This window comes from Cryptomeria japonica, chromosome 9 (genome assembly GCF_030272615.1).
Source record: "Cryptomeria japonica chromosome 9, Sugi_1.0, whole genome shotgun sequence".
NCBI classification, from domain to species: domain Eukaryota; kingdom Viridiplantae; phylum Streptophyta; class Pinopsida; order Cupressales; family Cupressaceae; genus Cryptomeria; species Cryptomeria japonica.
Window position 1 is genome coordinate 86,494,835 of NC_081413.1, and position 144,179 is coordinate 86,639,013.

General features: G+C 35.8%; 1 protein-coding gene across 1 annotated transcript; it reads right to left on the reverse strand.

Moving 5' to 3' along the window:
• Nucleotides 1-23,840: 23,840 nt before the first annotated feature.
• Nucleotides 23,841-118,546, reverse strand: LOC131053061 (lysophospholipid acyltransferase LPEAT2). Its single transcript, XM_057987663.2, has 14 exons — nt 117,695-118,546; nt 101,727-101,907; nt 101,559-101,618; nt 92,976-93,139; nt 92,803-92,866; nt 92,277-92,345; nt 86,424-86,519; nt 69,628-69,672; nt 63,397-63,467; nt 59,930-59,996; nt 59,281-59,331; nt 26,794-26,904; nt 26,548-26,595; nt 23,841-24,212 (listed from the first exon to the last, which is right to left on the reverse strand). Exons 1-14 carry the CDS (start codon nt 118,213-118,215, stop codon nt 24,066-24,068), a joined length of 1,695 nt encoding a protein of 564 aa, XP_057843646.1. The 5' UTR covers nt 118,216-118,546; the 3' UTR covers nt 23,841-24,065.
• Nucleotides 118,547-144,179: the final 25,633 nt, after the last annotated feature.

A 144,179-nucleotide genomic window follows, 5' to 3' on the forward strand; every position in this document is an offset into this window, starting at 1 on the left:
TAAATAATAATAAAGTGAAATAATATAATCACTTTATATTAATAAAGTGGCCCCTTGGTACATTTTCCTAGAAATTATAACTTATAGGTTATAACTTAATAATATGGCCACTTTTAATGGGGAATTAGACCCTCAATGGGTCAAACCACTTAGGGGAAGTATTTTTTTAAATAAAATTAAACATTTTAACATAATTTAAGATGTCAAAAGTCCAACCCTGACCCCAAATTCGAATTAGGGTTTGAGGAATGTTAAAAGAGCATTTGGAAGTTCATTTGTGCATTATGTTTGATGAATTTTTGGAGAATCATTTACTTTCAACAGGTTTGCAACAATTTGGCAAAATTCTAGAGCATATTTGAAGATAAAAACCTTCAAATTGCAGGTGTGGGAGGAAAACCCTTCCACTTATCAGCATATTGATCTTCATTGGAGGCTCTTTTCAGGTCATTAGGGCCAAATTTCAAAGCAAATCAGAGAAATTCAACTTCATAGGGGAATAAATTTCAGATTTGAGGAGAGAGGTCACAATTCACCCCAATCAACAGATTGTACCTTCCCCAGGCTAGCCGTACCACCAAATATTGTGTGGATTTTCAATACAATAATTTAAGGGGTTTTGCATCAGTGTTTTCATACAAATTTCATTGTCAGCAACAAATAAGAGGAAATCCATTGATTATTTGGTGGATTTGGCTCATACTGGAGCTACAAGAGCAAAACAGTGGGTAGAAGACACCAAATTGAGGTTTCTCCTGGGGACAGTTCAGGAAGTGCATTGGAATAAGGATTTCTTCACCAGATTGTTTTAGATAATTATCCAATAGGTGAATAAAGCTCTCAGGAGCCATTGGTTGAAGCTGAAGGTGCTTCATTCAGTCATTTCACCTATCGAGGCCAATAAGTCATCCTCTATTCCCAACCTTGGACTCCCAGTAGGCCATTGTTAGCTTGGATTGTTGAAGAAAATCATTTACATTCAATTGCTTATTGTTGATAAATAAAATAAATAAATTTGATATTAGTTTCCAATCACTTATTTTATGTGTTATCATTGTTATTCATTTTGCAATGTCAATTCTTAAAGCTTAAATCATAAAAAACTACAAAAAAAACGCATTTAAAACCCAAAATTTCAACCGCTCGTCAAAGAAATTAGACTTGGAAAAATTTACTAGATTGCTCAAACTAGCACTCGACATCTTCTAGTGGTATCAGAGCCTAATTTCTTTAATCAATGATTGGAATTTTGGTTTTTAAATGCGTTTTTTGAGGTTTTATGCTTTTTTGAGTTTTTTGAAATGTTAAGCTTTGGGAATTGACAATACAACATGAATAAAAAATGCAACATATAAAATAATTGACTAAAAATGAATTTCAGACTTCTGATTTTATTTATCAACAAAGAGCAAATGGAAATAAATGATTATTTTTAACAACCCAAGCCAATAATGGCCTACCAAGAGTCCAATGTTGGGAATTGAACGTGATTTATTGGCCTAGACAGGTGGAAAGATTGAATGAAACACCTCCAAATCCAACTGATGGCTCCAACGAGCTTTATTCACCTACTGAATAATTATCTAAAACAAATTTATAAAGAAATCCTTATTCCAATGCAATTCCTGAACTTCTCCTAGGAGAGACTCCAATTTGGTGCGCTTTTTACCCACTGATTTGCTCCTATAGGTATGAATCAATTTCACCAAATAATTATTGAGATTCTTCTTATTTGCTGTTAACAATGATTTTTGGACCAAAAACCCTAATTAAAACCCTTCTATTTATTTTATTGAAAACCCCAGGAAAGTTGAAATGGTAAAGTCGGGCTAGAAAATGCTCAACCAGCTTGGGGAATGAATTATCTTGCTGGAAATGGTAATATTTTTGCTCTGATATGAAATTCAAACCCATGTGTTGTTGTAATACTCATATTTGCTCTTGAATTTGGTCCAAATGACCTAAAAAGAGCCTCCAATGAAGTCCAATATGTTGTTAGGTGAGAGGGTTTTCATCCTACACCTATAATTTGAAGGTTTTTGTCCCCAAATCTACTTTAGAACTCTGCCAATATGCCGCAGACCTGCTAGAGGTAGAAAATTCTCCAATATTCATCAAAACATATGCACAAATGAACTCCCAAATGCTCTTTTAACATTAATCAAACCCTAATTTGAATTTGGGGTTGTGGTTGGACTTTTGACATCATAAAACATGTTAAAATGCTTATTTTTATTAAAAAATACTTCCCCTAAGTGGTTTGACCTATTGAGAGTCTAATTCCTTATTAAAAGTGGTCATATATTTAATTTATAACCATTAAGTTATAACTTCTAGGGAAATGTCCCAAGGGGCCATTTCATAATTCATAATTAACTTTTATTAATCTCCTTTTTAATAAAAATACTTTATAATTTTTTTTCTAATTATAGAAAAAGTAACTTTATAATGAATTATTATAAAGTCTATGTAACTTAAGCTGACCAAGGCCAAAATTGACTAATTATAGACTCCTCTTGATAAAGCCAATCATCCCCTAGCCTCTGTAATTGCCTGCGGAGACGACTAACAGGCAAAACTATGCAAGTCAGTGATCACAAGAAAAATGGGGACATTACAGTCCTCCCTTCCTGAGGATTGCTTGTCCTCAAGCAATCCACACTTGCATAGTGACAAATAATTCCTAGATCCCATATCAATTTGATAAACGTTAGTTCACCCAACTGTTGCGCTACTCTAATATAAACATCAGTATACCCCAAGTAAAGCAACTCATCATAGATCCACTTAAGAAGTGTACCACACATGTCAATACCAGGATCCCAAATCTTTGCACTGTCATATCCATCCATCATGTCAATACTCATTATGTTGTTGCTATGAACCTGAACATCATCTAACCAGCTGAGAACTTCACTCCAATTGAATCCACAAGTACCACCAACTTGTGATCAATGATTGCAACTTGCCCAATTTCTCCACAAGTTAGTATGTCTCATTGGAGGGTGCCAAGTAAATATTTTGTTTAGCCATGCACCAAAAGAAGTTCCTTACATGTTGATCTTCATAGACCACTGTCAAATCTAAGAAAACCGAGTCACCAATCAATAAGTACATCGCTACCCTATCATATTAAAAAGGTGACAAGTCCATGGATGAATAGTAGATGTTTTCATTTTGCAACATAGACAAACCTTTAGTGGCTGGTCCACTATGAGTCTCACAATCAATTTCATCAACACCAAGTAGAGAATGACCAACATAAACTAAAAAATCAGAATTAGACAATTCCAGTTTCCCCTTACCAACATTGTGGTGAATATCATGAATGTGCTGAATTCGAAGCTTAGCCTGATAAGCTATCAATTTGGCCTACCTAGCTCTTGCTACCCATCCTTCATTCATCTTCTGGGATTTCTCTATATCAGTTGTTCCAAAATGCACAAATCTGATTTATGATGGCTTGTATTATTCACATTATCATAAAACATGTTTGCACCATGTGTACCCTCAAATCTAGAATGCAAATCATTATTCTCTTCTTGACCAAAGACTACCATATCTTAAAGAAGAGAAGTTATGTCACTGTTGTTATGAACTTCAGAATTATGGTCATACCCTGGTGGCAAATCTTCAATAGATACAAGCATCTTTTTCTTGTAATATTTGTCAAAAGATTCAGTAGCCTTGACCTCCTCCGGTTCACTTAAATATTCATCAAAGATTATGATAACTGTAACGCATGCTAGAATTCATTCTTCAAATAAACAAAGCTATCAATTAGAAGCACAAGGGAAATCACGAATCCCTATCTAATCAATAAATCTAACAAACTAGACAATGAAATGATACAATCAAAGCAATAGGAATTATGAATGAAATTAATTAAAGCTCCCTATCCCAAGATTGCATATTGCTTCCATTGCTCCCTCTCCTCTTCATGGTATGATGGCTCTCAGATATTGCGTTGGTAACCTGCAAGTGATACAAAGATTCGAAGTTCGTGATTCCAAGAAATTGTTCAAGATTGAGGAGTATTGAAAATGGAGATTGGATGCTTAATTTATAGAAAATTGGAAAAGATTGATTGAAAGGTGGAACAGAATGATCAAGAGGTGTAGACTCAGGTGAGCTCAAATGCAATTTAATAGTTGAATTGTTGATTGTAGGAGTGAAACTCAATAGATTGAATAGATTAATTGAGTCAACTGATTGAGAAAAAACTGACTGAAGGAAGAAAAAGAATGATTGGAGGAAATAAAGAAGATGACACAGAGAGCTAAATTTAGAAAAAGCTAACTGAAAGATGGAAATAGAAGTTGAAGAGATAAATAATTTAATTAATTAATTTAGCATGTGCTTGCATTTAGATTTAGATTATCAATTTAATCTTTGCATGAGATATTATTCAAATAATTGAATTTATTAATTCAATTTAGCCTTTGAATATATTTAGAACTTGACTTTGATTTTCAATTTGATTTTTGAAATCATGCACATGTATTTAAATTTGGAAGAAATTAGAAGAATATGAATTTAAATGAAATTAGAGTTTGGGGATTTGGAAATGGAAGAATTAATTAGTTAATTAAATAATTTAAAGAAACCATTTAATTATTTAGAAATAGAATTTAATTAAATAATAAAGATTATTTAATTTAAAGGATTAAATCACAATTAATTATATAATAAATATTTAATTAATATTTAGAAGAGAGTTGAATGATTAGATGATTAGAGATAGAAATTGAGAAATTAGTAATTTATTTAAATAATGAAGATTATTTAAATTGGGGAATTAATCATAATTAATTAAATAATAAATATTATTTAATATTTAGGAAATGATTAAATGATGATAGAATAGGAAATAGAAATTGAGAATTAATTTATTTAAATAATAAAGATTATTTAAATTAGGGAATTAACCATAATTAATTAAATAATAAATATTTAATTAATATTAGAAAATGATTAAAATGATTAAATGATGATAGAAATAGAAATAGAATAATTAGAAAGATTATGAGGAAATATGAAATTAGAAGAAATAGATTAATTAACTTAATTAAATAATTAAATAATTATTTAACTAATTAGACGAATAATTAGTACATGATCAATGAGACATTTTTAGGTGTCTACATTTGCCTCTCTTTGAGACAATGTCAGAATGACGTTGTTTCAAAGAAAATGAAAATTTTTGCCCCAGTATGCCTCGGTGATACTTAGGGTGTAATGCCCCCTCGAGAGATTGTTTATGCATTAAAGATATGAATGATCTCTCGAAAAAAGAAGAATGTGAGATGAAAGATAGAAGAATGGTTAGTTGATTTGAGATAGAGATAGGTGATGTGAAAATGATATTAAGATAGAATATGAGAAAATAGATTGATGAAATAGAATAATGTTAGATGATATAAAATGATTAAGAAAGAGATGATGAGAAAATAATGTTTAGAAAGAATACGATTTAGAGAGAAGATGAGAAATCAATAAACTATCAATAAGCAAATGAGATGAGAATGAGAATGAAATTGAATGAATCACAAACCTGTGTCACATATTTTATTGCGTCAATATATATTCATCACTAAGCCTTATTATTGAACAATGGAGCTTAGCACATCAGGGTATAAGGAACCAAGATGTAAAGATATCTCATTGAAGAAACAAACACGTAGCAGACAAGCAACAAACAAAGAAAAAGATAATGCCCATCATGGCTCCTCTAGTCACTTGTGGACATCCTTGAGTAGCATAGGAACATAATCTATCGCCAAATGATAAAAAGATAAAGACTGACCCGGACAAAATTCAGCAGCTATACTGACCTTATGCCTTCGTTCGCAGTTGTTTGATGTGATGGTTGATAATGTCTGATCTCAGAAAGTTGCGGACCCCGTTTAAGATTGACCTGTCTGATTTCGAGTGTATCCTCTTCTGTTTAAGACAAGATAATGATCATGTTGATATGGATATGATACAATTGATAAGACAGTTTGATCAGTTGATTGCAGATGTTTGATTGGATAGTCGTATCTTTTGTTAACTTCGTGCGAAGCGTTTGCTGGATATCTACTAGGGTATTTGTTTCTCACAAGACATTTTATTGTAATTTTTTCTAATTGATTGATTTTCGATTTTTAGTTCTTTTCCAAGAGCTTTTTCGATGTTTTTGGATTATGTAGGTAGATTTTTGAATGTTTTTGTTTGATTTTCAGGATCGTATATGGATGTTTTTGGTTGATCTTTTCAGAATTGTATACGGATGTTTTTGGTATTTCATGATTTTCAATGTTTTTGGGTTTTGAGTTTTTTCAATTGTTTTTGAATTTTGAGTTTTTCACTGTTTTTGGTTTTTTGAGTTTTTCATTGTTTTTGATTTTTTCAGGACTTTATCTGATTTTTAGGATTTTTTCAGGACTTTATTTGATTTTTAGGATTTTTTGCAATTATGCCCCCAGTGTGCAGACCTATATGACATAATGATCTGCAGAATGTATGTGGAGACAAATGAATTTTTGACATGACCTACGTGAATGCAACATGCAGGATGAAGATGCACTTCCTATTCGAACAAGGTTGACTGTGTTTGTTTTTGCATTTGTAATACACCAATAGAAACAAAGGTGCAAAACATTTCATAGATAAGCGGTCAATCGATCTTTAAAGTCCTTCGGAATATTTATCTCAACACACTTAGTGACTAAGATTTACAAATGGAGATGCGGAAAACTTCCCCACTGGTTCTTGAAACTTTGATCTTCTTTTGTCCATGTGTGTGCAAATGAGTTAATTCCTACTCTTGTGTTCACTAAAGATCCTTAGCATCCTATATGACTAGCTACGTGGTTTTTCTAACTTCAAAAGCATCCCAAATAGAGCCTTGCTGCCAGCAAACCTTGAGAGCTCCGACGAGGTTATAGACTGTAATTTCTCAAATATTGCTCCATTGCCAATAGGCGTTCATAGCCTTGATGGAGTTACTAGCATGTTCCCATAGTCAAGCTTTTTATCGTATTTGTATACATGATATTTCAGTTATATATCATTGCTCTTTTTGCCTTTAGATGGATATTTGGCATAGCTCTTTTTATTTTTATTTTCTTGCCTTGACTTGTAAGTAATGAAACCTACTTGGGTGTGACAATTACAGCGGCATTGAAGTAGAATTTCAGATTTTTCTTTAGTAATATGATCAACTAGGTGTCTAGAATGAATTTAGAGATTTATTGTGTTTGAGATATAGCAATTGATAGATTGTAGGTTAACAAGTCTCAAAGAGTGAAGCCACTACCCAACCATAAGTAAAGCGTCATCACAGGGTAATGCTGAAAATGAATGATTTTAGGACCTCAAAGACTTCATGTCCGAATATCTAAGAAAGGAGATGACCCTTGCTTCTCTTGAATGCAAACGAATGATAAACTTGAACAATTGCCTTGTTTTATTGATGCTGCTATATGAAAATTTAGAATTTTTGAGAATGCGATGCATTTGAGAAGAAACTATTTGTAATGCAATGTTTTGAATGATATGATATGCAATGCGGAAAGTAAAACCTAAACTACACAACCCTTTAGGTACAATATTTGTGTAGGTAGTTCATTGGTCTTTGTTTGAAGAGTCGGATAAAGATGTCTTTTCCAATAGGATATAAGGACTCAACTAAGTGTATATGCTCAACATCTCCAATGTTGATTTTCTTATTTTTTGGATTTTGTGGATCATCGTAAGGAAATCTAGCTCTAGAACCCATGAATTCAGCTATAGCCTTATGCTTTTCCATGAAATCCAATCGTGGTAGGTTCTCTTGACCCCGGTCTTTCAAGTGTGAGTGTATGAGACAAATTGTTTTTGGTTTCAAAGTTGTGACATGAGCAGGTGTTATGCTTGTTTTTATTGATGCACTTGAAGAGGATGATGAAGTCAACCAGACGTTGATCTCATTAGTTGGTGTTATGCTTGTTTTTGTTACCACTTTGGCATGTGATGATGGCTCACATACAATTGTTGACAAGATGCTCTGTGTAGTATAATCTGGATTGGTGATTTCATTGATAAGGGGTTCATGAACAACTTGTGTAGAGGGATTGGGATCACGAGGAGAAATGGTAAGTTCGTTTGAGAGAGAATCTTGTGAGGAACATGGAGGATTATGACATGGAGATGAAGGGATGGAGGGACCTTGATCAGGATTTGGAGAAATAATAGGATCGTGTTTAGGACATGAAGGTAAAGGTATGATTTGATCTTGGTTTGTAAAGGGATTATTAGGGAGGATGGAAGAGATGTCTTGATCTTGTTTAGGAGGTGGATGTTGGATGGGACTTGAAAGGACACTTTGTTCTTGAGATGGAAGGGTGTCATTATGAATGGAATAGAAAAGAGCAAGGGGATCATCATAAGATTCTTGGTCAGTGGGATCTTGATCAAAAATTGGGTTAGATGGAAGTGGTTGTTCTTGATCTTGATTTGTTTCAGGGTCCATTTCTTCTGATTTTGGATCATCATCTTGACACGAGGAAGGAGTTTGGATATTCATGGGAAATTCTTGGAATGTTTCAACCTTTTGATTTGATGAGAAAGGATTTTGAATGAGACTCTCTAAATCATGACTTGGATTGGATTGGTTTTGTACGATGGATAGCCCTTGGGAGGTTGTGTTATTAGATAGAGATGGCATGGATTGGTTTTGTGTGACTTCAGGGGATAATGAAATGGTGGATAGATGTGGTTGATTTGGGCTTTGGTTGAAAGGGATTTGATTTTGGGTGAAAGATGTTTGATTTTGGGTGAAAGTTGTTTGATTTTGGTTAAATGAATTTTGATTTGGACTTTGGTTGAAAGGGGTTTGATTTTGGTTGAACGAGGTTTGATTTTGGTTGAATGAATTTTGATTTGGACATTGGTTGAAAAGGGTGTGATTTTGGTTGAAATGGGTTTGATTTTGGTTGAACGAGGTTTGAATACTGGGTTGATATGAATTTTGATTTGGAATTTGGTTGAAAAGGGTGTGATTTTGGTTGAATGAGGTTTGAATGTTGGGTTGATATGAATTTTGATTTGGAATTTGGTTGAAAAGGGTGTGATTTTGGTTGAATGAGGTTTGAATGTTGGGTTGATGTGATTGGTATGATTGATGTAGTGGGTTGAAAGAAAAAGAAGGTTTACATGACTCTAATGTTGGTTGAACTGAGGTAGGAATGCTTTTGTTGAAGAACGAAGGTTGGCATGTTTGAATGGTCTCACAAGAACTAGAAGGTTGGTCTGATATTGATCCCCTCGTGGCTATCACTTCTCTCATCATGTTTTCTAACGAGCCCCTATGGTTGTCAGGACTAGCCATGTCCGTCACTTGTTGTTGCAAAGTTTTGATTTGCTGAGCTAATATTTCTATGGATGGCGATGGAATAGGAATGGAAGGGATGAATCCTCCACCTTCCCTACGAAATGTATAATTCCAATCCATGATGTTTGCTTGTTTGGTTTGGACCTAGGATCACAACATGTAAGATATTTTCTCTGTTTCTCTGGATGCGATAATGTTTGATTTAACTCGGCCAACTTGTTTGAGTTGAGGTTGAGTTTGATTGATCCTCTGATTGTGTTTTGGACATTTGGGGTATGATTTTATAGGATGATTGTGCAAATGATGATGAACTAAGACAGACGTATATGAGGTCTAGATGAAGACGTAGATAATAATGTAGGACTATGTAACTAATATGGATGATAATGCAAAAGACTTAGGATGATAATGAGGACGTAAGTGATACTTATGCAAAAGATGTAGGACGATAATGAGGACGTAAGTGGGACTATGCAAAAGGCGTAGGACGATAATAAGGACGTAAGTGGGACTATGCAACGACTATGGATGATAATGAAGACGTGAATGAGAACTATGCAAGGACTTTAAGATGATAATGAGGACGTAAATGAGGACTCTGCAAGGACTTAGGACGATAATGAGGACATAAGTGGGGACTATGCAAAAGATGATGTAAGGGATTGTCTGTGGTCACAAGTATGTAAGGACTTTTGAGAATCGGTTTCAAAATGGACTTTGTTTTTGGTAACCTTGTGTGTAGGACAATGTTTTGCAGTTTTCCAAATCTGAGAACAATGGTAGGTATGTATAGCTAAGTGACTCAAATTTCATACAATCTTGGAAAATTCAGAGATACGTGTGATAGGGCCTGAAATAGCCCAAGGGACTGACTCAATACTGGTCTAGTACAACGATACATAAAAAAGCACGGAATACAATCTTAGGCTGGATATTGGACACCATTCAATGAGGCCCTTACAATAAAATACCGAAACAGAATGAACAGATAGAGAGTCTGGCAGCACTGGCTCCACTCCACGACACACACTTCTCGGGCATGCCAGTCTCTCTTACCTCGAAGATCCGAAGATCTTTTAGCCGAGGGATTCCTGTATCATAGTGTAAGGTACATGAAGGGTATCTATGGGGTACGATCCGCACTCCTGGAACCACTGAATGTAGGATTTTTGGCAACTAATTTGGTTCTTAGTATTAGGTTTCGAGGGGTCCCGATCCAACGATGGATTCTCAGAGCAAGCCACTTAAGACTTTAATTGAGCTTATCGGTGTAGGGAAGGCCCCCACATACGTCGAATTCACTCAACACTCTAGTCGCCTGACCAGTATATTTATATAGCGGCTTGAAAAACCCGCTCGAGAGTACGCTGGGAGAGATGATATTCCCAACGCATCCCAATTCGAAGTACCTCTGTGGGGTGATGAAATCCCTAGTCAAAGATACCCCTCACTACGTAGAACAAAAAGAAAATTTGGATGTCGTTGTCACCTTCCTTTTTTCTCCCATAGGCCCGATGGCGGGTAGAAAGGCAGTTAGTGCAACAGTAGGTCCACCCCAGACACAATGAAAAGTTCTTTTCCCTTAAGAAAATGAAAAAATGATTTAATCTAATGCAGCCTGATTCACGTTCTTTTTATAGCCCAAATTTAGGTGTTAGATCTGCATGTGCATGTCAATTTTAAACACCAAATCCAAGAATGAAGGCATACATGTCAATTTTAACCATTTGTTTGATTTTTAAGCACCAAAAACCAAGTGTGAGACACACGCATGTCAATTTTAGCCCATGTTCATTTTAAGCACCAACAACGAAGTGTGAGATTATCCATGCATGTCAATTTTAACTGTTGTTGATTTTATGCACCAAAAATTGAGGTGTGAGATTTATCCATGCATGTCAATTTTAACTGTTGTTGATTTTATGCACCAAAAATTGAAGTGTGAGATTTATCCATGCATGTCAATTTTAACTGTTGTGAGATGTGCATGCAAAATTACTAATCTAATCTTCTCTGCGAATCCACCACAGGCTGTAATCAGAAGATTAGTAGTAAAATAAACCAACAGAAAACAAAAACTAAAAACTTGATAGAGGCGATTGCGTAATACTACCTGAGCGATTGCGTGATCCTTACTAAGCGAACGAGTGAATCTGACAGAGCGAATGCGTAAATCTGACAGAGTGAATGCGTGACTTTATCTGCTTGATTGCGTATCACTAACAGGTTGATTGCGTGACAGAATACAGACAACAACAAAAATTAGAAAAAGAAAAACAAGAAAACTAAACCCGATCAGGAACTTGCGAAACCAATTGTGAAGCCCTAGCCAAATCCCTCATCATCTATTCAGTATTGATTAGATCATATTTAACTGTATAAGAAAGAACTAGGCTATTATATCTGTCTAAGGCCAGTTGTTCTTCTGAATCATGTATCAATTTTTCTGCTTGGAGAAATTTTTGATATCATTTAGCTTCCCTCCTTTGTTGTTTCATCCTTCTCGCACCTGAAATTTTGAACTGAACTTTTCTTGCCATAAACTTTGTTAATCAAATCTTGAAATAAAAGAGTAATTTTGATTCTTGATTAACCAAATCTAAGACATAATTATACAGAATTAATAACAGACAGAAGAAAAATAAAACAACAATTAACCCTGCGGATGCGTGACCTAGAAAGGGCGATTGCGTGATTAAGACAGGGCGATTGTGAGACCCTGTCTAGACGAATGCGTGACCCCGAAGGGTCGAATGCGTGATTCTGCCTATGCGATTGCGTGACGAAAAATCCTTTCTCAAAATTCGTGCAACCAGAAAAAAAATCAAAAAAAATCCACACAATCTACAAAAATCAAACAGAACATAGAAAAAAGGTTAAATTGTTGTTAGTTCACGTCGGGTTCACCAAAATGTAACGCATGCTAGAATTCATTCTTAAATAAACAAAGCTATCAATTAGAAGCACAAGAGAAATCACGAATCCCTATCTAATCAATAAATCTAACAAACTAGACAATGAAATGATACAATCAAAGCAATAGGAATTATGAATGAAATTAATTAAAGCTCCCTATCCCAAGATTGCATATTGCTTCCATTGCTCCTCTCCTCTTCATGGTATGATGGCTCTCAGATATTGCGCTGGTAACCTGCAAGTGACACAAATATTCGAAGTTCGTGATTCCAAAAAATTGTTCAAGATTGAGGAGTATTGAAAATGGAGATTGGATGCTCAATTTATAGAAAATTGGAGAGAATTGATTGAAAGGTGGAACATAATGATCAAGAGGTGTAAACTCAGGTGAGCTCAAATGCAATTTGATAGTTGAACTATTGATTGTAGGAGTGAAACTCAATAGATTGAATAGATTAATTGAGTCAACTGATTGAGAAAAAGCTGACTGAAGGAAGAAAAAGAATGATTGGAGGAAATAAAGAAGATGACACAAAGAGCTAAATTTAGAAAAAGCTAACTGAAAGATAGAAATAGAAGTTGAAGAGATAAATGATTTAATTAATTAATTGATTGAGTTAATTAATTTAGCATGTGCTTGCATTTAGATTTAGATTATCAATTTAATCTTTGCATGAGATATTATTCAAATAATTGAATTTATTAATTCAATTTAGCCTTTGAATATATTTAGAACTTGACTTTGATTTTCAATTTGATTTTTGAAATCATGCGCATGTATTTAAATTTGGAAGAAATTAGAAGAATATGAATTTAAATGAAATTAGAATTTGGGGATTTGGAAATGGAAGAATTAATTAGTTAATTAAATAATTTAAAGAAACTATTTAATTATTTAGAAATAGAATTTAATTAAATAATAAAGATTATTTAATTTAAAGGATTAAATCACAATTAATTATATAATAAATATTTAATTAATATTTAGAACAGAGTTGAATGATTAGATGATTAGAGATAGAAATTGAGAAATTAGTAATTTATTTAAACAATGAAGATTATTTAAATTGGGGAATTAATCATAATTAATTAAATAATAAATATTTAATTAATATTTAGGAAATGATTAAATGATGATAGAATAGGAAATAGAAATTGAGAATTAATTTATTTAAATAATAAAGATTATTTAAATTAGGAAATTAACCATAATTAATTAAATAATAAATATTTAATTAATATTAGAAAATGATTAAAATGATTAATTGATGATAGAAATAGAAATAGAATAATTAGAAAGATTATGAGGAAATATGAAATTAGAAGAAATAGATTAATTAACTTAATTAAATAATTAAATAATTATTTAACTAATTAGACGAATAATTAGTACATGATCAATGAGACATTTTTAGGTGTCTACAATAACCTCTTCATTCCCAAAAATAGTCAACCTTGACGAATTTTGATATTCATGAAATGTTAGAAGATTCTTCCTTTTCTGATATCCGTTATACCACTTAGCAATTTTCATGGCTGCTAATTCATTTTCCCACTCTTCCATTTCTGTAAGCATCCCTTAGCATACCACATGTTGGCAGGGTCTTGGCTCTAATACCACTGAAAGATGTTGAGTGTTGGTTGGAGAAATTTGATATAATTTTTTGAGCCTAATTTCTTTGACCAGCGGTTGGAATTTTGGTTTTTAGATGCGTTTTTTGAGGTTTTATGCTTTTTTTGAGTTTTTTGAAATTTTAAGCTTTGGGAATTGACAATGCAACATGAATATCAAAATCAACACATAAAATCATTGACTGAAAATGAATTTCAAACTTCTGATTTTATTTATCAGGAAAGAACAAATATAAATAAATGATTATTTTTAACAAACCAAGCCAATAATGGCCTACCAAGAGTCCAGTGTTGGGAATTGAAGGTGATTTATTGAACCGAACAAGTGGAAAAATTGAATGAAGCACTTCTAGTTGCAACTAATAGCTCCAATGAGATTTATTCACCTACTGAATAATGATCTAAAACAGATTTGTGAAGAAATCCTTATTCCAATGCAATTCCTGAACGTCTCCCAGGGGAGACTCCAATTTGGTGTTCTTTCTATCCACAGATTTTCTCCTGTAGCCTCCATTATGAATCAATTTCATCGAAAAATTATTGGGATTCTTCTTATTTGCTACTAACAATGATTTTTGGATCAAAGACCCTAATTAGAACCCTTGTATAGTCTGGAAAATGTACAACCAACTTGGGGAAAGAATTATCTTTCTGGAAAGGGTAACCTTTTTGCTCTGATTTGAAATTTGAAGCCCTGTGCTGCTATAATAGTCAGATTTTCTCTTGAATTTGGTCCAAATGACCTGGAAAGAACTTCCAATGAAGTCCAATATGTTGTTAGGTGAGAGGATTTTCGTCCTACACCTGCAATTTGAAGGTTTTCGTCCCCAAATCTGCTCTAAAACTCTGCCAATATGTTGCAGACCCGTTGAAGGTGGAAAATTCTCCAATATTCATCAATGCATAATGCACAAATGAACTCCCAAATGCTCTTTTAACATTCCTCAAACCCTAATTCGAATTTGGGGTTAGGGTTGGACTTTTGGCATCATAAAACATGTTAAAATGTTTATTTTTATTAAAAAAATACTTCCCCTAAGTGGTTTGACCCATTGAGTGTCTAATTCGTCATTAAAAGTGGTCATATATTTAAGTTATAACCTTTAAGTTATAAATTCTAGGGAAATGTGCCAAGGGACCATTTTATATTTCATCATTACCTTTTATTAATCTTCTTTTTAATAAAATTACTTCATAATTTTTTTAATTAAAAAAAAAGTAACTTTATAATGAATTATTATAAAGTCTATGTAACTTAAGCTGACCAAGGCCAAAAGTGACTAAGTATAGAATCCTCTTGGTAAAGCCAATCATCCCCTAGCCTTTGTAATTGCTGTGGAGATGGCTAACATGCAAAACTATGCAACTGAGTGATCACAGGAAAAATGGGGACATTACAGTCCTCCCTTCCTGAGGATTGCTTGTCCTCAAGCAATTTACACCTACACAATGACAACTAATTCATGGATCCCATATCAATCTAATAAACGTTTCTTCACCCAACCATTGTGATACTCTGATATAAACATTTGTATACCCCAAGTAAAGCAACTCATCATATATCCACTTAAAAAGTGTACCACAAGTGTCAATACTAGGATCCCAAATCTTTGCACTGTCATATCCATCCATCATGTCAATACTCATTATGTTGTTGCTATGAACCTGGACATCATCTAACCAGCTGAGAACTTCACTCCAATTGAATCCACAAGTACCACCAACCATTAATGCTGGTATGAACCCATCAATGAGCCAATTTCCAACAAGGAAAGTGTGATGGAAACCTCTCCAAAACTTGTGATCAACGACTGCAACTTGCCCAATTTCTCGACAAGTTAGTATGTCTTCATTGGAGGATGCCAAGTAAATATTTTGTTTAGTCATGCACCAAAAGAAGTCCCTTACATGTTGATCTTCATAGCCCACTGTCAAATCTAAGAAAACCGAGTCACCAATCAATAAGTACATCTCTGCCCTATCATATGGAAGAGGTGACAAGTACATGGATGAATAGTAGATGTTTTCACTTTGCAACATAGATAAACCTTTAGTGGTTGGTCCACTATGAGTCACCATCAAGTTCATGAAGACCATGTTGAGAATGACCAACATCAACTAAAAAATCAGAATTAGACAATTCCAGTTTCCCCTTACCAACATTGTGGTGAATATCATGAATGTGCTGAATTTGAAGCTTAGCCTAATAAGCTATCAATTTGGCTTGCCTAGCTCTTGCTAACCATCCTTCATTCATCCTCTTGGATTTCTATATATCAGCCGTCCCAAAATGCACAAAATCTAATTTATGATAGGTTGTATTATTCACATTATCATAAACCATGTTTGCACCATGTGTACCCTCAAATCTAGAATGCAAATCATTATTCTCTTCTTGACCAAAGGCTGCCATATCTTGAGGAAGAGAAGTTATGTCACTGTTGTTATGAACTTCAGAATTATGGTCATACCCTAGTGGCAAATCTTCAATTGATATAGCATCTTTTTCTTGTAATATGTGTCAAAAGATTCAATAGCCTTGACCTCCTCACGTTCACTTAAATATTCATCAAAGATTATAATAACCTCCTCATTCACATGTATCATCAACCTTGATGAATTTTGATATTCATGAAATGTTAGAAGATTCTTCCTCTTCTAATATCCATTATACCACTTAGCAATTTTGATGGTTGTTAATTCATTTTCCCATTCTTCTATTTATGTAACCATCCCCTAGCATACCACAGGTTGGCAGGGTCTTGGCTCTGATACCACAGAAAGATGTCGAATGTTGGTTGGAGAAATCTAATATAATTTTCTTAGCTCGATTTCTTTGACCAGCGGTTGGAATTTTGGTTTTTAGATGCATTTTTTGAGATTTTATGCTCTTTTGAGTTGTTTGAAATTTTAAGCTTTAGGAATTGACAATGCAACAATAATAACAAATGCAACACATAAAATAATTGACTGAAAATGAATTTCGGACTTCTGATTTTATTTATCAGTAAAGAACAAATGGAAATAAATGATTATTTTTAACAACCCAAACCAATAATGGCCTACCAATTGTCTAGTGCTGGGAATTGAAGGTGATTAATTGAATTGAACAGGTGGAAAGATTGAATGAAGCACCTCGAGCTACAACTAATGGCTCCAATGAGCTTTATTCACCTATTGAATAATTATATAAAACAAATTTGTGAAGAAATCTTTATTCCAATGCAATTCCTGAACTTCTTCCAGAAGAGAATCCAATTGGTGTGCTTTCTACCCACTGATTTGCTCCTGTAGCTCCAGTATGAATCAATTTCACCAAATAATTATTATGATTCTTCTTATTTGTTGCTAACAAAGATTTTTGAATCAAAGACCCTAATTAAAACCCATGTATTTATTTTATTGAAAAACCCCAGGCGAGCTGAAATGGTACGATCAAGCTGGAAAATGTACGGCGAGCTTGGGGAATGAATTATCTTGTTGGAAATGGTAACCTTTTTGCTCTGATATGTAATTCAAACCCCTGTGCTGTTGTAATACTCGGATTTGCTCTTGAATTTAGTCCAAATGACTTGAAAAGAGCTTCTAGTGAACTCCAATATGTTGTTAAGTGAGAGGGTTTTCGTCCTACGCCTGCAATTTGAAGGTTTTCGTCCCCAAATCTGCTCTAAAACTCTGCCAATATGCTACAAACCCATTGAAGGTAGAAAATTCTCGAATATTCATCAAAGTATAATGCACAAATGAACTCCCAAATGCTCTTTTAACATTCGTCAAACCCTAATTCGAATTTGGGGTTACTATTGGATTCTTCTTATTTGCTGCTAACAATGATTTTTGAACCAAAGATCCTAATTAAAACCCTTGTATTTATTTGATTGAAAACCCCAGGCAAGCTGAAATGAAATAGTTAGGCTGGAAAATGTATGACCAACTTGGGGAATGAATTATCTTGTTGGAAATGGTAACCTTTTTGCTCTGATTTGAAATTCGAACCCCTATGCTGCTGTAATACTCAGATTTGCTCTTGAATTCTAGTCCAAATGACTTGAAAAGAGCTTCCAGTGAACTCCAATATGTTGTTAAGTGAGAGGGTTTTCGTCCTACACCTGCAACTTGAAGGTTTTCATCCCCAAATCTGCTCTAAAACTCTGCCAATATGCTGCAGACTTGCTGAAGGTAGAAAATTCTCCAATATTCATCAAAGCATAATGCACAAATGAACTCCCAAATGCTCTTTTAACATTCTTCAAACCCTAATTCGAATTTGGGGTTAGGGTTGGACATTTGGCATCATAAAACATGTTAAAAAATTTTTTATTAAAAAGATACTTCCCCTAAATGGTTTGACCCATTGAGGGTCTAATTCCTCATTAAAAGTGGTCATATATTTAAGTTATAACCTTTAAGTTATAACTTCTAGGGAAATGCGGAAAGGGGCCATTTTATAATTCATCATTAACTTTATAATGAATTATTATAAAGTCTATGTAACTTAAGTTGACCAAGGCCAAAAGCGACAAAGTATAGACTTCTCTTGGTAAAGCCAATCATCCCCTAGCCTCTGTAATTGCCTGCGGAGATGGCTAACAGGCAAAACTATGCAACTGAGTGATCACAGGGAGAATGGGGACATTACATTGGTGCTTATAGATTGAGGGGATTAACGTCCCCTATAGGTTGGCACCTACGAAGTTGTAAGAAAAAGGTATTTATATAAGTAATATTATGTCATGGTTTTCTCTAGTAAGGGTTCCCATGTAAAGCATGTGGTATACTTGTCTTCTGTAAATGTTGCATTTTATATGTATGTTATTGTGTAATTGACAAGCTTATGATATTAAATTTGAAAAAGTGATGAATTGTATTATACTGATTCACACCCCCTCCTCTCTCAGCATAATTATGTACTCTTCATTCCCCACTTGGACACCCAATCCCCTTTCAAATTTTTGGCAATGCCTAGACTTTAAGCAACAAATAATTCACTAGTAAATTGAATAGTAATCCTACCTAACTCTTCAGGAGGAAACATTCTAGCCTTTGGTTCTTACCATTTGTGGGATTTCAACCAAACACAAGCATATAAAGTGGGATATCCATAACCTTCCATCGCTAGATCACAATGGGCTTACTATGTTGCTCATTTAATATCAAATTCAGGCCATTATCACAAATTGCTTGCATCATCTACTCGAGCATACTATCAAATGTATCATAAATCTATCCAAGACTATGAGTCTATATCAACATATCTAATGAGGTCTACAACATATGTGATAAAGGAGCTAACATATCTACAAACACAAATTTCAAAAAAGAATAATACTTAAACAACAAAGAAAAAATCTTAACACAAAAATATATAAAAAGTCCTACAAACATTACTAAATTAATCACAAACCACTTTCAATGGTAGGGCAAAGTCTCTTGCTAGTTGTAGGGGCTTTGCTAATGTTGTAAGTGCTAATCTTGGTGCTACTCGCCCTTTGAAGGAGAAAATTGTGCCAAATTCTCCTTGATGGTGGTTTGTGGCCAAGATGTTGTGGAAAACGAGAACTTCTATCAATCAACATAAGGGATTGACGTGTAGATTGTACAACTTTTGGCCTCCTTTGCTGGACCTTCACAATTGAGTGTTGGATTCTTAAAGGCCTCTCATGGCGAGTAAAATTGAGTTCTTCCCCTATGCTATAGGGTTTTTCATTGATTCTTTAACTTCTTTTGAGGATAGAGATTTGGTATTGCATAATAAGTTGTGGTCTTGGGGAGAGCACTCTCTCTCCTAAAAGACTTGGTCAACTTCCTTTTACCCTTTTACCAAACCTCTAATTGTGTTTGATGTGGGTTAGATTTTTGAATCACCCCTTCAAGTTTTGGAAGGCTTCCTATTATGAAGCCATACACAACTCTATTGCTCGCTTATTGACAGTTGATGATAGTACTTCCTACATGGGTCACTTATCCAAGCCTCTTCACCAGGATGTGGTTTGGGTGGTTGGGTAAAGGCCTTGGACAAAAACTCTTGATTATGAGTGTTTCCCTTGTAGATGCAATTGCCGCTTCTCTATAGATCACCTCGCTATAGATTGTTCTCTCATAACATAAGAGCACTACTATGCTTTGGATGAATGCTAACAAAGATTGGTTGACTATTCATGCCCTTGATTCTTCATTGGATGGCTCTCTCTTCAGATGATGATGCTTCCCTAAATGTTGATGTGGCTTTGGCGTGCTCTAGACCCTATCAGGGAACATCCCATCTCACAACTTGCATTGCCTCCAACTTAAAATCAATTCCAAATTACTCGTGGTGGAAAGTCACCTTTCACCTCACTATTTCATTGCTCCTTCCCCTTGTTCTAAGAATTTGGAAAATATTATTTCTTGAATTGTTGTTAAGAGGAGGAAGAAAAGTCTCTGTAAATTATTATCCCAAACTTGACTACAACTTTGGAGAGATGTTATTATATTGTTTCTAACGGGGTTTATTTTTCCTTGCCTTATGGTGGCTTTTGACCATTGTTTCCCACTTATTCTAATAAAAACATTAATAAATCAATAATTTTATTAGCACTTTTAAAATTATATTGCCTCACAATAAACCACCACTCATTATGGATATTATTTGACATGTTTTCATTTCCTTCAACAATGTTTGCAATAAGTTCCACTCTAAATTAACCATCGTCAATTGTAGAGCCTCTTGCATAATAAACATAGTCTCTAACAAAATGAAATAACAAACAAATTTAAACTCGACATGTTTGAGGAATTCCTTCTCTAAATGTCTTAAAAAGAGCAAGTGAGGTGGTGGTTACAAATAAAAATCTAAATATCTCTAGTTTTTATCACCACTTTCATTCAATCTATCTTCTTTGTCTTTCAATGCATTATTCAACAAATGAGCATAATATGAGGTCCACTAAATATCCTTGTAAACACCACCATTGTGCCAACCAATGTGTGCCCACGTGTTGAATTGGTTACCACCTATACAACATTTGAGGCCCCAACTTCATTTATGACCTCTCTCTAATGTGAAATTGAAAATTTACATCCTTGCACTACTTGAACAATCAGCTTCTCTAAGAAAATAAGAGCCAACTACACCTATGACTATGATGTTGAATGGTTGACATCTAATATTGATTCACCCATCCATGACAATAGAACAACCTATCATAAGCCAAGTCTACCTCGTGCCTCCATCACCAAATTCAACTTACAATATTTTTTATAAGGAGGGTAGTGCATAATTTATATTTTCCAATTAAGGTAAATGAAAGAGCAATGGAAGTTGCAACCTTGAACATTTGTTTGAAATAAGAAGAATTCGCCACATGAAATGGAATGACATGAGCATATACTTTGAAAAATAGAATACTATCACATCCCATGATTGCATATTCATTATACTTGCAACTATCTCTAACCTTTCACTACCATTAATCTCTCTTTTCTCTTGTGAAAACATCCCCACTACCACTAGCAACCATGGATATCGTAGGCATACTTGATTGTGTATACTATTGCTATTGCAACATCTTTAGACCTTGATTCTGCCTCCATCTACAATCTATTAACCTCTACCCTCTCATCCTCCTTTATATTTAGAAAAATTTAACTCTCTATCATACAATGCCAAAGAGATAGAAATTATACCCATATGTAACTTCATCTAAAATTTGTCTTACAAATATGAAACAACCACACTCTACTTGTTACAAATGCGGTTGTCGTTGCACCAAAAGATTGACTTGTTAATGCCCGACACAACCACTAGACTTATAGAATCCACAGGAGGTGGTTAAACCATGTCACAAATCTGAGCGCTGCACTGCACAACCCAAAGAGACTAAGAGTGCACACCTTGCAACAATCCCCCCCGCAACGCAAGTAAGGGGTTTGAAACCGTAACTAAGCTCTGACACCACTTGTTACAAATGCAGTTGTTGTTGCACCAAAAGATCGACCTATCAATGCCTGATACAACCACTAGACTTATAGAATCCACAAGAGGTGGTTAAGTCATGTCACAAACCCGAGTGCTGCACTACACAACACAAGGAGACCAAAGGCGCACACCTTGCAACACTACCCACCTTAATTTTTCTTTGTTTAGAGCTGTTACAAATTGGAAAAGAGGCCTCTTATAATTGAAAGAGTTGTTTGCATAAATTTTCAAAATGATGTAATGTCACTCAAACAAGTTATGTAGTTGTTCTCCTTCACCCACAACACTGCCACCCTTCAGGCTGAAAACATTCATTTCTTCCATTTCATGTTCATTACAGTCACTACTGCTGCTCATGTTTTGTGAAAAAAAACTATAAGTACATAATGAAAAAGGTAAGAAAAAAAAAATTCTTCCTTAAAATCCTTAAAAAAAAATAAGATCACTTCTAATAATTTTGCTATCTCACTACTAAATGTTGTTTTAATTTTGATTTTCCAGCTATAATTTCAAACCCCTTTCCAAATTAGTTGCACATGATATGGTTTGAAATGAAAGATTGTGGTTTCTTTTACTCATTTAGTGCTGAGTGTAGTGTGGGTGCCCATAAAAGAAAACAATATAACCTGTGGTGCGGTGGTCCACTAAAGAAACTAATAAAATATTTTTTAACTATTTTCTTTTGAATTAATTTTTTTTTGGCGTGGGGAGGGGCCATCCATCCCCAAAACAACATGCTCAGCCATCCCCAAACAGTATCCATTTTTCTAAGATGTTTTTGATACATCAGGATATGATTTTTTTCAAGAGAACAATGGGGTTACATTTCTTGGCTGTCCGCAGTACGGGTATGTGTCCAAAAAAGTCAGGTACACATACCCATGGAACATAGTGGATAACAAGAATTTTGTATACGACATGGCACACATCAAACGATGATGCTAAAACATACTCTCTATGCATGCCTAAATGGGTTTAATGAAGATAATCATGTGTTCCATCTTGGAGGCACTGTTTCGAATGGGAGAGTTGTAATCTAAGCACAGCCAAGCGCACAGATCCCATATGCGCAATACATTGTGGACCTAAATAGGATCTTCCCTCTAAGAATTGTCACGATGGAAATTTAATAATTCTTTTAAATAGAAGGAAAATTTTAAAAACGTAACCTCATCATCAAGGATTTAAATAGATGTATTGCGATAGCAAACCTTCAGGGAAACCTTAATGATATAAAGATCATAACCTGGAGATTGGCAAATGCAGGTATAGGGGAACAACATGAATGAGGGCTACTCATTGGCAGACATGCTGGGCATAATTGATAACAATAATGGAAGGTTTCAAGTCAGTACTTCTGGATTAAAATATGCATGATATATTTAGCAGAGCATAATTTCCCAATATAAGCACAATTCGAAAGTTTGTTTATAAACAGATGGCTATAGAAAGTTAGAAACAAACTGATGAAACAAAAGCACTCGTATTATTCTTAAATTGGGAGCATAAGCGTAGTTTCTAAAGCTTTAGCAGACCTGAACAGTGAGTTATTTTGTAACATATTTCATTTTATTTTGTTTTGTAAATCTCTGATATGCTTGTATTGTAGTTTGAAATAAGTTGACAATCTTCTTAAGATTTGCAAACATGAATCAAAATCTCACAAGCTCATCATATCTCAATTGAAGTTTATAGTCCATCTCATTTTAGTGGAGAAAATCGAACTTCAATTAGGCTCTTGTATCCCATTATTACCATCACATAAGAACACCGTAGTAGTGAAAAATTTCTCAAATTTTGAATTTACTATATATTTTAATTTTCTTATAAAAAAGAGCTCAAAGTTATTCAATATTGAGGTCACCGTGTTGCTTAAAAAAGCTTTACACCAATTAACCATAGAACAGACTGAATGCACTTTAGGAAATACAATAGCATACAATACCAGGGAACATCTATGGGAGAGAAATACAACATTCATGATGTTAAAAACATGACATAATAATGAATTAGAGTCTCTAAAATGTTCTTCATTGCAAATATGATCTCTTTTGTATTGTATCTTACATCATAGATTCACTCATTTTAGTTAAATGCTCCACAACTTGACTGGTCTATGCTAAGCCCTCTCGACAACAAAGAACTACCTTCCTCAAATAGCTATCTGAAATACATTATACCAAGCCCTCTCAAAACCAAAAATTACTATTCCATACAGGAAAAGCCATCTTTACCAATCAGCGCAGAAAACAATGCAATAAACACAGGATTCCTCTCCAGACATGTCTTGAAATCATCCCAGCTTACCGCCTCATCGCCATCAAGATCAAAAATCTTAAAAATTTGATATACCTAAAGCAACATCAAATACAATTAATCTCCTAGCGTAATATGTCTAGGAATTTAAGTAAAATATTCGGTTTAGATTCTATTTACACAATTCTAACACAAAAAAATTTCAAAATTTATCAAAAGTTGGATGAGGGGCAAATTGAAAAAAGAAGATTCTTCTACAATCGCTCTGAGATCCATATAAAGCCCAGCTTCATTATTTTCCCAAGTTATGAATCTATAATACTTTCTCAACATTAATGCTTAGGAGGTAATATTATTCTATAATGCATTCATAGATTCTCCAGAACGAAGTTGTACAAATATGGTAGAAATGAAGTGATTCCAAAGCTTTAAAGTTTGAATCAACAAGAAACTTTATTGCAAAAATTCTGTTATATACCTTGTTATAAAGAGACATTATTTCTCATCATGACAAGGAACATCCTATCAAACATGCCCCTTGATTTGTATATAAACAAATACCACTCTATTCATTCAGATACACCTATGTATTCATATATTCTTATTTTATATTTGTTGATGTGAATAAGGTCTTGTACCTAGTAAAATGTCTAGTTCCTAGTGGAGACTTATTCACATGACTTAAGTTTACTTAGGTCCTATGTGTTCTTCTAGAAGTGTTAGTTGTTTAGATAAGATCTTATCATTTCTTATCTTTGTGAATTTTATTTACTTCTAGTTACCTAGCTCATTTAATATTAATTAAGGCAGTTATCTCATAACATAGGATTAAAATGCATGCTATAAACTTGTCTAATCCTATGTTTCAAACTTATCTTTATAAGCAAGGAATCTCATTGTATATTTCATATTCAATCAATCAATTTTGCATTGTTGAAGCAAACTATTCTTGCCATTTTCTCTCGTGGAAGATATTTTGGCCTAGCAGCTGATCCTGGGGATGTTGAGAAGTCACCATTAACTCCTACAATATTCAGTATGTAAATATTACATATTTATCGTATATACCTAGTAGCGTGAAAAATGGCATCAGATCTTTTGTTCTTGTGACTTATGTTTGTCATAATTATTGCTGATGTTTAGCCCTGATTTGTGATTGTTCAAAAAAATAAGTCTATGTTCTTGATATTTATCGTATATACCTAGTTGCGTGAAAAATGGCATCAGATCTTTTGTTTTTGTGACTTACGTTTGTAATAATTATTGCTGACGTTTTGCCCTGATTTGTGATTATTTAAAAAAATAAGTCTTTGTTCTTGTGGCTTTGGTTGTGAGATAAATGGCTGGCATTTTGCCTCAATTTCTGATTGATTAAAAAAAAAAGCCTTTTTTGTAACTTGTGGTAATGTGATGGACTGTTGGCTTTTTGTCCCAACTGGTAGTCCAAGAGAAAATTCAAGCCTTGAGGCCAACTTCTCAAAATTTCACTTAATTTAATTTTCCTTTTGTAAAGATCACGTCAGCATAATAAATGGAGGAAAGTAGTATATTAGTTGAGTAAAATAAAAGTATAAACTAGAATTGTGGTCTAAGTAAACATATCATTACTGATTTGAAATGCTAGATAATACATGCCCTCTAGTTCATTAAAAAAACGTCTTAGACTTGTGACTTTTCAAATGAAGAAAAAATAGTAATTTCCTCACCCTTTCCTCTTACCAATCAGCACATTTCCAATACACGGGCTTCTGGAGCACCCCTTCCAACAGATCACCCACCGCTATGAATGAGTGGGAAACTGGCCTTTTACCCAATACCTAAGTTACTGGTTTGGGTTTGGGTAGAGGAGTTTGAACTTTGAAGTATGGATATGGCCAAAAAATAAAATGACACAGGCACTAGTATCATCCAAAACCCTAGAAACTAAATGTTGTATTCAATGTGGTGTACGCAAACAAGAGTAAAACCAAAAATGCCCCCTTGCTGGAAAAACACAATACCGACCTCACTTGTATCAAACAACAAAAGGACTGCTTCAAGACATTGCAGGAAGTCTCTATGATTGTCTTTGCTCCTTGACCATTTTTGGTATTAAAAGACAACAGATTTTTTGTAGTATCTTCCATTTAGTAATATAATTTTCCTTCTATAAAAAAAATATGCATATTCATGTTTTGGACAGGTTTGGCATGGGGGTTCATGATTTTGGACCTGGACATGTGTTACTCTAAAGATTTGGGTTTAGTTAAGAATTTCATGTGATTATGATACACAGTCTTTGCAGTTCATTTCTTGAGTTTAAAACTTAAAAATTTAGAGACAAAGGTGTCCCTATTCCAAAAGTTAATTACAGACCACAAATTCTCTACACATGAATAGTCAAAAAACAAAATATACTAAAAGTTAAGCGATCAAGGATCACGAAACATACATTGTTCTGAGAAATACATGGGAAGGCCAGTTCCAATATTCGTTCCACCTGAATGGACAAAGTCGAATATCTTAAAGAATCTGTGTGGTTCCTAGATTATAGAAAAACTTGAACGGGACCACAGTAAACTATATACACTGCCATCTTAAAAAATAATTAACCAAATTGATACTGTCAAAGTTTCAAATGGTATAGCAAAATTTAATAGAAGAAAATAATGAAATATTAAAAATGATACGGAGTTACCTCTTCCTTTGAAAGGAAACCCTTGCCATTTATGTCACAGTATTTAAATGCGAACTCACATACAAGAGGAAATTTTGGTTGCTTCAAGATAGACATCGAACCATATAAGAACTGCACATTTATTATTGAAAACAAAATTCTGGTTAATGTAGGTTAAGCATTAATGCAATCTCCCCTTACAGCACTCTTAAATCAATAAATACTAATTTACATTGCAGAAAGAATACTGCACCACAAAGTTGTATTTGGAAGCAAATGTTTAAGCCTGCGTATTGCTAAAAAAAGAATTAAGTTTTCAACAAGGAATTAGCATAGAATGCCTTAAATAAGGTTAAAATAAAACATTTAGAGAAACAGGAAGGTCAGTTAAAGATGAAAGCCCTGATTGAAACTTTAAAAAAATGATACATACTATAGCAAGGTATACAGAAATGTCACAAGACTGGTGAGCCAAAGACGAATCAAGATAGTAGAGACACCATGGATGATGGCAATTCTGCCAAGATCACAATCCACACAAAGTATTGAAAGTTAAAGCCCGTTGTAGATTTTGGCTCTGCTATAAGCTTATTGGTTAAGATGTGGAAACAAGTTAAGGAAGACCAATCTTCTAGTTCTGGCTACTTGGTTCCCTAATTATAGTTGAGGATAGAAATCAAAGTAAAATGTAGCCAATCTTGATGATATACAAGTATACAACGTTTTGATAGAGGACCGTAGTCTCTTAGACTAATTTGATGTGATTGCAAGAATTCATCATGATGCTCGATGGCAATCCTTGAAGCAAGCACATGTGATCCGAGTCTAGATGAAGACACGTTAATCATCCTACAGGGATGGACGAAGCCCTCCATGGATTTTCAAAAACAAAATGATAAGAAAGGATTTAGCCTCAACAAGATCATAAGAAAAGAACTTGGAATATGTATGGTGAGGCAAATCCAATGCAGATCATGATAGATGTCCGGAACTAGTGTTTAGCAATTTGATATTTTAACATTGTTTGAATAGTGTTACAATTTACTGATTCCTCCCCATGCAGAGGAACCGCCTGAGTAGTTGCCGATTCTGATGGCCAGCCTTTGGCATTACTGGATGGATGACCGACAGCAATTACTCTTTCTATTCTTTAATTTAGCATTCCATTATAAGTTGATTGGAATCTTTAAGTTATTTTTCTTCCAAATTTCCAGGTCATAATTTGTAGACACGTTGCAATCAGAATGCATCCTGTAGAGATTTGGTCAAAATTTGTACAAGCCCCCAAGTTCACATTTAATGGTAAGCACATCACCCATCAGTTGTCTTGAAAGAAAATATTTAAGACCATATCAAAAGAAATCAACAAATCCAAGCCAAGGCTGTTGCATGCTCATTAAGCTTTACAAGTGTTGGATACTGCTGCTGCTAGGATATGTTGTTGTCATTGATGTCAACATATTCCTGTGTTTTGGTGTCCTGATGATTGCAAAGAGTTGATCTGTGTTCTAGTGTTTGATCCGATGTGCTCCAGTATGATTATATCTTTGGTTGCGGATTTGGGATGTTCGTGTGTATCTTCAATTCAGATGGTTCGTGATTTGGTGCTCCGCAAGTTGTCTTTCTAATCCCAGTTGCTGCTGTTGAGTGTTCTTGAGTGTTAGCGTATTGATCAGATTTGTAGATGTGCTTAAATTGTTTAATCTGGTGAAAACTGATTCGCCACATTTTTAGGATAAATTTGTTGCTATGAATTTGTTGCTTCTGATAGTTTTTTCATCCTTCTTTTGTTAGCCATAACTTTTGCATACAAACTCGAAATGAGGTGTCATTTGAAGTGTCTTGCAGATGATTATTGAAAGATTACAAAGAATACCTACAATGTTCCTCAGAATGGTCCAGTTACTGCAGCTGAGATCAAGGATGTTGTACGTAACATAAGAGCTAAAGAAGCATTGCTAAGTGCCTTGACCGATTCAGAAATGACTAATGTGATGGGTTTGCAGACTGCACATAAGATCTGGGAAAAGTTAGAGACCTTGTATGAAGGAGATAAACATGTCAAAGATGCTAAGCTACAGAGTTTGAAAGGAAAGTATGAGATGTTGAAGATGGGAGGTGATGAGAACATATCATCCTTTATGGCCAAGGTGAATGAACTTGTCATGAACTGCAAGAACCTTGCTGGTTCTAACTTTTCTAAAATGCCAATTCTGATTTGTTTTTGTATTTTTCGATAGTTTTGAATAATTTAAAGTAAAAAATGACAAGTTTCCCAGGCAAGAATTGCACATAAAACTGAATAGAAACGGAATTGAGAGCAACTGCAACCATATTATGAATAAGATAACTGCTACAATTAATTCTACTGCTAATTGCATACCCGTAGGTCCTCAACTTATTTTAAATGAAGAATTCTGGTGTTTGCCTACTAAAACTGGGAAACTGACCAAAATAGGTGTACAAGTCCAGAATACAATTTCTCCAAGCTAGAAAGTAGATGAATCAACCTATTAGAGTTAGGCGTTGAGGATGGTGTCACCAGATAGCACATAAGGGAGGCGTTTCAGCCTCCAGTCAAAAACGTCCTTCTTGGAACCCCCACATGGAAAACTGAAAAGTGTACGGCTAGCAAATGAGAAGTGTACGACTGCTTTATTGAATTCAAAATGCTGCAAATGGGACATCTAAACCTGAATGCCCCTCTTGTTATTCAAAATCTGCAAATACCTGAATACATTAACCTCTGATGAAGCACATAAAGACTCCTAAATGAAACCCTCCTAGTTTGCAATAATTTAGCTGATCTTTCACAGCCTCAGAATCACAAATCCATGAAGAATTTTCATTCTTCAATAGCAAACCCTCTAAAACCCTTGTCTCAGATAATCCACAAAGCAAAGCGAAGCAATTCCAAATAATCATCATTAATGAGTTTTAATTGCCCTTTTCTTCCTTACAACCCCAAAAGCACAAATTCCAAGAAAGTACACCCAAATGCAATTTAAATACATTAAATATATTTAAATCACTTTTCAATAGTTTAAATTCATCTTGGACGCACTTTTTCATTTAAATGATTAAAAATCACTTTTTAATATTTTAAGTGGCTTATCATTTTAATAAAGTCACTTTATGACTTTATAATATCCATATAAGTTAATTAAATAACTTAACCACTAAAATATTAATATCTCCCTCAATATTCAATCTTTTGACGTGTCGTCACAAGCTGGGGTCAACACTGAATAACCCCCATGTGTCCAGGTGCCCTGACTAAAAATATCACAACTCCCAGATTGACTTACTATAATAGTAAGTCCCTGTTGTGACGTATTCACACATCGCCCCATTGTAAATGGGGACCCCTACTTTTTGCTTTCAAGGGTTTATTTTTCTAGGTCTTTTAGGTTCTTCTCTATTAGCCTTTGCATTTGGAGGGTTGTCAGGGGGATCATTAAGATAGCAAGCTCTGCTTGAGCTAGGGTGAGTCAGTAGATGGTCCAGGTCAAAGTTTCTTTAAGGCCTTCCTTAGGTCAAGTTTTGCTCTTATTTATGGGTGTGGCTAGCCTGAGTTTGAGGAGGTCAGTGAAGTTTTGTGAGTGAGTGTCATCTTTGAGAGTTTAAGATTGGTCCAATAGGTGAAAGATGAAGTCCTAGGCATAATTTGATGTGAAGTTGACCTATCTGTCCTTTGGAGACGCCTTGGATAAGTCTAGACTTGATGATTTGATGAAAAGATCAAGAAGTTTGAGCAAATCAAGAATTTTGCTCCTGACCCTTCCAAAGGGTCCAGAGCGAAATTTCACAAAAGACCTAAGTTTTAACCTAGGTCAGTGAGGGGTTGAGCGAATTTGCAAAGTTATGGAAGAATATGCATCAAGGGTTGAGTCTAGGGCAAAGTCAAGTCGAATCCAAGGTAAATTGAGCCAAGAATAGGAATTTTGCTACTGACCCTTCCAAAGGGTCCAGAGCGAATTCCTCTATAAGACACTCCACCTTGACCCAAACTAGGAACTAGCTCATTCCCAGGCATTAGTAAAGGCAAAACACTTGTTTGAATGAAGAAATGTGGGAAATGAAATCAGGATTTGAGCCCAAGGAAGAATTTTGCTCTTGACCCTCTGTTGTGACCATTTCACACATCGCCCCATTAAAATGGGGACCCCCTCTTTTTGCTTTTGTTTTGCCTTTTCTTCTCTCTGCTTTTAGGGTTTTGAGTAAGCGAGTGAGTTGTCTAGACTAGGGTTAAGCCTTAGGGGTCTCTTTTGGATATTTCCAAGCCAAGTCCAGTCAAATTTTGAAGATTATTAAGCATCCTCCCGAAGATTGCAATTTTTGAAATAGGATGAGTCTGTCAGGAGGTTAGGTAGGTCTCAGGTTGGGTCTAGTCAGGGCTTTTTGAGGGAAAATTCAAACTTTGTCTGAATGTTAGCGTTTTGAAGATGGAATTGTACATTTTTGCCTAGGTAAATTTTGGTCAAATTCTGGAGGCAAGATGATGCCTGAAACAGAGAAATCGCTCCTGTCCTTCACTGGAGGCTCAGGGCGAATTTTATTCTAAGTGCAATTTCTTGTTTTGAGAAGGCTTGCTAACTAGTTCCCGGCCTTGAAGATGACCTAATTATGCCTTGTGAAATGATTGAAGACTTAAATTGTGGATATTTTGGCTTGTAAAGACAAAATTGCTCCTGTCCCTCTCCCAGGGACCAAGGCGAAAAATGTTATTTGGTGCATATTGGTTACTGGCTTGTTTAAATTGTTTTGTGTAGGGTCTCCAGCGGAGATGATTGGACATGACTTGAAGATTTTGAGGATTTGAAAATGATGAGATTTGAAGGATTTAGATGAATTCACTCCTGTCCTCCACTGAGGGACCAGGGCGAAATGATTTATTTTGGTCATTTTTGGCCTTGGTTGATCAAGCTGAAGCATTAAGGACGCAATGAAGGATGAAACGAGCATAATGGAGCATCCAGACTCAGTTAAAAGCAATGAAAGGTTGGATCTTTTGCCTAGCAAGATAAATTCGCTCCTGTCCCTCACCCAGGGACCAGGGCGATTTTCTTTACACACACCTTTTGGGACTTTTCCTAGACTTGGGCTCTCGTTCATGCATTGTAAAAAGATGATATCTTCCCCAGCAAAGGAAATTTGAGATGAAAAGTGTAATGATTTGGCCTAGAGGGCAAAAGGCGCTCCTGTCCCTCATTGAAGGACCGGAGCTTGAATTCCAAATTTGCATTATCCTTGCAAGATTTAAGTGATTTTACGGTTTGAAGAGGTCAAGGAGAGTGTGTTATGTCCGTTGAATATAACTTAAGTGGGTCGCAATGAAGAAAATCAACCTAAGTAACAAAATCGCTCCTGTCCCTCAGCAAGGAACCAGAGCGATTTTCGAAGGATGCTCCTGTCCCTCAGCAAGGGACCAGAGCGATTTTCGAACAAGACAAATTTTTGGCAAAGGTAAAGCAAGTTTCATGTTGGAGATGAATGAAAGAGGACGTACTGGATCCGTTGAAGATAATTTTGAAAACTAGCAAAGCACAAGTGAGCTTATAATTGCAAAATCGCTCCTGTCCCTCAGCAAGGGACCAGGGCGAAAAACACATTTTCTAGCAATCCCCTCCAAATTTGGACGAATCCAGGCCAAGGCACGAGATTGCAATAATGTTTAAAGTGCTTCAAGATGGAATTGAGTTGCAAAGACCACAAAATTCGATGAAGATTGGCTAGAGCGCTCCTGTCCCTCACCAAGGGACCAGAGCGAAATTTTCAAGTATGCCTAATCGCCTAACATTTTGAAGTGCTACTTTTTGTTTCCAAGACTCAAGATAGAATGGGGATCGTGTTTTATGCCTTAGGAGTAATTGGAGGTTGATATGGTCGAGAGTTTGTGCAATAAACTAAAAGGCGCTCTTGTCCTTCACTGAAGGACCAAGGCGATTTTCATAAAACCAACAATTTTCCTCCAAAACCACGCCAAGACAAGGTTGTGCAAAGCGAGAAATGTCTTTCGAAAGGTGATGAACAAGGAATCGCCTCCAAGAATCAACAACCCTAGGCTCAAATGTAAAAATCGCTCCTGTCCTTCACTGGAGGACCAAGGCGAAAATCTTAAGAGGGTCAATTTTGCCTTGCAAAGAACGAGTTGAATATGCACTGAAGGGACGAATGAAGATCATTGTTTACCTCTAAACTTAAATTGGCGATTTGAAAGACAAGGAGCAAGGACAAAGGGTGAGATCGCTCCTGTCCCTCACCAAGGGACCAAGGCGAAAATGCTTTAAGGCAAGCTCCTTCCAAAGATCGCATGAATTGAACTTAAAGTTCTAGATAAAATGCCATTTTGAGCGTCAAGGGTGAGGCTTTAAACGTAAAAAATAAGAGGTGCAAGGTCTAAAATGCATGGGCGCTCCTGTCCCTCTCCAAGGGACCAGAGCGATGATATTGATATCCATTATTTTCCCCAGGCTTGAGCGCTTATTTCAATCTAATCATATTAAATGCCAAATTCGCTAAAACCTTGAAATATTTTAATTAAATTGGCATTTAATAAGGGTGCGTTGGTATTTAATAATTAATTTAAGCCTTGGAAAATCGATTTTTATTATTATTAAGGCCTTCGAAATTAATTATTATTAAATAAAAAATTAAAAGATAGAGCGCTTGAGGTATCATTTAATATTTTTGCAAAGTCGGCCTTTATTTTGGGGTTTTATTTTACCAAGTCGGCCTATGGGAAAAGGAAGTGGTGAGCGCCTATATAACATGGGTAGTTTGAACCATTTTAATCAATCATTTAATCATTCATTCAAGTGCAATTTGGAGAAGCAAGGAGGAGTGCGAAATCTGGATTAATTGGAGCGAACTTTGTTAGAGACTAAAGGTGGAGCAAATTTTGTTGAAGGCGAGAGGTGGTGGAGTTGATAAAGGAGGCGCATTTTGAAGACTTAGATCTACCTTTTTTCCTAGCGAATTTTCCTAATTTTGCATCATTTCTTAGAGTTAGATCTCAAGTGGAGGTATGGTGAGATCTTCCTAGCCCAATGTTGAAATTTTGAATTTTGAAGTTCAAACTGCGTAGTTAAATTTAGGAAATGATAATTCAAAGATTTATCATTAAGTTTCCTAAATTAAAAGCTTCAATCTTCCTTTCTACTCTATATGTTTAAATTGCAAATATATTACTCATTATGAAATGTTGTGTAGGTGTCACAATGGCGACCCCAAAGGCGGGAGCATCCACTAGTCGTCCAGCTCTCATGAAGGAAGATCAAAGGAATGAAGAATTGGAGACCAAGATCGTGTCAAAGTGGAGCAACATTGGAGATACCAACTTGGGAAACTTCAGTGTGAAGAAGTTTCGAGAGGTCCCTTACATTGGAAAACCATCACCTGTCGCAAAGAGAATAATTGAAAGTGGCATCATCAAGGCGGCCGGCTTCCCTCCAACAGTCCAGTGCCATGAGCTGATGATCGAGTGTGCTCGCCATTATGACCCACAATCAAGATCAATCATGTCCAAGGAAGGGAACACTTTGGCTCACCTTTCAGAAGAGGCTATAAGTGAAGCTCTTCATCTTCCTTAGCATAGGGATATGATTTACAAAAGCTTGGAAGGAGCCAAGTCCATGTATGAAGATGATCCAGACACTTGCTTGAGCATCATCAATAAGAATTGGTTACTCAAAAGTCGTCATCGCCTGAGCAAGATTCCCAACACACCACATAGGATCGACTTCCAGGAGGAGTACAGAGATTTGATAACTTTGTTCAATTGAGTTACAGGGGCTCCTCAGGCCTTCTATTTTGAGAAGTGGATGTTCTACTTCATCCAAGTAATAGTTCAAGGAAAAGGAACGATTCATTGGGCTAGAATTATTAGCCATTGCTTGGACGTGCAGTTGAGGAGATTGAAGGCTACCAAGTCCTTCCACATGAGCTCATACATCATATATGCCTTGATCAGGAGTTTCGAATATGTAGGGCTACCTCACAGGGGAGTGATTGGGAGAGGACCTGGGGAAGTCAGAGTATGTGAGTCTTATGTTCATTTGCATCATCCACCAGGAAGTGACTACAAGTTAGTCAATGATACCTTCACGATGAACATCACCAGGACATTGCAAGGCGGGATTCACAATCGGCTATCTCAAGATGCACAAGAGCTTGTAAAAAGGTATGGTGCTTGGTTCATCCAATTCCAGAAGTTCACATATATTAGAGTTCATGGGTGTCCTTCACCTCCCTATATGTTGCCGAGATATCCGACAGACAGGATAGTGCTACTTGAAGTGACTAGGCAGTTGGCAGCTTATGCGAAAGCATTCAGGCACAGGCATGGAAATGGAATTCCTGTACCTATCATACTAGGGAATTCAGTTGAGGTATGTCCTAATGCTCCGGCCTTAGATGATGCGGAAAGAGAGTTGGCCTTATATTCATTTTCAATCTTTTCATTGAGGGAGAATTTTGATCCTTATGGGTATATAGAGGAGACAGTTGGTAGAAAGTACAGGCATGAATGTCAGGTAGAGGACTTTTGGATGAATCTCTCAAGTGATCTAGAAGTGAAAAGAAAGATACATTCCAGATTGCCTTTATATTTTATCAGGAGATGCAAAGTTTACAGAGTGGCCGATCAAGCTCAGGACAGTGGCAGGCATCTCCAGTCATCCTATGATAGAGAGGACAAGGCAGTGAAGATAGATTGGAACGAGCCTGAGGTTGTGGACTTGAAGGCTTTGATGGCTCCAGTTTTGTCTTGTACTCGCAGATGGGTAGATGTACAACATCAAAAGTTGAGAGAGCAGAATATACCAATGACTTTTACTTTGGAGGAAAGGTCAAGAGAAGGAGGAGCAAGCGCAAGTGAAGGCCATCCTCATCCTAGAAGCACAAGCGAAGGCAATCCTCATCCCAGAAGCGCAAGTGAAGGCAATCCTCATCCTAGAGGTGCGAAGAGGAAAGAAAGACCTGAGAAAAGGGAATCCTCCAAGAAGAAGCAAGAGGCCAATCGAGATCGCTCATCCGATACATCTCCTCGACATGAAAAAAAGATAAGTCAAGGACAAGAAAAGAAGACACTTGAAGTGGAGGAATCTATGGAATCAATGGTTCAGAATGATAAACACGAGGAAGGGCAGGCATCTCAACGTTCATCAAGTCAGTCTCCCCAAGTCAATGAGCTACATGAAGACAAGAATGATGATGAAGTGACATCTCCTCTCCGAAAAGAAGAGCCATTACCTAAAGAGATACAAGTTAGAGAGACGAAATCTGCCATTCCAGATTGGTTGAAGGAGAGACTAACAAGGGTGATTGTGATTGAAGATGAAGATAATGTAATTGACTTAGAGAGCCTTGTAGGAAATTCTCAGGAAATGACAGAAAAGAAGAAGGCCACCAAGATGTCCAAAATGATCAGAGATGAGACAGGGTCTAGGAAGTTGCAGATAGCTACACCAGCAATGGACAAGTATGAAGGTGAGATCCTTGCAGAAGAATATGATGTAGAAACATTTGAGCTTGGTCCACTCACCACCGAGCAGGCAATGGATGAGGCAACCAATTCATTTGAGGCACTAAAAGACAAGCTTAAGGAAGAAATGGAAAAGAATAGAAAGCTTGAGAGAGAGAGAGGTGCTTGGAGAGGCTACTTTAGCCATCTTAGTCAGCCTTTGGGACGTCAGGATCCAGCTGTGTCACCTGGGCAGGCACTTCCCCTTGAATCAGTTGGCGAGGCAGAGAGAGTCAAGAGCTTGGTCCAACTTATGAGCTCTTGGATTGACAAATCCCATACAGTTGTCGTTGAGTTTGCAACAAGACTGATGCAAACTATCCACCGAGCTATCCAGGTTCTTGAGATCATCCACAACCTAATGATAACAGTGGCCGCCTTTGCTCATACTAAAGATGTTATCATTCCTGTTCTTCAAGTAATCAGGGAAACACCAAGGAAGATCTTAGTGCAAGAAAAGATAATGGATGGAGGAGCTCATAATTTACTTCAGTGGTCAACTCTACTCCAAATGAAGGAAGTTCTTTTCGAAGACATCAGCACCAAATGCAATCAAGTTGAAGAAGTCATCCATCCAATTCAGGATAAGGTATTTGAGGTGTTATGTACTTTTCTTGGCAGAAGGATCGAAGTTGAGACAGATGTGGATCTTCATGAGTTGGAAGAAAAGGTCAAGGTCATCTTTTGCAAAGATGAGAATGTTATCACAGATGAGCAAAGGGATCAAATGTTCGCTACTATGCTCCTGATTGAGAAAATCAAAGAACTCGAACCTGGATGGGATGCAGCTCTTCTCAAGGCCTTTGATCAGGTTATCCACTTGGAAGAACGAATGAGGAATCTTCCTGAGATTCCTATTGCTGAGATTGAAGGAATTGTGTCCAGATTCATTGCATATGCTAAGAAGGAGCATTGGAAAGGGAATAAGGTCCTAGAAGAGAGGTTGTTGTAAATGATGTGGCACCTTAATTATCATTGGTCTATGTTTCCTAGATTTTTGTGCCAATTAAATATTTGGCTATGCATTTAATATTGTTCAATAAAAAGGGGACTTTTTGTAATAAACCCTAATTAGGGTTTAGGTGTCAAAATCTCAGCCGTTGATCTTCTTTTGATCTAGGTCGTTCATTGTAATTGAGGATGCTATATATACCCTCACTCATTTCCATTTCGTCATATATTTAGCAATAAGAAATAGTTAGAAGTTAGAAGATTAGAGCTTTTAGAGAGAAGAAAGTTATTTTGTAGCAAGATTGAGCTTTGAAGAAAGAATTTCAAACAATTGTTGTCTATTTTGGCTTGGAGATCAATAAAATATTGAAGTTATGGTGTTTTATTGCAATTCGTGTGGCTATTTTCATGGTTGTTCACTTTCTTGAATCATTCTCAGTCGAAGAAGTATTTAAGTTTGAGGGACTAAGTGTTGGGCTTGATCATTGGTGAGATTCACGTTCCAAACCACTAGCTTCTTACTGATTGTAAGAACGCCTTGTGTGGTCAACTGGAGATATTTGGATTACTTAAACCTTCAATCATCATTGAATTATTGATATGTACCTCCATGGTAGTGTCTATGATCCTTGATGAATTGGAAAATCATTAGTCACCTTAGAAGATCGCATCAATTTCAGTGGAGTTGTTATTCCTTGGCAATATTGAAATTGGTAGAATCTTACCAAGTCTAGCCTACATTGAGTCATTCTTAGGATTAGATTAGAATCCATCCCTTGCAAACCCTACCTTTCGATCTTTTTGAGAACTAGTTAGTTTTAGGAAATCTTGTTCCTGCATTTCGGAAAACGTAAGGCCCCTTGATGAAACAGCATTCACAACAACCACTGGTGCTTATCCACACGTAGAGACCCTACATCAAAGAACATTGGAGTCACCCTGATTGATCCTTTTTTGCGACATCTTCAGCAATCAGAAGCTTTATTCAAGAGAGGATAAGGTACCCTTGGGTATTTTATTCTGTGTATGATTGTGTACAAAATACACGTCAACACCCTCCCAAAGGGTCCAGAGCGAAATTCATATAAGACCCTATTTTCTTCACAAAATCTTGAAGTGAATGCCAATTTAAGCTGGATGATGATAGGGGGAGGCCTAAGAAGTTATATCCAAGCCAAGGAAGGGAGAAGAAGGGTAAGAAATGAGCTCAAGGAAGAATTTTGCTCCTGACCGTTCCAAAGGGTCCAGAGCGAAATTCACATAACCTTTATTTTCTTCCTTGTTATGGCCAAGTTTTGGATTTCTAAGCCATGGTTGGAAGGACTTTGATGCGTTCTTACCTTTGAAAGGTGAATTGAGGCGATGGAATAGTGAAAATCAACCCAAGATAAGAATTTCGCTCCTGACCCTTCCAAAGGGTCCAGAGCGAAATCCTCAATTTAACCCCCTAGGGTGAGAAGAGGTGAGTTTGATCAAATTTGAAGGTAAATTGAATGGAAGAAGTGAGAAATCAACTTAGAATGGAAATTTCGCTCCTGATCCTTCCAAAGGGTCCAGAGCAAAATTCCCTATAAACACTATTTTCTTCCTTGTTTAGACTAAAAGCCTTGTTCCTTGGACATAGTGGGGGTAAATGGACATGTTCTTGCCTTAGGAAGTGAATGAAAGCATTGAAAAGTGAGGATTTTGTCCAAGATTGGGAATTTCGCTCTTGACCCTTCCAAAGGGTCCAGAGCGAATTCTCCATAAACCTCATTTTCTTCCTTGTTTAGACCAACATCTTAGTTCCTTGGGCATATTTGGAAGTGGATTGACTTGTTTTTGCCTTAGGATGTGATTAGAAGTGAAGGATTTTGTCCTAAATCATGAATTTCGCTCCTGACCCTTCCAAAGGGTCCAGAGCGAAATTCTTGAGAACACCCATTTTTCCCTTTGATAAGGTCAAATCCTTAGTTTCTATGGCGTGGTTGAAGGTGGATTGGTTTATATTGACTTTGCAATAGAGATTGGAGTTCAAGAGATGAAGAGTCAAGCCTAGAATGTGAATTTCGCTCCTGACCCTTCCAAAGGGTCCATAGCGAAATTCCCAAAATCTCCTTTTTCTCTCAATTTTGTGTCAAGCCAAGTGTGGATTAGGGTGAATTAAGATTGAAGATGTCCTTAAGCATGCCTTTAAATGGCTTGTGACCACCAAAAATGAAGGTTTTTGAGCTACATCTTGAATTTCGCTCCTGACCCTTCCAAAGGGTCCATAGCGAAATCCTAAATAGGTCCTGTCCCTAGCCATGGTTTTGAGCGAATTTCTCCTTTCAAGCCATTTTGAGGTCAAACAAGTGTTGTCTTCGTGAGAGGGGGATCCAACGTTGAGAGTCAAAGGAAAGCAAGGTATGAAGAATTAATCTAGGTGAAGGAAAACAAGCAAATCTTGGATTTCGCTCCTGACCCTTCCAGAGGGTCCAGAGCAAAATTCTCAAAATCGCCTAGTCTGCTCATGATTGAGATCAAGAGATGGATTCCTAGGCCTTGGTGGATAGAAGAATAGTGTATGCTTGACTTGGGAGGCATTTTGGAGTAGAGAAATGATGGAATTTGGACTTAATCATGAATTTCGCTCCTGACCCTTCCAAAGGGTCCAGAGCAAAATTCTTAAAACCTCTATTTTGCTCCCAATTTTGCATCAAGCCTAGTGTTGATTGAGATTAAAAACATCCTTAGGCATGCATTTGAGTAAGTTGTGGATGCAAATGTGAAGAATTTGTCCTAAAATGCAAATTTCGCTCCTAACCCTCCCAAAGGGTCTAGAGCGAAATTCCTAGGAGGTCTAATATTTTGCCTAGGTCCTTGAGCAAAACCTATTCCTTGGCAATTTTGGAGGTGAATGACTTGATCTTGGTAAGGTGATGTTGAAAATGAGGTCTAATTGAGCAACTTTGCAAACTTCGCTCCTGACCCTTCCAAAGGGTCCAGAGCGAAATTCTTATAGGGCCTGTTCCTGGGGAGGATCCTAAGCGAATTCCATTTTGATGCCTTCTTGTTAATGATTTAAGGTAAAAAATCCTATGATCAGGATAAATATATCATGTGTACTTAATCACCTTTTGGTTTGTTTTGCAGATGGAAGAAAATCAAGCCAGGACAAGGACGACCTATTCTAAGCCCATCATTATCAAGGACACTTCAAAGGCATGGAGGAGGACTCAAGGTGCTTCTAAAGCATCGGAAGACTTCAAGTGTTCGAGGAGTTCCAGGCTATCCTCAAAAGACTCCATTCTACCACACAAAGGAACCACATGATGACAGAGAAGAATGACCTTACCAACACTTCAAGGCAAGGTATGCTACCAGAGAAAGAAAACTTGACAGTAAGGAAGCCTCATCAAGCACATGGAAGTCAAGGAGGTACATCATTCTTCGCATCAAGGACAGAGGAGGATCAACCAAGATACAAATGTCAGACAAGGTGGCATCCCAATCACTTTTCCTCCAGTCGGATTGGTCCACCTCAGCATGTCCAAATTCAATGTACCTAATTTATCAGGGACGGCACAAACTTCGATGTACCTACCCCTGCTTCATATTGGTCCTCACTCCTTGAATGTAATTTTCTCATTGGCTAAGAAAGTTTGTTATAACAAACCCTAATTAGGGTTTTTCAGAGCCGTCAATTTGTAAAGGGCTCTCTATATAAAGCCCTGGCTCTTCATTTGTAAAGGTTAATAGTTAGGAGTTAGCAAAAGAGAGAGAGTCAATAATTAGTAGTTCAATAGTAGATAGCATTTTAGAGTAGAGTAGAAAGAGCAGGCAAAGATTGTTGTCAAGACATTGTTGCAAAAGACATGTAAACTTCATTGAAGGAATGGTGAATTCTATGTGTCGATTCTACAATTTGCATGGTCTCTATACTTCTCAAATTTGATTTCACGTTATTAGATGAATGGAAGAAATTTGTATGATCAATGGTCAAATTTGTATATCCATACTACTAGTGGTTTGTTGATTGCAAACTTGCCTTGCGTACTCAACTGGAATCATTCAACTTAAGCTTAACTTCAATTATCGCTTCTTCATTGCTATGCATCAACCTGACAGTGTCTATGCTTGTAGCGGTGATCTGAACATCATAAAGCTATCCTTCGAAGATCGCACTAACCTTGTGGAGATGATCATAGCATGTCAAAGCAAGACTTAGTTAGAGTTTCATCAAAGGTCATCCATTACTCCTACATTCTTAGTGTTAGAATTAGATTCCTCTCCAACCCTCATCCTTTTTTCCCTTTTTTTAAAATCAAGGATCAGTAAAGACCCACGTTCCAGTGATATCCAAAGTAAATCAGATGCTCAAGTCATCAAATGTAAGTCCCCTTGTGATTCCAGCAAAATCACATCATACCGCAAGAGCTTATCCACACGTAGAGACCCTACATATCAGAACCTTGGAGTTGCTCTGATTGATCCTTCGGCGAGATCTTCAGCAGTCGAGGAAGCTTTGTTCAAGAGAGGATAAGATACCTTGGTATTTTATTCTGTGTTTGGTTGTATACAAAAAACACATCAACAGTCCCTCAACTAAGCCCATACACTGACTGCAAGGCCCTGAAACTGAAACCAAGACTGAATTGAAGAAGTGGAACTGCCACTGAAACTCTCTACCCCGAATGTTAACCTACGAGAGTCCAAAATAATAGGCTAACCCATCAATCTCTGAAACTGACTAGATTGGGGACATCACATGAACATCAGATGTGTCGGTGGAACTCTTAAAGAAGATGAGATTGTTGCTAAGGTGTTGAGATCTTTGCCTCCTGCTTACAAATTTAAAGTTGTTGCTATTGATGAGATCTGGACTATGACAAGAGACATGTTGGTTGGTAAGCTTGTTGCTTTTGAGTTGAGTGAATTTGGAGAATCGCATGGTAAATTTGAGACTGCATTTAAAGCCTCTGTATCCAAGAAGCAGAAGTATGATCCGGGAGAGAGTTCATCTAGGGTTTCCAGATATGAAAGAGAAATAAGAGAGATGGAAGAAAAGGAAAAAGAGTTGGATGAGCTTGAAGCACTTATTGCTCGGAGATTGCCTAAGGGAGTCAGTAAGTATGATGGAAAGTTGCCTTTGAAATGTTTCTCTTGTAATAAGATGGGACATTTTGCTTCTACGTGTCCAAAAAGAATGTCAAAGTATGATAGGCATAATAGATGTAATAAACATGATAGATATGAGAAGCATGATAAGTATGATAAGCCCCATAAGCCTAACCGGAAGTACAAATATCAGAACAGATGTTATTATGCTGTTGATGAAGGTGTGACAGATGAAGAGTCTGAGAATGGGAATTCAGAAGATGAATTTGTTTTTATTGCTATCAAGGAAGATGATCCGGTACTAGTGAATTCTACAAGTTGCATTGTTAAGGAGAAAGCTTTGGCTACTAAGATTGAAGAGAAAGATGAATGGGTAATTGACAACGGTTGTTCACATCATATGACAGGTGATAAAAGCAAATTTGTGAATATGGAGAGGTATGATTGTGGTATAGTGAGATTTGGAGATGATAAAGCTTGTGTGAATCGTGGTAGAGGTTCTATTTCCTTTGATGGTAAGCATAATACTGATGATGTCTTATATGTTGAAGGTTTAAAGCATAATCTTTTGAGCGTTGGACAGATGGTTGATAAGGGATATGATTTGCAATTCAAGAATGGTAAATGCAAGATTCTAAATAACTCTGGTATAGAGATTGCATCAGGGACTAAGACTAAAAGTAATATCTTTCACTTGAATGCCGGTGAGAAAAGTTGTTTGATTGCTTAGATAGATGAAAGTTGGTTGTAGCATAGAAGGATGTGTCATGTTAATTTTGACTGCATAAGTTTTGCTCAAGCTGTTAGAGATCTACCTAAAATTGTGAAGTCTTCTAATCCAGTGTGTAAAGAATGTCAGTTGGGAAAGCAAACAAGAATTTCATTCAAAAGTAAGTTGTATACATCTAATGGTTTATTGGATCTTGTGCATACTGACTTGTGTGGTCTTACAAGAGTGAGAAGCATGTAGGGTGACATATATTTCATGTTGTTGATTGATGACTATTCTAGAATGATGTGGGTTACTTTTCTAAGGGAGAAATCAGAAGCACTGGAGAAATTCAAGATATTCAAAGCTAAGGTGGAGATAGAGACAGGGTTGAAGCTGAAGTGTCTGAGATCTAACAAAGGAAGAGAATTCACATCCGGTGAGTTTGATTCATTTTGTGAGAAGAATGAATTAGAAGACAGTTGTCTGCTCCTAGAACCCCTAAGCAAAATGGAATTGTTGAAAGGAAGAACATAACTATTTTGGATGCTGCTAGGACTGTGCTGATTGAAGGAAATGTTGTACAGACCTTTTGGAGAGAAGCTTTTAGCACTGTTGTTTACACATTCAACTGGGTACATATAAAAGATGATTCCGATAAGATTCCTTATGAGTTATGGTTTGGTCATGTTCCTATAGTTAGATATTTCAGAGTTTTTGGAAGCATATTTTATATCAGAAGAGATGAGGATATAGGGAAGTTTGATGCAAGATGTGATGAAGGAATCTTCTTGGGTTATTCTACTCAGAGCAAGGCCTACTGACAATAAGAGGTTGAAGAAGATAGTGGAAAGCGCAAATGTGAAGGTTGATGAATGTCATGGAAAGTAGATCAGAGCATGCGGATATGAGATTGATGATCAGAATGTTATTTCAAAGGTTGTGCATACTGAGATCCTAAAGCAGAATGATCAGGTAGAGACAATTTATCTGGATATTGCTGTTGTTGGTGAAGAAGTTCAAGAACCTAAGAATCAGAACAATCAGAAGACTCCGAAGTATGTGAAATTGAATCATTCGGAAAATCAGATTATTGGTGACAAAAATAAAGGTGTGATGACTAGGAGAAGGATTGTTGTTGAAGAGATATGTTTGATTTCCAAGATTGAACCTAAAGATGTTGCAGAAGCATGTAAAGATGAGAATTGGATAAAAGCTATGGAAGAAGAATTGAATCAGATTAAGAAGAATAACATATGGGAACTTGTTCTAAGACCTAAAGACAAGAATTTGATTGGCACTAAATAGGTGTTCCAGAATAAATTGAATGGTTAGAAACAAAGCAAGATTGCTATGTAAAGGATGTTCTCAGATGGAAGGAATTGATTATGAGGAGACATTTGCTCTGGTAGCTAGAATTGAAGCTGTTAGATTACTTCTTACCTATGCTGCTTATAAGAATTTCAAGGTATATCAGATGGATGTTAAGTCATCTTTTTTGAATGGTGATTTGGAAGAGGAAGTCAACATTGAGCAACCATATGGGTTTTCATTATCAAATGAAGTAGACATGGTATGCAAATTGAAGAAAGCACTGTATGGACTGAAGCAAGCCCCTAGAGCTTGGTATGCTAGATTGGACAGGTATTTGATGAAGTTGGGATTCTGTAAAGGTACTGCTGATAGTTTTTGTTGATGACATTATTTTTGAAGGAGATGATGATTTGAGTATGAAGTTTGCTGATGATATGCAAAAAGAGTTTGAGATGTCTATGATAGGTGAGATGAAATTTTTCTTAGGATTGCAGATTACATAGATTGACAAAGGCATTTTCATTTCTCAATCTAAGTATGTGAAGGAATTGTTGAAAAAGTTTGGGTCATATGACTCTAACCCTGTTGGGACTCCTATGGTGACTCGATGCAAATTGTCTAAGCATGATGAATCTCAGAAAGTTAATCAGGCCTTGTATAGATCTATGGTTGGTGGATTGTTATACTTGACTCAGACTAGACCAGATATTATGCATGTTGTTTGTCTTTGTGCTAAATTTCAAGTTGATCCTAAAGAGAGCCATGTTACTGCTGTGAAGAAGATTTTCAGATACTTGAAGGGGACAGCTGATTATGGTTTATGGTATCCAAAGAATGATGACTTCATGTTATGTGCTTATGCTTTCTTTTTGGGGAAGAAGTTGGTTTCATGGTCCAGTAAGAAGCAAGATACTATATCTCTATCTACTGCAGAAGCTGAATACATTATTGTTGCTAGCAATTGTACTCAGGTAGTCTGGATGAAGCAAATGTTGAAGGACATTAGAGTTGTGTATGATGAGCCTACTGTCATATATTGTGATAATTCAAGTGCTATTAATATTTCCAAGAATACGGTACTGCATTCTAAAACAAAGCATATATCAATTAAGTATCATTTCTTGAGGGAGAAAGTCAATGAGGAAGAAGTCAAATTGGAGTATGTATCTACAAATTGCAGATATCTTTACTAAGCATTTGCCTGCAAATACATTTGTATTTCTGAGAGACAAGTTAGGGGTCTCTGCCCCTCCTGATGACAACTAGATGCATTGAGATGCATCAATCCGGTGGACTTCATAGTCTTATCTTCTTATCCGGATTGATGAGTTGGTGTTGCTACTCAGCCAGAGTAGTCAGTGTATGGTTCAGATGTTCAGATTTGAAAGTTTATTCTAAGGGGGAGAGAATAGTGATTTATATTTTGTCTTTGGCATTGCTGTCAAAGGGGGAGAGAAGCATGTGAAAAACTGCCTTATCTTGAGAGCTTTGTGTGCATGACCTTAGGGGGAGATTGTTGGTGTTGATTTCTATCTTTGCATTGATTGTTTTTCACATTCATATGTTGCCATCAATGCCAAAGGGGGAGATTGTTGGATATTGTTGCTGCTAGGATATGTTGTTGTCATTGATGTCAACATATTCCTGTGTTTTGGTGTCCCGGTGATTGCAGAGAGTTGATCTATGTTCTGGTGTTTGATCCGATGTGCTCCGGTATGATTATATCTTTGGTTGCGGATTTGGGAGAGTGTTTGGGATGTTCGCATGTATCTTCAATTCAGATGATTCGTGATTTAGTGCTCCGCAAGTTATCTTTCTAATCCCAGTTGCTGCTATTGAGTGTTCTTGAGTGTTAGCGCTTTGATCAGATTTGTAGTTGTGCTTAAATTGTTTAATCCAGTGAAAACTGATTCGCCACTTTTTTAGGATGAATTTGTTGCTTCTGATAGTTTTTTCATCCTTCTTTTGTTAGCCATAACTTTTGCATACAAACTCGAAATGAGGTGCCATTTTTTTCAATATTGCATGAGGGGAATCCAAAAATAGTAAATACTAAATACAAAATATTTAGAGTTTGAAATCATCTAAGACCTGTTTTTGGATCTGCAACACCAGTCCTCACTTTGCCATATGGTAAAACTAGATCCTTTCACATTCACACCTCCCTACTATAGAGGCGCTTGGGGATCAAATACTCGGAGACTCAATGGAAGAGTGGAATTGTACCTCCCAACTGAAGGCAGGTATGCTATCTTACCTTCCACTACAAAATGAACATGAATTAAAATTTGGAACACCTTTGTCTCCAACTATCCAGATGATGAGTTGTTATATTGCTTGAACATAAAGAATGTTGTTCAACATTGATTTTCTCCAAAGGAATAACTTGTGTACTGCCACTCGAAGATTCAAGAACTCTTTAGGTTGCTCTTCGCCACAATAAGCATACAGAATGAAGCTCCTTCAGTTTTTTATGAGATGGTGCTTGTGTGATCTCATAGAGAAAATTGCCTTGCTGTCATATAAATATAGACTGCCAAACACAAAACCACAAATGTCCACAAGAGCAACATATGCCACTACTTCATTAACAAATTTAGAAAAAACTGAAAACTTAATTTACAATGCTTACTAAATGTCATGGAAGCCCTAAAGTTTTGATCCAATCCAAACTATACGGCTTAGGGTGTTCAAAAGTTTTTAGGTGGAGTATATCCTCTTCCTTCCATCTATATTGCCATAGATTTAGAATCTGATGTAACAATTTGAGCATACAGTCCTAACATTCCCTTTAACTGTCATGTTCATGCATTAAATGGACTCAAATTATGTTAAAAAAGAGCTTTCCAAAAAGCAGGACCAGTAAACAAGTTCTTTGCATAAATGAGGTTGAACACTGCTGATGTTTCCATTCGAAATTAAATTTACAAGTTTCATAAAGGTTGTGTTGCAGTCTCTTCAAGCACAGGCTCAAATGTTATCAAAGCTTCTTGAGAAGCAAATTCCAAGCACCAAGTTCACATCAATTACAAATCATGGCCACTCCACCAACAAGCCCAAGTGTGGAGAGGCAAAAGCTGCCTGAGTTCACAAGAGATGGATCTAAGGATCTATTAAGACAATACAAGACCTATGAAACCGTTTGGACAGCAAATAGACAATTATATGATGAAAATTTTGTTGAAGATGGTGACTCAAATGCAAGTAATGATAAGGAACCGGGATTAACACAAGCATTATGAAGAGATATGCTTCACATGATGATGCAATTAAAATATAATAAAAGTCCAGCATGAAGCCTAAAATCAGCAAATAATATAACTGCTTGGAGTCCTCATGGGGCAGAAGGTAATTATTGGTTGGTACTTGGTACTCAAGAACTTCTACTTGAATTCATTGTTATCTCATTATGCAAGAAAGCGTACAATGCAACCATAGTCAAACATAATTGGGAAAAAACAAAAAGTCCACAGAAAACAAAAATTGTGAAGTATACAATAGATATGAAGAATTAGGCAATGAATGAGGAAGTAACTTCCTCAAATCCATTGAATTTCAATTAGGCAATGAATAAGGAAGTAGCTTCCTCAAATTTAATTGAAGCCAAGAAACTTAGCGAAGATGAACACAAACTATAGGACGGCCAGAAACAAATGAAGAAACCATTTAAAGTTGAGTGAATCTAGGGGGGAAAAATTATAAAAAAAATTGAATGGTTCATTTGTGTCAAATGATGTACATGTTCCAAAGTTAAAAGTCTATTCTCAAAGTAGGAAGCTATTGATTATTTGGTAATGGAATTAGAAAAAATGTTATATTAAATTTTTTGATCTCTAGTCAATTTGTACACATGCTAGCAAATGTTATAAGACAACATGTTTGCATTATGTAAATCAACAAACATAACAAATTGGTGAATTTGAAAAGAGAAATAGAAGGAAAATTAACAGAGTTGGACAAAAACACAACAAATTAATAAGTTGGAACACAAAATATAATATGGGCCCCACCTTAGAAAAATGAAGTAATAAGAGGAAAAGCAGTAGGCAATGGATCAAAGGGAAAAAAAGTTGATAACAAGTCAATCATATGGCCTTCACAAGCTTGGAATATATTTTCAATCTTCATTGTAAGGCCTTCACAAATTGGCAACAAATCTTCTTCACCATATAGTTTGTCAAGGAAACTCCCACAATACACCTTGTACTATTTGTTGTATGCCCAAGCCAAGTTAATACTGTTTTATGCCTTGTCTACCAGCATATGGTACACCTCTAAATGCAATTTTCCCACTATGAAAGCTCTTGCTTTTGTAGTACACCTTGAGAACCATCAATATCCTTCTATCACCCTATGGTAAGGAAGACCAAGCATGTGCTCTAAGATTGGTGTCCCTATTTTTGTTGTACAATATAAACCACAAAACCTCACTATGTGGTCCTCTTATTATTAATCTAAAAATTTGCAGTCCACTTGTCCTACTGTAGGATGACATTTTTGTACAACCCTATGGCAATACTTCTACTCTATGGACTAAGCAACAAGCTACCATTGTACAGCCTTTTGCAGTAACTATATGCCCATTTCTTGAGCCTAATTTTGGCAAGCTTAGGTTAAATCTTAGTAGAAATTCAATGCATTAGGAAGGCCATTTGTGAAATGGCAAATCCATAGTATTTGGGAGAAATGGACAAGGCTTTCGTGATGGGGATACCTCTAAAATGCCACAGGGAGCTTAGGTTAAATCTTAGTAGAAATTCAATGCATTAGGAAGGCCATTTGTGAAATGGCAAATCCATAGTATTTGGGAGAAATGGACAAGGCTTTCGTGATGGGGATACCTCTAAAATGCCACAGGGATCTTTTGCAAGCTTGCCACATTTCAAAGCAACATATTTGTTTTGTTGTACATCATTCAACAAAGGTACACTACCAATTTTCAGCCATACAATCTATGTGTAGTGATTGGTTTGTTCAAGCATTTGAGTCAAGTGCACAATCTATCATATCGTGCACACTATCCATAACACAAAATATTATTTGAAATAACAAAATCCAATCCCATAGTCAATGCACCAAGTGATGGCAATTTGCTACCAAGGATTGATGAGGCTTAAGCATAGTTACGAGGAGACTCATAGCATACCCCTTGGTACTCATCGCCTGTATCGGGAACACATCCCCATCTCGAAGACCTATATTGAGACGTCTCCAAATGTTAGGAGACTTTAAATGAAGTTTCTTTGTATCTCTTATACATATCCTATAAGCATCCCTTGAAAATGTGGAAACTTCCAATATAGCTTTCTCAAATATATCACATAAATACACTGTTGTCATTTTATGACACCCTTGGTCCATCAGTGAGAACCGATCAGAGATATGTTCTATGGACCAGCGCTGCCTCAGTTGATCAAAGAGAAAACAATGGAATCATGAAGTGTGAAGTGTTGTCTTGCCAGAACTCCGGAACCCCTAGGTTCCCAAATTTCTAAGTCTTCAACCCCGGAACTCTGGAACCCCCAGGTTTCCAAGTTCCTAGTTCTTCAACCCCAGAACTCCGAAACCCCCAGGTTCCCAAGTTCCTAGTTCTTCAACCCTGGAACTCCGGAACCCCCAGGTTCCCAAGTTCCTAGCTCTCCAACCCCGAACTCCGAAACCCCGAAGTTCCCAAGTTCCTTAGTTCTTCTACCCCGGAACTCCCAGGTTCCCAAGTTCCTAAGTCTTCAACCCCGAAACTCCCAGGTTCCCAAGTTCCTCGTTCATCTACCCCGAAACTTCGGAACCCCCAAGTTCCCAAGTTCCTAAGTCTTCAACCCCGAAACCCCCAGGTTCCCAAGTTCCTTAGTTCTTCAACTTCGGAACACCCAAGTTCCCAAGTTCCTAGTTCTTCTACCCCAGAACTCTAGAACCCCCAAGTTCCTACGTCTTCAATTCCGAAACTTCGGAACGCCCAGGTTCCCAAGTTCCTAGTTCTTCTACCCCGGAACTCTGGAACCCCGAAGTTCCCAAGTTGCTAAGTTTTCCCAACTTCGGTGACCCAGGTCTCCGAAGTTCCCCCAACTGTGGCGACCCAGGTCTTCCAAACTACTTTTGGCTTGCAACACTTCTGTATGGCGTGATCGACACTCAAGGCTTTTAATGCTTCGACAGTTTTGGTGACTTGTGCACTTTCTTTTGTGGAGCCACAAGGGTGCATTTAATGTTTTTGGCAAGATTTCCATCAAGGAGGTATGAGGCCATGCTTGGTGACTTATGTCATGTCTGACTTTGGAAGGTTAGTCAATCCACCTTCTCAGGATTGCTCTTTGTGGGTATGGCTAGGTTGCTTGCATGTACAAGTCAAGTGCATGCACTTCCCTGCACTCCAGACTGACATACAGGGGTCATGATCACTCTTGTAACCAATTTTCTATATAAAGGGTATTAAGCCTCATTGTAAAGGGTTCTCTCCCTACTGGCTTGAGCTATTCCATGCTCTCCCACTTCTCTTGTATTTATCTTGCATTTATGCATTTTAGGATTCAACATTCTTTAAAGTGGCAAGTGGAGACATTTCTAAATATGCTAATCAAATAGGAAATGTCGATGTAGTGACTACAAGGACATCATTAGAGAAACCTATTTATCTTTTGAAGGGTGAAGTGGAGGCATTTCCTACCATGCTAATTGAGTAGGTGCTTCTTCATTGTATTATAATATTCTTAGGAATTCTTTTTGGGTTTGTTAGTTATTTGGCTTTATAAAATTATTTGTTTACATAGTAATATTTTTATAATTTCAATGTATTAGAAGAGTCAAAGTGCATTATTGGTGGAATCCAACACCTTCGAACTTATTTGATTAGGGGGGCTTGATATTAGTCATAAGGAGACATTTTGCCACAATCAAAAAATCAAGTTGTGCTAGTTTGAATAGGGTCAAATAGTATTTCTTTTAATGGAGAAAACAACACATTGATAGAAAAATTTGAAGGTTCAAAATACCACACATGGCAAATCGAGTTATAGAGTTGATCCTTATTGACAAGGATCTATGGATGTGGTAAATGGAGCAACAACAAGGCCAACTAATGTTGATAGAAACACAAATGGACTGAAAGGATTGAAGAACAATAGCTTTGAATGGTCTTGGACTTTCAGATGCATAACTCCACCATATCAACTTATTGAAGACCTCAAAGAAAGTGTGGGATGATTTTAATGCTTTATTTGGATCAAAAACATCAAGTGCAAAGATGAGTTTAAAGCATAAATTGTTCAAGCTGAAAATGATGGAAGGTGATAATATTGTTCAACATATCAGTAAGTTTCATTCCCTATGAATCGACTAGCTAGGATAACTACTGAAGTAGATGATGATGATGCAAAAGCTATTTTACTAACTAGCACGCCTCCTAGCTATGGTAATGTTGTGTTTACATTGGATAAAGTAGATGCTACCCTAGAAGATATAATATCTACTTTAATTGATGAAGAAACTGAAACAATGGACGTAACTATAGAGGAATCTGCAGTGTTTGGGTAAAACAAGCCCAACCATTAATTCAAATCCAATTCTTCTACATCAACAGGTAACCGTTTTCTTAAGGATAGAATTTGTGCTATTGTTGCAAGACAAAGGGACATATTATTATAAATTGCATTCAATGTACCAAGGACCTCCTCCATGCCAAGCTAAATACAAATAAAGCATTGGCTACAAATGATGATGAAGAATGCCTTTTAAAAGTGGCTACTGAAGACCCTCCACACGAAGACAGTGAGGAGGAATATATCTTCTAAATCAAATTAATTTTTGTATTTGTGATTGGATGTGTGTCCCCCCAATCATAATTATTGTGAATAGATGTGTGTCCTTGTTCATAACCTTGATATTCGATAAATGTGTTTGTCCCTATCCAAACTTCATGTAAGACCTTGGATAGATATGTTAGTCCCTATCCTTGGTTCCAGGGGTAGATGTATTTGTCTCTATCCTTGGACGAAAGTATAATGAGCATAGTGAGGCTAGTTCCACTATTGCTTGTCAAGAGTAGATGAACTATGATGAATTACTGAACGTGGTCATTATGTATTGTTGGTCTGCTATCCCCATTTAGAGAATGATGCAATATTTGGGAGTGTTAGGAATATTGTATCATAGGATGCATGTAATAATTATGTATAGAATAATTAGGTTTGTTAAAGTTTGTTAAGTAGTTTAACATATTAGTGGTACAAATACGTTGGGCTGTTAAAACAACTCGATATATTTAGGAAAGTTCTTTCGGGAGTTTCCTACCATTTAGGAGATTAAACTCCTATATAAGTGTGATGTATTTTTCAGAAAAATATGAAACATGAATTATTTTGTGTTAAATATTGCAGCTTTTGTTTGTGCTGCTCAAATTTACTTACATGTTCTACCATGATTTTGGGACAGATGGTAGAGGATGAGGGGATTGGCTTCCAGGAGATCTTTTCTGAGAGGCCATTTTTTAGGGGATGGCAAGGGGCAACAACTGAAAAAGTAAGGAAATTTTCAAAATATAGGAAATTTTCAAATATTCATAGGATAAGGCATTCACCAAATTCATTATATGACAACAGTAAAAGGTGCAAGTGACATGCAAAAATGAAACAAAATTATGACCATTCTTCTATCTCCAATCTGTAGGAAAAGCCTTAAAACTTCAAACAGTAATAAAGTTATAGACTAAGTTGTTGGTCCCAGTTTGGATTCAGATTTTGGTTCAAGATTCGGGTTTGCAAATTCGTTCAAATTTTTTTGGGGGGTGGGTTTGGGATCGCTTTGGGTTCGTCCGTACAAAAACATAAAAAATGTAGACATGTATGCAACAGCAAATAAATTCATAATACACCACTATCAATTGTCAACTATGCTAATAGACTAATAGTAAAGTAACATAGCAAAATACACCACCATATATATTAATGTTTTAGTCCAAATGGTAAATAAAATAGCAAAATGCCAAAATACACCACCATATCAATGTTTCAGTTCAAAAATAGGCAATAAAAAAACTTTACAATTTTTTCTACACCAAAATTCGGCCCGGGTTCTGCCGCTGAATTTGAAATTCGCTGCAAATTCCCCAAAATTCTCCCCGGGTACTTCTCAGCAAACCCGCAGGGCAAATTCGGGACCTTGGAAGAATTTGCAGGGAATTTGTAAAGGACAAAATTTCTTGCAGAATAGAACCAGGACCCTGAGAAATTCTAGAAGAATCTGGCAACTTAGGTTATAGATAATGAAAACTCTCTCATTTCCTTTCAAGTTGATCCATCATGTTTTGGCAACGCACTAATCTTCTCATTTACTCCTGTTTTGAGGACTGCAAAGAGTTTTGTTTTGATTGTAATCATTTCATGAACTGCGGCCTTCTTGCTCATTTCAGCATTTTTTTCTCTCCTCAATTTAAGATAAAACCGAGGACCCACATGTGATGTGATCAATGATCTAGCGGAACTGGTAAACTTTATTGCATGGATAACAAGATATTTGAATAGTCTCATACCTTCAGGAACTCTGCATAACCTATATTGTCTGCTTACAATTCACTTTCTTTATCTATTTCGATCAAGAACCTTAACACTTTTGATAGATGTCCACTGCCTTTTCCAACTCTTTGAAAATAGTAAGAGGTGGAGCAAGCTAAATGATATTTCCCTTATCAGAAGTTTGAAACAGGACGTCAGCATGCTGAAGAGCATCTGCTAGAGGTGAAGCAGAAAGTAAAGCTCAATACCTACAAGAAGGCCTGAACCATGGATTTCTTTCACATGGACATTGTTTGCCAGTTTTTTGGTTAGCAAATCTTTTAATTACTACCCGTTCCTAGTTACACTTCTCAGGAATCTAGTTTCTTGAATTCTATCCAGCACTACAAAAGAAGCACACCAAACAAGAGGCCCACCACTACCAACAAAATTACTTCAATTATCCTTAGGATATATAGCTGCAGCCACCTTTCCTGTTACGAGAACAACACCAATTGGCAAACCTCCTGCCAGTGGTTTTGCCAAAATCATTATGTCTGGCTGCACATCATTTGCTTGATGTGCCCAAACCTGTCACTTTTGGCCCAATACACATTGGATGTGAAAAACTATCAATCAGAGACTGCCCTCCTTTTTAATCATTTTTGGGTTTTTTTTTTTAATATGAAGAAAATTTTAAAAACACCAAGTGAAAAACTATCAATCAGAAACTGGCAAGGGCACTTAGTGTTTCCTGCTGTTTCCAATTGAAAAAAATCACTTTACCAGGGACATTTAAGAATTTTTCTTGGGGTAGGGGTCATCAAGGAGAGATTTCCTACCCATTACCACCTAAGATGCCAATTCGGGTACAGGTATGGATACGGATTCGCGGGTATGGCAAGTTTTTTTCTTGGGTACTAGTACGGGTGCGTCCATACATATACATTACATTTACACACACATAAATATATATGTGTGTGTGCGTGTGTGTGTTTTCAAACATCAAATTATAAAATATAAACTGTATCAATGTATAAACTATAAGAAGAGTGATACTCATAAATCCATAATTACCAATAAAATATTCATAATATCATATTCATAATTTGCAAAAATCATAATATTAAAATCCCAAAATGTCATGACACAATTAAAATTAAAATTACAAGCCATGGCCCATATTTAATACTCATATTCATCTTCATCATAAGCATCAAGGTCAACATTTGGTTCAACATCATTTGAACAACAATCCATTGGATTGCCACTCCAACTAGCTACATTTATGTCAAGTGCAAGAGCTGCCTCATCTATAGAGACTTGGGCAAGCTATGCATCTGTAGCATCTAAATCAGCACACATAGGGGCTAGATCCCAATTCCTTGTCACACCCTCCTTGTATTCAGGTTTCTTATGTGATAATAGACGAAAGTTGGAGTATATGCAGACCAAATCCTCTGCTTATTTTGCACCCAAACTCAATCAAGACAATATTTCATGTTTCAACATTTGAATATATCTTTCTAAATGCAGCCCTATAGCCAGTAGCAACCTCCGCATCTCTATATGGTGGCACCCTCCTTGGCAATACAAGTATCTATGTGCTATTAAACTTTGGCATCAAAGCAAATGCTAAAAGATGTAAGGGGGTGGTCATTTTGTTCCAATGGTCAACAATAATTTGTTACACAATTTTGAAAAATGTTTATGTTGGGTCATGTTCCATGGCCTCTATTATTGTTCTTATTTTCTCCACTATGGAATCCATGCCATCATAAATTTCACCCAAACATGGGCGATCAGTATCAGCATACCTAGTCATGCTCACGATGGGCTTGGTGAAACTCAAAACATATTCCACACAATGCCACCAATCATCATCAAGAATCAATTCTCTTACTTTTTGGGCTCTTACTGTGTTACACTGCTTCCATACACTCCAAGAGGTGTTGATCACCATAGCACTCAAGGCCTCTCGCACCTTCACAAGTTGTCTTAAGACAAGTGTGTGAGATGCGAATTGTGTTTTGGCAGCCTAACATAGCATAAAAAAATACATGTTATATATCAAATATAAAAAATAATAACTAAAAAATTAAAAAATTAGATTTAAATTACCTTCAACAACTCCAACTTGGAGAAGGTCCTCAATATGGTTTGTGACATGTGATGATTAGTCGCAAACATTTGAATCTCCACGCCCTCCATGTAAACTTGTTTGGCACAATCAATTTGTGTGCCAATCTTTTGGATGATTAAATTGAGTGAACTACAAATGGTACCCAAAAAATGTGATTATATGTAGCCTCCACTGTAGACCAAACTGCCTTGAAATTTTTAGCATTGTTCGTCATGACTTGGACAACAATTTGAGGTCCCACCATGTCAATAGATTCTATGAGGATATTGGCAATGAAACTTGCATCTTTAAAACATTGCCCCTTTAGGGGACATAGCTATAACATTGATCAATGGCCTATTTTTGCAATCTTTCTATCCATCAGAAATGATGGACGCACCTGTTTTGGCCATATACCTTTGATCACTATAAATTGTGTCTCAAGGTGGTTCATACCTTTTCATACCCGTGACTAACATAATCAGGAGGTGTATTGAAAAGGGTATTCACCATCTCCCGCCAATTAGGTGATCTAACAATGTTGAAAGGAAGCCCATTGCCATTATTGCAAAGAGCAACACTCTAATCTGCAACCTCTCTAATTTCTTTTTTGAAGGCCCTATCCAATGGGCCCCATTTTTGTGTAACCACAACATTCTCTAGTTCAGAAGGTGGTGGCATTGCCATGAAAGGGTGTGGACCAGCCAGTTTTGTAAAGCCACTAGGAGGCCTCTTCAAGCTTGTCTTGGCAAAAGGACGATCATTCTTTGGTTTGTTGCTTCTCATGTCAACTTCCTCTTATTCTCTAATATATGACAAGATTAGATATTTTGGCAGCCCTTTCCTACTTGGCCCCTTACAAGCTTTTATTTCGTGTCCAAGGATGGCACATAAGTGACCTTTCACTCAATAGTATGAGCTTGTATACTCTACACCACAATGGTTACACCGCCAAAGATAACTCCCCCCACAAGACAATGGTTCCAGGCAATTGAACTAGAGCTTCCACTTGTAGCCATTATGTATGATGTATGAACCTAAAATGGAAAACTCAAAACATTATTGGAAAAAAAAAGAAAAAAAAGCAGTATTATAACCCAATATATTGCATACAAAATTAAAATATATTCAAAACTTGTTCAAAAAAATTTTTAAAAACTTGAAAAAACTTGAAAAAAATGAAGATTCACTCATCTTTGATGGCTAAATCTTCCTTCTCCAACGATTCCCAAGCCTTTGATGTGTGTCTCACACCTCCATAGCCTTCACCTCCAAAGAAATATTCAACAACCTTTGAAACAAGATTGGAGAAAAAAAAAATGGAAGTATTGTGATGAGAAATGGGTGACTAGGCAAAGAGAAGGTGAAAAATGAGTCAAATGGGCAAAATCAAGGTTTGGATAGCTTTTTTAGGCATTAAAAAATGTTTTTTTGGTTTGTAGGGATTTTTTCTTACCCATGCCACTGGGTACACTCTCGAGTACATCCGGGTTCGTCCCCGAGTTCATCCTAAGTTTGGCCTAGGTACGCAATGGGTTCGACCAAGCCGGACCTAGGACAATTTTGAACCGCACCCATACCAAGCTCATATTTGTACCCGATTTCAGGTTTAGACAAGTGAATCCGATATCATAGATTACCACATCCCCAAGGTATATAGGTCTAAAGGCATTATTTTGAGTCATGAGCTTCTTGTAAAATTTTAAAATTAGATGGCATATTTGCTAAGTAAAATACAAAATGAGTTTTTCCCATGTTTACTCGCCAAAAAATCTTGCCAATTTTTTGGCGAGTACTCTCCAAAAACTCAATGAGTTTGATAAAATAAGTCACTAGACACATTAAAATGGGAAACACGAAAAATAAAGCAATTTTTTTTTTAAAAAATAGTAGAAAAAGTCAAGATTTTGCCCTATAAATGCATGAATGCCTCTCACGCTTCCTCCATAACACTTGGAGAGCAAATGTTCTCCATAAAAAATGTGCCAAACACCTAAATTCTCTTTTAGGTGATAAAATTGTGAAATGGTGTGTGACAAGAAGTTTTATGTGGTTTCAAAGGCATTACCCCCAGATCCCCACGAGGGACACTACCCTCAACCCCATTAGGGGTATTGCCCCAAACCCCGATGAGGGGTGATGCTCCTTGACCCCATTGGGATCTCCACTCCTTGACTCTCACTAGTTACTGGGATCTCTTCTCATATAACAAATAATAAATCTGATTACAATGAGAGGATTTGGGAGTGGAGACTATAATCGATAGCTTAGACAATTATCTTTATCACACTATGAGTATCAAAAATTCAAATGCCATTATTATTATTATAAAATATAATACAACCTTCAGCCTTGCACAAGAAAGGTAGACAACAAATTAGAGGTGTTCATTGATTTTGTCGACTCAAAGCCACAAACACATCCTTTAAGGTCGAGCAAGGTGCTATGATAGAGTGTAAAGATTAGAAGCTCCCCAAGTTTTCATTAGACTAGGAAAGAGGAAGATGTCGAATGTTGTAATATGCAATTTATGAATTATGATGAAGATTTTCAAAGGCAATCATCATAAATTCATAATAGTTGTTGGATAACAATTCTATCAGGATTTCACATAATGATGCAATTTTGTACTCAATTTGTATTCAAATGAATCAAATTTAATAGAAAACACTTTTGTATTCATTTATGGACTTCTTGGATATATTTTCTCTTTGACTTTTGCAAATAAAATAATTGTATTTTGAAAGTATTTAAGCAATTTTTATGTTGCCAAGTTTTTTTCCGAGTCGAGTTTTCCAACCATAGAATCTAAATATCACAATGATAAGATCATCACACAAAATGATCACGTACAATGGCAAATATATTTTAAATCCATGGCACATAGTAGATGAAAGATAGATGTAAGTCTTCTGAATAAACTATCTATCCTATCAACATAAAATGATGTAAAACAGAAAGAAAAGAAGATGATAGGTTAATGTGCACAAACAACAATGATAAGTAACTGGAACTCAAGTACAACCAAAAATGGTGGCTGTACAAGAAGTGCCTAAAGCATCTTAAACATGATAATTAACAAAGGGGTTTAGGCAACAAAGTGAACCTACAAGAATAAGTGACACCTGAACAAAATACATACAACTATCATAAATTAGACTGTAGTAAGTTACCCAACAAGAAAATTACAATAAGTTTTCTTGTTTTAAAAACCAATTTTGATGTCATTGAAATAATAAAGCCAAAATTACTAATAAGTATATTAATGTCAAGTTGAAGTGACAAGAGAGAAAGTTGAGCAGTCTGTTAACATGGAAAGGAGAGATACCTCAGTGAATGTAATTGAATGTTGGGCCTCTACATCGAAGAAGCAAAATATCTGCAAAAGTACACACAATAGTTCATTGCATATTTAGTATGGCCAAAAAAGGTTTAAAAGCTGGTGGCTATCTCATGACACTTTCCCAAATACTTTCAAGAAAGAAATGACCAAAATGATTGAATCTGCTCAGGTTGTTTGCTAGGATGCCACAAAGGAAAACATCTAGATACAACATATAGCAGTGCAAAGGGATACGTCACTTTAATTAATATTAATTATTTGTTAATGCCAGAAATTTCGTGAATTGATACAAGATGCAGAAGCCTTGCATGCTTTTTGCAAAATATGGTAGACTCAAACTATTGCAACAAAATAGTTTCCACAAAGAAAAAGAAACTAACACAGTCAGGAGTCAGAAAGCCAAAAGAAAAGATGCAATAATTTCTCATAGTTTCAAGAAAAATTTCTCTTGGTTTGTTTCTTAAGAATCATTTCAAGAAAATAAAAATTCAATAAGTAAATCCATTTTGTCCATTGTCCAAGACTACTAGGATAAAACATCATGTGCCAGAAATTAATTGGGGTACAGCATTAACTATCTATTTCTATCTGCCAATATACATATAAGGAAAAAAAAGGTAGCATCGTTGCAGACCTGCTCAGAAAATGAAGTTCTTGGCATGCCCAACACAGCTAGAAAATTATCTATGTTGACCCGTCCACTGCAAAACAAGCTCCTTAGCTTTCTTAAATATTAATTCCAGCTATGCATCACCATAACTCATCCAAACTTTATTAGAAAAAAAAAATTAGGTCAACAATGATACATACACTGTATATTGATTATTGACCTCATTAATTTCATCTTTAGCATCATACTAAACATAGTCATATGATTACAGCTCTGTGAGTAATGAAATAATAGCAACATGAATCAAAGAATAAAGAAGAAACTCAGAAACATTAGTTTTGCATTAATGTATATATTAGCACATGAAAGGAAGATAGCAAATTATAGGAACATTACAGATTATTTCTGGATCACAAATGTGGCCAGGAAAAGGATGCAAATGCTATTTTAAGTTTTGTCATAGTTTGATATGCAATTCTAATATGTACTAATTCATATTTAAAAAAACTGGAGGTTTACACATGTTTACAATGAAGATAAGATCTTGTTTGTTGGATGGAAATAGACAAAAAAATGATTACAGGTTCTAAAGAGTCATTTTGTAGGAAGGCAATGGGGAAAGGAGGGAGTAATGCCAGCAGTCATGTGAGACACTATGAATCACACAACAATATTGCAAAATCTGGCACAAGTGATAAAAATAAGATATACCTTTTCAAGCTTAGTTCTGTACGACCTTTAACAGTACCTTTAATACATTTAGAGAGTTTTCAATTTGCAAAAAATACTTATGGCTTGTGTGATCAAGAATAGAGAGATGCACAAATCCAATCAAAATCCCCAACTGCAGGATAGAAGAGTCCCTTATATATGCAATGCCAGGATCCAAGGCAACAGATGAATGGAATGCTAGCAACTTATTTCCATATAAATGTAATTTATCCATTTTACAGGTCAGGCATGTCAATTTTCTCTACTTTGGCTGGATTGAGGAGAAAATATTAAAAAATAATGTATTTTATTTAAGTGTGGTAATCATGTGGAGATAAATTATCAGCATGAGAAATGTTAGATAATGTATTTTAATATTGCAAATGCTAACAGAGAGCTTGAGTGGGATGCCTCTCTTTATTTGAAATTTTACTATCTAGACTTTCACTAAGAGAGTCATAACCATAAAGATGCAATCAGTCGTTTCAGTGTCTTTCAATGAGATCTCAAAGCTCCTTGAATAATTTTTCAAGTGATTATCAACATTTTCATCCCACAATTCTTCAATCTCCTTACTGATCCTCTAATTTGCCCATTTTCAAAGAATAATAATTGACTGTCTAATTTAGCAGTAGCAGTTCCTTGCTAATCCTTCCTTTGAACTTCCATTTCAAATTATAGAAAGAATATAGATTTCCTTCAATAATTTATCAAATGATTCTCAATATTTATATTCCATCATTTCTTAATCTGCTCCTCAGTGAACTTCTCATCCTGACCTAATCCATCCATTTTCAAAGAAAGAGAGCCCACTGTTTAGTCAAGCAGATCATTGCCAATCTTTCAAACTTCCATATCAAACAAAACAAAGAAAAAAATTATATTAATGTTGTAAATGACCCAAGTAGGTCACTGGAACTCAAAAGTACAGCAAGTTATTCCATTAAATCAGGACTCTGAACAAGATAGAATGAAATAACTTTTATCAATATCCACAAAGAACAAATACAAGTCAATGAGATTCAGAAAGTACAATCGGGACTAAGAGAACTTTAATAATTAAAACAAAATAAAAATAAAATAAAATAAAATTATAAATCTGTAAATCAAGATCTAGGAAACAAAAGAATCTCATAAAAAGGGTAACTCAAAATGGGTTAAGGAAGGTTTCTTGCTAGAAATAGCTACCAATTGTGCCAAGAGAGAAGAGCTGCTTGAGAACACTGTTGTATTCAGTATTAAAGTTAGACACAAACAAGGGACCAACAAACTTATCGATCACCATTAAAGATCCAACATAGAGTCTGATGATATCCTTAAGAGATTGACCTAAAGTTCAATGCAATTAGGCCTGATTGAACAAGAGGGACTAGGCTGCAATGAGACGTCAATTAGATTTAATTTAAAAGTTTAAAGAAAGAACAAAATTCAGTTGAAAAACATTATGATTTTTTTTCACTTAGTTTAAAGGTATAGAATCAAAAAGATTACGAGGATGAACAATAAAAACAGAATGGTATGTGCAAAATTATTTTTCAATCTACGAATTCAATGAGTGCAAGATATGTCAGTTCATGCTATTTTTTGTAAGCCGTATATTTAAAAATACTACTTTGATGTCAATTTATTATGATAGATATTTATTGTTCAATATTAAAATAATAAAATCAGCAAGAATGAAAGTTCAGCAAGTGTATTTGGTTTGTATGTTTTGTTTAAAAATGAGCTAAATCATAAAATGTGATTGGTTTTATGTTTCAAAGTGTTTGTAGGACAATTTTAGGGTTTAGGATTTTTTATTAAGACCAGTCAATGCAGGTCAAATAAGGAAAAAAACAAACTACAAAGTTTTAAAATGGCATTTTTGTGCCAAGGTTTTCCTCTTGGTCCTCCCAAACACACCCAGGTACACTCCACAACAAACCTGAGTCTGCTCAGCAGGACACTGTCGGAATCCATGGGAACCCAAACTAGGACCTGGTCCAGATATGTACCAGATCCAGATCCAATTCATTTTCTGAGAAAAGTGTTAAGATAGCTTTAAAATGCATAAACAGGACTTTCATTCTGTTATTTATTTGTTTTTGTTTAATATATTTTGTAATTTATTTTTTATCTATTGGGGTAGGAATCGTAGGATACACACTTTTCTTGGAAATACCTTTACGAGGTGGGATGTCTCCAAGACTTAAGAAACATCTATATCCCTATCTCACGTCTCCAAGATGTGTTCCACATACCAGAAGATGCATCTCCCATTTCCCACCATATTAAAAACCCTATTCAACATGTTTTTTATAACTAAGGCCCTTACTCATCTCAGAAACCTCGACAGTAGAATAACGTCAAAACTGTTATATTGAAAACCGGAACCCTATTAAAATATCTTTTATCACAAGCTCCCTTACTATTTCTTGTCAGAAACTTAGTCCAATAAAATACAACTAAAATATATTAGTCCTATCAAAAAGAAACCAAATATGAAATATCAGAACAGTTCACAATGCATGCGAAGTATGTCATGTACTAAATTATGCAGCATCTTCATTATTTTTTGAGGCTGTGATAGTTTCATGCTGATTGGACGGGAAAGCTTTCCCAACTACAAACAGAATAATACAACATTCATAAGGCAGAGTACAAATGTTACAAGATGTGAAATCCAACACTGTACAAGAAAAAATGTAATCCGTATCTCAAATTTAATCTAAAATATTTACATGGTAAATATCATCACTAATTCTGAAATAGTCAAAACGCGGTCTTTTAATTAACATTACCTAGAATCTGGATGCATTGAAGCAAATTTCTCAAGAAAACCAACTGCATCCTCTATGCTTAGTTTGAACAACTGCAAACAGAAAAAAATGCATATTATCGGAATTCATTGATTCAATAAACAGTGTAGTTAATAAGCACAATTTTCTGTTCCATGGACATTATAAGCGATACCATTCCCTGATTATAATTTTTTTAAATGATGCATGCATTTCAACCATATAGACAAAAATAGGTTCTCCATTCTTTTTCCATATATTTTGAATATTGGGAATGAGAAGTTGATCAATGCGATCAATTCACAAACAAACTGACACATATAGGTAGGTGGTTGCAGTCTAATTCTAAAAGATCTTTATAGATTCTCAGTTTCAGAGTATCAAATTTCATAGCAGCGCTGGATGTCCAAAAATAGTTAAAAGAAGTAGCACTTCAGATAATGCTGACAGCTATATATTAAGAACAAAATTAGTCCTGTATGTTCTTATCTCAAAGACAATAAATTAAATACCAATTCCATTCTTCTATCCAAGTGATAAGAGACTTCATCAACTTGTAATAAAATGTAAATCCATAAATTCTCTTAGTAGTCCTAAATTTATTGGAAATATCTTTGTAGAGATTAATCATGTTAAACTCTTATCAATTGAAGATTATTCTGAACATTGGAGTCAACACTGCATAAGTGTATAGAGTACATGTTGCAGATTTTCAATGGCATACATACTTTAATAGCTGCACTTGCAGCCACCAAAACATTGAAACTCTTCTAATGTTCCTTGTTGTCAACTTCTCTATAAAATTCCACTCGTTAATCCCGTGTCATATACTATTTTCTCTGGCTATCTGTACAAGCATTGTGAGAAACCTTAAGGGCAAACTCACTAAGAAACTTCATCAGGAATTTTCAGTCGATACATATTGAATATGAGAAACATAATGAACTTGGATAAAGGGTATAGCACAAAGTCCCTTGATAGTTAATGCCATATCAGCTCCTTGCTACCACTTTTTTAGTCATTTATATTTTTTGCATGATCTCATTTACAAACGGTAAGGAAAACATTACTTTTCTTAGAAGCAGTGTTGTGACCACTAGCTTTCTATCAGAAAGTGAGGGTTCCAGTTTTTAGTTCTTTACTTCGTAAATATCCTTACCTTCCACTGGTTGTTCTAGCTTTCTCTGAGTCTAGAGTAAGCATTTTTGGTAATATTTGTACTTGGTGCCCTTTCTTTAATATCTCAATCTTTTATTTCCTCTATTTTATCCTGGACATTAACTGTTCCAAAATCCTGGTTTACTTCCTATATCGTGTCTGGTTAAAGGGCAAAGTAATTTGCATGTCTTTTTGATAAGTAGCTTCTGACTTAACCATGGACCTGATGTGAGTTTATATTGTGTTTGATCTATTTAGTCGCATCAAGTGAAATCTGCCATTTGTAATTATAAGCCTCTTTTTCGGGTCAATCCTAGTTATGAGATCCAATTATAAGCCTCTTTGAATAATTTAGGCCTTTGATCTCCCAATGGACCTGATAATAGCTTATCATCCATTTTTAATGTATGCTGATTCCACTGGATGCCATGTTGATGATCTTTCATACTAACAGATTTGACACTGGTTTGAAATCTATTTTATATATCAAGTTGCATCCAAAGTAAGATCGAACACCATAATTCCTTTTTTTGAATTTTCATCCCTGATCCCCCAATAGATTTGATCCTGATTTATTTACCTCATTTTACTTTTGAGATTGCATCTGAATTTATATTGTTCATCTGGATTAACTCGCAGATTCCATTGATTTATATACCCTGTTGTTTAAGTTATCATATCCATGAGATATCTCAAAGTACTTTCCATCATCTGGGAGACTTACATCTCCACCATTCTTTCTGACCTGATGGTTCTTTAGGTTGAATTAATTCAGTCGTTATGTCTAGGTAAAATGGGGCTTTACCATGTAGGTAAGACCACTCAGCAGCACTTATCCTATATTTTTCAAGAAGACCAAAAACATCATGATTTTTTGAAGCTATGAATTGCCCAAACTCGCTCAAGACAATACTTACGATTTCTTCATGTGTATATATCTTTCTAAATGCAGTCTTATAGCCAGCAGCAACCTCCCCATCTCTATATGGTGCCACCCTCCTCGGCAATGAAAGTACCTCTTTGCTATAGCACTTTTGCAACAAAGCAAATGCTAAGAGATGTAAGAGGGTGATCATCTTGTTCCAAAAGCCACCGATAATTTTTTGCACACTTTTGAAAAAAGTTTTCATTAGGTCATGTTCCTTGGCATCTATTATTGCTCTTATTTTCTGTAACATGGAGCCCATGCCATCAATTAAATTCAAAACATATTCCATACAAGCCCACCACTCGTCATCTAGAATCAATGCTTTTACTTTTTGGGCTCTTTCTGTGCTTGACTACCTCCATGCACTCCACGAGTTGTTGATGACCATAGAACTCAAGGCCTCTCGCACCTTCACATATCAAAAAAAATAAAATTAAAAATATAATAAAAAATAAAATTTAAATTTCCCTCAACAACTCGAACTTGGAGAAGGTCCAAAACATAGCTTGTGACATATAATGATTATTCACAAACATTTGAATCTCCTCAACCTCCATATAGAATTGTTTGACCCATTCAATTTGTGTGCCAATCTTTTGCAATATTAAATTGAGTGAGTGGACTGCACATGGTTTCCAAAAAAATGTGATTATATGTAGCCTCCACTATAGACCGATCTGCTCTACAATTTTTAGCGTTGTCCGTTATGACTTGGACAACATTTTCAGGTCCCACGATGTCAATCGATTTTATGAGAATATTGGCAATAAAACTTGATCTTTTACTTGCCCCTCAATCCACTACCTTCAAAAACATTGCACCTTTAGGGGACACTATTATAACATTGATCAATGGTCTATTTTTGCAATCTTTCCATCCATCACAAATGATGGACACACCTATTTCAGGCCAAGTATCCTTGATCTACAATGTTGAAAAGAAGCCCATTCTCATAAATGCAAGGAGCAATGCTCTAATCCGCAAACTCTCTAATTTCATTTTTGAAGGCCTTGTCCAATGGGCCTCTTTTTTGTGAAACCGAAACATTTTCTTCTTCAAAAAATGGTGGCATTGGCATGAAAGGACATGGGCCAGCTGATTATGTGAAGCCACTAGGAGGTTTTGTGATATCCCCATTTGATTGCTAGGAAGAGCAAGCAATCCATAAGGTCAAAAAGCATTGATAGAGGCAACTTGGTGCATTATCACAAATTAATAGCGTGAATAACAATTGGGACTGTCACCCAATCCACATCATTAATAAGTAATGAATGCCAAGACAATACAGCAATTCAAATCATGGACAGTGATTTAATGATGATTTGTATGATGACAATATGCAGCATGTAATCCCTAAGGCAGAGATTGGCATATTAAAAGGGCAGCAATATTATATTGACATAAAAAAGGAATTCATCAAAGGAGCAATCCAATTCATGGAGTAATCTAATTCATATGAGACAGCAAATAATGATTAGAATATGCAGTGATCTTCATGATCGAATAAAATAGAAATCTGTTCTGTGGCAGTGATCCTTATGTCTTCACAATAGAGGAGTACAATCTGTTAAGGAAGTGTGATCTGTTTTAGAACTGTGGCGATCAAAAAAGAGAAACAGTGATTTTATTCAAGTGAAATTCATATTAACATGCTGGAGGGTCTGACTCAAAACAGTAATGGTGTGGGTTCGTCATTTAAGGTGTTAGTTTAATATCTAAATACTTTATCAACAATAAAAAATATAATTATGCAGCAGTTATGATGAGAGTCCAAAGGCAGCACTTACAATTACTCAAGGAAAGGCAATCAGATTGAAGAAGGATTAGTTAAGTTAATGATAGGGTCCATAAACAAAAGACTAAGTTTGCTTAGAAGAAGGATTAGTTAAGGTGTGACTGAGGAGATACAACTCCTCCCATCAAGACCACTTAAGAGATATTAAAGAAGGATTGAGTTACATTCAAAAAGCATCGGATTTTGATTATTTTATTTGAGTCATTACAGATTGATAAGGAAGCCAGGTGAAGGTGGTATATCCACCCACTTGCAAGGCCATAGACGCATGAGATTAAAGGATTAAACAGAGACAGCCTCCACCTTATTCCTCAACCTGTCCTTATGCCTCCTTATGCCTCCCACCTGTCCTTGTTCCTGCAAATTAATTCTACAATCAACTGTTCTTCATTTCATTGTATTTTCTACATCCAAAGAGCTGAATTTATAGAATGGCAAGAGCTAACCACCAATAAAGGTGTCCAAAGAAAGCTCATCATTCCAAAAAACCACAACCCTTGGATTGCCTCCACAAAAGCCAAAAGGACACCAGTTTTGGCTCCAATACTTTCCCTCCAACTTGGGTGCCCAATCTCGCAAGATAAACATTTCATTAAATGTAATAAATGACGGAATACCAAGAGACACAGGTTGCCTCTTCCAATCCCCTGTTAATTTTAGTGATCAGATTAGATAAAGACAATTCAAACACAAGTGCACAGAATTTACCCTGTAAAAACCTTCCTCTTGAAGGTGAAAAACCCAGCAAGAAGTTCCTTATTATTTTATTGATATCCAAGATGTCTTTAAAATGAATTTGCTTCACTCCTTGAAGCTAGCATCAACTCAGTTCAATCTACAACCTGTAAGGAATAAGTTCGATCTGCTATGAGTGCAATCTACTTGCTGTCTATGATGCCACTGCTGTGTGACTATGAGATCTGCTGAAGATAGATATATCACGACACAAGAAGGAACACGATCTGTATGCTGTATGTAAGATTTGAACTGCTGAAGGTAATAGATTATTTGCTGAACAAGGAACACGATCTGTTTGAATGAATTGAATCGATACTTTGAAGGAGAGGAAGAATAGTTCTATATACCCTTCACAAGGTGGCGCCAACCAACACGTCTCCTTAGGAAGTCGGCTCCTTATAATGATCATGTCTCTTCATTAATACGACTTTAGTTAGGAATAGAAAACGTCTTAATAAATGTGTCTTATAATCCAAGGGTGGCGGATTACACATAATCGGAATATTAACAAATAGAAGCAAATCGATACAATTAAATTGCCTAAGGCCGAAAGGCCAATTAGACAATTTAATAGTCTATGTCGGCCCACAAAGATTCTAACCGACGCTATCACATTAACATCCCCCACTTGGAGAAGCCTAAAGGTCACTCATTTATCCACATCCTAAGTCATTAAACATTCTAGGTGTCCACGTGTGGGGAAAACAATATAATATAATTGTGTTCACAACCCACCCTTACCGCTGCTAGTGGAACCTGTCACCACTTATGAATGTATTACAAACAATAGTGAGAATAAATATTACAAAATATTTTCTCAATACACCCTAAGTGTCATAGGAATCTTTCTAAGGATGTTGGAATCATGTCATAGGATTTACAAGGTAGATGGTTTTTAAATGTGTCATCCTTTTATAAAGATTTCAAATCTATTTAGCAATGTTATACTATTTTGTTAATTTTGTGGATATATTCTATTTTTTTAAATCAAATTTATATAAGGCAATTTAATCACAATTTTATTATTGTCGAACACAAACCTGAACCTTGTGACATGGACTAGAAGTAAAATAACCAAGGATGAGATCATAAAATACAAAATATTTTGAGTATTTATTGAATAATTTCATTAAAAAGTCATTCCAATGACAGCGAGCATGTAACATCTATCATGCATTCACAATTCCATCAATAATCATGACAATCATCATCTTTGAAAGAAAACAAATCTCATAATGTCTAATCATATGATACATCTAATCCATATAGAGTCAAATAATAGAAGCCCTCAAATTATTACGATCCAAGTGATCCACAAAAAATAAATGTGTCCAATCATATAAAAAAATAGCAATAAATAAGTTCAATCGTTAAAAAATAATAATAGCAATAAATGTCCAATAAGTCTATATTGGACTAAAGGAGCTTAGTCGAATTTCCAATATAATTTAAATTACATGTCTGTTAGAACAGTATGCAAGCAATATTTAGGAGAGTTACCTGTTTCCATCAATGGCATTTGACAGCTATTTCTTATTTCTGAAACGGTTTAATAAACAATGTGAAGGAAAGCAGCACAATGTGAATTAAAGAAAAAAGAATTGAAAAAGCTTACCCTATCCATTTTAGCCATCTCAACTAGATAAGAAGAAGGTGAAACCTGCAATTACCTCATCAGAGTTCAGAAATAAACCAAGTTAAAAAAGTTACGAGATTCATAAATATTTATCTACTATCCACTAACTGTCATTAAAAAAAAAAATAGTACATCTTCTTGCACTGGAACAAACCACAATTCAGCTTACAAAATACTCTGCTGCTACGTTGCATGAACTATGTTATAGTAATTGTAGCAAGTAGACAAACAAAGGAAACTATATAATAAACCAGTACTTGACCTCTTCTGACCACAGTAGTACTGTTCAAATATATATATATATATATATCAAATTCCACATTATAGTTCCCCCATTCACAGGGCTTTGAGGGTTCAAACCCATCCTATTGACAGATGTTCTGTAAAATGGATCCCTCCACCTGATTACTCCTTAAAACTAAACTTCGATGGTGCATCCAAAGCTAATTTAACGGGCAATCAGATTAACAAATTTGCCATTGGCAAGCCCATGAATATGATTATTTCAGATGATCCCAACTCATGGCAATATTCAGAAATGGTTTGGAATTACTAAGGTGTGTACATTATATTCTCCCCATGCTTAATTATAATTTGCATTCGTGACTACATTATATTTAGCATGCATGAGGACACCCTGATCGTAGTGTTTTGATTGAGGTGGTGAAACTTTGGCTATATTGGTTGGATACTTGTTGATTCAGTTGATACTTTGGACTTGGTGTTACTCCATCCTTTATGCATTCACTGGCTCTTTCTGTGATTGACCTTCATGCTGTGTGTCAAGCTTCATACCCAGAGACAGAAACTGGGCTTCTTGGGAAATATCACAACAATTAGGTTGAAAAAGGTGTTCAACTAGCATTCTAAGGGAGTCATTGGTACAATCATTGCTTGATGAGAAATGAATTGGATAGGGTTAACTCTGATATTTTGACCATATTCGTTCACAAGTTGCAGCTTTTGCTTTGTGATAATGAAGTAATCCATGTACTAGCTGTATTTTATGTAATGCCTGATGATGAGAGTTGGATGCAGTCAACACAACACCTGAACTGATGACTAGTGGTGTAGGTCATCATGACTGTGTCCCCATAAAAGTGTATAAATAATTGGAAGATCTTTTTTTTGAGGCCTTGAAGAAATTGGAGAGGGTGGAACTGCACTTGGGCCATGCCACGGGCAATTTCAAGATGGGTCTAGACTTTGTGAGAATGAGAGCTCCTACTCAGGTTCCTGTGAGGCAACTTTCCCTGCCCAACATGCCAGAAATCAAAGCAGCCCCCAAGCTTCTCGTCCCCAAGACTGAATTTGAGTCAATGATGGGGGTTGGTGGTCATGGCCCAACCTCATATTCCTCCCCTGTGATAAGCCTGATATGATTGGTGCTACTCCATGGTAGGTTTGAAATTCAATGATAATAAAATGGTTTCCTGAATATCAAACTTCTGTGCTGATAGGACAATTGTTATATGTTAGTCTAGTGGGCCATTTTTTTTGGTTGTTGGAGACGGTTTCAGTTTCTGTGCTAGGCTGATACACCTTTATGTAATAGTTTATAGTTTGAATATTGAGAACCTATGGAGAGTTACTGATTTAATCTCATGCAGAGCTCTGCATCAGCGACCTTGGCTTTTTATTACTACAATATTATAATAATAATAAGGGAATGGGCCCTACCCAAATTTCATTGAACAAAAAAAAACTCTACATTGTAATTTGTCATTTCCCTTGGACTTCACATTTTCAAAGTTGCAATTGCTCTAAAAATTATTACAAGAAAGGGACAAACTCGCACTTTCCAATTTTGTACATGAATGTCATAATGATCTGCAATAATAATGAATCCAGCCTACCCTTAACTGAATTAGTGGAAAGAAACCAGCTCATTTGCTTACAAATAGGAAACATAAATTTGATATTTCCTTCCACATTTACTAAGTCTGAAATGGTTCAACTTGGGTATTAAATTCATAACCAATAAGAGACTCATTCACTTCAAGCATTACAAAAGTACAACAAAGCTAATTGTAAGCACACCATTGGAAAAGTTCCATAGTTCATAGTGGATAGATATAACCACCCATACATTGTACACACATTTACTGTTCACAAGACAATTAGAAAGAATTCCATATAATTCCTAAGATAAGGAATGTTTTTTAATCAATCATTTTTGTTCCTATAGAACTTTGAAAAGTCATAACTGCTAGTTTGCTAGCCTTCTCAACTAGCTCACAATGGGTACCAACCTCCACTAAGTCATAGTCTCATAGCTGCATGGTTATTTGGAAGATGTCAGCTGCACAAATGATGAAATCGACAGCTGAACTGGAGCCTCTTCTGCAACTAACTGCCAACATTCACTACATTGGACTTGGTAGTAGGTTGCATGTTAGTTTTGTCACCTTGTAACTGATCTATTCCCTGCTTAGGCTTTCCTCAGATATGCTCACACTGCAGAATGCTGCACCTCGGTTTTGTTGTGACCATTTCACACACCGCCCCATCACAAATGGGGACCCCTCTTTTTCACTCTTAGTCTTAGGTTTTGCTAGGTTAGTTTGTTGAGTCCGATCCTTTGAGTGATTAAATTTGAAGTTCAGAGCTCATGTAGAGGCTTGAAAATTGGCCATTCACATCTCTTTGATATGAATCAAGTGCAGATTTTGCTTAGACATGGTATTTTCCTTTGGAACGATTACCTTTAGTTCAACTTGAAAGGATGATTTAGGGTATTTCATCACCCCACTCTGTGCTTGGACACATCTTTTGGACAATATGTCCCTTGATCAAGGAGATCACCAAAATAAGAAGCTCAGCGTTCATCATGATTTCATCTCCTTGAAGAGTTTTGAAGGCAACCTTTCCTTGGCCAAGACAGATCGCATCTCATCCATCCCTTGTCCTTGCAAAAGTGCGACTTAAGCATCAAAGGAGTCCTTACCTAAGTAAAACCAGGACATTAAGGAATTTAAGGCATCCCTACCTCATGAAGATCATCGCATTAAGGAATTCAAGGCGTCCCTACCTCATGAAGATCAGCGCATTAAGGAATTTGACTTGTCCCTACTCAAGGCAAATGTGCGACTTAAGGTTTTCAATCCGTCCCTCCTCTTGTCAAATCAGCCCATTAAGGTTTTGATCCGTCCTTGGACAAGTGAAATGTGCAACTTAAGAACATCAGCCTGTCCCTTCTCAAGTGAAATCAGCGACTTAAGCAATACAAGGCATCCTTACTCTTGCCCAATGTGCGACTTTAGAGATTAGACCCATCCTTGGACCATGCGAATTAGCGACTTTAGATGTTAGACTCATCCTTGGACAATGAAAAGGTCTGACATAAGGATGTGATTCCCCCTCCTAGTAAATGAAAGGACAACATTTTGAGTACCAAGAGCTGCGATTTGAATCAAAGCGATTTCCAAAGGCCCCCATTGCATTTAATGCCAAACACTTATTTAAGTTTCCAATTTGAAACTCAGGTCGGCCTCTTGTTTTAATTGCAAAAACAGTTAATGTTTAATCACAAGTCGGCCTTGTGATGAGGTATCGCAACTCTTCAAGCAACTATGAAACTTGTTTGATCATTTCATTTGATCAAACATGTAATCAATACTATAAAATGCTTGTATGAACTGCGATTTCAATCAGGTTTGATCATTATTTGAAGGTGAATCCACTCATCATTGACAGCGATTTTCAAGTTTGAAAGGAAGAATCAAATCATTGTGGAGTCGAAATTGATCACTGCTAACAGCAAACTCATTCCTTTGACAAACAAATTCATCCTTAAGGCCAGCGACTCTGACCTTGGCCAGATATTGACATAAATCACCATTGCAGAGCACACCAAACTACCTCATAAGGGAGGAGATTTTGACACCAGAACACAGCAAATTCACTATTCAGGACAGCGATACCATACCTATCAACATTCAGCAATTACACCATTTGTTCAAAGGTGAATCCATTTGAAGGCTGAAAATTTGGCCAAAGAGCAATCAGATTGACATATCAATTCTTTTGAAATATATCGCAGGTTTGAGATAAGGCTCATTTTATCATTGTTTATATAAAATCAGACCTTATTCTATGACTGATTCAGCTTCTTATTCATTGTCTTCACTAGTCTTTTGTTTAGGATGCTTTAATTTATCACATTTCAGATTATCTTTGAGCATTTACAAGGAATTATCATTAGCTTAGATGATCATATTCAGCTAGAAGTTAGAAATGCAACCTAGGGTTTTAGGCGATATTGATGAAATGTTGAAAGATTATCATTCTACGGTTAGGATTCTTAGTTTAGGTGATTGATTTCTACTTGCGAGCAAACATCATATCATAAGACTAACTTAGACAACTCTCGCAGGTAGAGAATGGCAGGAGCACGGCATGCCCTCATCAAGGAGGACTCAAAAGGAGACATAGTGGAGTCCAAGATCACATCAGTTTGGGGCATTGTAGGAGATACCAACCTGGGCCAAATTGACATGAAGAAATTCCAAGGACTGCCAAACACTACCAAGCCTACTGGGTATTCCAAGGTGAGGATCGATAGTGGCATGCTGAAAGCGGCAGGCTTCCCTCTAGCAGTGCAATGTAATGAGTTGATCATTGAGTGTGCTAGATATTGCGATGCAAGCAAGAGGATGATAGTGGCACCTGATGGTTGAGAGCTCGCCTACCTTTCAGAGGAAGCTATCTGTTGAAAATAATAGCTAGCTCAGATACCTGATTATTGAATTTTAATGTTGTCAATGACAATTAAAATTCATATTTATTATCTCTCATGTAAATCGAATTATTGGGCTGGACCCAAACATGTAACATGGAAGGCAAATAAATGTATTATTGAACTGGACCCAAACATGTAACGTGGAGGCAAGTAAATGTAATTTTTGGGCTGGACCCAAATATGTAACGTGAAGGATGTAAAATGACAATGTAATTTAAATAAACAAACATGCAAGCCGACTTGAGGGTTTGATGCCAAAGGTTGGATATAAATCCAACAGCAAATGAGGTCATTACACATTTCATTATGTTAAGCGAATATACTCTTCATTCAGCAGCAATGATCAGCGAATTATATTCCTATCAACAGCAAACTTCTCCTAAGGTCAGCGAACATCTTCCAAAGTCAGTGAAGATATACTTAAGGACAGCAAAGATACTGTCAAGAACAGCGAAGTCATCCCTAATGACAGCTACTTCATTCTAGGGTCAGCAAACTTGAAAGACAGCGAATATTCTCCTTGATCTGCAAGTTGTGTTCCAGATAAGTTCTTATTGTGCTATGCTACTGTGCTTACCCTGCTGTTCTGAATACTTCAAGTGTTGAAGTAAAGTTGTAAAGTCTTCCACTGATTTGCCTAATAAAGATCTGGATTTAGTTGCTGGGTTTTTCACCTCCAAGAGGGAGGTTTCCCAGGGTATTGGTGTTTCTTGTCTTGTGTTTTTTCATTGATGTTACTGTTCATTCACAGTCTATTATAATCTGATTGCTTAAAAATTAACATCTGATTGTTAAAATTAACATGGTATCAGAGCTTTACGTTCATTCTAATCAGATTATTAGTTGTTCTTCACTTTCAAATTTTGCAAGATGGTTACAGGTCTGAAAGTAGAGGACAGACTTGAAGGTGCCCTCAATTTTACATCATGGAAGGTTCGTGTCCTCCTTGCTCTTGAAGAATTAGAGCTGTTACAGTTTGTGGAAGACATGGATCTTACTGAACCTTCGGATCCGGAAGAGCTAAAGCAATTCAAGAAGAATGCTCTCATGGCAAAGAAGTTCCTTATTGATTCCGTGAAGGATCATCTTGTTCCAGTTATCTCCAAATTGAAGACAACCCGAGAGATGTTTAAACATCTAGAAGGGATATATGAGATCAACAACATCAACCGGACACTTACATTGAGGCAGCAACTTCTTCAAGTCAAAATGAGCAAAGGAGATTCATTCATGTCCTTCTTCATGAAGATTTCAGAATTGAAGGACCAACTCAGCGCCATTGGAAGCGAGGTTGTGGACAAGGATATTGTCATGATTGCTTTGAATGGTCTTCCTGACTGTTGGGATCCTTTCATTCAAAGCATAAATGAAAGAGCTGAATTCCATTCCTTCGATCGCCTCCAGTCAAATTGCATTCAAGAGGAGTCACGCCTTGCTGCCAGAGAAATGCATAAAGGCTCTCATGGAGGAGATCAACATGTGCTTGCATCTCAACATGTTAGAAGAAAGGGAAGCCATTGGAAGAAGAACAACTCCAAAAGAAATAGAGACTTCAGACCTCCTGCTTACGATTCAAGGAAGAAGCCAAGGGATCTTTCACGTGTCCGTTGCTTCAGATGCGACAAGTTTGGACATTATGCTAAAGAATGTCAGAACCCGCCCATGCAAGGAGAGGCCAACCTGAATGAAGTTGCAAACTCAAAGGATAATGAAGACTACCTCTTCATTTCTGCCTTGTCCAGCAATGTGCCAACCGATAGCAACACTTGTTTGATAGACAATGGTGCATCTAGACACGTCACGAGATATCGAGAGCATCTCTTAGACTTGATGAAGAAAGAGTCCAACCTTCATGTGGTAATTGGTGATGATGCTCAGTATTCGGTAAGAGGTTTTGGTAGCACTTCTTTAAATTTAGAATCTGGCATGTCCTTGCATCTTAGTGATATTTTATTTGCCCATGGAATTAAGAGGAGTTTAATTTCTATTTTTGCCCTAGAAGATAAAGGTTATCAAATAGCATTTTCTGAGGGTAAAGTACTTGCATGGCCTAAGAAATCTAGTATTAAATCTTCTCGTGTTATTGGAAATAGATATGATAGTTTGTATAAGCTTTTAGCTAACCCCATTCGAGCACTCATTCATGAAGCTACTGAATCTAGCGAGCTATGGCATAGAAGGCTCGGTCATCTTCACTATCAGGCACTTCCTTCACTTGAAAAGATGGTTAAAGGTATACCTAAACTTAATCAATTTCATGATGATGCTTGCAAAGGTTGTGCATTAGGTAAGAACACTAAAAAACTATTTCATAAAAGTGAAAGTAGAGCTAAGGAAAAATTAGCATTTGTTCATTCTAATCTATGTGGACCCATGTCTGTTCCTTCACCTAGCGGATTTCTATACTATGTTACATTTATAGATGACTTTTCTAGAAAGACCTGGATTTACTTTCTAAAATCTAAAGAATCTGATGAAGTGTTAAGTAGGTTTAAAGAGTTTAAAGCTCTAGCTGAAAATATGTCTGTAAAAGGATTAAAGTGTTAAGATCTGACAATGGAGGTGAATACACCTCAAGCAGCTTCAATGACTTTTGTGTAGAAACAGGAATTAAGAGGGAGTTTAATGTTCCCTACAATCCTCAGCAAAATGGTGTAGCTGAATGAAAGAATAGAGCCATTGTTGAAGCTGCCAAAGCTATGATTCACGATCAGGACCTGCAAACCTTCGTATGGGCTGAAGCATCCAAGACTGCAGTGTACATTCAAAATAGATGCCCTCACCATGTCCTGAAGAACATAACTCCCGAGGAAGCTTTCACTTGAGTCAAACCAGATATCAGCCACCTAAGGATCTTTGGAAGTCCTGTCTATGTTCATGTGCCAAACGAAAAGAGGACTAAGTTAGAGCCTTCCAAGAAGAAGGGTATCCTTGTTGGATATAGTGAATCTTCCAAGGCATTTCGCATCTACATTCCTGGTCAAAGGTACATTGAGGTAAGTAGGGATGTCACCTTTGAAGAAAATATTGCTTTCAAGAAATCTAAAGGTTCTCTTATTGATATTGATAAAGAAGTCAATGATAATCAAAATATGGATATTGATACTAACCCTGAGATTCAGAGGGAGTCTATTGAACCTCCTGAACCTATTGAGCATGATGATCCTCCTGAGCCTCTAGTTCCAACTGTGGACCTAGAGACATTGCAGTTAGCAAGAAAAGACCTCTTTGGGTTAGAAGCACAATTCAAGATGCAAAAAAGTTTGCAGCTCCTAGTGGCACTTTCAGAGAAAGTAAGAGACCTCAAAAGCTCTCCAACTATGTTGTAATGATGTGCAACATCATTGAGGCTGAACCATCCAGCATAGAAGAAGTCATGAACCAACAAGCATGGAAGTTAGCTATGGACGAAGAGTATCAATCCATCATCAAGAATGATGTTTGGGATATTGTGCCTAGACCTAAAGGTAAGTCTGTTGTTTCTTCCAAATGGTTGTTTAAAATTAAACATGTTGCTAATGGTAGTATAGAAAAATATAAAGCTAGATTTGTAGCTCGTAGTTTTTCTCAAAAGAAAGGCATAGATTATGAAGAAAAATTTGCTCCTGTTGCTAGATATACTTCCATTAGAACTATTATAGCTATTGTTGCAGCCAAAGGTTGGAAATTACATCAGATGGATGTAAAGATTGCCTTCCTTAATGGTGTTATTGAGGAAGAAATCTATATTCAACAACCTGAAGGTTATGAGATTCATAATAGAGAAACTCTGGTATGAAAGAATTGATAAGTACTTAGTTAGTTTAGGATTTTATAAAAATGATGTTGATCCTAACATTTACTTCAACGTATTTAATCGTGAAATGTTAATTCTGGTTCTGTATGTAGATGATTTATTTCTAACTGGTGAAGATAGTCTCATCATTAGGTGTAAGAAAGAATTAGCTACTGAATTTGAAATGAAGGATCTAGGTCTAATGCATTACTTTCTAGTACTTAGTTAGTTTAGGATTTTATAAAAATGATGTTGATCCTAACATTTACTTTAACGTATTTAATGGTGAAATGTTAATTCTAGTTCTGTATGTAGATGATTTATTTCTAACTGGTGAAGATAGTCTCATCATTAGGTGTAAGAAAGAATTAGCTACTGAATTTGAAATGAAGGATCTAGGTCTAATGCATTACTTTCTAGGGTTAGAAGTGTGGCAAAGACCTAATGAAATTATTCTTAGTCAAGGTAAAAAAACTATTGATATATTGAAAAGATTTGGTATGATGGATTGTAAACCTATGTCTACTCCTATGGAAACTAACTTGAAGAAGTTGAGCATTTCTGTAGCTAACTCTGATTTTGTAGATCCTTCAGAGTACAGGCAGTTGATTGGATCCTTGATGTATCTAATCAACACTAGACTAGATATTTGCTATGCAGTGAATGCACTTAGCCAATTCATGAACCAGCTAAAGCATGTTCACTTGGTGGCAACCAAGCACATCCTGAGATACTTGTGTGGAACAATTGGCTATGGACTGAAGTATTCAACCAACACAGTAATCAATTTGGAAGGCTACTCTGATTCTGATTGGGCTGGAAGTGTTACTGACAGGAAAAGCACTTCAGGAATTTGCTTCAGCTTGGGTTCCGCTATGATCTCTTGGGCCAGTAGGAAACAGTCCTCAATTGCACTGAGTACTGCAAAAGCTAAATACATTGCTTCAAGTGTAGCAACTAGAGAAGCAATTTGGCTTTGCAAGCTTCTTGTTGGGTTGTTTGGACAACCTTAGGAATCCACAGTTATTTATTGTGATAATCAGAGTTGTATTAAAATGTCTAATAATCCTGTGTTTCATGACAAGTCAAAACATGTGGAAACTCATTATCACTATATTCATGATATGGCACAAAGAGGTGCCATCCAGCTGAAATATATCAGCACTGAAGAACAGGTTTCAGATGTTCTCACCAAGCCTCTAGCTTGGGTGAAGTTTGAGTACTTCAGAGAGAAGCTTGGAATTGTGGAGAACACAGCATTGATTGAGAGGGAGTCTCAAGCTTAGTGATGCAATTCAGTTTGCATCTTCCACCCTCTGCGGGCAATGCAAGGTGGAGTCACCCTCTGCGGGCAATGCAAGGTGACATTGTATCCTTCTCTGGGAGAAGGCTGAGGTGTAAGACCTCTTCCACCCTCTGCGGGCAATGCAGGGTGGATCCATCCTCTGTGGGCAATGCAAGATGGACATCATGAAATGAGTTCATGATATTTATGTGTTTTATTGCAGGTATGCTCTATGAAGCTCATACATTCATCCTTGCGGGCAATGCAAGATGAAAGTCATGAATGGATCATGACAAGTGGCAGATATCCTCCCTAGCTAAGAGGAAGTGTTGAAAATAATAGCTAGCTCGGATACCTGATTATTGAATTTTAATGTTGTCAATGACAATTAAAATTCATATGTATTATCTCTCATGTAAATCGAAATATTGGGCTGGACCCAAACATGTAACGTGGAAGGCAAATAAATGTATTATTGAACTGGACCCAAACATGTAACGTGGAGGCAAGTAAATGTAGTTTTTGGGCTGGACTCAAATATGTAACGTGAAGGATGTAAAATGACAATGTAATTTAAATAAACAAACATGCAAGCCGACTTGAGGGTTTGATGCCAAAGGTTGGATATAAATCCAACAGCAAATGAAGTCATTACACATTTCATTATGTTAAGCGAATATACTCTTCATTCAGCAGCAGTGATCAGCGAATTATATTCCTATCAACAGCAACCTTCTCCTAAGGTCAGCGAACATCTTCCAAAGTCAGTGAAGATATACTTAAGGATAGCGAAGATACTGTCAAGAACAGCGAAGTCAACACTAATGACAGCTACTTCAATCTAGGGTCAGCAAACTTGAAAGACAGCGAATATTCTCCTTGATCTGCAAGTTGTGTTCCAGATAAGTTCTTATTGTGTTATGCTACTGTGCTTACCCTGCTGTTCTGAATACTTCAAGTGTTGAAGTTAAGTTGTAAAGTCTTATACTGATTTGCCTAATAAAGATCTGGATTTAGTTGCTGGGTTTTTCACCTCCAAGAGGGAGGTTTTCCCAGGGTATTTGTGTCTCTTGTCTTGTGTTTTTTCATTGCTGTTACTGTTCATTCACAGTCTGTTATAATCTGATTGCTTAAAATTAACATCTGATTGTTAAAATTAACACTATCAGTGAAGCTTTCCCTATGCCTACGTCCAACGACATGATCTACAAGACTAAGGAAGCAGCACAGGTTGTTTATGATGATGATCCTGACAAATGCTTGGAGATAATTAACAAGTATTGGCTATTAAAGAGCAGGCCTAGGTTAGCCAAGATGCCACCAAGCTACATCAGATTGACTTTAATGAGGAATTTGGTGATGTGATCACATTGCTCAACCGAATCATGGGAACTCCTGAAGCCTATCAGTTGATATTGCTCGAGTTGGTGAGACAGTTGATGGCATATAACAAAATACAAAAGAACCAACATAGGACAAGGATTCCATTTCCCATTTTAGTTGGGCAATCAGTAGAAGTGTGTCCATCCTTACAAGCGGTTGAGAAGGTAGATGAAGAATTGAAGTCTCTCCTCCTAATCCCATACTTCACTAGAGACAGCTTTTATCCTCATGGCAGCATCAAGAGATCGAGTGGAAGGAGGCATAAACATAAGATATAGTTAGAGGATCATTTCATGAATGCAAAGGATGATTTGGACATAAGGAAGAGAATGTACACGAGACTATCGATTGACCAAGCACAAGACAGTGGAAGACAGTGGAAGACGTCTCCTACCTGCATATGACCAAGAGAAGAACAAAGGGGTGAAAGTCAATTGGATTGAGGTAAAGAGTACCGACTTAAGGGATTTAATGAAATCGATCCTATCACACACAAGACGATGGGTAGATGCTCAAACCCAAATGTTAAAAGATCAAGACATTCCAGGCGACATTTGAATTGATGGGAGATGATGAGTCTTCTGATAGTAAGGTGGAAAGTGAAAGTCAAAGCGGAAGCGCCACCAAATCGGCCCATTCCAAAGGATCCAAGAGGAAGGAGATTAATAAAGAGGAGCCTCCAAAGAAGAAGCAAAAGTCAAGACACCGCCCTTCCACTAGTACTTCTTTCGTGCATGAAGTGGAAGTGAATCAAGTTGTTATCCATGAAGATCACCCATCTAGAGCAAGCATTGATCATGGAACGCATGAGTCTATGGAATCCACAATTCAAAATAGTAGGATAGATAAAGGGAAACAACCATTAAATCAGAACAAGGCAGTCCCACCTAATCCAGTCAATGACAAGGAGGGCGATGATGCATATGCAAACGTTGAAAATGACGAACAAGAAGTCACATCTCCACTCCAAGAAGATCAACAATTGAACGAAGTACAGGTCGGAGAAGAGAGATCGGCTATCCCTGCATGGCTTAAGGAGAGATTAACAAAAGAAGTGATGGAGGAAGAAAATAACCCCGTTGATCTAGGCAGCTATCCAGATAGACATCGATAAACTGAAAAGAAGGCAACCACAATGTCAAAGATGCAAAGAGATGGTGAAGGATCCGAGATAAAAAAGAGTACCACTCCGAGAGTAGACAAACCCGAAGGTGAGATCACAGCCGAGGAATATGATTTGGAGACTATCAATCTAGGTCCTCCTACCACTGATCTGGCATTGGAAGATATGAATGACACAGTGAAGACAATTCATGGCATGCTGAGGCTAGAAGCAGAGAAGAAGTTAGAGAAAGAATACAGTGTATTGGGGAGTCATCTCCAACAGCTCAAGCTACTATTGAGGCAACAAGATCCTTTGGCCATACCTCCACCATTACCTCCTCCGGACACAATTGATGATTTTGATAAAATGAAAGCCTTGGCACAATTAATGGATGCATGGATCAATAAGACTTATAAAAGAGCAAAGGCATTCGTAAGAGAATTAGTGAAGATATTTGATAGAGCTATGGCAATCCTTGGAAGGACTCAAGCACTCAAGGTGGCATATGACACTTTTCAAATGCTATCCTCTCTTGAATACTCTATCCTCTCATGAAACTTGCACAAGACTATTGGCATCAACATCTAAGGGTGGAATGAATTTAACTCGACGCTTGAATCTATTATATGAATTTTGCATCTGCAAAATTTCAACCACTCTAGCTGATACCTTGATCACTACCTATGCTTTCTAAGAAACTCTATCATCCTTGTCTTGCTTTCTATAGCAAAGAGTCCCTTGGACCTTTAATAATTCTGTGCAAGTCAATTCTGATGACTTCTCTCCAACAACTTCAAACCATCTTTGGCAGCCTTGCAATACACAGTTCATCATCCCTTCTCAAACCTCCCGGTCTCTATCCTGGATGGACATTTATAAATTTGTAAAAGTCCATTTCAAAGCACAGCTTAGATTTAAGTCCTGTAAAAAAATTCTTTAAAATCAATACAGAAAATCTTGCTTTCACCAGTTATATCAAAAACCATTTCAGTCTGCTGGGCACCTGTTCTTGAAAAGATTCTACAGGACATAGAAACTGCTCAATACCATTCTCATCTAATACAGACATCTCAAATTATTCTTGATTCTTTTGACTGTGGCACATATATGCATATTTAGAGGCAAATTCACTTTGTGTATTGGTTCCAATCTGTAATCATGAATTTTCTTTCCTTGGCCTTCTCATATATCTCTATTAAGGTAAATCTAAGCTAATATCCAACTAGGAAGTAATGAATCTCACAAAGCCTGGCCATACCTACTTAATCTTCTGTTGAGATAACCATACATACACATGTTTATTGGCTTCTAAGCTTTCTATATCCTTCCAGCAACTCTATCTCTCAAAGGTTGTAAGCATTGTCAATGGCAGAAAACCAGGACAAATTTCAAATAGAGACAAGCTGGTCTAAATGTGCTGCTCCATTATATCAATGCTCGATTTGTGGAATACTCTGATCCCAAGTCTTTGGATTCTTTTGTTTATCCCCTTAGCACATGTACCAGTGGAATTGGGAATGGAATATCCTTAGTTGCTGGTCTTAGTATAGGTTCAGGCATATATACAGGGATCAGATATGGCAGTTCCCCAATCTTTTTATCCTATTTAGGTATGGGTTGGGTACAGCCTTACAAAACATATATGTCATCACTGGGAAAATAAAATTCCCAGAAACAGTGACATTTAAACGTGTAATTAAGGCACCTTAAAAGTAATTTAGACTGAGAAGTGTGATGCCAAAAATAAATACACAAAAAATTAATTAAGTTTTATGTTCCACACAAAGTGAGTTCCATGAAAATCGTCAACCAAATTTATAGTCACCAAAAGGCACTCCACTCCTACACAGAAAGTTTCATGAAAATCATCAACCAAATATATAATCACCAAAAGGCACTCCACTCCTACAAAGCTTAATGTGTTGCAAATACCTCTTATAAGTTGTAAGTGATTATATTTGAAATAAATGTATAATTTCTCTTCTGCTTTTTCATATTGGTCAGCAAAACCATTCAATTGATCAGAAGAAGCGTATAGAAATGAAAAAGAGCAAATAAATAAGGCATCAATACAAAAAGGACAAAGTATGAGGACAGTTGAAAGCAGATTTCAACAACTTAGCCAGTCACCAAGTACTTGCAACTTTTTTTTCTTCCCAAGTTTTTTGATGTTTATTCACCAAGTTTTGTAGCAGAGTGGACAGCAAGTTTTTGGCTGAAATAAATGGCATGTCTAAAAAAAAACTCATGCCACACAAGGAACACAAATATAAATGAAAAAAATGCAGTTTTAATACTGAAAAATTGTGATTTCTGGCATTTCAGTATTCTTGTGCGAATTACAATGCAAATACACAACTTTATGCCTTTATAAAAATTATGAAAAGGGCATGTGCCATGAAGGTCTATGCAGTTTCATAGGTCCTCATTTGGGCTTGCTGGTGTGATCACTGCCCCTTCATCCTGCCCTGTATTACAATGGGGAATGCATAAGGGGTGCTACGGACTACTCCTAGACTCTACAGTGCCATCAAACCCGCATGAGGGGTGACACCACCAAACTCATTTGATTGATTCTATAGCTATATTTTCCATTAAACAAATCCAAAATTTAAGAATTCATTGAGCTGTCCAGGTTTTGCCATATCAACAAAATTGGTCTACCAAGTCTGAGTTTGTAAACTGTGGTTAAAAGTGCAAGAATTCCTTCAAAATAGGGAATATATGACAAGGGACCCTTTGTTTCACCAGGATGTAGGGTACCCTGCCCAAGCATATGCCAAGTGCATCTCAAACAAACCCAAGAGACCTCTGATAAGGAAACAAAGAAACGGAAGAACTCAAACCATTTTGTTACAGGAATTGACCTAGCATAAATAGCCAATTCAAATCACATCTGAGTATGAAGAGTTTGTAGTTGAGAGAACCTAAGTAACATAGGGAACATCCCACAGTGATATTAGTTGTAATTCAATGTAGATTTATATGGTATTGCATGCACCAAAAACTTTGTTAATCTAGACGCATGAATATTGGAAACCAAGTCCTTTTGTTGATGTATCAATATCAAGTCATCAACTATCACCCTTCCCTCTAGAATTAGCATCACTTAGAGGTGCTTGTGTGCTTTGTGGCTCCCCTTGTGATTATTGTCAATGCAAATGTGTGAAAGGTCTGAGAAGACATGACTATTCATGGAAATAGTCAACAAGGTGATGATTATGCATTAAGTATTCCACATATTGAAATGCCATAAAAATAAAAAATATTCAGCTACTAGATTACAAAAGTTCCAGTTAGTTTTTGCAAAAGATATTGAATTGGATATGTTTGTCCGACCATCCATTTGTGGGTGGAAAGTTATTAATTACTGCAACTTAGCATCCACGAATTTTTGTGTTGATCCTTAACCAGAAATATCTTTTGCAAAAAAAAAATGTGCATCTTATTGAAACAAAATACAATGACATTTAATAATGTTTACCTTTCCTTGTTTTTGATAGATCCCAAAGTAGATTACATCCTTTTTAAAGGGTATAAATTCCTAGTTTCAAGTTGGTTTTTGTTCTGCACAAGGTAAATCACTGTATGAATGAGCTAAACTAGATCAATTTCATCTCGGATAGATAAACATATCTTTGTAAGTTAGTGGTAATATTATGAGCTCTGAGAATGTCCAACTACTTTAGAGATTTGGGCTTCTCTCTATGTCATTTTTCTATCTCCTAGAACTCTGCATAACTTGTCAATCTTGAACAAAAGGCCTTCTTTCTAATAAAAAACTCTACCATCTTTTTGCAGCAATGCCAAACACATAAGTGATACTTCATGTGTATTGATGATAAATGCAAACCTATAAGTGTCTACAATTCTACAGTATATTATGGCATCCCTACATAATGATAGTTGATGTGTATTGATGATAAATGAAAACCTGTTAGTGTATACAATTCCAAGGGGAAAATGTTCCACAATATCTACAAATTCTTATCTATTCTTACCTTAAATGAACAAGTGGATGTAACAGATTTGAGCTTTTGAACTTATTCGTTCTTTTTCTATTGAGCAATATGTTTAGACGCGACTTAAAAGGTATGGTATTTGAGATTAGTTATGTGGAAGCATAAGGCTTTATTTACTTGGATTTTTTTAAATTATTTATATTTCTAGGCCATGAGAAGAGATTTATTCCTATCACATATTGAAAAGAATAACTCTTTTTCTCATCCTTCAATGAGAGACAAAAAAGAATACTATAAATATTGGTCAAAATAACTGTCCTAAAACAGAAAATGAATAGAAAACGTCCAAAATTCAATTCAAATGGGCACCAATATTATATTCAAATTTCATTGCAATATTATTTTATTAACTTTTGTGGCTTTTCAAAATAAATTTATATATTTTAAGAATTTACATAATCTTAAATTTGGAAGTTCATATTACATATTTCCCTTGTACTTAAAACACAATAAAAATTTCTCACCAATCCTATTTGTGATGCTCTAGTAGCGAGAATCAGATCCCCATGTGAATGTTCTGATTGTACAACATTTATTACCTTCGCCATTGAGTAACCAACCTGCATTGTTGCAAATGAAGTAGTTATACTATAGGGCACAAAATTAGAAATTTTGCCATTAAATGTGATTGTCACTAGCTAGTTATGGCATTTGTCATTGGAACATTCACTTAGAGAAGAACAGAATACATTTGGCATTCATCCAATTTAACATATGCCTAGTTCCCAAAAAAAGCATAACATTATCAAGAATCAAGCTTAATGAAAGAAATATGCAAAAACTTCCTACATTAATCTTACCAAGAGTTACGAGCTACACAATCTACTCAAAATTTAAGCAGGGTGAGGACATATTAAACAGCACTTAGAAATGAACAAGAATAGAAAACAGAATAAGACAACCACAAACAAGAGATAACACCAATATAGCTTGATTAAACTCTTTTAGGAAAAACAAGCCTCCAAATCAAACAACCATTGTATTATTAGATACTACATAATCAACACTCTCAACTTTGAGAAATAATCACACTCGCATGCCTCTTCCGAATGGCTATTCTTAGCCAGTCAAAGATGCTCAACATAATCCACTAAGTAACCCCCTAAATCAATGAGTCTTACAAATGTCATAACATTAATGACATGTAGTGGAGAGTGCCAATAATGAAATCTTCAATATTCCACCCAAGTGAAACAATTATTACAATATTACATATTAAATAATTAATTAATTTAGAACTTGCAAGGCGTACAGCACAATTAGTCCTAACTATCTCCCATTAGTTATATGGATTGCAAAAAACATACAGGGCTGAAACCAAGTGAACTAAAATCTAGGGGTTGATACCCATAGCCATTCCACCAGACTGAAATTATTTCTACTCAGAGGCCTTGTCAAAGATTTTGCAACATTTGCCAATATATCCACCTTCTCAATCCTAACCCACTTATCTTCCACCATGTCGCCCATCAATGTGTTTCCTCCATACATGAAAGCTAGGGTTCTTTGTCAAATTGATGCACTATAACTATCATAATGGATGATAATTGTATTCTACCTCAACCTAATATTCGAACACAAATTCTAGAAACTAACTAGTGCGGATGTGAGGCTTCGCATGTAACATAGCTAAAGAGGCCTAACTATCGATAATTCTGCCCCCGAATTAATTGACTAATTAATCAAGGGGGGAGGGCCCCTACAATTCTATGGGAGGCTAGTTTCTAGTTGCGGGGCCCTTGTCAAATCGATGCACTATAACTATCATAATGGATGATAATTGTATTCTACCTCAACCTAATATTCGAACACAAATTCTAGAAACTAACTAGTTCCTCACAAGAATGACTAGTTGCCATATATTATATCTTAATAGTAAAAAAAACCACAACCTGCCATTTGCTCATCCAATTGATTGCACCACCAAACAAGGTAAACACATACCCACTAGTAGACCTCCTGCTACCAAAATCTACTCAATAATCCCTAAATATCCATTCATTACCTTGTTTGAGTCTTGTCCTCCCCAATAGAAAATAGAACATTTTGATGTGCCTTTTTGATGCCTAAAGACTCTCTTAACTACAATCGAATGGTCCTTTCCTATCCATAAAATAGATAAAGACTACCAACTACACCAACATAGGGGATGTGGTTTATGTCCTCAATCTCACATGGTGTCAAAAAGCACTAATTGAAAGATAGCTCTATTTTTCCTAATATCTATCTCTAAGAAGAAATCGGCTTCCCCCAAGTCTTCATATCAAACTTAACTAAAAGGTAAGATTTCAAAGCCCTAATTATCTCCTTACTATTACTAAAATGCATACCCCAATAGTACAAATACGAAAAAAATGATTACCATCTTGTCCAATGTAAAACAATGATTTGACTCAGCTCTAACATACCCCAACTTCTTAGTAATACCACATCCTGGAGGATTATTTAAGACCATAAAGAGACTTTTTCAATTTACAAATGAATCCCTTCTTACTCTTTACTTCATAGTGCTCTAGTGTGTCATGTAGATCTCCTCCAACTCAAAGAGTGGTTTTCACGTCCATTTGTTCTACCTCAAGATCATAAGCAACAACAATAGATAACAAGAAGCTAATGGATGACAAATTTGCAACAAAAGAAAAATCTCACCAAAATCAATTCCCTCTACTTGGGAATATTCCTTAGGCACTAACCTTTCTTTGTACTTCTCTATTCTATTCTCTAAACTAACTTTTTTCTTTAAAACCCATTTGCAGCCAAAAGATTTCCTATATTTAGGAAGATCAACCAAGTCCTATGTGTTGTTTTTCTCAAGTACTGCCATCTATCCATCCACGGCCACTTTCTAGGAGTTACTATCTACAAACTCCATTGCCTCCTTCATAACTCTAAGATAATCATCATTAGTATACAAATAAAAAATGCATCCAAAATCTAATGGACTCTAATTATACCTTTCAAGCACTCTCCTTTGTCAAGTGGACCTTCTCAAGCATTGGGGTTGAGGTTCCTCTTCTTCTTCCTATAAACTTTCAAAACTCTCTTCAACATCGAGTCCTTGCTGAACCTCTAATCCATCATTTGGTGCATGCTCCTCAATCTTGTTGGTTTAACATTGCACCTATTAATAAGTTTACTTAGGATATTAGGAATATTTAATAATTTTATCCTAGGTTGTTAATAATGATGTGTTCAACACTTGACTTGAGGTACACAAGTGCAACCATCACCTCATCAATCCTTGATTGATGGTAGTTGGATGCTACATCTATTTTGTCAAGGCCACCTCTTATGTAGTTAGGTTGTGTTAACTTAACTCTAGATTGGGAGGGACTAAGAGGTAAAATCATGACCTCTTGGACATGTTATCTCCTTGATTCATCCATCCAAGAGGCCTATATATTTGTGTACAATCTTTTGTATTGTATCTTTTCATTTCCTCAATATCAGAATAGCTATTGTTTGCAATCTACATCGATTATTTGTTTTCTTGCAACATTTGCAACTTGTCTCATCTCATTTAGATCCAAGATTCATGTGATTGGATTCTCATTGAATCCTACATGGTATTGTAGTTGTGTTGGCATCTAAATCTTGTTCAAGTCTTATAAGGATCAATTTTTTTCTTGTGGTTTTTCTAGTTTTTTGCAAAGTTTTTAATTTATTTTTTTAAATAATTTTTTCGCATGAGGATATAGTCTATAAACAATAGACCTAACACCCATGACCTACTTTGTTACTTCGAGGCACTCAAATATCTGCCACCCATTGTTTTGTATCAATGGCCTTTTATAACAATAAGTCTATAGCCAACACCTTGTGGTAGGCTTACATGACCTTTAAAACATTCCAACTTCCTTTATTTCAAGAGCCTATGTAGCTTTTATGAGCCAAAAGCCACTTTTCCTCAACATAGCAAACCCCTCTATGGTTTTAACCCCCACCAACTAGTCCTTCTACCTCTACACAAACCCCTCTTACTCACAACCTACATGGCATTGGGTGAAGTTTGGAGATAGCTCCAAACTTAGAGCCCCCACACTTCTAGCTAATTTTATTAATTCCTCTGAATTTGGCAAAGGACTCTACATTTGGCAAATTCTCTAAATTTAACAAAAGTTTCTACATTTACAAATGGTTTTAGCAAGAAGTTCTTTGGCACTCTAGATTTGGTAGCTCCTCCATGTCTAGCAAACCTAATTTCAGTTGTGATTCTATTTGCCTCTTCAAGAGCATTGCACAAAAACCTGGTTTTAGTTGTGATTCTATTTGGAACTCTTAGAGGCATTAGAAAGCTCTCTCCAAGCCCTACAAATTGATATGTTTTTATCTAATTCTGATGAAAGTCACTGTAATTGCATTTTGAATTTCCTTATTGTATATGCATTGTAATCACACTAAGATAAAGAGCCAAATAAATTGTACTTGCTAGGGCGGTTTCTAGGTTGGGCAATTTTTATTTATTTATTTATTTTGGGTGGGAGCGTGGGGTGGCAATGGAGGCAAGCAATGTGGGTGGAGGAGAGCTGTTCTTGTTCTTATGGTTGTGATTGCATTCTTGCTAGTTTATGTTCTATCTTTTCTTGCTTCATCATGGAGAATGTTGAACAAATTGATGAGTCTAGAGAGACACAATGGCTAAACAGTTGTAATGAGGCCCATTGGCTACTTGCACTTGGATGTCTCTCCAGAGTTGCTATTTCACATTAAGGACCTAGACACAAATATGGTTATGTGGGATACATTCCCAAAATTGTTTAGATATATGATAAGATCCAAGGTCACTTATTCAAAAATATACTAAAAAGTCTAAAATCCATGTAATTTCAACAACATATAGGACTTTACCGCAAAGTTTAAATCACTAAGAACAAACTTGAAGGATTGTAAGATTGAAAATTTGGATACACAATTGATATTAAATGTATTCTCCAAGTTAGAACTTGACAATTTAGTGTCCGTGTATGCCTTCTATACTAGAAAGAGTGCCTTGGGGAGTGAATTTAAAATGCCCTCTTTTGATGATTTTAAAGCTCCAAGGAATAAATTTTGAAGCTCCCTCTACACAGTCACACTCTTTGAGATCAAGAGTGGGCATGTCTACAAATACTGAAACACATTGAAACTAAAAAAATCAGCTCAAATTATATCAGATCAGCAAGCTAACATAAAGGCAAATCAACACTTGAATCACTAGAACAACTAGGGCATCACACAATTTAGCCCTTCATAATGTCCCGAATACTTCAATAGCTGAATTCACTTGGGCATTACAACCAATGAAATAAATTAGTCACCTATCTCAAGTTAACATCAGCCTTCAAATCATTGGAAGATCCTACAAATCAAATCCAACAACCCATCACAGGTCCATATGCCTCTCATATGCGCAGATCAACTTCAATCACTAAAACTTGGACATAAGTGATAAGACGGTAGACCCACTGAAACCCTCTGACAACTCCCTGTCACAGACGGGCAGCTCTTTCCATCCACAAACCTTGGAAGATTTCAGATTCACTGCTTTGATACCATGTTCAAATTCAGCACATGGTATGCAAATTCTTCACTCTGGGGGGTTTAAATAAAATACGACCATCTTGACCTGAACTGCCCTAACTTGCATACAAAAAAAAAACTTACAGAAAAAACAAACAATAAACTTTGAAATATGCTTGCAGTATGAAAAAATAGTTCTCAGAGCAAAAAATAGAGCCACCACAAGGTCATAAACAACAGATAAGACACCCATCTAGAATAAAAGCATAAAAAGAAATACCTAAATAAAGTACACAATCTGCCCAAATAGAGCAGAAAACAAATTATGCAGAAAATCAATCTGCCCAAAATAAACTAAAATAAGTTCCTAACAACAGCAGCTTTGGCTTCTAATATTAGAACCAAGCATCAGCAAAATGAAGTGCTCTACACATTCATGTTCTGTTGTTGTGCCCAGCAACACTGAGCAACACAACAAAAATCTAATAATATTCAGCAATGTTAAAATGTTAGACAACTTGATTCAGCACAATAAACATGAAATTACCTATTAAGAGTGTACAAGATTGTCAACCCACAGACAACTGAAACAGAATTACCTGAGATACCACAAGATAATGGCAGACTTACCAACACAAAATATCAAACAGGCTAGTTAAACTCAATCGTCATGCTTATAGCACAGGCCAGAAATCCTAAAGCATTATATAAATTTTATGTGATAAAAGTTTTTTTTTCAACTCTAAAGTCGAGAGAATACAGGAAATCAACAAACAGGATATAATTATTCAAATACACTTTCAAGTTTCAATAATTACCTTCTTTGCAAAAAAGGCAGGATTTTCCATTTTGCTTTCTATTGGAAAAATGACTGGAAGATACTCCACCTGTTTCATATTAAAATGAAAATTCAACCATTTAGCATGTAAAACTAAGTCATCAAAATTGTATTAATATCCCTTTGCTTATTTACAATGTGCATAGTAGTAGCCTTTATTTTTTGTCAAATAAGGTCAACACAAAAACTGAACTATAGTGTAATAACTTAATTAGTTATGGGCTATGCTAACCATCATATCAAGAATCTTCAAATAATTTATTTACAAGCCCTCAGAGAAGAAAAAATTTCATCAAATATTCAATGGAGTGTATGCTTGTCTACATCATTGCCATGTGGTAAGAGTCATTTAACTCTCTCTCTCTCTCTCTCTCTCTCTCTCTCTCTCTCTCTCTCTCTCTATATATATATATATATATATGTATGTACATACATACGTAAATAACTCACATGGAAACCTTGCAATTCAACAAGTGAGAAATGCAAATAGCACATATGCAACTTACCTCCATAAAATTGTGGATTTGAGTTAGCATCCGAAATATGAGCTTCAATAAAGAGATTTTGCCCCTATAAAGCATATATGAATGATATTAGGCATACTTCTCATTACGTAGAATTGTGTTCTGTAGTTATGAAAATAGTAAAACTTCTAACAACTAAGCTTCAGCCTTCTTACCAAGATGGATCAAAATGTACATGAGGATATCTAACAACAACGGGTTGGACTGGAAAACCAGGAATAAAAGCTCCAAGTTGAAATGAAATAAGTGCCCTTCCATTAGTTGTTGTCCCTTCTGGAAACAACATCACTTGCGGAAAATCATTGCATGAAGCCTTTCTCTGCATTTAAATCCTAACACAAATCAATAAGTTGTTGTCAATGTGAAATGTGGAACATAGGATCTGTATTATCTTGGCTTGAAAAGGAACACAATCAATATAAAATAAAAAATGCTTGCGTTTTATGATGGAAACAATTAGCCTACGTAAACAAGAATGTTTAGCACCCCCTTTCATTTTTTACCACTTTATGATTATCTCAAATATATGTAATTTACTATTTAGTTGTAAGACAACACTAACCCCAATGAGTCAGCCACATCTAGTTTTTTTCCACATCTAAGTTTCCCTTCCATTTTCTAGCAAAGGTGTTAAAGATGAAAAAATGTAACCAACATATCGCAGCTTATACCTAAGGTCCTAACCACATCAATGTATGATACTAATCTAAATAAAACTATTACTAGATTATGCAAATTGTTGCTAGATGCAGTTTTAGTTTCATAATATTAAATCCATCCTCGACAAGAATCTTCCTCAAGAAAAATCATAAAAGATGGCCTCATCCAAAATGTAATCACCCACTATAGAATGACAAAAATGGGGCAGTTCACATAATGATAACACAGACTTTTTCAAATTTTAGAATTCACTGCCAAAACTAAGAAATATTAAAGCATTTAAAATCAAAGCATTTTCTAATCTACTTCTAAGATAAGCATGCACTGTATAATCATCGAAAATATTAATTTCAGCTCTAGAACTAAACTAAACTCTTTTGTACAGAAGCATCTACTCATGTAGAGTGGAAAAGCAGTTACTAATTGTATAATATCATTCTATAACTAAGTACATGCTCAGTCTCTCTGACCCTGCTAAAATAATTGATGGACCTTAAGATGAGACTTCACACTTCTAAGAACACCTAGTCGACCAATCCATGAAAGCATTGTTTTCATAATCTTTTTATCTACAAGATCAATTAAAGGAAGTTTAGGCATAGTATAACCATTTTTTATTGCCATCCAAACATCAAATCCTAAGGAAGAAATATAGCATTCCATTCTAATGCTCCAGAAAGCATAATTGGTGCCGTCAAACAGAGGTGCCTTATTTGATGAAGAACCTTCTAGATTAGCCATGTGTTCTACAGGACCTGCTCAGAATGATTAGGTCCTTTTAACAAGCACTAGCTCTGATACCAATTGTTTGAACACAAGTTTACTACTGAGAGGGGGGAGGGGGAGGGGCGGGGTGAATCAGTAGTAAATAAAACTTCAATCCTTATGAATTTAATTCTTAAACAACTTAAACTTTTAATAATCTTCAATCTGAATACTAAAAGGAATGAAAAGAGATGCACAACACAGACAATGCACAAGATTTACGTGGAAACCCAAGATGGGAAAACCACGGTGAGAATGCTACTAGGATATACTGTCCTAATCCAGCCTCACAATCGAAACTTCAATTACAATGTTTAAGGACACCAACCCTAAGGAGTCACCAAACCCCTATCTATAAGAGCACCAACTCAATGAAAGTTCTTACGAGAGCACCAACTCAATGAAAGTTCTTACGAGAGCACCAACTCCAGAAATAACTCAGTTACAAGTTATGTTTCTTTTCAGATCAAATATACAAATCAACTACAACAATCTGAAACATTAAAACAGAAAAATGTACTAAATATAACAAGTTTTAATGTCAATAGTCTCTGTATAACTGCAAGATAATGCACTGAAACCAATACTGAAAATTAATGTGTTTATGTATATTTGAAAACAAATAAATATCTGCAAATAGAACTTTGTTTACTTTCTTCAACCCCCAAATAATCCTGTTCACATAACTTGACCACAACTTCAACAAATCAGTACAAATGATATTTGCCACTGCTAACTCTGTTCTCAATCTGATTCTACATGAACTTATACAGAATTTTATAATCTGATTGTCAACGGTAGACTGTAGAACAGACTATGTATGGCTGCTAATGATGAACCTGATTGCTATTTAATTTGTCAAAAACTGGACAAACACAGTATACCTCTCTTTTCCTTCAGAACTTAAGAAAACCTCCAATACTCTGCATTCGTTTCAAGTCATTCTTTGACATAGCATTCATTCTCAAACATTACAAAGTTTTTTAACATTCTTCAAGATCCTTGCAATCTGATTACAAATATACTTCAGGTTTCTATCTTCAAAAACTCAGTCATTATCGAACATTCTCACACACATAAAAAACCATTGAATAAATGATGATAATATTTATGGCTTCTTTTTAATGATGGGAGCTAAGTGGACAACGAATTCAAGGCCGAGTTGGCAAATTCTAAACGTTCGGAGCATCGGAGGTTAGGTAGGTTTGATGGAGTTGGCAATTACTGCAGGTGGTGGAGAGAATACGGAAGTAAGGAAACAATGATATTTCATTAACCTCGGGCGGCCAAGTTGGTGCTAATGAATTGGATGAGATCTTTGCCTCGTGCGGCAGGACAATAAGGAGGATCAAAGCAAGGATGTAGATTACATTTGGAACAGATTGGATGAGGTGGCAATAAGTTTCAAACAACAAAGGATTTTGAATGATTTTTCAGGGCAAATGTGACGTATCTGCAGTCGCTCCTCAAGTTGATTGCTTTGATAAGTGTGAAGGAGAAAGTTTCCATTCACAATGGCTGGTCTGTATGTATACATAAGAGTGGTAAATGTCTATCAAAGTCACATTAATTGATCTGTAGTTGATAGGTGTTGGCAGCAGGGTTTTTTTAACTGATGGGGATGGATGTCTGCCTTTCATTTCGAGATTAGGCACCAAGTTTGATAGCTAACAGACTGGAAGAGGTGAGAAGTACTTTGTGCTTGAAAGCAAGGGAAGAAGGCAACATGCAGGCAAATTTCTCCTTACAATCCACCAAACCAATGGTGGCCTTTTGGGGAAAGATTTCGGATGAGCGCCTAAGCCATGTTTTCAAAATCACAAACCAATCTTTTCTGAATAGAGTGAAGATTGTACTGGGGGATGAATATCCAAATGCCCAATAGAAGTATAGCACTAACATTCACATCACTTCCCTCTTTATGGCTTGGTGTCTAGAGTTTGAGGCAAGTGAGACGGTATTTTGGTTAATACATAATTGCGTGAAGGACAACTGGTGTTGGGGCTTAGCAAGTCTCATAGGCATGGCGAAACAGGGTGAAGGGTTTGTTTTTCTTGGCGGTGATTGGCTACACGGTGAATTCACACCACCATCGAGGCCTTTCCTTCTTTGGAATGCAAATAACAACAAGGAAGTTAGTCGGGCTTTTGCACAGATTGATCTCCAAGGAGTCAAGGATTTTCTCAAGTCTAAGGAAGCTCATATGGTGCAAGAGGAGTTGGCAAAATGGATACCGAGGACAAAGGACCAAATTCAGACGAAGGAAGCATCTCCCACTAAAAAGAAAAGAGGTTGCCCAGTGGGCTCATACAATGCAAAGAGGAGGAGATTATTGAAAGGTAGTACATCATCGCCAAGCATGGTGATTCCATGCAACGAACCTGACAGGCAGGTAGGAGCAAATGTGAAGGAGAGCCAAGGAAAAGAGATTGCCTCACAGGAGCTGAGCATGTGAAGAATGATCAATAGTGTTACATTTTGATACTATGCTTTTTGTAAAGGGGACTCATGCCCATTTTGTAAAGACTGATAACAATTCTGGGTGGTCGGGGTTAGGATGAACAGGGTTTCAAGGGTAGAATATTCATAGACTGCTTTTTTATAAACTTGCATGATATAAACAATGTATGTTTTTTGATATATTAATACAATGAAATATCTACCGATCAAAAAAAATCTATTGACATCAATAACAAATAATAATGTCAACAATCTCCCCCTTTGGCAGTAATGTCAAAACACAAAACATATACATCATTAAAAAACATAATTGAATCAAATCAGAAGCTTTTGCAATCAAATATGAATATCCCTACAAGCAAAATAAACAACATCCCTGCCAAAACTAGAAACTACCATCAAAGCATACTGAACAATCCAACTGAAACAAACTGAACAACTGCTGCAAAACACACAAAGTTGAACTTTGAATCTGTAACCAAACCAGAACTAAAACATGAAGTATCTACTATGCTCAACATTATCACTTTGAAATAAACTAAACAACCATTCTCCCCCTTCGACATCAATGACAAAGGGACGGGGGATATAAAACTTGAAATAAAGCACTTTCCCTAAGCAAATGCTTTGATAAAATCTCTAGCTTCCATCTGTGCTGAAGCCAACTATTATTAATTTGCTCAAATCGTTTACCTGTTATCTTTCTCATATCATAGACATTGCTCTCTATTCTTTTGCCTTCAGCGATCAACCTGCCTGAATTAACTTCTCCAATTTCACACCCTTGAGCATTAAAGGTTACCAAACATCCATTGTCACATAATTGACTGACACTCAATAGATTATACTTCAGTTTCTCTACATACCAAACATTACGTACTTTTAAAGTATCATTAACGCTTAGAGAACCTTTACCTTGAATTTATATGAACGATTTATCAGTAGTAAATAAAACTTCAATCCTTATCAAATTAATTCTTAAACAGCTTAAACTTTTAATAAGCTTCAATCTGAAAACTGAAAGGAATGAAAAGAGATGCACGAGATTTACGTGGAAACCCAAGATGGGAAAAACACGGTGAGAACGCTGCTAGGATCTATGTCCTAATCCAGCCTCACGATTGAAACTTTAATTACAGTGTTTAAGGGCACCAACCCTAAGGAGTCACCAAACCCCTATCCATAAGAGCACCAACCCTAAGGAGTCACCAAACCCCTATCCATAAGAGCACCAACCCTAAGGAGTCACCAAACCCCTATCCATAAGCGCACCAACTCAATGAAAGTTCTTATGAGAGCAGCAACCCTCCAAGTACACAATACAATGACTTAAGCACCAGCTCAAGAAACTTAGAGCACCAACTCCAGAGACTTAGAGCACCAACTCTAGAAATAACTCAGTTACAAGGTATGTTTATTTTCAGATCAAATATACAAATCAACATGTTTATTTTCAGATCAAATATACAAATCAACTCCAACAATCTAAAACATTAAGACAGAAAAATGTACTAAATATAACAAGTCTTAATGTCAACAGTCTCTGTATAACTACAAGATAATGCACTGAAACCAATACTAAAAATTAGTATGTTTCTGTCTATCTGAAAACAAATAAAGATCTGTAAATAGAACTTTGTTTACGGTCTTCAACCTCCAAATAATCCTGTTCACATAACTTGATCACAACTTCAACAAATCAGTACAAATGATATTTGCCACTGCTGACTCTGTTCTCAATCTGATTCTACAGAAACTTATAAAGAATTCTGGAATCTGATTTTCAACAATAAAACAGACTATAAATCTGATTTTCAACGATAAAATGGACTATGGCTGCTAATGATGAACCTGATTGCTATTTAATTTGTCAAAAATTAAACAAACACAGTATACCTCTCTTTTCCTTCAGAACTTTAAAAAACCTCCAATTAGCTGCATTCGTTTCAAGTCACTCTTTGACATATCATTCATTTCTCAAACATTACAAAGTTTTTTAACATTCTCGAAGATCGTTGCAATCTGATTACAAATACACTTCAGGTTTCTATCTTCAAAAACTCAGTCATCGTCGAACATTCTCACACACAAAAAAACATTGAATAAATGATGATAATATTTATGGCTTCTTATTATCGGTTAGGAAGTTGTAGTTCTTCCAACCGCTGTCTAACCTAATCAGTTTGTAGTCCTTCTAACTGCTGTCTTAACCACTTGCAACATGGCTTGTCATAACACCGTAGCTTTTGCCACCAAGGCATATATTCTAACCACCCAATACAGTGTGAATAAATACTTTACACAATATGTTATTGATAAAGTCCAAAGCCTTTCACCCATTGAACTTTAAAAGTCTTTAGAAAGTTTAAATAAAATCACAACAAAACTTTGTGCAGACCCGATGAAATGTTTCTAGAAATAAACCATTTTTCTAGAACAAAAAAACCATCGAACAGCCTTTGCTGATGCTGTGTGCATTATTCAAAGTAGTGTATATGACCCAATAACACAGATCGAAGATCATCTTTAGATGTTTTTTCTGAAAACACTTTCATGCTGTATGCAGTGCGGACTGTATCACAAAAGTCTGGTAAGATCTCATATGTTAGCAGATTACAGTTAGTTGTATATACTATATACTGCTGTGATAACAAAACTGCAATCTGTACATTCAAAATACTAATGTAGAGTCCAAAATGTGGAAATGCATAACATTATTGAATTTTCCAGACAAACATATCTTCAAGAACTATATTACTGCATCTATTGACATCAATGACAAATAATAATGTCAACATAAAATCAGCGAGGCATTTTGACTTAGGAGGGTGGATGCTTTCTAAAGATTTCACAATCTAAGCCTATTTCCCAATTCTATGACAATAGAGTGGTGTTCAAACTTGCCAAGAATCCAATTTTCCATGGGTATACCAAACATGTGGAATTACATTGTCACTTCATCGAACAACTTGTAGAAGAGGGATCTATTATGTTGTGGTTTTGTCTAACAAAGGACCAAATTGCAAACATTCTTACCAAGTCTTTGAGTCTTGACAAATTTGTAAAATTTTGGGATAAGTTTGGTGTAGTTTGTAGATTCAGCATTAGAGGGTATTTAACTAATTAATATGTAGTATTGGTCAATTAACTTTTATCTTAGACTTCAATAAAGTTGTTCTGACTTTAGTCTGCTTTTTGTTTTTTGTCTTCCTAGTTTAGTTGTTCTTATCCACATTTTATAAGTCTATTGTAATCTTATATGAGGATGCTTCCACTCCTAATCTCATTAAGTTGAATGAATATCTCAGTGATCTCTATGCTCTATTTTTTGTAATAAACTGTTAGCATATGCATCTGCATTGCTTATAGTCCTTATTGATCAACCATGTTCTTCCTAAGATTATTAGCCATCTGGTAATCCAATTATTGAGTTTTTATGCATTTGATTCATTATCTCTACTCAATCTACAATTTTGTGTGGTCTATGCCAATGTTATATAAGGATGCTTTGACTCCTCCTTTCACTAAATTGAATGAATATCTTGGTAATCTTTCCATACTCTACTTTTCATAATATATTGTTAGCATATGCCTCTGCATTGCTTGTAGTCCCCATTAATCAGCCATATTCTACCTAATAATATTAGCCAGCTTGTATTCCAATTATTGAGTTTTACATGTATTTGATTCATTATCTCTACCCAATCTACAATTTTGTGTTGTCTATGCCAATAGGAAGCACAAATATAATTCATGATAAAATTCTTCTTCCCAACTGGGTATATACTGAAATAAAATTTGAGATTCATTTGCATTAATATGCTGTCTTCAGACCTGTTGGTATATTTACAGAATCTGTTTTGACGGCTTTTAACCTCCTTTAGTAGAAAATTGTAATGTGTCATCTGCATATTGCAGATTGGTATACTTACAACATCTGTTTTGAGAACTTGTAACCTACTTTGGTAGAAAGTTGTAATGAGTCATCTGCATATTGCAGATTGGTGTACCTTCATCCATGTAATGTTGCTACAGACCCTCTTTGGATTTTTGTAATATCTGATTTAATCCATCAACCATGATTATGATTATGATTAAATATATTGATGAATCGCCTTTCTTGATTCCCTTCAATAAAGGAAGAGCAAACCTGGGGATCCATTTATCAACATGGAAAAATCTGAAGTAGAACTGGAGTCATTAATCCATAATATAATGTTTCCATGAAAGCCACATCTTTCCATTGCTTTTGATATTAACCTCAAGTTGCTATTGTCAGATGAATTTGACAGATCTAATTTGAAAAGCAGCACTGAGCATCCTTGCATGTCTATAAAATGAGGCTCTTCTTTTGCAACTATGATTCATCAAAGATTTGCAGCCTAAAAAAGCTAATATGGACCAGCAATATGATTTTTTGAGAGCAACAGCTGAATTCTATTTGCTAATATCTTTGAGATCTTTTTCATATTGTATTTACATCAGATTTTAAATTTTAAACAACAAAGCATTCAACAAAGGTACCATTTTAAAAGCCATTACATTACTTGTTACCTGTAGAGGAAGCTGTCATTTTCAAGAAAAACATAATAATAATAAAACAATATGATTTACAAGATTTTGAGTACCATTATGATAGAAGAGACATGGTAAATATTGTAAAAAAAAATTCCCAGACATTAACAAAACAATATGATTGTTTTCCCTTGTAATCTAACAGGTGTATCATAACCACTGCGAGGCATATAATAGTTTTATGAGCAGTCACATTTGCTCTATTGCCTATCACTCCAAGATTAATAGTATAACGCTAACGATTTTCCAAGAAATGGTAGTCAATTTGCCTCATTTACCTTTATTTCAGCTACAGCATGCTTCCGTGATTTTCGTGATAATCTATCCACATATATTACCTGAAGAAAAAGATTAATAATCAAAGTTAGTTTGACTTAAAAGTTTAATAACTGCATAGAGAATTTCCAAAATGTAAGTATACAGAATGGTAATATACGCGTTAACACCTGCATAGCCCTGATAATTGTCCCTACGAATGGAATCTTGTCATGTGTCTCTGATGTGACAATGCTTGGGAATAGCTCATAAAAGAAGAATATTGGATCTGTATATGATACATGATTTGATACTACTATCGGTGCAATTGCCTTAGAAGCAGGCTTCCCTATACGTCGAATCCAATGAAAACTGTAAGAAAATCACAAATAGACGGTGACAATTTTAGTTATGTCAGTAAAATCAAGGTCTTTTTTGACAGTTTTTAATCTATATCATATCTGTTTTCTACATAAAGTTCTGTGGAAAATTGTGATCTTTGCATCAGACATCACTATCAGAGCCAAGATAATAACAAAGCAACAAGGTATTTAAATTTGTCATGACCCTAAATCTTAACATATTGAACACCCTCATAAATAGTTTACTTACATTTTATCTTCATTTTATAATAATGTACATGGATGATACATGGGCAAACAGGCCTCAGCTACTTTCTTGTAATTAGGTTTGCCTTCTAAATAGCACTTTCTATTAATCTACTTAGCACTTTCCATTAATTTGTTTTTGTAGCTTTATATAGTTGATTTGGACATTACAATTAACAACACTATACCAACCGTTTCTGGGATAGCAATCAAGGAAAACTGAAAAAGAACATAAAGGAGCTTTGTTTCCAATGCACAAACAAGTGTGCCAAGGACACAAATATTGAAAGAAACATGTTTTCATCTTCGAACACAACTAAAAAATTAATCAACATTTTTATCATTATCTTTTTTTTCTTCTTCTGTAACACGCAGTTTTGTATTTGTTTCTATGTTTTATGCTCCGGGCTTTAACCCCATGAGGACTCCAGGAGTGTGATTTTTCTCCACCCACCTTTTTTTGTGAATGTATGTAATATTATTTCATAAATGATAATCAAGAAACCTATTCATCAAAAAAAAACAAATTCACCGGAGTTCTGGAGTAAGACAATGAAGTTGCTACAATATCTCTGCATGCACTAACAAAAGTGATCAAACCCTGGACTCTTGAAATCAACAATTTTATAAAAAATAAAATTGATAGGAAGTTAACGACACAACTCAAATATTTTGCGTATGCAATCATGAACTTTTAGTTTTAAGTAATGATGCCAATAAAGAAATAAATTATAATATCTGACACAGGTAAATCTCAAACATTATATATAAAGCATAAGGGGCTGTCATTTGTCAACCACTATGTATGGTAATCAACTTGGAAAGATAGACAACATACTTGGATTTCAATGGCTCAAAAGCAGTATATTTTTTCAAACTGAAAACATGCATGTTCAAAATAGAAAGAAATAATAGTATAAGCTCTGACCAAAGAAAGAGCGGAAAGGAATCACACACTAATTAAAAATCTCATCAGTTGCACGAGACAAGAACCTCAACAAAGGACCAAAGGCAAACGTCTACGGATTACAAAAGATCACACAAACTGCTATAAAAGTACATTACGCCATGTTGTCACAATAACACACCCTAGTTGTCACAAGAATCTACAGGCTCCTGGCTTTTGAATATTTTACATCCTGCATCATTTTTGTTCTTGTTCATTTGAGGTGATCTTGATTATCTGTGTCAACCTAAACTGACTTTCTGGTTTTCATTATCTGTGTCTTTGATGTCACTCATGCATTTGGTTCACATTGGTTTGTCTCTGACAAAACCTAACACCTTAATTGATTCATCAATATGAGTAGACTTAATATCAAGTATTAAATTTACTTAAATCATAAGGAGACTTTGGTTTCTGGGTATGCACTTTTATTTCTTACACAAAGATAGCACTTGGAAGTAAATCTAATTGATTCATCAATATGATTAGATATTAGATTTAATATTAAGTATTGAATTTACATAAATCATAAGGAGACTTTGGTTTCTGGGTATGCACTTTTATTCCTTACACAAAGATAACACTTAAAGTAAATCTATAATAAGGGGAAACTAAAGTTAGTAGAAAAAATGATTAATTGTTATTTCCAAAAAATTACAATTAATAAATAACATTCATTTGTGGGCTTACAGTTACCAGACTAACAATTTCCATGCTTAAGCTTAACAATGTAATCCTAAAATGGCAGTTGCTAAAGAACATAAAGCTACATGTTCAGTATTTATTTAGACTTTCTAAAAGCATTTTTTACTTTTAAACTAAAGTTTTGTAGTGGCCACATGTTAATTAAAGCCAACCAGGTAAAAGTGAATCGGGTTTAGAATTTAGAGTGACTTTATACAATTTAAAAGATCTAGGTTTTAAACAAAACAATAGGGTCTATTGAATTAAAAGACCACCCAATAAATTAAGACCTTAAGAAAAACTGAAGCTCAAGCTTTAACTTTCAAAGAACCACTGACATAAATATGGACAGGTTTATTCTTTTAAGAGCACAGAATTAAATAACGTGAATTGAACTTTTATTCTTTTAAAACGACAAGAGACATAAAATAGGCTTATTTTAACACTGAATACATAAAGAAAGAAAAGGTCCTTGTTTTAAAACAGCATCAAATGACCTGGGTAGTTCCCAAGTCTGAACAGCACACTGGAAGTCCATGGGTTAAAGGCAGCCCAATTGTTATAATAAGGTTGTTTTGTTTTGGTGTTTAGCAGATTAGAAAAGATAGTCGGTTTCTTGTCTGTGAAATCTAGCTTTTGTGTTGATATTGTTCTATTGTTTAATTTAATACTAAGTTACCGGCTCAGATTTTGTTCGCAGGTTCGGCATATATATATATATATATATAGCTTAGCTTATATATATGACTCTTATATATATAAAAAAATATATTAAGCTTAGCTTTGGACATTTACGGCAGCCCAAATACCCCTTATGTTTATCAGGATTTTTTACAGCATCTGAAAGAAATTGATACGCCGCAGATTGAACAATGAAGAAGGCGATTCCTTTCCATTGCCATAGCAGAAGTCAGATCACTGAGGAAGAAAGTGTTTCCATTGTCTGCAGCAGAATGCAAAATGAGTCCTGGTTTGCTCGGGTCCATCTGGGCCGTACCAACAGTACATGGGTGGAACCCTGGCCGGACCAACAAGGGACCGGACTCATATCCCGTACCGGGTTCGAACTGGACTATGACCCAGGCCTTTTCCTAGGTGAACCAGTAGCATAGATTTAATAACTTAGTAATGCATTTTGCAGGAAGAACAAAGCACCTGAAGTCAGCTTAAGGAAGTTACCAATGCAAAATCATACTCACATTATCAATGCTTGACAAACAAAACAACAAGACAAAATAAAAGCGCCAGAATTATTATTCTAAAAACATCACAGACACAAACAAAGAGTGATTTTTTATATTTGTGGTCTCATAATTAAATTAACATTATTTTCTGAATTTTTTTGTCAGTTCCACACAGGTTATACAGGAAAACAAAGGGCATTGAGTCAGTTAAGGGCAGGTATGTGAAGTTCAGCAGTTCATTGTATAACCAAAGTAACAAACAAACAAAACCAGACTTACCAAGTGGATGCTGGAAGCACAAACAGCCTGTTACAAATCCAATTACAACAAAATTCTAAATCAGTTTCCAAATAGATTCAATTTTGTCAGTTTCATGACTAGAAAGGGATTGTGTATTATAAAAGCCAAGGTCAAGTTTGTATGTAGGACAAACGGAAGGAATGGAAGAAATTTGAAATCTCTTGTAACAGTCCAGACGTTTTTCATCTATCTATTTATTATAATCTGTACAGATTGGATCGACATGAGTTTCATTATGTACACCTTTGAAAATGCTTGTGCAACAAAAAAACTCTTACACACATCTACAAAATCTGATGTTGAATTGAATCCCAACATTAGTTGTATGCATCATTATGGTCAAATAACAAGAAGCATTTATGTAACTATGTTACTTTCCTTAGAAGATTGCACCAATTATGATAAAATTTATTTTAGAAGATTGAAAAGGTCTGGTAATGTCATAGCCAGTTTGAGGATTTATGAGGCTTGGTGATAAATGCCACAGAAGAAATTGGTAATGTGGATATACTTCCTCCTTGCTTTTATTTTCTCCTTCATTATTTCTCCTTTTGCATTTTCTTTAATATTGAGATAGTTTTGGAGCAGCGTGAATTTAATTTCATTTTGAAGTCATTGCAAAAAATTTTGATAAGTTCTAATTAAATCGTAAAATATCACAGTTTGGTTTATTTGTTAATCAAAGCAATTTTGTTTTCACAAATTACCACTTAGGAAAATCTATGTCATCTAAATGTGGTTAAAATAAAGGCACCAACTTTAAGAAGAGCTACCAATTACCAAATGAGGGTTTATATAGGAGGTAAGGGTATGTCCACATGGAACCGCAAATCCTACACCATTGCGGACAGGCTTTCAAATCAATTAAATCTATCTTGTAAAGTAAATGATCACAAACAACCATTTGAACCTCTCTTAAGGGCTCGAAATCCTCAAGAGTAAGATTAAATTTGGCCTTTAGCATGGGCCATGAATACCATGGACCTTTAGCACGGGCCATGAATACCAATTTTTGGTGCACCAATTGAAGAGGTCAGCAATGGCGTAAATCCCTTTTCTAAAGATGCATAGGACATTAACCCAAGGCACCTCTGTGAATAGAACACCATGAAAATTGATAATTGTCAGCACCACAAATAGTGGGTATCAAAAGAAATCATTGTATTAAACTTATCCCTTTCCCACACAAACCAAGAATTGGTGGATTCCTAGGATCTCCAAATGCTCGCGCATAAAAGCACTAGTAACTCCAATGCCACAATAGCATTGAGAAGGTTGTGGAGACCAAGTCCTTCCCAAACCTTGTGGCTATAAGGGCTTCCAAAGAATATGCAATGTCTAACCAAGATCTTTCAAAACCCATCCTCTTCAATATCATGAGGAATTCACTTAGCTCAAAGAGCTATACCTTGTTTCTGGATGTCAATAAAACCCATTACAGCCACCATTTTAGGGGAACCACACAACTCTATGCAAATATCTAACATCCCTTTTCCCCCTCCATTTCCAGATGTCAATGAAACCCATTACAGCCACCATTTTAGGGGAACAACACAACTTCTATGCAAATATCTAATATACCTTTTCCCCCTCCACAACTAGCCCCAAAAAAACCCTTAACAAGAGGAATGGTTAAAAAAAGTGTAGCAGAAAAAAATACAGAAAAATTTGAAATTTACCAACAAGAGATACATGCTCACTAACCCAATGAGAAATTTTATTCTCCACACCTTAGAATCCATATCTTTTCCACATGTTAGATAACATAATTTCAAAGATCCAAAGAGAATGCTTGAAAGACAAAAGGGAGACCTAAAAATAAAAACATTTCTTCATATGCAATTCTTTTCCAAAGAAAATTTGTTTAACAAAGCAAAATTGGTGCCAAAAGAATACATGTAGCATTAAGTCACCTCTAATGTCCCTCAAGATGTTTCCCCTAGGAAAATGTCACACTTATAAAAGCAAGGATGCCTCAAAGTGGTGAGATGGGGGAAAAACATCCCATGTGATCCCCCAAGAACCATCCCCAAAGGAGGTTGTCCCCAAGAGAGCCCTACAAAGAAAGGAAGGGATATTTTGCTTTGGGAAGGCATTTGACAGCACTTTGCCATCCCCAAGACTGCCAAAGGATGTGCAAACATCCCTTGATTGTCTTGAGAATGAAAAGGCATACCCAAGACCAAAAAAAATCCCAATCATTAAAAAATCAGAAAAATATAAGCAAAAACCTTAAACCTAAACCTAAGCCTAAAAGAGGGACCCAAAAAGGCCCACCATATCTTTTTAAAACTATAGATACACTTGTTCATCCTCAATTCAAATCACCAACAACAACAAGAGGAGGAGGACAATGAGGAAAGAAAGAGAGACTCAACAAAGCCCCCACCCTACAAAAATTATAAATACACTAGCCCATTAAATGTTGAATCCTAGCACTAACTGCATTTAAGGCATGAATACAAGACAAAAACAAATGGCAGCATTCTAGGGCATGTACTACCACCTACTTTTCTTCTACAAGGGTCAAAAAGGAGAAATCTATATAATGAACATTAGTTAGCTACACACAAGGGATCTCCAAGAGGGAAATGCCTTTGACAAGAGCACGAGTAGCATAGCCATAAAGAATATATCAACCCATTTAGTTGCAAGCCCAAAGAGAGAGAGAGAGAGAGAGAGGAAAACCTTCCTCTATGGACCTAAATACGCCAAATTGATCAGCTTGGTGGCCACTAATGATGACAAGTTCACGCATAGTTGAAAAGAGTTTGCATGAATCATACAAATTTAGGACCAAATTCTGAAATAAAGGGGCATGCTATTTGATTATAAGCTTTTTCAAAATCATTTTAACAAAAATGGCCTTCTAGTGTGAAGCACAAGCCCTTTCCATCCCTTCCAAAATAACAATAACATTTGTCAAGAATATACCTACTATTAATGAACCTAGTTTGTTCATGACAGACTAATTGCAGATTTGGGTCTCTCAATCTGGAGGCCAAGGCTTTCACAATAATCTTGTAGCAAAATGAAGCAAGGTAATGGGCCTCTACTTGGTGATGAGCTCATGGACACCAATCTTGGGAGTGAATTTCATCAGGCCTTGGTTATTTAGCTTCCCCAAAGAGCTAGTCTACAAAGCTTCCAACTAAAATTTATGAAGGTATGTACCAACCATATCCCACAGAATTCAATAAAATTCAGAAGCTTTATCATGATGGCTTAAAAACATTAGGTGCGATTGCCATAAACTTTGGTTAACTTTTTATGCAATTCAAGTCAAATTGGACAGACTAGAAGCTCAATAAATTTATAAAGGGCCAATGATAAGGCTCTCAAGAAAGGGCCAAGTAGGTAATCACCTTTTTAGGGTAAGGACAAGAAGCTTCAAGTGACATCAAAATTGAACTCACAATCTGATCTAGATCACCATGGCCAAGTTTCAAAGGCATTATACAAAGACTTCCCACATACAATGACCATGTTGTTGAAAAGCTTCCACAAAGCACCACTCTCAACATTCAAACATAGTGATATCCATATCAACACGAGTGAAATTGAGTGCATTGTCCAAGAAATGTTAAGAGGCCAGATACATTAAAAAATCCAAGAGCACATCATCAGCCAATCATTTGTACAGGAAAGAGAATTATTAGAGACTACATGTATTATAAGAAATTTTAAAATCACCATAAGGATAAGTTTTGTGATCTAATGAGTCAGAAGGTGGACTAAACAAATCTGCATTCTTACCCAAAATTGTTCTTGGGACAAACTATCATCAATCACACATTAAAGAAGAGGACCATTTGAGTTAATGAAGGCCATAGTGAATTCCTGGTCATTGCCTTTTGGTTTAACTAGTAACTTTTCCACCTTCAACATCATAAATAAAATCCTCCAACTTTTTCTTAAAAATTTGGTTTGGTCTTCTTCAATTATATATGCATGTACAACTAAGATTGAAAACAACATCAAAGAGGTGTCCAAGAATTGTTGTGAGCCTTGATAGATAACCATTTGTATGCAAGGAAGTCAAAATGTGTTTTTGGGATGATGGAAGTGTTGTGAAAATTTGTAATACAGATTTATGCACAGAAAACAATAAACACACAGATTTACATGAAAAACCTAGTAAACTTATACCAAGGAAAATCCACGGGTAAAAATCTTTCATATTATATTTCAAGAAAGTAGTACCTTGAGACCACGCTCATATGGCCTAGCCATTGATGCCAATTTGCTATTGAGGCTGTTCTGCATCAGACACCATTGCAGTCTCTCCACTACTAGTTTTTCCAACCAGCTTGTAGAGATTGCCAACCTTTTCTCCCTTTAGCAACACCAACACTCCCTTTGTTACCTTGAGACAGCTATTTTCTCCATTGAATCAGTAATGTTGTTCATCAAAAACTCCAAGTTATCGCCGAGTTTTCTTTAATCCAATACATGTCTAACATGCTAAATAGTCCTTGCCACTCCATTAAACATCTTGATTCTTACCTCACCTTCAACAACAGCTTCACAAGGGTTATGAGCTATCATTTCACATGTAAACCATACCTCCATCACATGACCAATAAGAAGAAAACCAGTCTTTGCGTGGAGTCATGTGAAAGGAGGCAACAGAATCAAGAATCCAAAAATGAAGTAAAGAGCCTCTCATATTAGCAGTTAATAGCTCTTCATCTTCAAATGGTGTTTGAACTTGTGCTAAGTTTGCCTCAGATGCCTACAAACTAGGATTCTCTTTGCTTGCTTTCGGCAAGCTACAATCATTTTTAACATGTCCATTTTTGCCACAATTCCAACATTTTACTCTTTTTTGCCCCCTTGGATTTGGACATGGTTTGTCCACACTCAATAATTTCTCTTTTCTGAATTCCACCTTTGGCAATTAGCTCTTCATTCAAAGAAGATCCTTAAGATGTCTTCCACCTTGAATCTTCAAAAATTACTACAGCCACCTCTTCAAAAACCAGTTTCCCACTTGGTGCAAAATTACTATGACCCATAACCAGTTTATCCCAAGTTTCAGGCAACGAACACAATAATATTGCTGCCTTATCCTCTTCTACAATTTTCACCCCCACTAAAGCCAACTTGCTTGTTAGTGTGTTGAAATCATTCAAATGATTTGTGACTGATGAATTGTTATGCAACCTCAAATTATACAGCTACAAGGGTAACAAAATTCTATTTGCCAATGACTTCATCTTGTAAAACTTTTCAAGCTCAGTCCACAAGTCTTGTGCAGGTTCTCCTCCACAACATTGAATAGTACTAAATCTGCTAGAGATAATTGAATTGCTGCTCTAGCTATGCTATCCTTTTCATCCCAAACCACCTGGGTCATGGCTGCAGGTTTTGATGTCCCTTTTAGAACCAAGGCACATCCATCCTTTAGGACCTTCACCAATAAAGCTTGAATCTTTAGCTTCCATAGAGTAAAATTGGAACCATCCAACTTTTGCACCTCAAATATGGTAATTGTGATTCCTAAAATTGTTCGCTTCTCAAAAACACTACACAAAAAACCTCACTTTGATACAAATCCTTGTGAAAATTTTGCATTACAAATTTATGCAAAGAAAACAATAAACACATACATTTACATGAAAAACCTGGTGAATTTATACCAAGAAAAAACCACAAGCGAGGGTCTTTCGTATTATATTTCTTAGGAATTTTTCACAATTACAACAATCACCTAGCATAAGACATACAAGTTGGAGAATAATATTCAAAGAAACTTTGTAAAACTAGAAAGTATGACTCATGCAACTACATGTCAAACGCACGTCAAGTTGCTATGAACAATATAAGGCCTTTACTTTGGCGTGGCAACGGAGCTTTCTAACAACCCCCTTGCAGCCTCGAGTCAATTCGACCATGCCTGGCACATACCTAAATAGACTACATGGTACCCAATATTGACTATTTGTCACTACTAGAATAAAATTTAAATTGACTTAATATTCCAACGAGAATTTTTGTATCCTAGATGCATCATATTAAAAGAGAAAGGATAGAATGACCTACAATAGATCCAAGCCATCATCAAATGGCCCAGTTCAAAAACATCACATCTTAGGCTCTTCTAACTCGACCAACTTTTACAAAAGGATTTTAAAAATCATGCATTGTTGAAAAACTCCTAATCATACATTTGAGGAAGAGTTTTTTCCACTAGTTAGAAGAGGTAGCCCAAGAATTCACAATCTTTAAGTGAGCCCTGACAAGCGTGCAAAGTTTCAACAAGATGATTCTAGTGGAATACTATGCCTCAAGGAAAAGGCATGGGAGTTAAGTTGAAAAAAGTGTTGGAGCAACCCCCAAACCAAGAACTCAACCTTCAATATAACCTTTACAGAAAGAGAGAAGCAAAGCTATTTCACCAAATAATGGATTGTATTGAGATGAGATGCAAATAATTTACATGTACTTTGCTCATAAAGGCAAGGAGAGAGCCAGTAGAGATAACCAACATGCAACTACCAAATATTAGATATACTAAGTAACTAAACATTATTAAATAATGTGCACCTAAATGCAACTAATTATCTAATAAACTATTATGTTGGATGCCTAAGTGAACCTTAAGCATAGGTAAATGTATAAATCACATTTACTGCTACACCCCCCTTAAGTGCAACTTAGGGAGTAGATTATTATGCAATATTGGCAAGATGCAATATGGATCCCGACAACAAAAGCATGTTAGGTACCCATGTACAATACAAATGCAAATGCAATGAAATGAAATGCGATCTCTCATAAATTGGAGAAAAGGAGAAAACCCTATGGGACAAAACTCCTCTCCAAAAGAGAGAAAATAAACAAATAACATGATGCATTGAGTACTCACTAATACCCCCCAAGGACTACATACACCGTGTATATACAATCAATGATCCCCCTATAGGAAGAAAAGGAGACTACATAGCCCCCCATAATAAACAATGTCCTCTAGAAATGGTGAGTGCTTGAAGACAAAACATAGTCCAATGCCTACAAACAACATTTCTCCCCTTGGGAAGAAACTAAACCAAGTACAAATGCAGGAATGATTCCCATTCTAGTTAGGAATTGGTTGAAAGCAGAAGCCAAATGTAGAATGATGATGTCTCTGAAATCTACTCATGTGTTGCCAAGTCCTTGAATGATGAAGATGCCACAAACCAATCGGGTACATGCCCAATCAAAATGGAAGGTGACAAACAAAGAACCAATGGAAACTAATTTTGAACAAGCTTCGGAGACAAAGACGAAGTGACAATAGACCATAACTATCATCATCAAATAGGAAAGATAAACACTCAAATGTGTCTCCCAAATCTAAAATGTGAGAGTCCAAAAACAAAGAACCAATGTCTAGCAAATAGAAACCCCAATCAAGAAGACAAATAGATTCTTCTTGCAATGAATCACTGATAAGAGAGGAATGTGTAATCTCAACTGGAGAAGTAGGAGCTACAGGTGGAGTCTCTGGGTCATCATAATTCTCAAGTGCTACTTCATATTCAAACTCCTCTAGGTTACCATCATCAAAGGGAATATTGTCAACATCATCAAGTCGAAAAAAGGCAATTTGATACAGGATCATCTATGAATGGAGGAACATGTGGATCTCCAAAAATCTCCCAAATAATGATCCAAACTATGTGTGGGCACTAAATACCTCTAAACTCGGGATAAATATCATTAAGGAATCTCTTATTGATACTACAACCAATTAATCCTATGATATGATCATTCTTATTACCCCAAACTGATTGCTTCCATAGTGTCTTTGGCTCAGGAATGAGTCCATAAAGATGAGGCAAGAGATTAAGCCATCTACAATGTGTGATGATTCCTTTTGCCCATCACTCACAATTGTCCTTAGTCATAGTGATAACAGAAAGGATGTGTTGCATAGCCCATTATTACATCAATGATACACTTCTCACATTATAAATAGAGATAAACAAATGAAATTGTGCAAAACCAAAATCTAACTTTAATGGACAAAAAACGACATCAAACAGCAAAACATCGAAAAAATACCTGAACCACCGCAAAGTTAAAAAAAGAGCTTTCCATCAATATATGGTTTGCAAAAATTGGCCTCTATTTGCAAAAGTTATGCAAAAATGAAAAAAGGCCTATATTAGGCACTTTTGAAGCACCAGGGAGCTAATGTCTGGTCGACCACGTGACCACAAGCTCAAATGGGGGCAAGAAAAAAAAGGCCTTTGGGACTAAGAGGGGTGATATCTTTGGCAAGCAAACTGCGCCAAAGCAACTCCAAAGTCACCTCAACTTTGCTCCAAACACCAATCACAACAAGGCCCACAAGCCACTCTATAGTTCACAACATAAAGAGGGTGCCTTGGTATAAAAGGAGCAAAGTCAATGGCCCTACAACCAATGTGGGACTAAATGTCCCAAGCCAATGCCTAAATCTCTACATGGGCCCACCAGCACTTTCTCACGCAAGACAAAACCCTAACTTGAAATATTTGCTCCAGACTTTAGGAATGACTAAAGGCTATTTCAATCAAATAATACAAGTGCTATTTTGTACCCCTATGCTTGATGGACAAGCTCAAGGTGCCTTGTATGATCCCCCAAGGTACTTCATGATGCAGGTAGGTTATTGGGGAAGATCTTAAAAGAATTGTAATCGTATATTATATAAGTATAGTGATGTTTAGGATTATTTCAATAAAATTGTGGAATTACATATATTTGCTCTGATGAGCACATGTTAATACTGAGAGGTGGGGGGTGAATCAGTATTAGGGCAAATTTTAATACTTATTTCAAATCTGCAAATATAACTTCAAAACCATCAAGAAAACAACACGTGCAAGAACACAAAAATTACATGGAAACCCCTAGGGGAAAAAACCACAGCAAAATATTGTTTTTATTAACTTCTTACAAACTATAGGCAACAACGCAAATAAGACACCGATCTTACAAATGTGAGCTCCAACTCACTAGAAGCACCAACTCCCTCTAAACATCAACTCAGTATGAGGCACTAACCTCCAATAAACTTTGCTTGAAAAACATCTCTGTACTTTGCTCAATCTTCATAAATCTGTCCTTCCTAATCTGCTCATCACACAATCTTCGATTTCAATCACAAAAACAACATTCACTACTCAAAACTGCATTTCCCTTTTTTTATAATCTCACAAAAAAAATTCCTTTTTTTTCATTCATATCCTTAAAACTCTTCAAGAATAGAACCTACTAAAAATGGCGTTGTTGTTTGAATTCTCAAAATGAAAGATTTCTAAAATATCTTAGATTCCCAAATCTAATCATGAAACCTTATCAAATCTGCATTAAATATTTCCTTTTTATGTCACATTAAATCTTTCTTTTCATGACATAAAATCTTTTTTTTAATGTCCTGTGACATAAAAAAAATTCTTTTTATGCCGCATTAAATCTTTCCTTTTTTGACATAAATCAGATTTGGTTTTAATCTATCATATCCTCAAACATTCTTTTCTCATTTACTTCTAAAAGTGGTGGCCATCTTTATGTGATTTGTTTTCCTTTCTTGGCAGCTCATATCCTCGAACATTCTTTTCTTGTTTCCTTATAAAAGTGGCGGCCAGCTTTGTGATTTGCTTTTAAATCTCTTTGTAATCTTCTATCTTTGCCGTCCAATCTTACTTTTTGACAACTCATGCCCAACTCACCTTATCTTCTTTACTTGCTATTTAAAACAGTTTTTCTTATCTTAAACAATCTTAAGGTGGCGTCCACTTCCTCAACTCTCTTCTGTTTTTTTCTTTAAAACTGCTTTATGACTGCTGTCCTCTTCCTTACCTGGGCGCTGGTATATCTTTAACTAATTTAATTCCTTTTATCTGGGCGCTAATGTATCTTTTAAAACTGCTGTTTGTTCTTCAAATAGACAAGCATTACATGCAGATTTCTTTCTTTCTAACTCTTATATACAGCAGCAAACATTTTCATATGCAGCACTTTCTAATACATGTCTTGCAGATTTCAATCACAGTCTCATGTTTTGCAGGTTTGCAAGTTTTAAAACTTGATATCAATGACAATAATCCAACATGCTCATCTATTATTATAATGGTTAAAATTGTCTTTGAAACAATGATTAAATATATGTTTATTTATCTATTGAAAACTAACCTGGTTGCAGGCTCTAAATCAAGGCATTAATCCAGGCCTCATTTAAAAAATTCTAGGGCAAATTAAGTCCAGTCCTAATAGGGGACATTACAAGTAATCAAGCAAATGATCATGTACTCAATACAAAGAGAACCACCCAAGATGAATGTCAAAGCTCCAACCATGGAATCAGGAACATAAACATGACATCATGAATTAGATATAATATATTTGACTTTGAAACTGTTTACAAACGTGGAAAAGAAAAATTGTTGCAAAACCCCTATCCAAAGAGCCAGAAAAAAGTGGCATAACACTCCATCAGCACCATAACTCTGTCATGAATAGAAACAAAATGGGTGTGGCAAAAGGATCCAATCGCCCAACATAAAAAACAAATTAATTTATCAAGCCAAGATACTTGTCATAGGTAGTTTACATCCTACAGTACCAAGAGGATTTACGTTGTGCTTCAATCCAAATTCAAGTAGCTCATCCTGCCAAAAATATCAGGTCTCCCCATCAGCTGGCCATTCAGATCCTGAAGATATATTACTGTTCACAAGGTCAATAAGTCTTACTAATAGATGGGTCTTAGAAATGAAGTTTGGAAGACTGTGTCTGAATGTGATGCCGAATATAACAAGGGAGAAATATTCAAACCACCAGGGCTGTCGCATTCCATTCTCATTCCAGTTCAAAGGAGGGAAATGGTCTCAACAGTGACAAAGGACTTCTTAAATATGAAGGGATGGATGATATTGTAAGCATTTGATACACTCAAAAGTATGCCCATTTTCTATTTTTTTGGTAGAAGGACATGCACTACCTTCACAGACTGCCAAAGGCAACTGTAAGCAATTGAGGCACCAAGTTCATAAGAAAATTTGGTAGGAGCTCTTCAAGATGCAGGGAACCACATTGACCATGGGCTTTGCTCATGACCCTCAGACAGATGACCAATCTGAAATTTCAAACAAATGTCTTTTAGGATACCTTAAATTGCTTCATATTAATAAGTAAACCCAGAGGCTGCCACTGGGCAAATGGTGATAAAGTAACACAGACAACCAAGTGAAGTTTTCAACAAACATCTTAGAGCATACAACTTTTGCTTTGTATCTGATAAGCAATTTACCACTGGGCGAATGGTGTTGTAACACATACAAAACTGCTGCCAAGATGAACCCTTTTAAGGATCTTTATGGGTATCCACCACTTGACCTTAAGAGCTATCTGCAAGGCTGCTCCAATTTATAAATGGTGGAGGATCAGCAAGACTACATTATAATACAGGGGTAGCACATGTCTGCCATTATGTAATATGTCATGTAAAATGCAGTTTAGAAAATTAGTTCAAAACTTGTTCTTAAGCAAAATCACATGTCCCAGAAAAATGTCAATAAGTTCCACCAAAGGACCATAGAAATGCAGCTCTAAAGATCAACACTAAACTTACCGACAAGTATTTAGGAAACTATGGGATGCAGTTTAACAGTTAAGTGTGAACTCCGATCATGACTAATATGCAAATGAAAAAAAAATTGATCCTCCTTACCACGTAGTGATAAAATATTTAATGTGAAAACAGAAGAGCAGTATTAGTCCCGCATTCCTCCAATGCACTTAATGCCATACTGTTGGAATTTTTTGGACAGATAAAGATTGAAACCCAAAACATGCCCTGGCCAGTGAGCTGCTTTATCACTATGCTATTTGTCTATTAATAATAAAACTTTCAAGTTCTCTCTATAGGTGAGGATTGCAATTTCCCACAATCTTCTTGGAGGAATAGATGTCAAGACTCGCAGAATCATCCACATTTTTCACAAAACGAGGAGTAATCAACAAAATACAATATTCAAAATCAAAGTCTGGGGGGTTCTCATGTAATGGAAATGCTGGTCATTTAAGTGCGTGACCAAGGTTCAAAATCCCATCAAGATAAGGAGGACCATATTCTTATCAAACGTGTGGCTAGGTTTTTGTTTAAAGAGTATGGGATATATCAAGTCAACATTGCCCCTTAGATTTTCCTACCTAAATTCAATCTAACAATGCTAAGTTCACAATTCTCCAATGCACTTTATGGTGTGTTCATGGGGAAATAGATGCAACAAAACCATATATTTTTAAGGGAAAGGAGAATTCCATACAGAGTCAATATTCAAAATCCAAATAAAAAATCAACGAGCACCTATTTCAAACAATTCAAATTTATAGAGCATCAAAAACCTATTCAAATAAATTAAAATTTCTTGCGACCTATCAAAATTAATCTTCCTTACCCCCAACAGAAGAGAATGCAACGAGCTGTAAACCGAGTGGCCCACATTAACCTACACCTCCATTTGGGCATCGGTCTGTGTTTATCATTCCACCCAGCAAGTGCCGATTTGGTAATCACAAACCCAATCGACAGCACAATCACAAAAGCAAGCAGTCTAACCACAACAAGTGGAAGAAGCACAACTATCTTTACCCATTCATATATTCCATAAATATCGGGAGTGTGATTTCGAAACGGGTCAATTGAGCAAACAGTACCAACGCAGCCAGGTGAAACACCCAATGCAGAAAATGGATTGATTCTATCATCTTCAATTCCATCACCGTTTGATCGTTTATAATCACGATCTCTATATTTGTGATGTCCGTTAGATGACAGAAATCTGGGCTGGTCATCAATGTCTAATAAGATTTCTCCTTCACTTCCTGAATTTTCTTTCATCGTGGACTCTGATGAAATTGCCTTTCCAGGGTCTCTAACCAACAGAGGAGCTTTGTAATCATCTCTGGCATTAATCATTGTAATTGTTGGGCTTCAAAAACCAAAAAAAAATTTATTGTTTATTGAAAGATAGCTTGTCTGGTAGTTTACTGAGGAAGGAGAGCTTGGACTCTTACTGCTGTTGGTATATATAGATCCATCTGTTGAAATAGAGAATATTTTGAGGAACTAAAATGGTACATATTCCGCATTCAGATGTATCCACCATGAACCGGAAAATTATTTGTTGCAGTTCTAGCTGGCAAATCTGTTTCTCCGTCGAGGGTTTTGGCTTTCTTCCTAATATTTTTTCTGTTTAAAAAGCGGAGCATAATTATAAGCACCTGTTTTTTCCCACGTCATTGTCTTCTCAAATGTGTGTCTTATGTTTTTTCCATGTTTATATTTAGTGATTGCTTCGCGTTTAAGGAAAAAAGTAGCTAGTAGCTACTATAAATATTTTTGAAATATTCAAAAATATTTATTTTTAAAAAGAGTTGTTTTTATTTCTTTAAGAATTATTTATTAAAAAATATATATTTACTATTATTTATTATTAAAAATTATTTATTTAAGAATTTATAAATGTATTAATGGTTTTGGATTTCAAGATAAGTTTTTTGTGGTGATGACTCAATAAATGCTTGATAGTTTTGGAGTGTTTGCTTTAATTCACATAAACATGAACATCATAAAGGTTGTGATGTAGACACCCTAAGACAATGTAATTTTGACAAAATAAGAAAATATTTATTGAATGATATATGATAGATTTATAGTTGTAGAAGTGAAGAGTAAATTTATTTTCTATAAATTTGTATAAATGTTTTAAGTACATGGTTTTAATATGTGACTTTATTTTATTTGACATTTTCATTAATCTTAAGTTTAGTCTTACATTAAAAAATGTATTTTACCTTTGCTTAGATCAATAATCAATCTCAACCCTTAGCGTTTTTTATTTTCTAGTTTAGAGCCAATATGGGGCTTTGACCCTCTTTATCCAATTCCAAAATTAACTATGGCTAAAACTAAGTCTCAAATATTTTTTACTCACTAACTCATACACCATAAAGGTCAAATTGTGTGCCTAGGATATGTATAAAAGCACATCACCCCTAGATAATTTCATCGCCAAGCTTTGTCATGCATTGAAAAACTCAAAATCACTCAATACCGTAACTATGTTTTGCACTAATAGTTCCAATTACATAAGCTCTTACATTAGCAAATATCACACCCTTATTCCCACACTCACTGCATTACTCAAGAATTCATTGCACTTTGTTGATTACATTAAATCTAATCCTCTTGTTATCATTGTATTGAATAACTCTCAACTAACTTATTCATTTGTTTCATAAAATATTTGGTGTGCCTTCCAACTTTTCCCAAAAATTTTAAATTGATTAATGAGGCTTGACTAAGGGGCAAGATGGGCAACTAAGCAACTTCTCATTCCTAGCATAGAAAGATCCAACTATGCTTCTTAAAACCACCAAGATTTTTCATTTGCATGTCCAAGTATAAGCAAGCAATCAAACCAAACACTGAAACCTTTATATGTTAGATTTTAGGGTTGCAGAAAAGGTGTAATATTACACTAAGAATATTTAGAGCCACACCCACAACCTTCATCCAAGTCTTAACATACTTCCAAATTTTATAGTCTGCACTTGTCGTAGTCAATGTGTTTAGATCTAATCTCAAATTCTAAGTATCAAATCTTTTCACAATCCAATTAGTTTCCTCCCTATATTTAAGATAAGCATTTATTCCAATTATTTTAGTTCCAAATCCAATTACAAATTAACCTATTTATCTAGGTTAATTTAATAGCAGTTTTCTAGATTGAGCTATGTATAGAATTTTCTTATTTTGATGAGAAAAATCCATATATAGCTCAATCCAGAAAACTACTATTGTTTTTCATAGACTGTGAAAACTACATGAGTTTAATTAGATTAAGTTAATTATTATTATTTCTATTATATTTATTCACCTAGATAAATTTTTCTGTGAGGGTGTTTTTTTTCTCTAAAATAGTAAAATGACAACTTTTTAAGGAACGTAGGGAAGAAAATAAACCCTACACTAATTTCAATATCTAAATAAGTTGTAAAGAAATTAATGATTACGAGATCTTTGTGATGGTGAATGTGCATACCCATGTCAGTCTCCATTTAGTTTTGGGCTCATTTTGGCATAGTAACTTAATGTACTTACACAGTGACAAATTACATAATCTTGTGCAAATTTGGGGTAATTCATCCACTTCATCCATATGCATGTGTATCTTAACATATTCACTCTAACTACCCATGTATCACATATATACATGCACATACCTAGATGTTTTATTATCACTTTGATTCTAACATCTTTTTTTTATCATAGGTCAATCTTACAACCATAGGATCAATCCTACACTCACAAATCTAACCCCTACAATTTTAAACTAACTCATGCTATTCCTTTCCCACAAAAACCTGACTAAACACATGTATGCATGATTTATTACTATAACCTTGTGTTTAAAGGCACTTTATTGCATTTGTTTGATCATGAAATAGTCATTCAAAATTCATCAAAAGTTAAGGATGTGACATGTTGGGAACACTTACAATGGTACATTAAATAAATCAAACTTTGTATAATCATCCTACAAACATCTACATGTTTGAAGATTGTTATCCTCAATTATCCACGTGACCAAAAAGTTAATTTTTTCTAGTGGTTGATCTAAGAGAACTTATCCTTTCGTAAATTGGCAACCCTCTAAGGGTATTCACAAAGATCTCTACTCCTAACAGTGGATTAAAAGTATTGAATCATCTAAATTAGGAGTCAAGAGTATGCAGTATACCAAATAATTTTCATAAATAGATATCATATCCATGATAGCAAAAAAGACCCTTCATAATTGTGGCTAAACATTCAAACATTGAGCTAAATTATAGATAGAGATATCTCATTCCCAATCACGAAGATATGTAAGTTTTAGAACATCATTAAAGTTATTTATCCATCATTGGTTCTAGAGGTTAGTACACTTATTCACTTAATTAATTTCATAAATAGCATTTAATATTTTGATATATATGCCCACTACTTAGTTACATATATTAGTTCATGTGTTTATTGATTAATTAATTAATGAGTTTCACTTCCATAAATAGAGATTGTACCCATAATTGCAAAAGAGACCCTTCACAAATGTGGCAAACTAGTCAGACATTGAGCTAAATTGTAGAGAGATCTCTCATTTCTAATCATGACTTGTATGTAAGTTTTAGTGCATCATTGGAGTTATTTCTCCATCATCGCTTCTAGAGTTAAGTACACTTATCCACCTCATTTAATATTTTAATTGTGTGTGTGTGTGTATGTGTATGTGTATGTGTATGTGTATGTGTATGTGTATGTGTATGTGTATGTGTATGTGTATGTGTATGTGTATGTGTATGTGTATGTGTATGCGTATGTGTATGTGTATGCGTATGTGTATGTGTACGGGTACGTGTACGTGTACGTGTATGTCTATGTGTATCTCTCTCTCTCTCTCTCTCTCTCTCTCTCTCTCTCTCTCTCTCTCTCTCTCTCTCTCTCTCTCTCTCTCTCTCTCTCTCTCTCTCTCTCTCTCTCTCTCTGTGTGTATGTGTATGTGTATGTATATGTGTATGTGTATGTGTATGTGTATGTGTATGTGTATGCGTATGCATATGCGTATGCGTATGCGTATGTGTATGTGTATGTGTATGTGTATATTGTTGGGTGAAATTTTTGTAAACTCGAGGAGGTTTACAAAATGTGAGTTTCACTACAGTATGTGAGACAATATCTCTCAGAAGGCAAGATATGGTCCCTCCTATTTATAAGAGGACTCCCCCTTTCTACTGCAAACTATATCTAATATTATCCTATCTGCTAACTTTACACTAATCCAAGATGATACAATTACTTTACTCTCTTTTTTCAAAGTAAGTATTTACCCAATTCTCTATCTAGAATGGATTTATTTCCCAAACATTGAAAACAACTCTTATTTGCAGTGACATAAAATCTATACTATTTAAGAAGAAAAGTTTCCATAAGTGTACAAAGCCTCCCATTGCTCCTCTTTTCTGAAAATAACTAATGAGATGGAAAAGTAACAACAAAGCTCAAAGTCTTTTTTTAATTATTGTCCTGCCAACCTTTTACAGATAACTATTTTCTAACAGTTCTTTCAAAATAACACCTAAAGCACAAAGTATTTAGGTTTCTATTCACATACAACTTATCAATAAACAAAGTATATAATAAGCAAAAGCTTAAAGTCTCCAAAATATTACCCACACCAAGTTCCTACTCTCTAATTCTCAAAGTAGCACTTGAAGTCTACTTATATGAACTCAAACTACTCTTCAATATTTCACACAAATAACACTTCTAAACTTAAATTTTCCAAGAACATGTAACATAAATGACATAAGAACATCTATATCATACACAAGATTGATTCCAACACAAAGTTTGAAAGCCAAACTTGTCTTCTATTTGATTAAGCTTGCAAATTCACAATATGAACACAAAGTCTCACTTTGTTTTTCACTTCGGCAAAGTTTTTCTACATGAAATAAAGATCCTCACCCTTTGTTACAAGAGAACCCTCATATATATAGAGGATGCACAATGAAAAAAAAAAGGAAAAACTCAACTAACTATGACTAAGTCAAAAGTAGAGTTTGATTTGACTTAGGACTTGCGCACTCCTACATGCAAAACTGTGTATAAAAAATGACACTTGAAGTGTCGATTGAAATTACAAAATGCCACTACACTAGAGATGCATAAAAATGACCAAGTGTCTAGAGACACGTCTTTATTATGATCATCCTTCTTCATAAAATCTTCATATTGTTGCTAGGTAGCTTGTATTTTAGAATCGTCTAGTGTTCGCAATGTTTGATTCCACTGAGGATAGTGGGACGATCGGATGGGGATCTTGCTTTTTTTAGCTTCATCTTTTTTTGACTCGAAGAAGGTAAAGTCATATGGTAAAAATTGCAACCGCAATATATTTGAGGAAAGTCTCTTGGGTTAGATGAAAATATCTTCATGAGAAAAATATCTTCACTAAAATAAGAAGACTTGAAATACTGTCTTCAAAGGCCCTCCACAAACAGGCCATTCTTCTTCTTACTTAGAAAAAATCTATGCAAAAATTTGTACCAATTAATATTTTTTACACTTATAAAAATTACTAAGTGTTGGTGTCAATTAGGTTTGTAGGCCCGATTTACACCTAAGATGGAACTCATGAAAAGTTTGGTGCAAATTGGGTTTGTAGACCCGATTGAAACCTTGAAGAAAATAAATCAAATATAATGGTGTAGGTCAGGTCTATGAGCCCGATATACACCTAAGGAAAAAACTAATTGTGTAATTTGAGTTCATAGACCCAACTTACACCACAAATGATATAACATTGCGGCGATGTAGGTCGGGTCTATGAACCCGACTTACACCATGGGAAAGTCATGGTGTTGATGTTGTTCAGGTTCGTAGACCCAAACTACACCAAGTTAGGTGCACTTTGGGTCTATGAACCCGACTTACACCAAAAACTCCTACACAAGTGCAGAATCAGGTCTAAGATCCTATTTGACACCAGAAACCCCTATACAAGTGTAGAATCAGGTTTAGGACCCAATTTGACACCAAAATCAATAAAGATGAAATAAAACCAACTTAAAAATGAAAGATAATTTAGCTTTCAAAGAAAAGACTTTAAACAAAAATGACTCAAGGACCAAGTCGAGAAAGGGGATTGAAATTGACCTCTAATGACATACTTAGAGTATATAGGTCACAATTTGGACAAAAAACTATAGGGGTTATCCCACAATTTGAGCAAGCCAAAATTGAGGGTAACATATATGTATGTATGCACGTATGCATGTATGCATGTATGTATGTATGTGCATACATATATGTATATATATCCACACACACACATGTATGTGTGTGTGTGTGTACGTATACACACATACATACACACACATATTAGTTTGTGTGCATATTGCTTTTATTAATTAATTAATGTTGTCAATAAGGTTTGCACCCTAGCTAAGCCTAGACTCAAATCACTATGAAACATGGGACTACTTTTAGGTTGCGAGTACCCTATGACGAAAGTAAACCTCTAGATGAAGGGTCGGTTCCCTTTGAAGTTTTCTAAAAAACTACCGACTTTTGACAAGGGAAAGAGAAGAAAGATGCTTTGAAACATAAACCTACAACTAATTTGTGGTGTTGCACCAAAATCTGTAAATGTAAATGATTGTTGGATGCCTACAAATTGACTCAATTTGAACCCTTTTATGTTCACAACTTAGTTTAGACTGTGTTGATCATAAACATTTCTTGTGAAGGTTTTGTTTTCTTAGTCTTTGTTTGAAGGTGAGTGATATCACACATCTACAAATAACTGAAATGCAAATGAACATGACACATAACCTAGTCTAAGCATGTCATTTCATGTTTAACATTATGTAGATGAAAAGAAATCATAGGACTTAAGTTGAATCACAATGAAATCTTAAAAATTACATACAATCCACAATGAAACAACAAGAAACATGAGCTCAGAAACATTGGATCTTTGTTGATTTCCAAGAAGAGGCTAATTACAATGCATGAAAAATTACTGATAAAACTCAAAAGGTTTGAGTTACAAAGCAAACTTTTTTGTTTTGTATATAGAGAAGAAGAAAGAACTAACTTCAAAAAGAAGGTGAAGTTGCCTTTATTGGGAAAAAAAAAAAAAAAAAAAGCTCCAAAATTTTGAATTTGAAATCTTGGCTCTCCTTGGATTTTATGCTCCAGTTGTTTAACTTTAGTGAAGTGGAAGACTTGAGTGAACCGAAGACATGGGTATGCTAATTTCAACTTTTCCTTTAAATTGGGCTCTTAACTGAAAGAAACTCCTTAAAATCAGGGGGCGAGTCTATTTTGAACTACACATCATCCTCTAGGGTCGAGAAGAATTTGAAATTCCTACTAAAAGGGGCATGAAACTGAAGATATCTTGTTGCTTGTGGCTTCAAAATCCCCCTTGATTGGTAAATCCAACCTTTTATGGGGTTTTTGACTAGACTCTTTAACTATTGTATTTGTCGTAGAATTTCTCATTTTGTGATCTTCAATTAGTGTCATTTTAAAATTTAAATTCCAAACCAACTCCCTCTTAAAATGTTGGCATCCTCATCTAAGTCTTTATTTAATTCTTATTATTGTCACTGATGCCTTTGACAGTCTCCATCCTATTAATGTGTGATAATTGACATAAAAGTAGACTTTAATGAATACCTACATATTCTTAATTATATGCCAAGTGCAAAACAATGAATACATCTAACAATGGTATTACACAAAATCATCCTCAACCATGATTATATAGAAAATTTTAGGGTGATTATTAGGACTCACTAGACTACCTATGAAAGGTAGAAAAGGTATGGAATACACTTCCTATGCGAAGAGAGAAAATATATGGAAAAATAAACCAATCAAATAATTGCAAGGAAATAAACACAAAAAACAATACACCACAACATAATGATTTATATAAGAAAAAACTCCACACTCTAAAGTAACTCAATGTATAATTGGTAATTAATGGTTACAATACACTTGAAGAGTCTAAGCCTTTATAGGAGTATCACCAATGAGAGATCTTGATAAAATTTGGTAGCTTAATGGTACCTAAAAAACTCATTGTCAAACCTCCATCTTGAGCACCAAATAATAGGATAAGTGATACACGAAACCTTCAAATGGTAATTAGGAAACCATGAGTTATAACCACCCAAAATATGACATCCAACTCCTTAACTTTAATAAATATATGTGTCCACAAGATAAAAATAACATGTTATTTATACATACTATAAGTTCATCATAATGAAATCACCGACTTTGATGCTTTATTTGTCTCTATAATCTCCATTCAAAGTTGTTTAATGATGTTTCATAGCATGCATCATTAGTTGTTCAACAAGTTTAGCTCCTTCTTATAACTATATCTCATGTGTCATGGATGCTCTTACCTTTGTAATATTGGAGGCCCAACTTTCAAAGGCCATAAATTTTGATTTAGGAAGTTGACTAAGGCCCCTTTTTTTTATTCTAGATCTCAAACAAATCTCTATCCCTGTAGAAAACTTGCTCATTTCAACATTTTTCAAGGCCAAAATGATCTTTATAGCCCAAAAATTGAATGTTTCTATTCCATAGCCTAAAAATTGGATTTTTGTGTTCTTAACATCAAGACACGAGGTTGAAACACCTTTCCTAATAGTCTTATGGTGTTAGGGAATCATGTTAATCCTAAATCTTATGGTATCACATCCCTTTATATAGACTTATTTTACTTATCAAATAACACTCAAGACATATTAATGCAAATGAGGCATGTATGAGTAAAATTTATACACATACAAAAAATAATCTCCTCATCCTCCTAAACCATCATTTAGAAAAAAATTGGTCCTAGATACAAACTCATGTGAAATTAGCTTAGATATAAAGGTACATGACTAGGAAATAATAAACTGAGATTGATATGGATCTATAAAACCACATAATACTAGATTATTCATGAGAAACTCTATGCAAACTATGCTTCTACACCATAACAATGTTAGTGTCCAAAAATGTGCCTAGACTCTCCCAATGGTCATGCTCAAAACCAAGAATAGAGAGCAAGACTATCCCAGATGAAGAGGCAAGACTTGCCAATAGAAAATGGATAGTTAGAGACCAAGACATAGGAGAGCACACCTTTGTTTCTTCATTCTCTACTAAACCCAAGAGAGTGATTAAGTTCTCGATGGGACAATTAAAGATAAATGAAGTATTATAGCTAAGTCCTTGGTAAAGTATGATATATAATGACAACCACAAATAGATCCACAAGACCTCGTATTAGGTAGATATTAGGTATACGTATGAAACACATAATAAACATTAGATCAATGCCATTGAATATGAATCCCCTTAACTAATATTACACATATGTAACTTGAATAACATGTTATTATGACTCTCTATATGTCTAAATAGTTCTAAGGTCACATAAAATGTGACATGAGTTTAATCACTCTTGGACAAATAGAAGGAAGGGTTTTTGTAGTATCGCTAAGAGATTAGATAGATTTTTAATTTCTCATTCTTGGTTATCCTCTAATCTATATTTCTCCTCGAAGATTCTCCCATTTTATGGTTCAGATCGTTTTCCCGTCTCATTCGAGGTTCCAACAAACAAACCTATAGTCAAAAGGCCCTTCAAGTTCGAATCCATGTGGTTTTTTGACTCCTCATTTATGCCCATGTTGGAGTATTGGTGGAACAACTCTCCTCATCTCCACAGGTCTATAATGTTTCAACTAAACATGAAATTAACATTTTTGAAAAGTAAGATCAAGGATTCGAATGATCATCAATTTATGAACATTTTTGAAAAGTAAGATCGAGGATTGGAATGTTCATCAATTTGAGAACATTTTCTCTGAGAAAGAAAGGCTTCAAGGTGAGTCGTCAGATTTGAATGAGAAAATTATTACTCAAGGCAAGATGAAGAATCATTTTTTTTAGAGAAGGGGCTAAAGTTGGAACTTGAATAAATTCTTTGCAGAGAAGAACAACAGTAGAAATAGAAATCCAAAGAGTTGTGGCTGATTGATGGGGATTGGAATATGAGATTTTCCATGCTGCAACAAAGAGTAGGAGGATTAACAATAAAATTATCATTATTTTGTCAAGAAATGGTGTTAGGCTACAATGCAAGGAGGATATTAAGAGGGAAGCAATTCTTTTCTTTATAAACATTTTCTCTCCTCCTCAAAATCAACAGCATCCATCTTCCTCTTAAATCTTAGATAGCATCCTAAAACTAGTTTCTTTAGATTAGAATATGCTTTTTATGTCTCATTTCTCATTGGAAGAAGTCAATATGATCGCATTTTCTATGGTACCAGATAAGGCCCCGGGGCCCGATGGCTACACTACTCAAATTCTTCATAAATGTTGGGGTTTCATTGGAAGAAAGGTGCACTTGGCCATTGAGGAAGATCTTAGGAACAAGTGTATTCGTAAAGAATTCAATTCCACACATGTTTCTCTTATTCCAAAAAATAATCCACCTGAGACCTTTTCTGACTTTCGTCCTATACCTCTCTGCAATACAATTTACAAGATATTTACCAAAGTTATCTCTATCAGACTGGCCACTCTCATCCCCCAACTTGTTTTAGAAGAGCAGGGAGGCTTTGTGCCAGGAAGTGAGACCCTAGAGGGAGCCATAGTTGCTCATGAAGTATTTCATTCCATTAATCAGTATAAAATACCTACTATTATCCTTACGCTTGATATGCAAAAAGCTTATGACAAAGTTAACTAGGAGTTTCTTCTTTAGGTTCTCAAACGATTTGTTTTCTCCTATGGTTGGTGTAAATGGATCAAGGTTTGTATTTCAAGTGCTCCCTTCTCTATTTTAATTAATGGTGCTCCATCTGGTAATGTTTCCTCTACACAAGCAATTCGCCAAGGGGATCCACTTTCCCCATTCTTATTCATTTTAATGGCAGAGGGTTTATGTAGAGCTATTAGCACTACAAATGCAAATTGTCAGGGTTTAGGCAAATCCAAAGAAAATATAAATTAATAATTATATGCAGTTTTGAATACACAAAAGATGAAATAAAACACAACACAAAATAACACAGAGATTTAATGCAATTCACCCAAGATGGACTACATCCATAGAACACAGTCATCCAAACTTTTCTTATTATCCAGTAAATTAGTACGACATCATTACAATGCCTTATGCATTCCAGCCGCTTATAACATGCAATTTTAAGGCAACATACAAAGTCGGCTAACAAAGAATAACCCTAACCCTCGTACACGTATTCTCATACTTGTATTCTTGTATTCTCATACACGTATGAGAAAATTTCTGGTGAGCTTCGCTCACCAAGAGCCTTCAACTCCCAAGTACTCCAGCCCTTCAGGCCGACACGTCCGCCCAATGAGTGTACAATACTTGCAAGATCAGTTGCCACATACCAACACAAATAATCTATGAAAATGCATTAGGATTGCTAGAGTACCTTTTTCATTTGACGACACACTTCTACTTGGTGAGGCTAACATGGAGGAAGCTCAGGTGATGCAAATAGTTCTTTCATCCTATTTGGCCGCATCAAGACAAATGCTTAATATGAAAAAATTGAAACTATTTCTTCTCAATGTCCCTCCTTTGGTGCAAAAGAGACTTCACAATTTTTGGGGCTTTTAGATTGAACCACTCCCTTGTAAATACCTTGGCATTCCCTTGTTTGGTGGGAAGAGTGGTAATAATTTATGGGAGGTAGTTTGTAGAGAAATTGACAGTAAAATCTCTTCATGGAAATGTAAATGGCTTTCTTTATCGGGTAAAATCATAACGATCAAGTCTGTGTTAGGTTTTATCCCCACATATATGATGTCAGTGCAACAAATGTCAAGACCAATAATGAGACAAATTGAAAATTCTTGTCGCAATTTCCTTTGGAATGATAATGTGACTAACAAAAAGAGGATTCCCCTCCTTGCTTGGGATAAGGTGTGCTACTAAAGCAAATGGCAGAGCTGGAGTGAGAAAATTAAATATCCAAAATCTTGCATTGGGAGCCAAGATCTTTTCCAAGTTTTATACTTACTCTAAAGCTAAATGGTGCAAAATTATTAGACACAAGTATCTCGATTCTATGGAAAGAGAACACATCTTCACTCTTCGTAACTTGCCAAATGGCTCTACTTTTTGGAAGTTTATTTCATCTTCCAAGAATCTCATTCTCTCTCATTTGTCTTGGGTGGTTAATGATGGTAATAAAGACAACTTTTGGGATGATTCTTCAAATGGTTATCATCCTTTAAACCAGCTAGGTAATTGGAAGCCTCTTGAGATAATTATAAAAGAGATCTGGGGTGTTAAAGTCAAGGATTATTTAATGATTATCAGATCTTCCTTTCCTTCCCATGTTTCTTGGAAATCTTTTGATTTTCTCCCTCTTCCCATGGGCATGAAGGATTATTTAATGAAAGAGCTCATAATAGACAATTTTTATACTCTAATTGTGAGGACCATATTTTTTGGACTAAGTTTGACAGAGGTGTTTACTCAATCGAATATGGTTACAAAGTTTTGCAGGGAAAGAATAAGTCCTCTTCCCCTTGACCTTTTATCCTTTGTTGGGATGCAAATTTTTTGCATAAAGCTAGAGCTTTTACTTGGCTAGCTCTAAAAGATAGAGCCCTTACAAGTATGAGATTAGATAGACTGGGTGTTACTTCACTTTTCCATTATTTTTTATGTGGAAAGTATTATGAGACTCCAGATCACTTATTCTTGCAATGCGTCTTTGCTCAAGACATCTGGAAATGGGTTTAGATCAAACTCCAGTGGATTGGACCTCTTCAGAATTCACTTTTGGATCACTTTCTTAGCTACCCTCTCCTATTTTCCTCATCTACTTTTTATTTCTCATGTAAATCCATCCTGTTAGATGTGTTTTAGAATATTTGGCATGAGAGAAATAACAAAATCTTCATGGACAACAAATATGAATTTAGACTGGTTTTATTCAAAATTTAACACTCAACCTCAAAAGTGGTGATGAGTTTTTTAAATAAATCTTCATGTAGGAAGAAGATTTTCTCATCATGGGATGCTCAAGTATGCTAAATTTTTGGTCTTACATCAAACTTCCCCCTCTTAATGGTGCTTCTAAATTTTTGGTCTTACATCAAACTTCCCCCTCTTAATGGTGCTTCTAAATTTATGGTTAAATTGGATAGATTCATTATTGCTTGGAATCCCCCTCCGGAGGGATGGATTAGATTAAATTTTGATGGAGCTTCCAAAGAAAATTTGAGTATTTCGGGGGTAGGAGCTATTTTGAGAAATTACCAGGGGAAGGTAATTAAATCTATATGTCAGTTTATTACACATTCTAGCAACAATTGTGAAAAGTTCTATGCTCTGCTCCTTGGTCTTTCATTAGCAATCAAGATGGGAGTGCAAAATCTAGTGGTTGAATGAGATTCTATGAACATCGTCAGAGCTATTTCAAACTCCTTCACACCTAGCTAGCATTTGAACTATCTTCTCCAACAAGATAAGGTTTTGATGAAACACTTTGCCCAATTTGAAATCATGCATTGTTATCAAGAATTCACAAATGCAATTTGCTTCCTCTGTGCACTATTATTTTGTTTGTTTCTGTAGGAATGAATGGCTTATTGTTGTGGCTAGTGTTTTGTGTTCTCTTTCCAGTCAACTCCAGATTCCTTTTGTTTTGAAAGCTCCAGTTCTCTAGTCTAGGTTGCATGGTAGGCTGTGAGCCACCATTTGATTTCCTGGCCAAAGATTTATTGGATCACGCTATTGTTGCCCATGTTTGGAGTTTGAAGGTTGGACTTTCAGACTTGCTGAAATGGATATCATCTTACTGGGAAGTGTTGAAATTGTTCAATATTTGTTTCAACTGGGTGGCAACCGTTTGGTCCCTCTTGGTGATTGTAGTTTGATCTTTCTTCATGGCAACAGTCTAACATTTTTGTTTCATCTCTCCCTACAATTTGTAGTGGCTATGTTTTATTTCGAGTTTCTCTTTCTCACAACTGCAAATTTGTATTTCTTTTGAGAGGATTCTCACTATTTGGGAGGGCTATTTGGTTTCCATTTGAATAGACCTTTGACCTATTACTCTTCTTTTATATTTATAATTCAATTTTCAAGCCTCATGCCTTTTATCTCAAAAAAATAAATAACATGATTAATAATAAATGACCTAGGAAACAAGAAGTAAATGTCAAGATAAGATCATATGACAACTAAGACTTCTAGAAAAATTCCTAGACCTAAGTGATTGTTGGCATTCTGGAGCATTTTGTATGACCAGTGAATGATATGGTTGTCATTTTTGGCAACATAATCTTCCAAGTCTTCACAATCTATCGGTAGTATACAAAGGTCAACCGACAAGCAGTGAGTAGACCGGCACACAGGAGGTCAATCGACAAGTAGTGAGAAGATCAACACATAGGAGGTGGTTGGCTAAATAGATTTTGATCGGTACACCGACAAAGTCTATAACCAACAGACTTGGTAATGTTCAGTTAACATCCAGTTAAATCGGCAATCTTCTCTAGTCAACCAACAGACTTAGCGGTATGAATGATTGTCTTGACAAAGATTCCTTGAATGATTTATGGAGAGTGATTTATGGCACGGTAACATAATTTTGAATAGAATGTTTTTGGAGGGAGAGTTGGCAACAGATCTAAAGGGTAATAAATTCACATAATTCATTTTGATGAGGGTGTTGTTCATGTGAAAAGACACATGTGAAAGTGAACACAGGGGGAGCAGAACAGAGTGTAGAGCTAAGGGTCAAAGGACCGACAGAGTGAAGAGTCGAGGATCAATAAATCAACAGAGTTTAGGGCCAAAAATATATTAAAAAAATTGGTGTTGTGCAAAGCAGACACAAGCGGTGCAGATAGAGTATGATTTTCAGTTTGATCTGATCAAACTATCAGTAGCCACTCCAACAGATCATCCTTTTGTTGCCTTCTAACCATTGCAACTAAAATCCCTTAATAGGGTGGAATGTAACAGGTCCCATTGTAAAATTCTCGTAACCGGGTGTCATCTTAATTGATGATCCTAAGACCTTTAACAAGGCTACCTTTAACAGGGTAAAGGCACTGACAGGCCTTAATCAAAATCCCTTAATCGGGCAGCACTTAATAGTGTCTTTGTAATCTCCTAACAAGGATGGCTCCTCACCTAGCATACTCTAGAAGAGTACAAATCTTGTGAGTTCCTACTCACACCGTGGTTTTCTCCCATTTGGGTTTCCATGAGATAAATATTGGTGTCACTATGTATCTTTTCATGCATGCATATTCTTCTACAGTAATTATTTACATTGATGAATGTTTTTTATTATGGGAAAAATAGGTTTTAAAGGGATCCCAAAACCCTTTACAAAAGATCCTTAAGAGATAATAGCATTAAGAAACAAGAAAAGACATTCTACCAAAAAACCAGCACAGTTCTGGGAAAAAATCAGCATAAAAGCCCAACAAAACCAGCAACATCCAACCATAACAAAAATAAAACAAAAGAAAAATTACTTAATGTTTTTAAGGGCATTAGCCAAATTTCCGCTAATCTCTTGCAAATCTTTAATATTATCCCTGAGCATAGGGATATCCTTGGAAGAGGCCAAAGCAACTTTTTTCATACTTGCCCTTGTTCTTTTTGTCGCGCCACCAGGAGCACTTTCCACTATCCCTGCCTCAATAGCATCCTCATCAATATCTAGGTCCACAACAGGTTTGAAAGTGTTGGAGCCATCAAGGAACTTGGTAATTTCCTCTAAATTCTTAGTCACAAAGGTAAGGATATCCAAAATCATTACCAAATTTTTTTTCATGGCTATTTTTCCTTCCTCCAATTTACTTATCTGAGCTTCCAGCTTCTCCACTTTTTCCTCCATACCCTTTTTCCACTACTCCTAGTTATTTTAAGTTTTCTTTCCCTTCTCTTCCTGTTGCTTATCATTTTTTTACAGATTCTTGATTCCTTCATAAACCCACCTGTCCAAACCCATTCAAGCCTCGGACTGGTTTTTAAGTTTATCTAGAATAATCCCATCTCCAGCTTTATCCCGATCCCTGCTCGATCTCTCCTTGTCCTTCTCCTACTCAGTTTCCATTTCCCTTTCCTCATTAATCTGATTGTCCTGCTCCATTGGCTGGTTGTTAACATTATCTATACTCACACTATGGGTTGGGCTATTTTGATCAGAAACATCTTCAGCTCCTCCTTCCTCCTCCCCCATTTCCTCTTCTCTCCAACTCTCCTCTCCTTTAGACTCATCGGTCTCCATCTCGCTTCCAACTTTTCCCATGTCCTCTGAATCAATCTCTGTATCCTTTTGATTACCCTTGTCCTCTTGAATTTTCTCAACAATGGCTTTTTTGCCCTTTTTGCTCCATGTCAACTCATCCTTGCTAGGCCCACCTTCCTCCATCTTCCTCTTTCCTTTCCCCGACGACATCGACAATCTCTTGTTTTCCTGGATAGCCAGAATCTTGCAATGCTCATAAATGAGCAAAATAAGGTCGTAATGAAGCACAGGCGAAGAAGGGTTCTTGCTATGCTTATTCAAAGACCGTGATAGAGACCTAAAGAGGTAATAGGGCAAAGATATCCTCTTCTCGTGTCTAAAATGATTTAAAAGCACAAAATGGTATGTGTGGACCTTGGTAAAATGACTATCCACAGTAATATATTCCATAATTGCATTAAGCACACAGCCCCAAATTTTCTTAATATTGGAAGCATCATAATACCACCCCCACCCCCCGTGGCTTTTCCTAGTTTCACTCTCCTTCTCTTTGCGCAGAAAAAGCTTAATTGCATTATTAGACACTTGCAGGTCTCGAAAAAAGTTAAGACCAGAATGAGGCATACATGTGACTGTCGCAATGAGGTCTGCATCCAGCTTAAACCTAACACCATGAATTTTGAAGGAGCCATTTATCCAATTTTCAGTCACTTTGGTGACCGCTAGGTTAACTCTGCCTTTATCATAGTCGACCAACTTTTCCATGAAATTCATCATGAATCCTTTCTCCAGCTTTGTCCAAACCTTAGGCATCTCCCGCCATCTAGAAATATTATTAAATTCCTCTATTCTTGGATCCCCGCCCATTTTAGATTTCGTTTCACAATTTATCTTCTTCTACAACTTCAGAGCTTTCTTCCGAATGACTCTCAACTTTTTGAAAATGCATACCCAAAAAGTGTTCATAAAATTAATATTCTTGATTAGGACTCTGCCCTTCTAATGTGTCATCATCACCTTTCTAACAATTTGAAGATTACTCATTATAACTTTCATGATTAATTGTGTGATCCATCTTTCCCCATAATTCTGTCCTTTCTGATGAGTTCTTTAATATTAAAATCAATATCAACTTCCCCATTCCATATACTTTGAGTTTCAAAAATTACACCAAGGTTCACTAAACCATCCACTACAACATTTTTTTCTCTAAAGGCATGTTCAATGATAATAGATTTAAAGCTAGAAATAATTTCTCTAGCTTTAAAAATAATATTTTATATAGTCCACGAAGGCTCAATTTCTCCCTTGAGGCATTTAATAATGTTAAGTGAGTCTCCCTCCAACCATAGGTTATCATGATTGAGATTTTTAGCTATAATCAAAGTGTTCAAAGCCACCGAGGCTTCAACATAATGACTAGTTTGGTTACCCAAAGGGCCAGCAACAGCCACAAGGCAACTTCCAGCAAAATTCTTGACAATGCCCCCATAACCAGCTTTTCCCAGATTCCCCTTAGAAATCCCATCAAAGTTGGCCTTAATCCATCCCTGAGAAGGAAAACACCATACAAGACCATCCCTACCCTTATCCTTACTGATTTCGTTATTAGAGAGGTTCCATCTTTCATTAAAGTCTTCTTTAGCAGCTAAACCATTACCAGTTTTGTTTAAACATTCAAAGATCCCTTTATAGATTTTATCCACCACCACTTCAGGGTTCACACTTTTATCCCTAAAAATCTTGTTGTTGCACTCCTTCCAGATGTTCCATATGACATTAGGGAGAGTAAGTTTCCAAAGCTCAACATTCTTAGAATTGGAACTAGGGCAATACCATTGCTGCCAAAACTCTTCTAAAGAGTTTAGGAAAACCCACCTCAACTTCCACCTACTAAAAATAATATTCCAAATTTCTTGACTGAAAATACACTGAAAGAGGATATGACAAGCAGATGCCTCCTCCCTGCAGCAAAGAGAACACCTGTTAGAAAAAAAATAAAATCCACACTTATGGAGATTATCAAGAGTTAGCACCTTAATTTGGATAGAAATCCAAAAGAAGACATTAATTTTGGGCGTCAACTTCTTCATCCACACTTTAGCCCACAAAGGGATTACTTCTGGAACTTTGTTGTAGATAGAAACGGCTGAAGACACAAAATATTTCCCATCTGAAGTTTCCCTCCAAATCAAACAATCCTCAAAATTGTCCATAAAAATTTTAGAAGAAAGCAAGATCTCTACAAAATTTAATCCCAGACAAAGCTAATTGAACTCAATCCACTTCCCATTTCTCCAGTAGTCTCTAACAAAGACTCCATACCTTCTCTTGAACCAGTCTTTCCATTCCTTAGGGATGGGGATTTCCTCGAATGGTTTATCCATAAGCCATTTGTCCTCCCAAAATCTAATAATTCTCCCATTCCCCAATTTCCACTTTCTTTCAACTGCAGCCCAAGCTTTAGCCATTTGAACTACATTCCAAATTGTAGAGCCTTCCACAAAAAAATGAATTTTCCATAAATTCTTCTTCAGATGGTTGCATGCAAAGGTATTTCTTTTTCCAAATTAAATTCTATTCTCTTTCCTCCCTTTTCATTCTTCAAATTTGTTTCGCTAACAAGGCATTCATAGTTACAATGTTCCTTAACCCCAAACCCTTAAATGCCTCAGGAGTACAAATATTATTCCATGCAATAAGGGGGATTCTATTTTTATCTTCCACTCCTGACCATAAGAATTTTTTTTGAATTCTTTCAATTGCCTCCGCAAACTTTCCGGGGATTTTGAATAGACTAAGGGCATAGATAGACAAATTTTGAAGGGTAGCTTTAAGCAACATCACCTTACCTGCTTGGCTAAGGAGGACTCCTTTCCATCCAGTCGGTTTGGAATTGAATCTATCAACCAACTTCATCCAGAAATTATCTAGAGGCTTTAAGCACAGAGGGAGACCCAGATAGGTTGAAGGAAACTCAACAGTTTTGTAATTTTGCATCCAAGGATTCTTTCGATCCTTCTTTGTCTATCCACTGGGGTATTGATGAAGAACAAAGAACTCTTATCTCAATTTATTTTTTGACCAGAAGCAGCTTCATAGGAATCCATAACACTCTTCATGTTTCTCACTTCCCTTATGGTAGCTTCTCCCATAGTGATTGAATCATCAACAAACTGTTCATGAGTGCAGGTTATGTTGGAAGATGAAGGTTTAAGGCCTTTGAGTCTCCCTTCTTCCACATTTCTCATAATAAATCTACCCAAACTTTCAGTTGGAATAGTAAACAAGATAGGAGAGATGGGATCCCCCTGTCTTAGGCCTCTAAAACTTTTGAAGAAACTGGAAGGGGATCCATTTATAATAACTGCAGAGGTCAAAGTTCCAATCAACTGAGAACAAAGTTGAATCACCTTTTCCCCAAACCCAAAAGCTTTCATAATACTGAAAAGGAATTGCCAATTCACTCTGTCATAGGCCTTAGGCATGTCCAACTTAAGAAAAAAGCCTTGTTTTTTTAGCAACAGTTAAAGAATGAATATTCTTATGAACATAGATGATAGAATCTTGAATTTGTCTACCAGGATAAAACCGTTCTGCTAAGCCGAAATAATGCGGGGGAGAATATCCAGCATTCTAGACATAAAAACCTTAGATATAATCTTGTAAACAGAATTACATAGACTGGTAGGTCTGAACTTATTGAGAGAGTTAACTCCAGAGATCTTCGGAATAAGAATGATAAAGGTAGCATTGAGTTCTTTTAGAAGCCGCCTTGAACCAAAGAATTCTTTAACTCCATTACAAATATCAATCTCCACAGTATGCCAAAAGTTTTGGAAGAAGAACATAGGGAATCCATCCAAACCAAGGGACTTATCTCCAAGAAAGGAAAACACAACCTTTTTGATTTCTTGATTCGAAGGGATCCGAGAGAGATTTTTGTTGTCATCCTCATTTAGAATGGGAGGGATAGCTTGAGCAAGAAGGTCTTGATTTCTGATATCCAGAACGTCCACCCCTCCTAACAGATTGCTAAAAAAATCCATAGCTTCCTTTCTTATTTCATTTTCATCTGATAAAATCCCCCTATTGTAGGATAACCTGGAAATCATGTTGGTCGCCCTATGATTAAAAGCAGTCATGTGAAAAAATCGGGTGTTTTTATAACCTTCCTTCAAATACAAAGCTCTTGATCTTTGTCTCCAAAAAATTTCTTCATTAGAGATAATTTCATGGTATTTGGACAACAACCCATTTTCAACATTTCTCAAATCCTTAGAAAGCCCTTCCTCTTGGATTTTATCTTGAACTTCTTTAATATCTATCTTAATTTGAGCTTTACTTTTAAAGATATCTCAGAAAGGCTCTTTGTTCTAGATTTTAACTTTGGCTTTTATGATATTAAGCTTTTTGGTCACTCTGAATAAGGTCGTTCCCTCAACCTCTGAATTCCACCATTCAGCAACACAGACTTCCAAAGATGGGTGGGATAACCAAGCTTTTTCAAATCTAAAAGGAAAATTTCGCTTTGCAAAAGTTGAATTGGTAGTGAAATAAATAGGTTAATGATCAGAACCAATCTTAATGATTGACGCCAAAGAACAATTATACTTAGAAAGCCAATTAGGAGAAATCGGGGATCTATCCAACCTGACTTGAATAAGATCAGAACCAGTTCTTTGATTGGTCCAAGTGTAATTAATCCCTTGGAGATCCACATCCATCGAAGCTTGATCATTAATAAAATCCATAAGATATTGTCTTCCCTCCAACTGCAAAGGGAGGCCTTCCATCTTTTCATCCTCTTTTAAAGGGGTATTGAAATCTCCCATAATCATCTAGCTTTTATCAGCAAAACTTAGTCTATCTTCAGCCAGGATCCTCCAAAATTTAGTTCTTCCAGCTTTAGAATTAGGCGCATAGACATTAGTGATAACCCATAAAAAGTTGTCCTTAATATGCTCAAGCAAGACTGAGTAACTATTGACCCCTGAAGCAATTTCCTTACCTATAATAGTATTCTGATTCTAAAAGATAGTTGTACCTCTAGAGGCACCCTCCGAACTAGTTCCAATTACCCCATTACTTTTGAATATTCTAATCCTTTCCACTTTATCCTTACACGTCTTAGTTTCCTGAATAAGGACTACATCCAATTTATGATCTCTTACAATATTATGCAACACATCCTGCTTATGGGGGGCATTCAACCCTCTAATATTCCATGAGATTATCTTCATACTTTAACCGGGGATAAGGCTAACTCAATGGAGCTCTGTGTTCCATCAACACGGTTCTTCCAACTTTCCTGTTCCCTCTGATTCTTTAGAGGAGGTCTCCCCTGCTTTTTACTGTGACTTCCAACATTTGCCACTTTCTTATTCTTGCTTCTAGTTGAAATACCTCAACTGGGTCCTCCATTATTTGACTTGCCTTCTTTAATACTGAAAATCTTTAGATTTCCCTCAAGAGCCACCGTTTCCAAACTTTTAGAAGGAATTTTGCATTGGGAGTTCAAGATCATATTTCCAGTCTACTGAGGACTTCCATTGGTTAATAACAAAAAAGGCTCGATATCCAAAATATTACAGTCCTACGCTTCAATAAAGTCTTCCTCATTTTATTTATTATTAAACGAAGCAGAAGCATCATCATAGGAACACTCATTAGCTTTACCCTGGATGATAGGATCAACCTTTAGATCCTTTGATTCATATTTTTGAACCTTTTCTTCTTTCCCATGCTCTTCCTCCTTGTTACTTTCTGTAGTCACATAAATCTGTCCACTTAATTAAATGAATACTTAGTATTTATTTGATTATTTAACCATCAATTAATAATTAATTAAATTAATATTTAATTAATTCATCTTAACCCTATTCTCCTATTAATTAAATAAATTATTCAATTTATTTGATTTAATTCACTTAACCAAATTCAGACCATTAATTAAATAAATAAATCATATTTATTTAATTAAATCTTCTCTCACATTTAAATAAATTAATATTTATTTAAAACCCCCAAAATCCCACCTCTCACATTTAAATAAATTAACATTTATTTAAATCACCTTTATCCTCCACCCACTTGCATTTTCCTACAAATGCAAGTTGCACAATTATTTTAAATAAATAATTTATTTAAATCACCTTTATCCTCCACCCACTTGTATTTTCCTACAAAAGCAAGTTGCACAACTATTTTAAATAAATTATTTATTTAAAATCCTATTTATCCTCACCCACTTGAAACCTTTAATGGTTTCCCTTAAAGTATTCAAACTTGATGGCTTTAAAGTCTTCAAACTTGATGGCTTCCTTCTATAGTCTTCTTAAGACTTTAATGGTTTTCCTTAAAGTCTTCAAGCCTTTAATGGTTTCCCTCAAAGTCTTCAAGCATTTTAAATGCTTTATCTTCATTTTTCTCATTTAAATAAATTAATATTTATTTGAATATTTATCCAAATGCAAATTACACCATTTAATTGAAATAAATGATTTTATTTTAATTGAAAATACCAAAATTTCTCCCACTTGCATTTTCCTACAAAATCCACTTGTATGCCTAAACCCCTTCTAGATTCTTCTAAACCCTTCCTAATTAGCCTAATCCATCCCCTAAATATTGTCACATTCCTAAGCAAAATGGAGTCACTTCTCAAAGCCTAAAAGTCTTGGATAACCTTTGAAAGCTTCCAACCTTCAACCACTAAATGGCTCAAAGTCTTTGATAACCATTGAAGGCTTTCAACCTTCAACCACTTAATCCCCAAAGTCTCCAATAACCATTAATGGTTACCTCAAACCCTCCCACATGGTTAAAACATTTGTTTTGACTCAACCTCTACCCAACCCAAAGGTCTCATCAAGCCTTTAATGCTTTGACCATGATTATCTCTTAAACATTTGCACAAAGGTTTATCCTTGGATTAACTCTTAATCCAGTGGGTAATCTTAATTTAGACTTGACCCTTACCTTCTAGATAACCATGAGGTCTTCTCAGGCCTTTAATGCCTCCAACCTCTTCTCTCAACCCAATCCTATGTTGAAACTTGTCACCATTTTATTGGTGCCAATTGTGCACATGGATCCCCAACTTTCAATCCTAACCCTTGTTAAGATTGCTCAATCTTAACCCTTCATTTCCCCATTTCTTCTATAAATAGAACCCTTCTCCTCAAGCAAAGGAAGAAGCATTTAGAGTATTGTTGTTATACTGGCATTAGCATAGAGCTTTTTCATAGCATCACTATCTACTCTTGCATAGTATTTGCTTATCATATTCAACCATCTTGAATCTCCATATGGCATCCATGGCTAGTGCTAAAAGCTGAGAGCTACACTCGTTTGGGACTTGGAGAGGAGAGGAACAAGGGAGGAGCAACTATGAGCATCTTGATTAGCTATTTCATTCTATGTTTATATGCTTTCTATTTCATGCTTAATATCTCTCTTGATATGCCTGTTTAGGATAATCTTTTGTTGCTAACACTAACGTTTGTTTCTTGTGCTCTTGTGTGTGTTGCCATCAAACAGATTTTCTAATCCTTTTTGCAGAGCATCATTTGGTGAACCCGACGTGAATCCAAACACCAAAAAGATCAACTTTTTTTTTTAACCAATAACATGTTTGAATGTTGAAAATGTCACACAGGTTGCGCTTTTGACACTGTTTTGGTGCGTTTGACATTATTTTGGCGCTATTCACTCTGTTTCAGTGCTTTTCCCTTCTCTGTCTTTCCCTTTCTTTTAGTGCGTTTGTGTTAAATAGTGCCTCTGTTCAAACGCAGACTAGCGCTATTGTAACAAAACGTTGTACAAATCACCTTGTAAAAATTAAAAAAAAAAAAAAATTAGGCTTGTAGAAGCCCACCAAATAGGCGGATTTTACTAACTATTTTTCTCTTTTGTGCAGATTTAAATTAGATTAAAAAGTAGATTTATATTTTTTACTAACTTGTTTTTTTAAGTTGGTTTTAAAAATGAATTCACTTTTTATTTTGGTTTAAAATTAACTTCACATTTCAAATTTGGGCTTTTAAAAAAGAATCACACATTTGTTTGGGGCTCTTAAAAAGAATTTCATTGTTCAAAGGTAAAAAGAACCACAAACTTATACAAAAACAACTTTATTTTTTTTGCAAGTTAGGAAACAAACTTCGTTTTGGTGCTTAAAATCAACAAGGCAAATTTTATTTCTTGCATCAAGATAAAACTCACAATCCACACTTCCATTTTTGGTGCAAATAAAATTCACAATCAACTTGTCTCATTTTCAAAGCAATTTTACTTCATGCAAACGTGTTTTTCATTAAGTTGACCAGGATTTTCAAATTCTAGTTTACTCCAACAATTGCCTTTGAAAATTAAAAAGAACACCATGATTGTTGGAGCAACATCTCCAAATAGATACAAAATCATTGCAATGATAGATTAAAAAGAACAAGTGTTTTTCGTGCTTGGCACACTTGTGCAAAGAGTTGGTCGAGTGGTCCTACTTCTAACACACACTATCCTCTCCCTTGGCTTTCGTGGTCCTAGGTGCAAGAGAAAAGTGTTAGTAACACTCAAAATTTTATCTTTTTAAGAGAGGCCTGCCAAGGGATCGATACTCTTGGGAACGACCTCGAGCGGTAAATCCTTCGAGCCGCTATAGAAATCAGGTGAGAGCGAAAGCTGTAGCCTTGGGTATAGCTGTTCCTACAGTGTAACTGGCCGAAAGGACAAATGGGCCCCACCACCAGTTACAAGGCTCTTAAGTGAGTCACTGCAGAATGAACTTATGTCCAAAAACATCGAACATGACTAAACACCTTTAAGTAGTAGCCCACCCGTTCTATTGATTGAGGATATTTGAGGTATAATTTAGTGCAAGAGCATAGATGGTTTTGCTCCCAAGATACTCACCATACATATTTCCTTGAGTAGAAACATAGCTTTTTGAAAGGTCACTTGTGGCTTGATAAAAGTGGTGACTCCCCCATCATAGGGATCATCTATTTGTTATGCTCGTGCAAGACTTAGTATATCACATCCTTACCTGCCACGGCGGGATTCATAAGGTATGTAGTACCAAAGTCGAAGAAATATCAAGATGTGGGCTAAATTTATCACAACTGGCCATTTGACCATAGGGATAAAGAGTGTTTGAAGTGTGTTCGTTTTACAGACCTAGAGCAAATTGAGCCGACTTCAGGCTTTGGAAATACACCTTAAAATACATCTAAAGGAAGGGTCAAAAACAAGTCCAAGAATTGGGTTGATCTAGACCCATACTCATTTGTGCCTTTGAGGCTACAATCTTGTGTTTGTGTGCTTGCTTTGTTTTCTTGTCAAAGAAAAATCAGAAAATCAATCCCAAAAACAAAGTATTCATCCAACATCTGTCAACACAACCAAAAACACCAAAAACAAAGTGCAAACAACACAGAGTCACAACTTTTATGACCATTCTTCACATCTTGCGAAAGAAGAAGTGTCATCAGAGTATCACCTTGAAAAGGAGACCACTAAGCTCAAAGGCTTTGATCAAAAGGAGGAAATTCTTCTATATCAATCGACAAATCTTTGTCTCCCATAGAGTCTTTCTACATCGCATGCGTCTCTATCTTCAAGGTAAAACAAACGAGTTTGATTCCAAATCATTGAACCGCAGAGCTTTTATGCAATATAGAGCTCTGAGTTATCACAAAAATCAAGGAGGAAAGATTAATCCCAAATTCTTCCCAAACATTTGTATCACCTACAACACAGCTCGAGAAGTGCCACCAACACTTGAAAGGGAAGAAGAAGAGTTTGTTCCATTTGTGACACAAAGTTTTTATTGAAAGATTGAAAGTTGAAAACAAAAACATCCATCATCTCATTCATACATCATTATTCCATCATCAATCCATTCCAAAAATTCTCAAAGCATTAAGAGGTTCTTGTCCCAAATTCTCTTTTTAGATATTGCTTGAAATCAAACACATCACATCACTTTTTAGATTGTTTCTACATCTAGGATAAGCTCATCCTAAGAGACACATCTACGCAGGTTAAAAC

Excerpts from the sequence above, each read along its gene's own strand:
- LOC131053061 (XM_057987663.2), bottom strand. The coding sequence starts at position 118,215 with ATGATTAATGCCAGAGATGATTACAAAGCTCCTCTGTTGGTTAGAGAC. Across the intron at positions 92,867-92,975 it reads GTACATTTTGATCCATCTTG|GGGCAAAATCTCTTTATTGA; the intron begins GTAAGAAGGCTG and ends TATGCTTTATAG. Across the intron at positions 24,213-26,547 it reads CATGTATTTCTCAGAACAAT|GTATATCAAATTTTTAAGAT; the intron begins GTATGTTTCGTG and ends ATGTTGCTTTAG.